Here is a 144,179-nt window from a genome sequence, read left to right on the forward strand (position 1 = left end):
CAGAGAGAGAATGAGACACAGAATCCGAAGCAGGACCTAGGCTCTGATCTGTCAGCACAGAACCTGACCTGGGGCTCAAACCCACAAACTGTGAGATCATGACCTGAGCCGAATTCTGATGCTTACTTTACCGTCTGAGCCATGCAGGCACCCTAAGAAATGACTAGTGCTTTTTAACTGAGGAGTTCTGTTTAGAATATAAAAGAATTACCATGTTCCATAGAAGTCAAATACTACTTTAAATAAATGCTCATATTGTTTTGATGTGAATTCTAACTTTCTTGAATTCCATGACCTCTCCACCATAGGGTCGATTTTATACCTTTGTCCAAATGACATAGAACCCTCTGTTGTCACAAGAGGGCAAATGGCAGCATTCATCAGGGAAGTTGCCCAGAGGCACCCAGCTCTTTTCTTATATGGTAGAATTATGGGAAAAAGATCTCTGAACTAGGCAATGTTACATCTGTGTAACATTGGATAAAGCACTTAGGTCCTAATTTTTTTAAAGAAATGTATAAAAAGGGGTGTGTGTGTGTGCGCGCACACATGACAGAGAGAGAGAGAGAAAGAGAGAGAACTGATTACAGATGAAAAGACTTAGGATATGCTAGAAGCCTATATAAAACTCAAGCTAATTATATAAATATAATTAGGACAAACAGGTTTACGGATCAAACTGAGTAATAATTCTATAAGCATAAATTTAGCATAAATAAAAACAAAGACTACTTCACACAGTAGATGGTCTCAAAAACCTTAAGTGGTAAAGCACAAAATGTAAGTTCAATTGCAATTGAAAGAATACAAGGGCTCTGTAAAGGTTTTTATGGCAGAGGTGGGGAGACTTTTTATTGATCTCTAACCCACAGAAAGAAAAGTGCATAAATTTTAAGTGTGCAGCAAGAGTTGTTAAGTGTGTAGCTCAAGTACAACTGTGACCCTTGTACAACAAAGGGGTTAGGATGCCAATCCCTTGCGCAGTCAAAAAGCTGCATATGACTTTTTGACTCCCCCAAATATATATTTTTTAATTTTTAAATGTTAGTTTTGAGAGAGAGAGAGAGAGAGAGAGAGAGAGAGAGAGAGAGAATGTGAGCAGGGGAGGGGCAGGGGGGCGGGCAGGGCAGACAATCTGAAGCGGGTTGTTTGCTGACAGCAGAGAGCCTGAGTGGGGCTTAAACCCACAAACCATGAGAACATGTCCTGAGCTGAAGTTGGACACTCAACCAGTTGAGTCACCCAGGGCCCCCATGATTCCCCAAAATCTTAACTACTAATAGCCTCCTGTTGATGGGAAGCCTTACTGATAACATAAATAGTTAACACATATTTTGTATGTTATATATGTTATCTACAGTATTCTTACAATAAAGTAAGCTAGAGGAAAGAAAATGTTATTAAGAAATAATAAGAGAAGGGGCTCCTGGGTGGCTCAGTCAGCTAAGTGTCTGACTTTGGCTCAGGTCATAATCTGAGTTCAAGGGCTCCTGAGTTCAAGCCCTGCAGTGGGCTCTGCACTGACAGTGTGGAGCTTGTTTGGGATTCTCTCTCTCTCTGCCTCTCTCTTTGCTCCTCCCCTGCATGCACTCTCTTTTTCTCTCAAAAATATATAACCTTTAGAAAAAAAAAGAGAAATACGTTTAAAGTACTGTACTTAAAAAAAATCCATGTATAAGTGGACATGTGTCTTTAAAATTTAATGTGTTAAATACATTTTAAAAATTTAAATATAAAATTATTAATTATAAAATTTGTTCTTATTTCAACCAAGCCATAAAATTTGCAATGAATTTAGACAATATGAACTTTGACTTCTTGTTTTCCCAAGATCAAGCTTTGGAAAGTCAAGAGAAAAAATAATTTGGAGAAACCACTGATTAAAATAAGTGAATAGATTATTGTACACCTCTGCTCATATCTAGGAGACAATGAGCTCACTTTATACCTGAGAAATGATAGAATGTACTTTGTCCAGTAGTTGCTAGCCTTGGTTCCTGATGACCATGGAACCAGTGTATCAGCTTTGGATTGCACACCTCTGCACCTCAATCTCATGTAGGGCACTGTCATTTGGGTTCTGTCACATGCCATCAATCTTTTTTTTTTTTTTTTGAGAGAGAGCATGAGCATGAATGGGAGAGGGGTAGAGGGAGAGGGAGACAGAGAATCTTATGCAGGTTCCATGCCCAGCATGGAGGCTGACTCGGGGCTCAATCCCATGACCCTGCGATCATGACCTGAGCTGAAATCAAGAGTCAGATGTTTAACCCACTGAGCCACCCCAATGCCCCACATGCTGTCATACTTAATCCTGATATACCATGGGTTGCCTTCATGAATCTTTACTTCTCTATAGGGTAGGTATTACTGTTATTCTTTTTTTAAAGGATAAAAGAATTTAAAAAATATATATAATATGTATATTATATATATATTTATTTTATTTATGTATTTAATTTTATATTTATTTTTTATTTTATTTATGTATTTATTTTATTTTATATTTATTTATTTTTGAGAGAGGGTTCGCTGGGAGGTGCACAGAGAAAGGGAGAGAGAGAATCCCAAGCAGGCTCCACAACGTCAGCACAGAGCCCAATGTGGGGCTCAAACTCACAAACCGTGAAATCATGACGTGAGCAGAAACCAAGAGTCGGATGCTTAACTGACTAAGCCACCCAAGCACCAAGTATTACCATCATTCTTTGTTTACAGTTGAAGAAACAAAGGCTCAGAGAGGCAAGTAATCAGCTTTGGAAAGAGCAAAGTGTCATTGCACCAAGACTGGAAAGAGATTGGGCCAGATTGTAGAGGATCCCAAATGTCCTCTGAGCAGTGATGGGTTATAATCAGTGTTCAAGAGAGATTTTCCTCATAGTTCTATGAGAGTCAAAGTAAGTTGTGACCAACAAAGAAATTATTATATTAGTCTGAGCATAAGACAAGAGTGCAAACAGAAAGAGGGGAATTGATGAGAATCTAGTCAGGTAAACGTGAGACTTCTGTGAACTATCGAAGGTGATGTGGAATTAAGATGAGTCATTTTTGGAGCACTTTTATGTTACAATAAAAGGTGTCTAATAAGACTTGTGCTTAGTTTTGCACTTTCAAAAATCATTAATTACCATAAATGTTAACACTGAACATCTGCAGAGTTAAGTGCCATATTTGTTGGTAAACTTCCATAGATATAGCCTGCTTCCTTTAGTATTCTTCATGCCTGAGAGTGAATTCTAACTTCTTACCAAAATTTTCATGTAGCAACTTTGACAGTTGGCCATCTCTTAACCATTCTTATCCTTATTGTCTGACTTTTTTCTGCCTCACCTTGATAGGACACTTATATTTGCAAATGTATCCAAGTTGTGTAATGTAACCAATGCTTGGCACTTGGGGTCTGAATATTTAGCCAGAAATAGATCAGTTACCTTATTAAGGCAGATGACTGCAGATACAGCATTTTGATCGGGTGATAAGGGATTATGTCCAGACCTAAATAGAGCAAGATCTAATGCTTTCTATAATCAGGTGGCAACTGATAATAGCCATGCTTGACCTATGGATGGATGATGGCAAGAACTGTGAAACCTTCAATTTTGAGGATCTTTGGGAGTTGTAGTAGGAAGACTAAGGGTGGAGTCTTGGTTCAGTAATTTATGTGTTGTGTGATTTAGGGCATGACTCTTTTTTTTTTTTTAATGTTTATTTATTTGAGAGAGAGTGAGCAAGTGGCAGAAGGGCACAGGGAAAGTGACAGAGAGAATCTCAAGCAGGCTCTGCGCTGTGGGGTCAATCTCACGAACAGTGAGATCACGAACTGAGCCAAAACCAAAAGTCAGATGCTTAACCAACTGAATCACCCAGGCGCCCCAAGTCTGAATTTGTTATTCCAACTAATTGGCTGTTAAGTTGAACCAAAATGGATTATGTACATAATAGCAACAAAAAACATAAAAATCAGTAAGAATTTCAGCAAGCTAAAAATTTTTTTTGGATGTTGTTAGATGAGATTAAATACTGTAAATGCCAGTTCTAATCACATTAACTTACAGTGTGAGTATACGTTTAGTAAAAATAGTAAGAGAATACTTTTCACATATGTAGAAATACTTAAAAAGAACAAAAGAGGGTACATAAAACAGGATTCTAAGAAAGGAGAGTAGGGGATTGGCAAGAAATAACTCTAAAAATATTAAAACAAAATATTATAATAGTTAAATGAGTGAACGGCACAAATAATTTCAATAGTAAATCCCAGAAATTAAATAATTGAAAAAAGGAATCACTACCAGTCATATTCAATTCATGAGTTTGGAATATAACAATTTGGAAAAAACCCAAGTAATGTCTCACCTCATTACTGGACACTGCTATAAAACACTAAATATTAAATCAGAAGAAAAAGCTTATTAAATTATTAAATGAAATTGATTAAATTTTGAAGACATTGAAGAGTTCACAAAGATAAACATGAAAAGACTTGATTAAAGAAAAATCAAATGCTTTTTGTAAGTTAAACAAAATACTTCTAACCAAAAAAAAAAAAAAAAAAAACCCAAGGAAAATATTAAGAAAAAACTGTAGCCAAAATGATAAAGTATCAGTATTCCTTAATAGTTCAAGGCTAATACAAATGGAAAAAAACCCAAACTAAACAATGTGCTTCAGTTTATTATTTTGGCACATTGATCAGTTTGACAAATTCATTCATAAAAACTGTTTGATAGAAGTTTGGATTTCTATATTATTTTTTATCTGAAGATAAAGAGATATATCTGCAGGAAAAATGAAGTAATTAAGGCAAAGACTAAATGGATCAACTTTGGTCACTAGATGTTATTCTTTTTTAAAAAATTTTTAATGTTTATTTATTTTTGAGAGACAGAGACAGAGCATGAGCAGGGCTGAAACAGAGAGAGGGAGACACAGAATCCGAAGCAGGCTCCAGGCTCTGAGCTGTCAGCACAGAGCCTGATGTGGGCTCAAACTCTTATGACCTGAGCCAAAGTCAAGACGCTTAACTGACTGAGCCACCCCAGGCACCCCACTAGGTGTTATTCTTATATTATAATTAAAAGTGAAACAATCTTTCTGGCCACTGCAGGAAGCACACATCTACATTATATCAATCCTAGCCTATGGTATTTGCCTTTTAGCAAATTGATGAAAGGTAAATAAAAAGTTCATGGTAGAGTAAAAGGTTTCAAGAAGTACCAGGAAAGTGTATAGTTGCTAACCAATCTAATTATATATCAAGAATATGTTTTGGGGTGCCTGGGTGTCTCAGTTGGTTAAGTGCCTGACTTCAGCTCAGGTCATGATCTCACAGTTTGTGAGTTCGAGCCCCACATCACACTCTGTGCTGACAGCTCAGAGCCTGGAGCCTGCTTCAGATTCTGTGTCTCCCTCTCCCTGCGTATGCTCTGTCTCTTAGAAGTAAGTAAAACAAAATTTTAAAATAAGTATGCTTTGCTCCTAATTTCAACTTGGCTAATTAAATACATTGCCAAACAGCCTAAAATTCTTCTTTTTTTTTCTGCCCTCATACATCCTGCAAAAAATAAACACCCAAAAATAAATACCCAAAATAAGCAAGCCCTGAATAAATGGTAGTGGCATCAAAAGATCAGTTAACTGGTAAATAATGGAATGAAAGTAAAATATAGTCCTTTAGAAAATATTTTTATTTTCTTGGCACACAGACATAAAAATGACATTTCTTACTAGATGTAGCAGTTGAAGACATATCAGAAATGGATTACAATTCACATAGGTTTTATTGTCCACAGATACGATGACAGGTCTAATGTTTCCTCAACTATCCTTGAAACATTAAATTATCACAGCATACTGGTTCTACTGGCAAACTTACTTCTCATGTTAAAGAGTAAGATTGATCTGGATTAGTGAGGAACCAAGGCATAGAACCATTGCCGAAACATAATATAATGGTACATCATCCAACATCATTCAGGAATGAAGCATTCTATTTAGATGTTCTTTAGTGAAATGACATTTATGCCTCTAAAGTCTAAAACCATTATTTTAACTACCTTTGATAAAATAATGTCTAACATGCCTTCTTAAACTTTAAAAAAGATCATGCAGATTATCACAATGTTCTTTCCCTAATATTCCTTATTGGAATATCAACGACTTAATTTTCTAGTACAACATGATATCCTTAAAAATTACTGAGGTGGGGAATTGCCTTACAACCCAGTATGGTTATGTTTTAGAAGTTCTCAACTTGTTTATCTATCTATCTATCTATCTATCTATCTATCTATCTACCTACCTACCTATCTATCCATCCATCCATCCATCCATCCATCCATTCATCCTATTTAATTGTCAACTGTTACTTCTTGCTTTTATTAAATACATTGGTTTTCAGTTATTTTTCTTACTATCTTTAATATAGAAGTTAAAGTAGAGCAACATAACTGCATCAACCTTTGATAACTAATGGTTTTCTCTCTCAAGGAATGTCATTCCTTTTAACTGCAAAGCTTAGAGAAAGTTATATATTGAGCAATGAAGAAGGAAGGGAAACTTGGAAATGAATGTATTTATAGACAGTGATCAGATTAATATCACAACTCTCCTTAAATTTCTAGGATTTAATCTGCTTTAGGTTGGGAAACCAAAAAAGCAAGCTAGTTAAAACTATTTCTTTTTATTTTAATTTCTAATGTTTCTTTATTTTTGAGAGAGATAGAGAGACAGAGTGTGAGCAGGGGAGGGGCAGAGAGAGTGGGAGACACAGAATCCCAAGCAGGCTCCAGGCTCTGAGCTGTCAGCATGGAGTCGGACATGGAGCTTGAACTCCACAAACCGCGAGATCATGACCTGAGCTGAAGTCGGATGTTCAACCAACTGAGCCACCCAGGCGCCCCTAGTTAAAACTATTTCTAAAGTACAGTCCATTTTGAAGAAGACTGTGCAGTATACATTAAGTTACATGAGCTTTTAAGCATGGGTATTTGATATCTTCTGTATTCATAGATTTTTACTACCTAAAAGTTTTAGTTTACTTTCTTTTCTTATTTTTATTTCTTAATCATACTTAAGATGGTTGGGTATGTTATCTTTAACTGAGAAAAGTATTACTGTACCATTATTTTATTAGCTATAAATATACCAGTGAATATTAAATAGTGATGAAAGGATTTTTGCAACTATTTTCTTTCAACTAAAAGTGTAACGATCTGATTTAAGTGTTTTCTTGAGACAAAAATAGTAAACAATAAAAAAAATCCATCTAGAGAATAAGTATTATTCAAAAATATTAACTCATATAAATGTTAAAAACCTTTTTTCCTTTTATGACTTTTTGGATTTAAGGTCATGAAAAACTTTTCAAATGATTCTATTGAATTCAAGAGAACTACTAAATTCATATCTATATTTTTATTATACCAAGATTTTTCTCAGTGCTAAACTTGTCAATGTAGGTTTTAGTTAATAGGAAACTAGTATCTGCTATGATCTATCAATACATTTTTGCACACAAACTAAAAATAATTGTTAAGTTTTAGAAAATTAATATAGCATGTTTTTCTTTAAAGTTCTCATAAATATGCCCAACAATGTGCATTTTGAGAATGTGAACCATCTCATAGTAGGAAACTCGTACTCAAGATTAATTTTACAAAACTATTTTTAGGAAATAAATTCTTAAATGCTTGTGTTTTTTCATATATCCTATGCATCATTAACATAAGCAAATTATGGCATTCATTATATTAAAAACATATTAGTATTCTAGTGAAAAAAAACCACACAGTGAACATCTGTGTTCTGAACATCCTTTCTGAACATAACAGTGTAGGTAGACAATTCCATGAGTCAATATGCAGTTAATATTTATCGAATGCAGTGTAGAAGGTGCTAGGAATAATATAGTAAAAGGTGAGAACATTAGTTAACCACAGCATAATCAATATGTATTATTACTGAAGAAAATATATACCACAATTTGAAGATACTTTTCCATTTCTTTCATTATTACATTCTAATACTTCATTTTCACTTATGTACAAGTGGAAGATTACATGACTTTTCTGTTTCAAACTCTGGATTTCAAACTCTTATTTCTAGGCAATTAAGGAATACTTCATGAATTCAAAAGAACATCCCATTGGTAATGATAGTTTTTCTTCCTGATTCAAATCAAAAGCTACCTCTCTGTACATTAAAAACAAAACAAAAGAAAGGAAAAAGACAAATCACTGTTTTTAAAGTCTTACCTAATTGGGCATCATTATTATATAAATTAGATTTTTAAAATAATTTCAGCCTGTGCATATAAACCCTTTATATTATATTTGATCTTGCATTCCATAATACAAGTAATTGCATACTTCATACATATCCATGAATCAGCTATAAGTCATAAAGCGTTTCGAGAATAGTAGCAATTGACCAGGCTTGAGTTTCACAGCTGAAAGGACAGTATTGGCCATTCTCATTGGTCAGTTCAGGAAGTCCTTTCCAAGGGGATCTTAAAGAAAGAAAAGACATTTTATGAGATACAATCTAACACATCTTGTCTGGATTAACAAAATAGGCAATAACTTGGTGGTTTTCCTTGCTAGTACAGAAAAACAACCATATATAGTCATTTGCTACAAAATAAAACAGGATATTCTAAAGATCTATGTATAAAGAATTTAGATTAAAATTATTCTTTGATATTCAGTGTTTGGGATTTAAGACCTTCAAACACAAAGGATTCCTTTTATGTATTAAAAACAGGGGGTGCCTGGGTGGCTCAGTTGGTTGAGTGCCTGACTTCGGCTCAGGTCATGATCTCATGGTTGGTGAGTTTGAGCCCCATATGGGGCTCATTGCTGTCAGGGCAGAGCCTGCTTCAGATCCTCTGTACCCCCCCTCTCAGCCCCTTTCCCACTCTCTCTCTCAAAAATAAACATTAAAAAAAGAAAACAGAAGAAACTATCATTCTAAGCATATACAGAGTGACAAATATCCTCTCAGGTCTAATTTTAGTACTTTCAAATTAAGTTTATGAAATTCAAATTGTAATTATGTAGATTTTGACAAAATTATAAAACTAATATAGAATAATGAAGAAACGCTGAGAGCTATGACTAGGAAAATAGTGCCAATTAAAAACAAATCTGGTGGCACCTGGGTGGCTCAGTCGGTTGAGCATCCAATTCTTGAGTTTGGCTCAGGTCACGATGCCAGAGTTGTGGGATCGAGCCCTGCATCTGGCTTGCACTGAAAAAGGAGCCTGCTTAAGACTGATTCTCTCTCTCCCTCTGCGCCTCTCCCCTGCTAGCATTCTCTCTCTCTCAAAAAAAAAAAAAAAAAAACAAAAAAAAACCAATATGAATTTCTATACTAATCTCTCATTCTACTGAATAATACAGTTAGTATTTATTATGTTCTAATACTAAGTGACTTATGTACATTATCTCATTTAATGCTCACAGCAACCCTGAAAGGCAAGAACCATAATCATCCGTATTCACAGAGCAGGTAAGAGGTTTAGAGAGGTTAACTAATTATCAGGCCTTATTATCAAAACACAGTATTGTTTCCATATCAAGTTTCTTCTTCTTTTTTCTTTTTTTAACTTTATTTATTTATTTAAGTAATCTCTACACCCAACATGGGGCTTGAACTTACAACCTTGAGATCAAGAGCTGCATGGTCTTGGAACTGAGCCAGCCAGGTGCCCCTCAAATTTATTCTCTTTTAAAAAAATGTTTATTTATTTATTGATCGAGAGAGAGAGTGAGAGAAGCAGAGAGGAAAGAGAAAATCCCAAGCAGGCTGCAGCTGTCAGCTCAGAGCCCAACAATGGGGCTTGATCTCATGAACTGTGAGATCATGAACTGAGCAGAAATCAAGACTCAGATGCTCAACTAACTAAGCCACCCAGGTGTCCCTCAGTTTTATTCTTAATTTTAGTGTAATCTCTTAAACATGAAACATAAAGTTAAAAAATCCAGAATTCTGTATTGTTTCATTTTTAAAGTTGGGTTATGGGAATGTGTTTGTTTCACCATTATAACATTGTAACTCATGGCTGTGTGAAGAGTGTATGTTACATTATACTCTTCTGTAGGCATTAAATTTTTCATAAGTATGGAAACATAATTCCCTTAAGTAAATATGGAGACAGTTTCGATAATAACTAATAATAATAACACCAGCTATGTACCATATTTAAAAAGCCATCACAGAGAAGTACAAAATATAGAAACTTGCTTCCAAGTGTTCAAGTTTCTTCCGAGTAAAATGCCAAATTACTGAAGTTAGGTACCAGGGTATCTGTAATAGGCTGAACTGTGTCCTCCTCAAAATTCATATGTTGAAGTCCCAACCCTCAGTACCTCAGAATGTAAACTTATTTGGACATGGGGTTGTTACAGATGTAATTAGTTAAGATGAGGTCACACTGGAATAGGACGGGCCCCTAATCCAATTTGACTGGTGTCCTAGAGAAATTTGGACCAAGAGATGCACACAGAGAGAAAGTCATGTGAAGATTGGAGTTATGCTACCACAAGCCAAGGAATTATCAGAAGCTGGGAAAGAGGGCTGGGAGAGATCCTTCCCTAGCATCTTCAGAGGGAGCATGGCCCTAGTAACACCTTGATTTCAAATTTCTGGCCTCTAGAACCGTGAGGCAATAAAGTTCCTTATTTAAGCTTTTCACTTTGTAGTGCTTTGTCATAGCAGAGTCAGCAAACTAATACAGTATTGAAATTAAACAAAACAAGCTAATAGAACCAATAATATACTGCTCACAATTGTTATGTGGAACCAGAACATGGAACATATACATACTGGTATAAAGAAGTCTTCTTTTCCTTCCTTTCTGAAAGAAATTCATTCCTCAAGTCATTAGGTGGGACAAAGGAGGTCAGTGACCACAACTGGGGAGGAGAGGACATAAGGGTAGTGGGAACAGCACAGGGTGGGATGCCAGAACCTGAAGGGTATGAAGAAGTTCATACCAAGGGTGGGAATGGCCCAGAGCCCAGATGGTGCAAGGGGGGCATCCGCACATAAGTGTGGTTTAGTGTGGGATCGTAAGGCCCGAGAAGGACAAAAGGTCACCTATGTCTTGGGGCAAGCAGGGTGAGCCGAGACCCCATGGTAGTGGATAGCACAGTGTGGAGAGTAGGTTACTCATGGCCCCAAGATCAAGAGTCGCATGCTCTTCTGACTGAGCCGGCTGGGTGCCCCTGGATAGCATAGGGTTTTTTATGAAAAGAAGAAAGCAACAATTTCAAATATTATAGGAATGTCAAAGAAGGGAACTGAAAGGAAGTCATGGGATCTGGGAACCTGAAAGAATCTTGTCGAGTGGCTTCACCAGAGTGGTGAGGGCAAAACAAAAGCCAGACTGAAGGTGGAAAGGGGTCAGAAAGCAAAAGGATTGAGGCTGCTCCTATAGGAAGTGAGCTGAGAAGAAAACAGAATGATAGGACAGGGCTAGAGGCAGGAACAGTATGAAAGCACTTTACTTTAGGATGGGCTGATCTTTCTAGATTAAGAAGGAAGGATCAAGTGGAATACCAAGAAAGGATAATTACTGGAGCAAAGTCAGGACACAGGTGGGAGGGATGGGATCACAGGTAAAGTAGAAGAGTGATCCCTGCAGTGTAAGATACTCTTACTTTTCATGGACAAAAGGGGAAAAAAAAGAGAAAATAGATGCAAACAATGAGAAATACTGTGGCAACAATGAGAAATACTGTGGCAATAACTGGGGCAACAAAGGATAGAATATAAGAATGTTCACATCACACAGATTCAGTCTCAGTTTCTAGATGAGGTACAAGAATTCTGGCAGGATTGGGTTTTCTGTGACTACATCCAAGCTAACAAAAACAAACTGAAAAAAAAGAAAGCTTGACACGACATTCATGGTGATGATGGAAGTCCCTCATGCTCTTGTAATAAAGGAGAGAACATTAATGTTGTTTATGCATAATAATTCTGAGCAATAAGCTGTATATATACAGCCATACCTTGTTTTACTGAGCTTTGCTTTACCGCACTTTGTAGACACTGTTTTTTACAAATTGAAGGTTTGTGGCAACCCAGCATCAAGCAAGTCTACTGGCACCATTTTTTCCAACAGCATTTGCTCACTTGGTATCTGTGTAACATTTCGGTATGTCACACAATATTTCAAACTTATTCATTATTCCTGTATTTGTTATGGTGATCTGTGGTCAGTGACTATGACTTGCTGAAAGCTCAGATGATAATCAGCATATTTTAGCAATAAAATATTAAATTTTTTTAACGTTTATTTTTCAGAGTGAGAGAGAGTGGGGGAGGGGCAGAGAGGGAAAGACAGAATCTGAAGCAGGCTCTCTAGGCTTTGAGTTGTCAGCACAGAGCCTGACACGGGGCTCAAACTCATGAACCGAACTGCGAGATCAGGACTTGAGCCGAAGTCAGATGCTTAACTGACTGAGCCACCCAGGCACCCCAGCAATAAATTTTTAAAAAAAATTTTTTAAGGTTTATTCATTTCTCAGAGACAGAGAGACAGAGCGTGAGTGAGGGAGGGGCAGAGACAGAGGGAGACACAGAATCTGAAACACACTTCAGGCTCTGAGCTGTCAGCACAGATTCCAATGCGGGGCTTGAACTCATGGACTGCAAGATCATGACCTGAGCTGAAGTTGGACACTTAACCGACTGAGCCACCCAGGTGCCCCAATAAAATATTTTTTTTATAATTTTTTTTTTCAACGTTTATTTATTTTTGGGACAGAGAGAGACAGATCATGAACGGGGGAGGGGCAGAGAGAGAGGGAGACACAGAATCGGAAACAGGCTCCAGGCTCTGAGCCATCAGCCCAGAGCCTGACGCAGGGCTCGAACTCACGGACCGCGAGATCGTGACCTGGCTGAAGTCGGACGCTTAACCGACTGCGCCACCCAGGCGCCCCTAAAATATTTTTAACTTAAGGTATGTACATTGTTTTTTTTAGACATTATGTTATTGCATATTTAATGACTGCTGTACAGTATAAATGTAACTTTGACATTCACTGGGAAACCAAAAAATTCATTTGACTTCCTTTATTGTGATTTTTGCTTTATTGAGGTGGTCTGGAACTGAACCCACACCATCTCTGAGGCATGCCTGTATTTAGGTTTAATCTAGAATTTGGGAAATTAAGCTAGCTTTCAACTATCTTTGTATCATCTTATAAAGACACATAACTCTGACACTATTTATCTCCAATAATTCGGACAAAGGAGGTGACAAATGGGTTTGAGATAACAGTCAAAAGACCAACCTTGATACTTTAATTATAATAAGTATAATAAGTATAATAAATATAAAAACATGTTTACTTATTTATCAAGAGAGACAGAAGGAGGGGCAGAGAGAGAAGGAGAGGCAGAGAAAGAGGGAAGAGAGAATCTGTCAGTGCAGAGCCTGACACGGGGCTCGATCCCATGAACCATGAGAGCATGACCTGAGCCAAAATCAAGAGTCAAATGCTTAACCAACTGAGCCACCCAGGTGCCCCTATAATAAAGCATTTCTGAAAATTATTTATTGATATATCTTTATTTTTTTAAGTTATTCTGATTTTGTTTATTTTTTCAAATTATTCTACATTTAAAAAGTTTTAACATACAGTGTTACATTAGTTTCAGGTGTACAACATAATGACCCATTCTATACATTTCTTGGGTGCTCATGAGGATAAGTGTACTCTAATTCTCTTTATCTATTTCACCCATCCCTCCACCTACCTCCCCTCTGGCAACCACATAAATCTTTAAATCAGCTAACTCAAAATGCCCAGGCTGAGAACTTTTAGTTTTTTTTATTTATTCTGTTCTAACCATACCCAAAAATATCCATGAAATTTAAAAAATCAGACTATTTGACATGTATAAATCACACAATATCAAGTCTTCAAATCAAAATAAATAACAACCTAAAATAATTAAAAGAAGGTGAAATTACATCATTGAATTTGTCATGTTAAATAAGAGTAAAGCTTTCAGATTTCATTGGGGTACCTAGAGTATACAGAAACTAATTCTAGGAGCTGTTATTTACCTAATATCTAATAAATTGACTAAATACTGTTATGGGAATTACATGCTGCCCAACAACTTACCTCTCAAGGTGAACATAATGCCGGGAAAGAACATTTTTAACCAAAAACACAGTCTTTGCATTAGCCTCTGGACCCATCAATTTGGAAAAATATAATTTTGCACGAAGAAAATAGCCAACTGGCCATAGCCACTCCTAAAAAAGATGATTTAAAAGTAAAGGAAAAAAAAAAGAGCTGTGAATATTTATAAAGTTATTTGAAAAATAACTTAAGCTGAAAATTCTGGAAAGAGAAATGAAATTCTTACAGGTCCTTGGTGATAATTGAAACCTTTAGCAAGATTGTAGTTGTCATTGTCTAAGGCGTTGTCATAAATACCACAGTAAACCATATCACTGCAAAATTATTGAAATTTAGGTTAGAAAAAGATCACACATTACATAAGAAAGATTTTTCAATAGCAGAGGTAAAATAAATAATCAAGTTATTTTGTCTTCCAAATCTATTAACCTTAGATTAGTGTATACTGGGCTCAGAATGTCTTTTTTTTACAACTCATTTTAAAAGATTTATTTGTTTGTTTGTTTATTTATTTATTTTTAAGTAAACTCTCTGCTCACCATGGGGCTTGAACTCACAACCCCAAGATCAAGAGTCACATTCTCTACTGATTAAGCCCAGCCAGGCACCCCCAGAATACTTTAATACTGTGTGAGGGAATGATTAACAAATACTTACTGGCTAATACAAAAAAATATAAAGTATTCAGGTATCTTGCCTTCAAGGAGTTAGTCTAACACTAAATATTGGTTAAATTCAATTATTTCACTAAGCTTCTAATACACTTATTATAATTAAAATATATACAAAATAAATTAACAAACATTAAAGAGATTTTATTAAATATAATATAAATATTATATATTGGAAAGATTGTTTAAAAAAATTTTTTTTAACAATTATTTATTTTTGAGAGAGAGAGGGGGGGGATAGAGCATGAGTAGGGTAGGGGCAGAAAGGGAGGGAGACACAAAATCCGAACCAGGTTCCAAGCTCTGAGCTGTCAGCACGGAGCCCAATGTGGGGCTCGAACTCGCAAAGTGAGAGATCATGACCTGAGATGAAGTCTGACACTTAACCGATGAGCCACCCAGGTACCTTGGAAAGATTGTTTTTTAAACTTCTCCAGTAAGTTAAAGTAATTAAAATTAGTACATTATCATTACAAATAGTAATTAAAATTAGTACATTAAAAGTACTAATTAAAAAGTAATTAAATTTAGTACATTATCATTACAAATAGTAACCAAATGGACACAGAAAATTTATACACAGTTATAAACTAAACAAAGTATTACAAGCTTATTGTGACAAATACAAGATAGTTATCTATACTCAGTTTAATTATTACTTTTCTTTTTTTTTTCTTTTAGTGAGAGACAGAACTTGCCACCTGAGTAAGCTTATTTATTTATTTACTTATTTCAAATGAGTAGGCTTTAACTGTGGGTTTTAGTCTTGATCATTGGTTTGTAACACGTCTGAAAATGTGGAGAACACTTCAGAATATGGATAAGCACACATACAAAAAGTCTGCATCTCAAGATTGAAATGAGTACATAGTAAATTAGGAAAATTCTACAAAGGTGAGGGTATTATATAGAAATGGAACTCTGTCACCTATTGATATAGAAAGCAAATTAATTTTGGGCATCAAACTTTAAAGGAAAATCGCAGAAGACAAACAGGGAGGCCATTAGAAACTCAAGAAGAAACAAAAGTTGGAAAAGAAAAGAAACGTAAAATGACATAAACACATAATCATAAAGTAAAAACAAAATCGGTTATTGGTTAAAATAAAAATAGTGGGGTAATTACACAGAAAGGATGGAAATGGTTGGTGGTGAGGATAGAGTTAAATCCTCATCTGTTAACACAAGAAATAACCAAATAGTGTCTAATATTTAAAAAAAAAAATCAAGAAACAGGGGCACCTGGGTGGCTCAGTTGGTTAAGCATCCGACTTTGGCTCAGGTCATGATCTTGCAGTTTGTGAGTTCGAGCCCCGTGTTGGGCTCTGTGCTGACAGCTCAGAGCCTGGAGCCTGTTTCAGATGCTGTGTATTTCCATCTCTTGGCCTCTCCCCTGCTCATGTTCTGTGTCTCTCAATAATAAATAAATGTTAAAAAAAATTTTTTTTAATAAAAAAATCAAGAAACAACTGCATACACACATTATTTAGTAATATGGGAGCAGGGATGCCTGGGTGGCTCAGTCGGTTGAATGTCTGACTCCTGATTTCGGCTCAGGTCATGATTTTGCAGTTTGTGAGACCGAGCCTCGAGTTGGGCTCTGTGCTGACAATGCAGAGCCTGCTTGGGATTCCCTCTCTCTGCCCCTCCACCACTCACACTTGCTCTCTCTCTCTCAAAATAAATAAACTAATCAAAAATTAAAAAAAAAAAAAAAGAAATATGGAGGGAACTGCTAGGGGTAATAACTTGGAAAATTTTAAAGACTGTCTTTGAGGAGACAATATGTCTATACTTCCAATGTTCACAATAATCATGTATTACTTCTACAATTAGAAAAAGTAAACATTAGGAAATATTCATGACATATTAGTTTTATAAACATAAAACTTATTGATTATTAAATATAGGACAAGCATTGTGAACACTGATGTTTAATGAAGATACAGATGGTGTTCTTAAAAACTCAGTTTGAATACAATTTTAGAGTTTACTGACAAGCAAAAAAATTATGGTTGATGCAATATAAACATCAACAACAACATTTTTTTTTTTTTTAACATTTTTTTATTTTTGAGAGAGACAGAGACAGAATGCGAGTGGGTTGGGACAGAGAGAGGGCGGCACAGAATCCAAAGCGGGCTCCAGGCTCCGGGCTGTCAGCACAGAGCCTGATGCAGGGCTCGAATTCACAAGCTGTGAGATCATGACCTGAGCCGAAGTCGGATGCTCAACTGACTGAGCCACCCAGGCGCCCCAACAACAACATTCTTTTTTTTTTTTTTTTCAACGTTTTTTATTTATTTTTGGGACAGAGAGAGACAGAGCATGAACGGGGGAGGGGCCGAGAGAGAGAGAGACACAGAATCGGAAACAGGCTCCAGGCTCTGAGCCATCAGCCCAGAGCCTGACGCGGGGCTCGAACCCACGGACCGCGAGATCGTGACCTGGCTGAAGTCAGACGCTTAACCGACTGCGCCACCCAGGTGCCCCAACAACAACATTCTTAATACTTACACTCCAACGTACTTGGGGTTCCAAAGTTTTCATGCCAAGATTAAATATAAATATAATTATATATTAAATATAATATGAATAATATTCTTAATATTTATACTCCAACTTACTCTGGATCCAAAGTTTTCATGCCAAGGGGACCAAGCAATTTTTTTTCTGCAATCTCCAAAGCTTTCCATGCCTTTTCTGCAGTAAAGAGCTCAGGGGCCTAATGAATATCAAAAGTGAATATTCAAACTTTTTAAGATCACAAAAGAATTAGTTTCCACCCACAGTGGAACATAAACTATTCATAAACTCAGAAATGAAAACGGTTTAAAAACACAGTGTGCGTCAGAACTCATTTCAAGTGCAGAAGCTTAACCGGATCTAATGCTATGGGGCTGATGTGGGTGTGCTGCTCTTGGCCTTAGAAATGAGCAAAGCTGTTAGATGTGATTATTTCCTTGTGTCATTTTAAGAAAGTTATGAGCTCCAAAAGGAAGCTGCCTCAGCTACAATGAAGGCAGAACACACTTAAACCCATCTAATTCATTTTTCAGGATGTTTGCAATAGCTTCCTTTAAGTATATCTGGTAGTCATTTTTTGCTTTTGGGGTCATAGTAAAATACAGAATGACTTACACTCTAACAGCACAAGTAAATGTACTTGTGATATGGAGGAGAGAAAACACTGGTGGCTAAGAATCTGCATTTATTGTAATGGTTAAATGAAATCAAATGCACATTGAGTAGAAGCTATCTTTATGTACCTTTGCATTTTTTATTCTTTTTTTGCAGCTTTTATTCTACTATAATTTATAGTTCCATGTTTAGTGCTTTTTTTGACAAGGTGGAGACAGCTATGTAGTCATGGAAGAACACATACCCTCTCTATTTTACTGTTCTTAGTTTATTTTTAGACTAAGAGGTAAAATAGAGTCTAGAATTCTAGAGTGAATTGCAGCAATACAACAAGGAAACAGAATATGAGTCGAAGCAACTTTCATTAGTTCACCAGTCTAGATCTTTTCAGTTTGTATGCTGAGGCACGCACTGGTCACAGCACAGGTGTGCCCAAATACGGATGCCATCAGCTTTCAAGTTGGGCGGGGCCTGGGGCTAACTGAAGCAGTTGGATCTGGCATGATCAACCTAATCAATTTAGACCAATGTACTGTATAAATATCGTTATTTTCTATGTGTGCTATGATAAGAAAAACATTGGCAAGCACTCCATTAGTCATCATCTATTATTTTCTGTTTTTTGATACCGAATGTCATAGGTTAAGGGTGGTATAAAACTAGCTAGTAAACAATATACTTTTTGGCAACTACATGAATTTGAAAACAAATGGGAATAAAGAACTAAATACACTCTACCACAACGTTTTTGAAATTTGAAAGTAGCAATTCACTTACTACAACCATTGCTATGGTGAAATTAGGCCTGAGCTGATAGTCACACCACGGGCTTGAAGCTCCATAGCTATCTTTGTATATGCCACGTTTGTGAACCAGATTAGGATGCTTTTCGTTAGAATCTGAAGGGTCTTCTGACACATAAAATAGCTTTTCGAAGTTGTCTTGTATTTTTCTGTTCCACTCATCGTATGAGATTGTCACAACCTTTCCTGAAACATGATAAAAGATTTGGCAGTTTTTTAAGCATTCAAAGAAATCCATACATTTAGTTACAGCCAAAGAGTAATATTTAGGCAATAAATGACCCACTTCTTACAACTGTCAGGGTCTTTTGAAGGACTCTAGCTTGAAATTAAAATTATCTTTTGTTATATTACCAAAAAGAATTAGACTCCAGTAAATGATCCCTGATTTGTCTTTGTATCACTCTTAACGTGTTTGATAAAGTTACATTTACTGTGCACTTGGAATGAGGCTACTCTGAATTGAGAAGTGCCAGAAGTGTAAATATACACTGGATTTCACAGAAAATACTCTCCCCACAAAAGAATGTAAAATGGCTCATGAATAATTTCATACTTATTACATGTTGAAATAATATTTAGCACATATTGAGTTAATAATGTATATTATCATAATTAGTTTCACCTGTTTCTTTTTATTTTACTTTAATGTGAGTACTAGAAAATTTAAAATTATATTTCTTTTGGACAGATAGCTCTAGAAAAAGAGATGTAAAGATTTCATAGTGTTCACAAAAATGCAACTTGCTCACAGTCACATTAAGGAAAAGAAAGCATAATAAGGCAATTAACTATGATGTTTTTCATATCTCAGTTCAAAGTTGCTATAAAAATATGGTTAGTAACGAGGTTTGTTACAATTTCATAGTAGGAAATTAATGTTCTTTCTTTCCTCTTAATCTTAAGAGTTTTCTAATATTAGTTCATTGAGTCAAATGATGATTATGTAGATTAAGAGTATAGACTGTACATTTGAAGTTTCTTTTTTTTAATTTTTTTTTTTTCAACGTTTATTTATTTTTGGGACAGAGAGAGACAGAGCATGAACGGGGGAGGGGCAGAGAGAGAGAGGGAGACACAGAATCAGAAACAGGCTCCAGGCTCCGAGCCATCAGCCCAGAGCCCGACGCGGGGCTCGAACTCACGGACCGTGAGATCGTGACCTGGCTGAAGTCGGACGCTTAACCGATTGCGCCACCCAGGCACCCCTTGAAGTTTCTTTTTAAATAAAATGCACAGCTTACCATGTCTTCTTATGGTGACTTCATGATAAGGGAAAATTCTTTTTTTGGATAATTCCAGCAACCAACGGACGGTAGATTTACTCAGGCCCACAATTTCCACAGCAGACCCATCTCTAAAATTAAAATAAATTTTACTCTGTGGGTTGGAGTCATTTAAGCACTACTTAAATGGCATTCAATAAATAATTCTGATGAATTGTATAATTAATGTTATAAAAACAACTATGAAAAGCCCCTCACTTTATTGAAATGTATACTGCATACATAAGAAATCTCTCCTCTAATTATTTTGCCATTGCTTACCTACTTAACAATTAAAAAAAGTTCCGTGAAGTGGAATGGTGATTATGGAGTTAAAGAAGATGGCAGCTGGAAAAGGTAGGGAATGCATCAGAGAATATTGAAACAGAGTACCAAAGACAGAAAACATGGGATAGAAGGACTGGAGAAAGCCAGGGAAAGTATACTTAGTAATTTGAAAGTGTGTTTTTTTTTTTTTTTGTTTTTTGTTTTTTTTTACAGAGTTAGAGAGAGAGAGAGAGAGAGAGAGAGAGAGAGAGAAAGCAAGCACAAGTTGGGGAACAGGGCAGAGGGAGGAGGGAGAGAGAGAATCTTAAGCAGGCTCCATGCCCAGCACAGAGCCTGAAGCGGGGCTTGTGACTTTGGGATCATGACCTAAGCTGAAATCAAGAGTTGAATGTTCAACCGACTGAGCCACGCAAGTGCCCCTGAAAGCTCATTTTTAAGGAAAATGAAAGGGAAGTATGAGACCTAATAACGTACCGAAATAAACATGCTTTAAAAAGAATTCGCAAAGCATATAACAACAGCTATAATTAAATGATTTTTTTCACAGTTCTGACTGAAGATAAAATTTAGAATAAGAAAAGAGTTTCTCAGACTTGATACTATATTAAGCATTTAAAACCATAAAAAGAAATAATGGGAGAAAAGACGAAAAAATTTAGAAGGATAAAAGGTTCAGAAATTAAAAGTATTTCAAAAAGGACTGGGTAATGGGGTGTTTTCTATATGCATGAAAGATGGGCATCATGAAATGTTTACAATGAAAGCATTTTAGGTTAAGATCTTAACCACAGGGATAACGAATCATAATAATAATGAATCACTCCTTTGAGGTGCTTGTCGGGAATCACCCCACGAGAACTCCCTGAAAAGAACAGACAGCTTTCCTTGATGACTTGTAATAAGAGAGTTGCGTGTGTGTGCTGTGGGAGAGGAGGGAGTGGATGAAGGGAGAGAGATTTTGACCAATTTAATATGAAGACTTCGTGGTTAATAGAATAAAAGATTCCATAAGTATGTGGTTTTAAAAAGGGTATAATTATATATGCACAATACAAATAAATACTACCTTGGAGTGGCTGGGATTCCTCTGTTTCTGGCTCTGTCACTTTCTCCCATTTTATCCATCCATGTGCCGCAATTTAAGCGATTTCCTCCATAAACAAATCCTGTTTCTTCGTCAACACCTGCGGTTATATTGAAGCCTAGAAAAGCAAAACAAAACATTTATAAAATCTGAAAGGAATACAACAAACTAGGATAACTACTCTGGAGAGCACTGTGCTAATGCCTTAAAAGCTGAAGACATGTATGTTCTACCATAGAGTAGTTTCACTTCTAGACACATACTTTAGAGAAATCCTTACCCATGTGCATATGAAGGTACGCACAAGGATATTCAATGCAACACTGTATTAGCAAGAAAATAAATAACTGCTAAGCAGAGAAGTGAATAAACACTGTGGTTTATTCATACAGTGTAAAACTCTCTATACCATTTCAAATTAATGAACTAGATTTACATGAATCATAATGTGCAAAACCCCAAAACAAAATGATTGAGCAAACAAGTTGCAAAAGGATATGCATAAGATACCTTTTCTTAAAAGTTTAAAATATAGACAGTACTAATATATATAATCATATAGGTCTATATGACTATGTCTAATATGATAATATTTAAAACATATAGTTATGTGTATATATTATAGTTTGAATACATATATAATGTAATATAATATACTGAATACATACTATATAATATACTGAATATATACTACATAATACATATGTAATTTACACATACTCAAACACAAACTCATAAAATTCAAGACATAAATGGAAATAATAAACCCTGATTCTAGCATAGTCATTAATTATAGAGAGGGAGGGAAGAGAGAGAGAGATGAAGCTCTACATACAATTCTGATGGTTTACTTTCAACACAAAACAGAAAGATCTGAAGAAAATATGATCAAATGTTAATATCTGCCTAATTTTATTTCTAGGTTTCAAGGTATAATTTATATTTTTCTCTAACTGGAATGTTTTACAATTAAATCTAAAAATTAAAATAATTCAGAGATATCACAAAAAATGTTCTTTTAAGTATAAAATCTATATCTATTTAGTGTCCTAACTGAAAGATAAAAAAGTATCAGTGATTTTTACCAGTTCAATCATGTATACAATTTGTATGTTACCACCACAAACAATAAATTAACTAAATGAGGTTTTAACTACTTTTTTTTTTTTTTTTTTGAGAGAGCTTGAGTGAGTGAGGGGCAGAGAGGGGGAGAGAGAGAGAATCCCACAAGGGGCAGAGAGAGAGGGAGAGAGAGAGAATCCCGAAGCAGGGCTCCAGCTCACCTGATATGGGGCTTAAACTCACCCGATATGGGCCAGGACCTGAGCCAAAGTTGGATGCTTAACTGACTGAGCCACCCAGGCGTCCCTAACTACTGTTTAAAATGTAATTTAGAACATGCAAGAAGGAATATAAGTTTTTGAGTTTACGTCAAAATTTGCCAATGACTTAGTGAGTTATCTGAAATAGCTGAAATAGATCACTTAAAAAGATGGTCATTTTACAGTAAAAACAATAGTGTTTAAAAAAAGAGCAACAAGAGTCCATAATCCTATTACCCTAAGAAAAACTATTACATTTATGTATTCCTTTCTAATCTTTTCACAGAATAGTAATATTTTCATAAATAAATCCAACTATTTTTCATGTATTAGATTCAACACCCATATAGTTCTTAATATTCAAATAATATTACACAAATTATAAAAATTATAATCATTAGAAATTATTGAATTTTTCATTCAAGTAAATGTAAACAGGGGCGCCTGGGTAGCTCAGTGATCCACAGTTCATGGGATCTCAACAGTTCATGTGATCTCACAGTTCATGGGATCAAGTCCCATGTGGAGATTCTCTCCTCCTCTGTCTGCCCCTCCCCCTCTCATACACACATTCTCTCTCTCAAATAAACATCAAAACAAAACAAATGAAGTCAATTTAAACATTTCCTCTTAGACATAATTATTTTATTCTTTTCTGTGATTATAAGCAAAGTTATGATCAGTATCATGTAATATGGACTTTTTGTGTTTTAGGTTATTTCATAGACTAGATTCCCAGAAATGGAATACATTTATGAACAAAAACGTGAATATTTTGTATCTCATAAAATATATGTGGATCTCTCTCTCTCTCTCTCTCTTTCCAAGTTGCTTTTGAAGAAGAATGAGTCAATTTGCAATACCATCAGTAGTATCTGAATATCTCTCAAAACTAAAATCTATTATTTGTTACTGTTTGCTATGGATTGAATTGTGTAAATGCCCAAATTCATATGTTGAAATCTTAACCCCAGTACATCAGAATGTGACTTTATTTGCACACAGGAATTTAAAAAGTTAATCACATTTGGGGCACCTGGGTGGCTTAGTCGATTAAGCGTCCGTCTTTGGCTCAGGTCATGATTTCAGTTTGTGAGTTCGAGCCCTGCATTAGGCTCTGTGCTGACACCTCAGAGCCTGGAACCTGCTTTGGATTCTGTGTCTCCTTCTCTCTCTGCCCCTCCCCCACTTGTGCTCTGTCTTTGTCTCTCAAAAATAAATAAATGTAAAAACAAATTTTTTTAAAAAAAGTTAATCACGTTAAAATAAGGGCATTAGTCTGGGCTTTAATCCAATTTGACCAGTATCCTTATAAGATGAGGAATTTTGTGCACAGACAATGCACAGAAGGAAGCTGATGTGAAGATACAGGGAGAACACCATGTAACCATGAATATGGCCATCTACAAGCCATGGAGAAAGACCTGGAACAGATCCTTCTTTCATAGACCGAAGGTTGAGTCAACCCTGCCAACACCTAAATTTTGGACTTCTAGCCTCTAGGACTGATAGACAATATATTTCTGTCATTTAAGCCACCCAGTGTGTGGTACTTTGTTATCCTAGTCCCAGCAAATGAATACATTGGTTTTTTTGCTAATAATAAACAGTAGACTTATAGAACTCACTATGTGCCATGTACTGCTCTAAGTGCTTTAACATACATATTTCATTGAATCCTTGTATCAACCTTAGGGGGTAGGTGCTGCTATTATCTCCCTTTTACAAATGTAGAAGAGAGAGGCAAAGAGAAGTTAAAACTTATCCAAGGGAACACAGCTAGAAAATGAGCAGAGATGGGATTTTTAAGATAGCAAGTCTGTGTCTAGCATTGGCGCTTTCATTCACGCTCTGTTGTCTCATGATAATTTAGTAGAGGAAAAATGGTGAACGACTTTAATATGAATTTGTTTGAGTGCCGGTAAGACTGACTGAATGCTTCTCTCATGTTTATTAATGGACTATCCATGTCCTTGGGCAAACTACTTGTCTGCCTCCCCTTCTTATTTCCTGAACTGTAAGCTAGGGATAGAGGTACTAGCCTCTGGAAAATGTTTGCAAAGTAATACACAAAGGCAAGGAGGCTTTTAATTTATCTGATATTAAATATATGACAATAATTGGATATTAAATACATGGCAATAATTGGATAATCAGTGGTTAGTGATTTTCCTCTCAGAGATTTAGTGGAGCAAGAGAAACATACACAAAAAGGTACATGGGTTAAAATAACTGTAAAAGGACAGGTTGCTTCAAATGTACAAAAAAAGTAACAAAGAAATCATATTTTTGTAGTTTCTGATGAAATGGCAAAATATCCCAGGCTATGGGATCTCTCCCCAAAATCACCCCTAGAGAAACTACAGAACTGAATGTGAGGTACTGATTTGAAGAATTCACATAATTTTTGGGAGAAACTGACAAAAACAAGTGAAACCTGACCAGCCACTCTTGGGCTTTACTCTATCTAGGCTTTTAATGTTGTTGTGTTATAAGCTAATGAGATTGCCTCTTTTCAGAGCTGTATGGAGTTACTACTAATCAAGGGAACATGAGCTTATTGAGAAGAAGAAAACATTAGATACCAGATGAATCTAACCACTATAAAAGGAAAAGAAGCAGGGTGCCTGTCTGGCTCAATTGGTAGAGTGTGGGACTTTTGATCTTGGGGTTGTGAGTTCAAGCCTCATGTTGGGTAAGAGATTACTTAAAAATAAAACCTTTAAGGGGTGCCTGGGTGCCTAGGTCGGTTAAGCGTCCGACTCTTGATTTCAGCTCAGGTCACGATCTCATGGTTCGTGAGTTTGAGCCCAGTGTCTGGATTTGTGCTAACAGCATGGAGCCTACTTGAGATTCTCTCTTTCCCCCTCTCTCTGTGCTCCTACCCCACTCTATCTCTCTCTCTTTCAAAAATAAAATAAACATTCAAAAAAATTAAAAAGAAAAAAGAAAAACACTTGAAGATAGTGTTCACATCACAATAAAAACAACTATAGCAACTTATAGATCACTTTTTACTAGGCAGTGTTCTGAGAGGTTTCATAAGTAACAAATAAATGAGATTAGCTCATTGAACTAACTCAAATAAATTTGAAGGATGTTGTAGGAGATATGGAAAGAAAAGATGATCAGATTGCACATAAAAGTTTATTGCTGTAGAATATATGAGGACCCCTTGAAATCAACAAGAAAAATACAGGAATGCTAAAAGAAAGATAAAGGCAAAGAACATGAAAGGACAATTTATAGAAAAGGAAACTTTCTAAAAAGGTATTAACATATGAATAATACTCAAATTCACCAGTGATAGGAGAATCACAAGTAACAACAATTACATATTGCTTTACACCCATGAGATTAGTGGACAATGCGGGTGGGCACAGAAGAAGCCACTTTGATTGTCAGTGGGAATACAGACTGGCATAATAATTATGGAAAGAAATTTGGTAGTACTTAATCAAAGAGCATAAGAGTATAGTATATATAGCTCTGATACAGCAATGCTAAGTGAAATAAGCCAGACACAAAAGGACAAATACTGCATGATTCCATGTACATGAGGCATGTAGAATAGTCAAATTTACAGAGGCACAAAGTAGAATAGTGGTTATTAGGGATGAGGGAGGAGGGAATGAGGAGTTATTGTTTACTGGGTACAGAGTTTCAGTTTAAGATGATGAAAAGTTCTGGAGATGGATAGTGATGATGGTTTCATAATAACGTGAATGTACTTAAAGCCATTGTACACTTAAAATGATACATTTTATGGTAAAATGCTAAACATGTTATGTGGATTTTGCTACATACACAAGAAACCTCAATAGTGGAAAAAACCAACACTCCAATTAAAAAATGGGCAAAAGACACAGACATTTCATCCAAAAGAGATACAAATGGCAAATAAGCACATGAATGGATGTTCAATACCATTGGTCATTAGGGAAATGCAAATTAAAACCACAATGGGTAGTGGTGTACCCAACTATCAGAACAGCTTAAAAAAAGTGATTAACGTCAAATGCTGCTGAGGATGTGGAGAAGCTGGATCTCTCAAGTTTGCGGAAGGGAATGTAAAATGGTACACCACTTTGGAAAATAATTTGGCAGTTTCTTATAAAACAAAATCCATACTTACCATATGACCCAATCACATTCTCAGGCATTTGTCCCAGAGAAATAAAAATTTATGTTCATACAAACACCTGTATATAAATGTTCATATTAGCTTTATTTATATTAACCAAAAAATGGAAATAACCAAAATGTCCTTCAACAGATGAATGTTACATCCAGGAAAGAGAATACTACTGAGCAATAAAAAGGAATAAACTACTGATACATGCAACAGCTTGGATGGACCTCAAAGGGAATATGCTTAGTGAAAGAACTTATCTCAAAAATTTACATGCTATATGATTCCATTTATATACATTCTTAAAATGACAAACTACAGACTCTTAATTACAGAGAACAAACTGAGGGTAGATGGGGGGGTAGGGGAGAGGGGAAAATGGGTGAAGGGCATTGAGGAGGGCACTTGTTGGGATGAGCACTGGGTACTGTATATAAGCCAATGTGACAATAAATTATATTAAAAAAATAAAAATTAAAAAATTAAAAAATGACAAGACTATAGAGATGCAGAACAGATTAGTAGTTGCCAGAGACCAGGGATTGTTGGTGTGACTCTTAAGGGGTAGCACAAAGAAGACATTTCTATAGATTGATTGTGGTAGCGATTACATGAAGTTACACATGGGGCAAAATTACACAGAGCCATGCACACACATGTACACACACAAATGAGTTAATGTAAGAATGGTGAAAATTGAATATGGTCTAGTTAACAGTATTGAACTAATGTCAGCTTCCCGATTTTGATATTGTATTACAGTAAGATATAGATAAAATAGATAAGATATCCTCATTGGGGTAGCTGGATGAAGGCCTCAGTATACTCTTATGTGTCATTTTTACAGCTTTCTATCACTCTCTAATTCTTTCAAAATTAAAAAGTTAAAATCTACATGCACATAAAGCAGTATATGTTTCACAGAACAATATATAGATATACAGCAAATGTATATGTATTGTATGCCCTGCATGTGTCTTTATATTACTTCCTGTACGGAATGTCTCCAGAGGGAATGCATAATAAAATAAATTGTCATTAGCCTTGCATTGACTGATGATGATAGTGTGCCATAAAAATAGGAACATGATAAACTTAAAAGAGGTTAAAAAAGTAGGTCTATTTTAACTCTGTAGACAAAGCTTTTTACAAAAAGAATCTTATACGAGCCTAAGTTACAGAGAAAGATTGTGGACAAAATCCTAGCTCTGCCACTTAGTAGCTGTGTGACTCTGGGCAAGCTACTCTGCTTCGGTCATCTTATCAATACACCTGGGAACAGTATAATGCATCCCCAATGTTCTTGGGAGTGTTAAATGGGAATAACATAGGTAAAGTAGTTAGCACAATGCCCAGCACATAGTAAGCCCTCATTTATTATGCTTATAAATGCAACCACCAAAATTACCTTTTAAATTGGCTGGCAAAAAGATACAAAATTAAAAAGATATAAAATTTTATCTTTCCTCTAGAAACTAAAACTAAATCGGTGAGATCAGGAACTGTGTTAATCTTTCTCATTGTTGTATTTTGAAGTTTCACACACAAATAAAATATTTGTCAAATACATGAACAATTAGGGGTTCCTGGGTGGCTCAGTCAGTTAAGCGTATGACTCTTGGTTTCAGCTCATGTTACGATCTCACAGTTTGTGGGATAGAGCCCCACAATGGGCTTTGTGCTGACAATGTGGAATCTGCTTGGGATTCTCTCTCTCTCTCTCTCTCTCTCTCTCTCTCTCTCTCTTTCTCTCTCTCTCTCTCTCTCCTTCTCTCTCTGCCCCTCCCCTGCTCTCTCTCTCTCTCTCTTAAAACAAACAAACTTAAAAAAATACATGAACAATTACAAGGTTTAATTCCACCTCATCAGTAAATCTTTACTATGTAAAGTTATGTACCTTCATCCTTCATGTTTCGATCTATCTGTGGCCCAGCATTCCTTTCTCGGAACTGTATGCCCTGCATATGTCTTTGCATTACTTCCTGTATTACTTCAAACAATGGCTGATCCTGTTTGAGATACAATGGATGTTATTTTTGTTAGAAACTGCATTTTTCTTACCTTTTCCCAAATCCCACAACTGTAGTTTTGTGAAAACATATTTTCCTCTGGAAGAGAAATGGGGTGGGACTGGGGAAGGAAGCTCCTATATCCCACATTAAACAGTCAGCCTCTGGCATATGAATATTTAACATACTGTAATTTCAACTATTCATGTCTGTGATATGAAATAGTTTGTAATTTTGCTGACACATGAAAATGAATCTTGTGAGTTTGTATAGTTTCTGTTCAAGTGAACTGTGCAGATAATAAATGTATCTAGCTTCTACAGAAGCTACAGAAATCTAAATTGGCATTGCTGTTTTTACGCATCCACATATATAGTAACAGGGATAAATTACATGGTAAAGTGACACTTTAGGTAAAAACTTTTTTTGACAAATGTTCTTTGAATATTTCATGACAAAAATATCATGGGGGCACAGATCTCTGCTAACTTTAAGATGGTTTAGAAGTTCTCCACAATCACATACCAAACAAACTATAATATAAAGGTGGATCAGAAATGGCAAAAGTACATATCTTTGTACATTACTGACTGGGAAGAAAACCACTCAAAACGTTTATTTTTTCTGCACTGTTCACAAGGTAAGTGCATTGTGGTTTGGTGATCAGGCTCTCCGCAACCTTGTTTACCCTTTCCACCATCTCTTATTACCCTGCAGGTGCCCTACACAAAAAGTCAAACTAGACTGAGCAGCATGTCCTAAATGTGCTTCAATCCACCCTGCACTTTATTTTTCCTTTCATCTTTGATGTTTTCTCACAACTTCCCTCATCTCTGCTGAAATCCTACTCCCCTTTTAAGGTTCAGTTGAGGTGAAATTTTAGCTACTTTATGAAGTCCTCACTAAGAACCAACTACCTATTAGATTCTCTCTCTCTCTTTTATGCATGGCATTTCCTATACACCTTTTTGTAATGACCATAATATGTATATGTTATCTTTTCTACCATGTTGCAAGTTCCTTCCTTGAACTTGAAGTTTGAACTTGCACTTGAAGATAAGAAGCAGTCTTATCACTGCAATCTTTCAAAGTCCTAGCAGGTGCTAAACAAATACCAATACTTGAATTCTTCAGATCTGGATTCTTAATTACATGCACTTTTATATTTTATACACTTTTACAGCTAGAAGTCATTTTTCGGGAAAAAGAAATTATTTTAAGATGATTTTTACCAGTGTGCCGGCAGACAAAGGAGCAGAATCATCAGTAGGATACATTCTGGAAACTGGGCACTTGAGAATGTCTAGGCCATTGGGAACGAATTTACAATAATCCTGAACACACTGTAGCCACCACCACACAGCATCCCGGCAATTGTATCTGGCATAAGTTCCTTCGCCCAGGAGATTAGGAATGAGACCATGTCTCAGGGTACCAGCAAATGCTAAAATAATATTCCTAAAACAACAGAATTAGGTGGATCATTTGATATGAAAACAATCAGTTAAAAAATTTTAAGTCCCTTTTTGTGACTACTATTCCTGCCCTTCTTTGAAATTTCATGGAGAAGTGGCCATAATATGATACATCAAGCACTGAATTAAAGGCCAGAAACCTTGATCCTAGCCCTGGCTTTTTCTCTGACAATCTTACCTTCTCTGGGATAGTTTTTTTTATCTGTGGATTTAGGGATTGGACTGGGTGGTTTTTAGGGCCCCTCATATCTCTAGATTCTACTTTTGAAATCTGTGGTATTTCAAAATCTAAGTAACTATGAAATGAACTTTATTATTTTAAATAGCAGATATGAAGAGCAAAGCAAATATGTAAGAAAATAAATGAGTAAAAGTTGACCTTGAAAATCACAATTTATTTTCAAAAACTGGTAGAGAATACATCTTTTAAAGTATTATTGTACTGTCATATACCAAATGACAACTTCGTAAGATGGCATATTGCATTCTAAAATCTAAGACATAAGAAATAAGAAGACTGAGGTTTAAAACCTAGCATTGCCATCTGTATGACCTAGGAAAAGTCATTTAAAATGTCTGGCCTCAGTGCTTTTTGCCTAAACCATTTGGAAATTTAATTAGTTTTGTGTCTCAGTTTAATGCCTGTCTCTTAAATAATAGTGCAATAAAAATCCTTCTTATATCCTGCAGCACAAAAGTGTTAGTATGGATAGTGACAGTTCCAATTAATAAAAGGTCAGAATGCAGCAATCTTAGCCATCCAGAACAATGTCACACACTTGAAAGTTGAATACAAAGACTTCTGTCCATGAATATCTCTGCAGAAGGAGGAAGTAGAACTCTCTGTGGTAGAGATAGCCATGTGTCCACCAAAATGGCTTTCCCCCATGTCCCAACCTACTTTAGAGCTGGCTGTGACCAGATTACTGGATTCTAAGGCAAACATGTGAATGGAACTGATGTATGTTAAGTGCACAGAACAGGTGCATTTTCCTTAGGCTCTTTCCCTCTCTGCCAGCTGATTGGAGAGTAGTACTCAGAGGCCCTGGGAGATGGTCGATCCTCAAGATGAAGGAGCCTGTATCCTTGAATCACTATGTGGAAAGCTGCCTCCTGAACACCCATTTGGGGCGAGAAGCAAGAAATAAATTTCGTCTGTGAAAAACCACTTAAGTTTATAAAGAAAAAACATTTTTTTTAATATTTATTTTTGAGATAGAGAAAGAGACAGAGTGTGAGCGGGGGAGGTGGAGAGAGAGAGAGGGAGACACAGAATCCAAAGCAGGCTCCAGGCTCCAAGCCATCAGCACAGAGCCTGATGTGGGGCTCGAACTCACGAACCGTGAGATCATGACCTGAGCCAAAGTCAGATGATTAACCGACTGAGCCACCCATGTGCCCTAAGAGTTTATAATTTATATAGCAGCTAGTACTACCCTAACACATACATTATCCTCTTGGAATCATCTAGATCAGGGTAGGCAACCTTTTTTCTGTAAAGGACCAGAGAGTAAATATTTTAGGCTTTGTTGGCCATATATATGGTCTCAATCATGTATTCTTCTTTTTTAAATGACTCTTTAAAAAGGTAAAAATTATTCTTTGCCCCAGGTCATACAAAATAGGCGGTAGGCCATATTTCATTCACCCCTGATCTAGACAGTCATATGTAAAATTGAGAAGGAGAAATTGTTGGTAGTATATAGAAGTGATAATTGAGAGCCCAGATAACAATGAAAATGATAATAATGATTAAAAAATTAACATTTGTGTAATGTATGTGACAGATACTGTTCTAGACGCTATAACTGTATAGCTCATTTAATCTTCACAAAACCCCTATAGGTTAAGTACTATCACCATTTTACGGAGAGTACAAGGATAAATAATGTGTCAGCTGGTAGTTTGGAACCAGGATTAGAACCTGGCAGTCTGGCTAAAACCCAATTTCTTAGCCATTACATTGTGCTGAATTCTGATGTTCCATTTCCTACTTTTTAATCATGGTAATTTAGAGCATTTGGGGAAGAAGCAAACAGCGTCCCAAATCTCTACAGCCCCACAATGGTCTCTTTAGTCAATAAGAAATGATCTTATTATATTAGGTTAGCAGGGAAGAATATGATACATTTCATATGTCTACTTAGAAATTTTCAATTTTAAAAGGATTGAAAACAAAACTTTTGTCATTTGAAGAGGCAAATTTCAGTTATTTTCTGAATGACATCAAAACAAGGTATCATATAAATGCTTTTTTTGCTGAAAGTTTTAACTTGTAGAGCAGTGCTGTCAAACTTTAGCCTTGGGCTGCTGAAAATCACCTGGAAAACACAGATTTCTACCTGGTACTCTGCCCTCTCTATCCCCACATTCGGAGGTCCAGCATAAGGATCAAGAATTTACATTTCTAACAAGTCCTCAGATGATGGTGACACTGCTGGTTGGTGGCACTGAGTTGTGCTCATTTGAGCAGCACTGCTATAATAGCCTCTCTTTTCTGCCTTTGGTAGTTCCATTCATACGATTGTGACATTAAGAAACACTATTTTAAATCTAAAAAAAAACAAAACTGGAGGTTCCAAGGCCTGACAACAGATAGAGGAAAAGCTGATACTATAATTCTTTCTACAGGACTCAGTGTTCATTATAGAAGGAAAAAAATGATAAAATTCAAATTTTACCTAAAGGTGAATCTGAGTTCTTATAGTTAATTCAGGCATAGAAGTTTTATTCTTTAGTGAGTGATGTTAGTAACATGGTTAAATATTTTTTAGTTTTACTGAAATCAATTAGCAAATGCTGAAGATAACCTGACCTATAACATGAAGGACTAGAACTTAGTAACTTCAAAAATTTTCACTACTTTGAAATTCTGTGATCTTACTAAATGAACATGTATAAAATAAAATAGGGGCACCTGGGTGACTCAGTCGGTTCAGTGTCTGACTTAGCTCAGGTCATGATCTCACAGCTCGTGAGTTCGAGTCCAGTGTCAGGCTCTGTGCTGACAGCTCAGAACCTGGAGCCTGCTTCGGATTCATTCTCTCTCTCTCTCTCTCTCTCTCTCTCTCTCTCTCTGCCCCTCCCCCCTCATACTCTGTTTCTTTCTCTTTCTCAAAAGTTAATACACATTAAAAAATATTAAAAAAAAAACACCTAAGGAAAACCTACCTCCCAACTGTTACAAATAGATGGAAAGGAGGAAGGTTTGAAGAGCATGTGAAAAACATTTAGACACAAACTTGCGCTCCAACTCTTTAGAGATCTCCTACCTGGCCTCCAAATAGCGTCCAGTAATCAGCAGTAGACCTCTCAGTGCAATAAAAGTATCCCTTCCCCAGCAGCGGAAAATACCAGAAGAAAAATGAGGTAAACCTAATAGAAAACACAAAAAAGTAATATATTAATAATACACCCAAGCCCCTATGAACTCCATTACTATAGGCCAGTTGCTGTAAGTGTGGGGGACAAGAATAAGCTATAGGGAGTCTGCAAGCCCTCTAAAATTATATGCAAAATGTGTGATGTATTTATACCTACATCAACTTTTGTGTGATGAGGTTCCACATTCTTATTACTTTCTTAAGGGAATCCATGATTTTGAAGATATTAAGAATCAAGGACTGGAGAGGGATACTTACCTGAATTGATTAGAATGTGAGTCTTTAAACACAGATAAACTTTCTTTTAATAAGTTAAAGCTAAATTGAAATCAGAGATCTAGTATTTAACATATAAACAAACAATACAATATTAATTATATATATATATATTTTGAGTAACACAAGTGGGAAAGTTTAATAAAGTGAAAAGTACACTCTCCAGATATGAGAACAGAAAAGCTCAAGAAAAAGACAGCTGCGCCATATAATGTTAATGATATATTTGAAAAGATTCCACTTGCAATTTAAAGGCATCAAATTACTCTAAATACAAAATGATTACCTTACTGATATATAATTGAATATGTTTATTAATCTATCAGTCTAGAGACAAACTTTAATACCAAATTTCCCATTAATTCAAAACAACTTAAAAGTGTTAGACTTTGTTAGCCAGTTTTTATAAATGAAAATAAGGATTTCAGGTGCTAAATAACTTGAACATTCTAGGTAACTACAGCCTTTATGCATGAGATAAGATAGGGTGATTGATGGATAAAATCTACAACTTTTAGATTGAGTTTGGTTTCTTATAAAACAAGTAAAGAATATATTGTTATCTTTATTGGTACCAAAAACAATGATCAGTAGGAAAGTAAAGGAAATTAGCATTCCACTCAAAAAAAGAACTATGCTAAAGCATAAATGCAACACATTTTTCAGGAAGGGAAAACTAAGGACATAAAATGTACACAGTGTTCATTCATAACTATCTTCTAAACACTTAACACTATATGACATTATCTTGTTTGCTTGTTTTCTGGTTTGTTGAATGAATAAATGTCTCTCCATAGTGGAAAATAAGATTCACGACAACAGAAACCTTATCTGGCTTGTTTACCAAACTGTATCTATTGCTAAAAGTTGTAACTGGTAAGAAAAAATTATAAAAATTTATTGAATGAATGAAATAAAAGACTAATTATAAAAGGCAAATTGTGGGGTGCCTGGGTGGCTCAGTCAATTAAGCATGTGACTCTTGATTTCTGCTCAGGTCATGATCTCACGATTCGTGAGATCACTCCACGTTGGGCTCTGTGCTGACAGCTCAGAGCCTGCTTGGGGTTCTCTCTCTGATCTCTCTCTCCATGCTGGCGCAATCTCTCTCTCTCAAAATAAATAAATAAACATTTTTAAAAAAAGGTAAGTTGAGAAGTGAAAGAATTTGACTGAGATAAAAGAAAATTTTGGCCATTCCTAAGTATACTTCACAATTTAAGTTTCTGCTTATTGGGTCTTTGCCTTCTTGGAGAGTCGACATTACTTTCTATTAAGAAGGATCAGAACTAAAGGCAATATTAGACGTTTCTTTTCTACATTGTCTCTAAAATAATGGTACAAAATTTCTCTAAACACTTTGTGTATTATTTGCACATGGTTGATTATTAATATATGGTTTATATATGGTTGATGATTGTAACTTTGATGACGATGAGGACAGTGGACATCTATAATACCACTCTCTGCCACACAGACTTCCTGGTACTTTAACCCATTTAACACTTTGAATAAATTATGAGTATAGATAGATTTAAGGGTGAATTTGAGTTGTTATGCCCTAAAGTACAGGCAATTTGTCTTTGGGAAGAAGTCAAAACTATAAAATCTCTAGCCCTGATATATGGAAATGTTAGCGTTAACCTTTTGACCTCTAAGAGTATAGGACTTACCACATATCTTCTGAGTGATTTCTACCTTGTCAATTATTATACAAGTTTACAATTATAATTTTTTTTGATACTATTGTCACCAAAGACCTTGGTATTCATTTTAAAATGAACCCCCAAAAACCTATCTGCAAAAATGAGCACAGTTCTGTTTTTTGTTAGTATGTAGCATACAGAACAGTCTCTTGGGATACTAGAAGGAAATATCAAAACTTCTATTTATATTTATCAACTTACCTTTCTGGTTTCTTAAAAATTTTTTTTGACATTTATTTATTTTTTGAGAGGCAGACAGAGAATGTGAGTGGGGGAGAGGCAGGGAGACAGAGGGAGACACAGAATCTGAAGCAGGCTCCAGGCTCTGAGCTGTCAACACAGAGCCTGATGGGGGGCTTGAACTTATGAACTATGAGATCATGACCTGAGCCAAAGTCAAATGCTTAACTGATTGAGCCACCCAGGTGCCCCATTACCTTTTTAGTTTCTATTTTTATTTTACACTGTACAAGATTATATCAGATATCATAACATATCAATATACCAGTTATGATACCAGTATATCAGTATATTTATTTTGGGAGTGCTTAACAATAGCAGTGTATAGTCAAGAATGTTGAGATCACTATACTGTGTAATAGGCTTCTAAGCAGTGGGCTTTAAAACCAAATTCTGCATATCAATTTTTTTTCCCACAATGACCCAGTTCAGTTTCATGAGCATCTGCATGAATTCACAGGGGAAATTAAGTACCAGGAGGAGATGATATTGAGTGAAAATCTAAAACATGATTATATAATTAAAACATTCAGAGGATTCATATGATCATTCTAAATGAAAAGTTAATTTCTTTTTTAGTTGTCAGGTCTTAAGAAGTCTTTTTTCTTGGTCTGAGTAGATGCAAATTTAAGGTAAACAGAGGAAATCACATAACTACTATTATTTTCATCCTGCAATTTGGTATTTCTCAGTTTAGTTTGGAAAGTTTTGAATTTAGTGGTGTTAAGTATTAAGCACTTTCTAGAAATAGCTTGAAAAAATTAAAAAGAAAATAAAAGTCTGTTCTTTAGCCTATTTTGCTTACAGAGATTTGTTTCTTGATTCAGGTTTTAACACTACTTGCAGGAAAGGATGCCAACAAATAGAGTTGAAACAATTTTATTGCAATTAGACGCATAATAAAAATTATTTAACATTTGTTTTGTGTTTTGTAAAATGTAGAGGATCTTCCTATTATCTCTTGGTAATTTGCAAGGTTAATTTTTTTAACTGTTTATTTTTTAGAGAGAGAGAGAGGGAGACAGAAAGCAAGCAGGGGAGGGGTAGAGAGAGAGGGAGACACAGAATCAGAAGCAGGCTCCAGGCTCTGAGTTGCCAGCACAGAGCCCGATGTGGGGCTTGAATGCATGCACCGTGAGATCATGACCTGAGCTGAAGTTGGATGCTCAACCAACTGAGTCACCCAGGTGCCCCTTGAGTTAATTTTTTAAATTGGGAAAGAAGTATAATATAATGTGAAAGAGTAGTAAAACAAATCTGATAAAAAAAAATACAAAATACTCAGAGTTGGAAAAAATAGAAACATGTAGAAGAAAAGGATTAATGAGCCACAATGAAAACACACAAATGAATGTCTGTTGCACAGTATTAATTAAATAGTAAGCACAATTGTTAGTTTTACAAGTGAATAGCTATGGAATTTTACTAAGCAGTCACATAAAATCTTGGGTAACATCATGAGTTTTTTTAAAAAATTAGTCATTTCCCCATAGCTTTTCCTCTTTGAAAAAATATTGACTGACACATTTTAACCTGTATGTAATTTCTTACCTGCAGCTAGAGATACACAATATTGCTCCTTTTCTTTTGTGATCTCATTTAGCCTATATGGCACATCCATGAGTGAAGGTGAAAGACGTGGCAGAGAAGGGCACTTTCCTACTCCACACATTTGCACTGATCCCAGTGAAAGGTGTTTCACAAAGGTAGAACCATTCTGAACAAAGCTGTAACAAAGTGACCGAGTTTAAAATATTTGTAGAGGGGCACCTAGGTGGCTTAGTCAGCTGAGTGTCTTACTCTTGATTTTGGCTCAAGTCATGATCTCATGGTTCGTGAGATTGAGCCCTGAGTCAGGCTCTGTGCTGAGCCTGCTTGGGATTCTTTCCCTTTCTCTGCCCCTCCCCTTCTTGTGCACATTCTCTCTCTTTCTCTCTTTCCTCTCGAATAATAAATACACTTAAAAATATTATTTGTAGAAATGCAAAATTGTGGTGTTCATACCACATACTTGAAATCTACTCTCAACAGATCTTAAGTGTACAATGCAATACTGCTATTTACAGGCACAATGGTACACAGCACACTTCTAGAACTTACTCATCTTGCATACCTACTATTTCAAAATTATTTAGCAGTGTCATTTTATTTGGTTTCTTTCAAAGTCTCTCTACGCAGATGTGTAAAAATGGTAATACTAGTTGAAAACATTTTCAATTTGGTTAGATTTCAGAACTGCTTTCATTTCACCCAATATTACAACTGGCTTTAAGTCCATGACCTTGTTGTGCCAAATGGAAGGAAGGGCTGAAGTTCTGTTCTTTCTGAAATTATGCCCAAATCAATTTGGTGGCACTTCAGTGGCACATTAGATCTGTAATTTCATTTTAGGGAAATTCATCACTAAAGGCAGATTTCATTCATAATAACAGAATAATTTTTTTCTTAGTTAATGAAAAATTAGAAAAAGAACTATATATGCATATTCTTTTAAAAAATTTTTTAAAAACATTTTTATTTATTTTTGAGAGACAGAGCACGAGCAGGGGAGGGGCAGACAGAGAGGGAGACACAGAATCCAAAGCAGGCTCCAGGCTCTGAGCTATCAGCACAGGCCCTGATGTGGGGCTTGAACTCACACACTGTGAGATCATGACCTGAGCTGAAGTCTGACGCTTAACTGACTGAGCTACCCAGGCATATTTTGTATGCATATTCTAAACTTATATCCATTAACGTAACAAGTCAATGAGTAAACAGAAACAAATAATATAAAACAATTAAATTTTCTCATGAACATGTTTTTTTAGCTTTACTGAACAGATTTTAATGGGGATGTTTGTTTTTATATGCTCCAGATTAAAGGATGCAAATATATTTATTATCCACTTACAGACTCTCAGCTCTGAGTCTATGACAATTCCTTACGTTTTGGTCTTTCAAATGTGTGTATAAACTGACTGCATACAGTTTCTACACAAGCATGCCTATTTACTCAAGCTTTGTTGGATATACCTTGACATCTGCTTCCATGCTGTATCCAGAAGAGTGGTGTATGCACCGATTAGTATAGCATCAAAGTAGCATGGGATAAGATAACGTGGGATCTGCTTCAGGTAGAAGAACATAGCCTGCAACCATTTACCAACCTGTCATAAAAATAATTTTAGAAGTTAATTTGGTGTGTTTACAGGCTGGATGCATTTTAAGAGGTAAATCCAAACATGCATCTAATAATTATCTAATAATCCACTAGATTTCCATTTATTAGAATCAGAAGATGATGAAGAAGGGAGGGAAATATTTCAGGTCAGAAAACAATGTTAATTTTATAGATACCATAGTAATATAATTTTTATTTGTGTCCTTGTTTTTTTCAGCTACAACATAGCTTTACTTACTTCAGCAATAGTTCCTGACCGCGAAATAAGCCGGTTACTGACATAGTCAATCATCCAATCTCCAGATCTCAAATTATCACAGAAGGGATGCCCCAAGTCATTCTTTGGTCTTATTTCTGCCAAGACGGACATTAATCCTGAAAATTCATAGAAATATCATGCTGTTATTAGCAGAGGCAACTTGTTCCCATAGCCTGGGCTACTGCTGTCTCTAATGATTTAGGGTGAACACATATAGACGTAGACACAAGGGCTGCAAAGACCACAGTGGCACTTCCCGTGGTTGGAGATAAGTGTGGCAACAGTGGCTGGGCCCAAGATACAAAGACATACTGAAGGGGACTACTGTCATAGGAGCTATGCCGAGCTTTCCAAGATGCTTAACTTCTGGGACTTGTTTTGTTCTTTTGAATTTGAGTATTATAATATTCAAAGGCAACTAAATGTCATAGTTTCCCTACCCTAAGGCACTGGGGAAAAATTGGTAAGTCTGTGTCTTCTCATAGTGGAAAGTGGTAGATTCATTACTATTCAGGCAATCACAGGACTGGTTTCAGAGAGAACAAGAGCATCTCTGGTAACAATAATAACAAAGCCTGCTTTAGAAAGAATCTTTGAAATATAACAAGAGGTAGCTGGGACTAAACAAACCATCAAGGTGAATATATGGGCATATCCTTAAGTAATACTCAACAGAAACTCATAGAATTCCTATGCATACATAGCAGAGCCTGTTATTTCAATGATAGAACAATAGCACTTCTTTGGTTGCCCAATAATGCAATAATTTCCACCTTAAAAATATTATATTAATAGCCTCACCACGTTCACTTTGACTAAATTTATTTATATATTTAGAATTTAATTATAATGTGTATGTAGCATGTCTCGAGAAATTGAAAAAATAATTATATAAATTTAAGATGTAGTTCTTTCTCTCAAGGGCCTTTACAACCTTCTTTGGGAAACAAAGCTTAAAACATAAAAAAAAAAACAACTAGAAAACAAGACAGTATAAAATAACATTTCACTTTTGCCCTAGTATTTTAAGGGAAGGCAAACATTGCTCAGCAAATGTGAGCTCCACTTGTTTAATAATGGTGACATGATGGAGCAGCGTTTTAGAAAAAGAGATCTGATATATCAATGGGATGGGATGATTTGTGGAAGAGGTAACAAGAGGTTGGAAAACAGGTTACTTGGTTTTGCAGACGGGACTTAGTCTTTGAATAGGGTGCTAACTATGAAAATAAAAGGATATGGCATATCACAGAGAACACAGAAAAAAATCCATAGTCATAATCACTGATTAAATAGTGAAGATAAGAGGGATGGATCCAAAAATAGATTCCTGGATTCCAACATGACTGAGTATGTATTATTGTAAGAAGTAGAGAAGAAGAGAAAGGGAATGTGGCTTAGGGGAGAGAAAGTCAGTGAAGTTGGTTGGTTTGATGTAACTGGATATTGCTATTTAAAAAAAATTTTTTTAATGTTTATTTATTTTTGAGAGAGAGAGAGAGAGAGAGAGAGAGCGTGTGCGTAAGCACGGGGGAGGGGCAGAGACAGAGACCCAGAATCTGAAGCAGGCTCCAGGCTCTGAGCTGTCAACACAGAACCTGACATTGGGCTTGAACACACAAGCAGTGAGATTATGACCTGAGCTGAAGTCTGATACTCAACCGACCGAGCCACCCAGGCACCCTGAATGTTGCTATCAAGAGCCTGCTAGAAATATTCAGTGGAATGTTGGAAACACTAAACTGTCAGAGAAAAAAGGGATTGATATAAAGAAAAAAATAAATCAGGACAGAGTTAGTAACGAACTAGACTTAACTCTAAGGAAAGAAAAGAAGTTCATGGAGGGGCGCCTGGGTGACTCAGTCGGTTAAGCGTCCAATTTCGGCTCAGGTTGTGATCTCGCAGTTCATGAGTTCAAGCCCCACATCTGGCTCTGTGCTGACAGCTCAGAGGCTGACGCCTGCTTCAGATTCTGTCTCCCTCACTCTCTGCCCCTCCCCTGCTCGGGCTCTCTCTAAAATAAAAAATTAACATTAAAAAAAAAAAAAGTTCATGGAAGTCTTTTCTGTCAAGTAGCAGGTGTTCAACAGCTCAGAGTGAAAATGGAATGAATAGCTGTTTATGACTGGTAACATATGCATTTCTTTATTTCTCACAGCACAAAACATTACGTGTTGAAAGTGAGACTGTTTTAGAAAAAAGTGTCATAAGTACAAAAATCTGAAATTTACTGACAGCTTCTTATGTGCTTAGTTTTGTAGAAAGTATAAAAGCTAAAAAACAAGAATGCAAAAAAGGCAAACATTCTTTTTTCTCAAGGTACAATCCACTTAGTGGAATTAAAAAAAATTTTTTTTAATGTTTATTTATTTTTGAGACAGAGAGAGAGACAGAGCATGAACGGGGGAGGGGCAGAGAGAGAGAGACAGAGTCGGAAGCAGGCTCCAGGCTCTGAGCCATCAGCCCAGAGCCCAACGCGGGGCTCGAACTCACGGACCGCGAGATCGTGACCTGGCTGAAGTCGGACGCTTAACCAACTGAGCCACCCAGGCGCCCCTTAGTGGAATTTTAAAGCTAATAACCACCAAGTACTAACTATGAACCAAGCATTGTCTAAGTGCTTTACATGTATTATCTCATTTAATCCTTGTGGTAGGCACTAGTACTGTTTCCATTTTATAGATGAGAAAATTGAACCATGGAGAGCTTACTGTAAGGTTATACAGCTAGTTAGTATAGAACCAGCAAGTCTGGTTCTAAATCCTTTTTTCCCCCAAATTTATTTATTTATTTTCAGAGAGAGCAAGTGGGAGGGGCAGAGAAAGAGGGAGTGAGAGAGAATCCCACGCAGGCTCCATGCTGCCAGCACAGAGCCCAACACAGGCTCCAACTCTGGAAACTGAGATCATGACCTGAGCAGAAACCAAGAGTTGGATGTTTAACTAACTGAGCCACTCAGGCATCCCTAGAGCCCATTCTTAACCACAACAATAAAGATTCACAAAACTGGGGCGCCTGGGTGGCGCAGTCGGTTAAGCGTCCGACTTCAGCCAGGTCACGATCTCGCGGTCCGTGAGTTTGAGCCCCGCGTCGGGCTCTGGGTTGATGGCTCAGAGCCTGGAGCCTGTTTCCGAATCTGTGTCTCCCTCTCTCTCTGCCCCTCCCCCGTTCATGCTCTGTCTCTCTCTGTCCCAAAAATAAACGTTGAAAAAAAAATTTAAAAAAAAAAAAAAAAAAAAAGATTCACAAAACATGTTGTGCTAATTACTAAAATATGCAATATATTCCAAGGGCCAAGTAAGAGGAATAATAAATTAATACAATGGGTATCTAGGGGACAAAGAAATAACTGTGAAAATTAATAGTTAAGGAATGCTTTGTGGAAAATGTAAGAATTGAATTCATCTTTATTATTTAAAAAAAAATTTTTTTTTTAACGTTTATTTATTTTTGAGACAGAGAGAGACAGAGCATAAACGGGGGAGGGGCAGAGAGAGAGGGAGACACAGAATCTGAAACAGGCTCCAGGCTCTGAGCTGTCAGCACAGAGCCCGATGTGGGGCTCGAACTCACGGACCTTGAGATCATGACCTGAGCCGAAGTCGGCCGCTTAACCAACTGAGCCACCCAGGCGCCCCTGAATTCATCTTTAAAGATGGGTTAGATGGACAAAGAAAATAAGGAGTTGCAAAGGAGGCATGATACATGGGATCCTATATGAACCAGGAACACATGTGTGATAAACCAAATTTTGCGGACAAACATCCAAGAAAATATTTCCAACCAGATGGGTTAAACTGATAATTAAATATTTAGCTCCTATGTTCTGTCTTACAACTACTTAATATTTTATTATAAGTTCTCTTTGTAGGATAAGACAAATATGCAATGAAACAAAACTTCCAATTAGATGAAAAAGAAAGATGAATGTATAATAGTTACAACTTAGTCCCATTTGGGGCCCAAATAAATCTTCTCATTTAGTCTTCAAGAAAGCCCTATGAATTAGACAGTATTTTTCACATTTTATAGAGGCAGAAATTGGAGCAGAGAAAAGGGAAGTTACTTGCTGGAGATCCAGCTGGCGGAGCCACAATTTGAACCTAAGCAGTCAAATTCTGAGCCTGGACTCCTATTTCCATAAAGAAGACACCATATGACCCTAAAAAAACCCTCCAAAGATTTAACTATCCTTGCATTTGCTTACCTTGAAGACCTGCATATTTAAGAGATGACCAGTTTGGGATGTCGTAACAGCCTCCACCATCTTCTTGTTCTTCTGCTTCACATCGGTAAAGTACCTGATTCAGCTCAGCCAAAGTTAATTTAGAAGCAATACTAAGAAGTGGAAAATAAAGAGAACTGGTTAAATACAGTAAAATTTCACTTGCTGTCAATAAAACTAAAGAGGAAAATCTGAATCATAACCATAAAGTGTCTTAGCAATATATGTTTTAGGAATTTGGCATTATGATATACATTATAAACAATATTCATTATGAATAGTAGTTTAAAGATAAAACATGCTAAAAATTCAGTTAGAAGCAACACTTCTTCCAAGCAAAAAAAAAAAAAAAAAAAAAAAGAATTGTCAAATTTTACTACTTAGCGTACGCTAGAAAATTTTTTGGTTGGTACCACCTTTTTCTCACAAATTTACTTTTTTAATCTTTCTAGTTGGGCTTAGTTGTTTCTTTATATTCTATGTGGGACATCAATAGCTTTTTATGCTAATTATCTTGAAATCAAAATACTTCTCAAAGACTAGTAAAGGGATAATCAAAAGTCACAGTTAACCACCTTAGAAATCAGGTAGCATTTCTCTCCTTTTCCTTTTCTCCTTTCCACAGGTTGCATTACCCTTTAGTTGGGCTATTCAGGAAACCAGGATTTTCTTAGATAAAGATGCTTCTTGATAGTAGTTGGAAGTGTCTATCATGGCCTTGGTTTCCCTTTGTCCAGGTAGCAGTGAGACTGTATTACTGACTACACCTGAATACAACCAAAAACTCTACTTTCTTGCAATTCTAGCTGTTTAGTCATTTCATTTTACCTAACTGAACACAAATCCTCCTGAGTTGTATGTGAACACATAATCCTCTTGAATGTACTTCCTTCCTTCTCTTTTAGTTCCGCCTCAGCTTAGAAAATTATTGTTGGCTGTGCTTTATTTCCTGTCTCTGCCTAGACTCTGTCCCCGCAGCTGGGACTGACTTCTCCTTCATCCGCAGTCTGTGAATCAAAGTTTGATCAAATCAGTCAGCAGTCTCAGTATCAACTCCATTCTAGGGCAATATTTTTCAACACATAGCCAGTGAACTTGCATATGAATTCCCTGGAGCTTATTAAAATGCATATTTCTTGGCCTTGTCCCAAAATAACCTGAGTAGATCTGAGGATGAATATTCATTTTATAAGTACTGTGCAGAAACACCAAATTGCTTCATCACAGATTTTTTTTAGAATGCAACTACTTTTCTAACAATAGTTTGAATGGAGCTAATATCCTTAATGATAAAAGCTCTTATAAAAACAAAAAGTTGAACACAACAGAAAAATGGACTGGTACATAAAATGATATTTCATGGACAGCCAGTGAACAACAACAAAAATTTAGCTTGGGGGTGCCTGGCTGGTTCAGTTGGAGGAGCATGCAACTCTTGATCTCAGGGTCATGAGTTCGGGACCCACACTGGGTGTAGAGATTGCTCAAAAGACAAACTTAAAAAAAATTTAGCTAAACTAATATTTAAAACAAATTAAGATGTGACTTTAAAGTAGTTTATGTTTACAAATTTGATTAGTAATAGCTAACACACATCGATCACTTACCATCGTCTTATAATCACTGTTCTAAGTGTCTTACATAAATAATCATAGCTGTTTAAAAGAGGCACTATATTGATATCTATTAGGTTGCTTGCCCAAGGTCTTACTTCTTACAGCTATGAGAGTCTGAAATCAATTCAGGTTGGTTCCATATTCTATGCTCTTAACATTACATTGTAACAATATATACTCAGAATTGGTAACAATGTCAAGTAATGGACACCCTTACATAGAGCTGAAAGAATAAAATCTTTCTGGAGGAGATTTGGCAGTTTTAAAAGCCTCAGATATGTGGAGATAGCCTTATGAAGAAATTCCGTTTCTGGAAATTTATCCTAGTATTTATGACAACAAACATATATGGAGCATTTATTATGTGCCATCAAGTGTTAAGTGCTTTCTATGCAGTATCCTATTTAACCCTTAGTAAATTTAAGAGGTAGGTGCTATTATCAGCCCAGTTCTTCAGGTGGAAAAACTGAGATGAAGAAAATCTTAATATGTTGTCTAAGATTATTTTAGGAATAGTGAAGCTGGAGTGAAAGCCAACTCTAAATTTCAAAACCCAAATTTTTTGGTATTATGTGGTACCACCTAGTAAGGGAATAGATAGTAAGGGAATGACTAAGAATTCAGGCAAAGATGAATGTAAAAAAACCATACATAACAGGGAATTATTGGATGTAGTTTAGATGTCCAAAAACTGGAGGCTGAATAAATAAATTTGGGGATAGCCAAATAATAGAATAATATGCTCCCCCTTTTTGTGTGTTTCAAATTTTTGTTTAAATTCTAGCCAGTAAGCGGCGCCTGGGTTGCTCAGTCTGTTGAGCATCTGACTTTGGCTCAGGTCACACTCCGTGAGTTTGAGCTCTGCATCGGGCTCTGTGCTGACAGCTGGGAGCCTGGAGCCTGCCTCAGATTCTGTGTCTCCCTCTCTCTGAACCTCCTCTGTTTGAGCTCTTGTCTTTCTCTGTCTCAAAAATAAATAAACACTAAAGAAAAATTAAAAAAAAAATTCTAGCCAGTTAGCAATATAGTGTATGTTAACTCTAGCAGGAGTAGAATTTAGTGATTCATCACTTACATATAATACCCAGTGCTCATCACAACAAATGCCCTCCTTAATACCCATCACCCATTTAGCCCACCCCTCACCCGCCCACCTCCCCAATACAGTCTCATTTAAAAAATGATGTGGTAAGGAATATGATGAATGTAACTTAGCCTCAAATAGTTCAGAAAAATTGTGTACATGTGCATGTGTGTGTGTGTATAGAGATGTATGTATCTGTTTGCATGTATCTACCTATTGCTACACATAGAGAGTGCGTGAGTATGAGAGAGTGCACAAGCAAGCACACACACAAATGATAAAGCAATAGGACAAAATGTTAATAACAGATGATGCTGATACTACTGGCCTTTGGACCACCGTGTGAGTAGCAAGGATATAGAGGACTCTTATAAAAAACTGCTTCAATCAGACTTGTGGTAACTGATCAGTTATTAAAATGGCAAATCTCCATAAACTACTTACAAAGCGAAAGGAATTTTTAATATAGGATCTGAGTTGTCAACAGCAAGGCTTCCAGATTTAAAGTGAGGACTGAACTGTGTCAGATGATTTCGAAGAATTCCAACAGCGACTTGTGCATGTGGATCAAGACTAACTCTGAAAATGTTAATTAAAAAATAGTTACTTTTTAGGAATGATTTATTCCAAATTAACTCAATATATAATCTATTTTACAAACAAAGGAGCGCCTGGGTGGCTCAGTTGGTTAAGGTCTGACTTTGGCTCAGGTCATGATCTCTTGGTTGACGAGTTTGAGCCCCACGTTGGGCTCTGTGCTGACAGCTCTGAGCCTGGAGCCTACTTTGGATTTTGTGTCTCCCTTTCTCTCTGCCCCTCCCCTGCTTGCACTCTGTCTCTCTCTCTAAAAAATAAATAGACATTAAAAAAAAACAAACCCAAAAACAAACAAAGTCAACAATTTGAATTCCAACATACCTGAATATAATAACACTTCCTGGAGACAAGTTTTCAAATTCTATTTCTTGAATATATTCGTTGGGTCCTTTTGTGGCAACTCCAGCTTGTTTAACAATTTTACTTTCACTAAGCTTGAAAAAAATTGTATAAGACCATTTAACAAATAATTCTAATGTCCTTAAAATGTTAAATACAGCAGTAAGATTAGAGTCCCAAATACCTGAATATGTTCTCTAATTTCTACTGTGATATTTGGCATTCCATTGATGAAATTCTCATCCTTCCGATAAGGTTTTGCATTTCTCTCAATAGTTCTGGCTTCAAGAACTACTTCTTCAATTTTGCCTAGGAATACATGAAATGTTAATAAAATTTCATATTAAACCACCTGAAATTAGGAATTGCTAAAGGGTTTTAAAATAACTTAAAGTTGAATATGAAATATCAGTCTGAGGGTAGATGATTGTACCCAAGATGCATTTTTCACACAATGTTTTTGCTTTTAAAACATAAATTAACAAAGATTTATTTGAAAAGAGATCTTATTCAAGTAATAATGGCTTAGCTCTCAGGAACAATATATAACCTTCCTAATTTTAAGCAGAGAGAAAATAAATCACTTAGAAGACTTGTATTAAGAATTGGAAAATTTCAGAAATACAAAAAGTAGGGAAAAATTAAAAAAACCCAGGTCCTACTTCCTAGCTTAAGAAAACATTACAAATGTGTACCTTTCCTTCTCCTTCAGAGGTAACTACTATCTACAGTTTGGCGTTCACTGATCCTGTGCACTTTTACTACATATGTCTGTTTCCTGACACAACAGGTTATTTTCCTATTTCCAAGCTTTATTAAAATGGATTCAGATTATATACATAGTTCTGCAACTTGCTTTCTATTAAACAACACTGTATATTTTAGATTTGTTCGCATTGCTACATTAGCTGCAGCTCATTTATTTCAAATGCCAAATAGCATTCCACTGTATGAATATACCAAATATATTCTCATCCCTGTCTTCTAACGGAATATCTGAGAGTTGCTCAGAGATATACCTAGGACAGAAGTGCTGAGTCAAAGGATACATAAAACTTGAATTTTATTATTTAAATAATTTAAGCTTTAAGCCATTAATCTGACAATAGGTAACAGCACCCTTTGGATCCAGAAATTCTACTTCTCGAAATATATACTAAGAGCTTGTTTAAATTTTTTTTTTAATGTTTTATTTATTTTTGAGACAGAGAGAGACAGAGCATGAACGGGGGAGGGTCAGAGAGAGAGGGAGACACAGAATCTGAAGCAGGCTCCAGGCTCTGAGCTGTCAGCACAGAGCCTGACGCGGGGCTCGAACCCATGGACCATGAGATCATGACCTGAGCCGAAGTCGGATGCTTAACCAAGTGAGCCACCCAGGCGCCCCACTAAGAGCTTGTTTAAAAGAAAAAATTATTCTGAAAAAAATTATTCCTAATGTATATTCAAAACTTAAGACACCGTTAAACATATAAAGAATATTAAAAATAGAATACTAACATAATAAAATATGAAATATTGAACATTATGAAAATCACAATTTCGTGGACCAAATGGGGATGTTTTAGTAATGATTGGAGACCAAAACAAAATCTGAGGTAATACTGTCCACACTGATTCCAGCCATGTAAAACTATATATGTACATTAGCAACAATTAGACAAGATTACTGAATATACACTTGTAAACAGTTAAAAATAACTAATGAATATTTAATCCTAAAACTGTTCAAGTTGATAATTTTTAAAAATTGGAGTTATGCATATTTAACAACTAGCAACCGACATAGAATATGATTATTTTTATAGGAATCTTCATCTATTCTTATAATTGACAGACTGGGATAGCTGTTAATGCTCACAGGAGAATGTTTTGCTAGAATATATGATATATAACAGTAAGTGAGGAGATAAAATACACACATCTAGAAAAAAATCTAGCAATAATAAGGATATATCTCAGGGATGCATTTTATAATTGTCAAAGTAGAGATATGGGAAGACTATAATTGCTGTATGTTCACAAAAGAGAGAAATTACTGAGTACTTAGAAAAGGTTTTTCAAGGGAGGTGGAACTTTAGTTCTTGAAAGATGTGAAAAATACACATATATAGATGTTAGTAAGACTACTTAAGGACCAATGAAAATATCTATCTGGTTAAAATAGTGGAGTAACAGAGGGCTAGGAAGGCAGTTGAGGATGGGTTATGAAGAGCCTTAAATATTAAACTATTTTTTACTTTGGTTTATATAAGTGTGTAGGTATGTACATGCACATACACAAATACACACACACAAATATACATACAGACACATGAATGTACACATATATTTCTTGGGTATAAAAGAAATACATGTAGGTTTTATAAAAATTAGGAAATATGGGAATGTATTAAGATAAAAATAAAGCTATTTCACAACTCAAAAAATGTTAATATTTGAGAATATTTCTGACCAGGTTTTGTTCCATGTAGTAAAAATGTAAGTTCCCCCAAATTAATTCCTTTCTTCCATTCTTTTTTTAAAGTAAGCTCTATACCCAACATGGGGCTTGAACTCACGACCCTGAGCCAGCCAGGTGCCCCAACTTACCCAAAATTTCAAATTCTTTTTCTCAACTACAGCTATACTTGCAATGTGTTATAATATATGCTATATAATTACAATTTAATACAACAAAGTAATATAATCACAATATACCAAGGATATATTGCATTACCAGGGATGCACATTTGAGGTACTTCCTTGCTGTAAAATGAGGTCTTAGGATTCCTGAAAGCAGTTCTAGATACAGACACAACAGACTGATGAATACTGGGCGAATGTCTTGTTACTGCCACTATGTCTTCATCAACCTGATCCACATACACCTGAGAAACAGAAAGAGAAAACACATTAGCACTCAAACTGGAAAGACTTACTCTGAAATTAAACCTTAAGAAACTTAACAAAAATTTAGTTTCTTGCCTGAATGAAACCTTTGGCCCCAAGCTCTTGATGAAGTTTATTGATAGCACATCTGGCTGCAATAATTCCACTTTGGAAATTAACTTCACCTGTATTTGATGGCGATGCTCCAGGATTCCACTTAGTATAAAACCGTTCTTCAGAAACCACTGAAATCTGAACAAAGTTAAAACTTAGCCATGTATACATTTTAATTATAATGAGAACTTTTGGTAAAAGTGCTCAAGGTTGTTGGCCATTGTGGATTTAAAAAAAAAAACAACACACAAACACACCTGATGAGGCACTAATTCATCATAGCCTTTAGTACTTCCACTAGCACAACATGCCATAGAAACAATCGTGGTACTCGGGAGAGCATCATATTCTGACCTATGCTAGAGAACAATAAACAAACAAAAAAACAACCAAGTTTATTTTCTTTTAAATGCAAAGTAAAGTAAAGGATACATAGTTACACACTATAAGACATTCATATGCTTTAAAACAAATAAAACATTAAAAAACTATGTACCACAATCACTTATAAATCTAAGACACGATTCTGAAGTATGTAGATATTATTGCCACTAAGTATCAGAGAACTAAGTATCAAAACACTTATTTATTGATTTTTCCTTTTTCAAGTTTTTATTTAAATTCCAGTTAGTTAACATCCAGTGTGTAACATTAGTTTCAGGTGTAGAACTGAGTGATTCATCACTTACATACAACACCCAGTGCTCATCACAAGTGCCCTCCATAATACCCATCACCCATTTCATTTAGCCCATGCCCCCACCTACCTCCTCTCCAGCAACCCTCAGTTTGTTCTCTATACTTGAGTCTCTTTTATGGTTAGTGTCTCTCTCTCTTTTTTTTCTCCTATGTTGATCCATTACATTTCTTAAATTCTACATGAATTTAGCAAAATAAGTAAACACAAGAAAGAGATTAGATGCTTACCACAATAGGACACTCATTATCATGGGTAATATCCATAAACAGGGCGTGTGCAATAGCTGGCATTAAAGGCCTCAGACAAGGCTGAACAAAGGATCCAACAGGTTCTCCTCCATATCTATAAACTAACCTCCCTTCTTCATGGCTATTATATGCACTCATTGCCTCTGCAAAGCATTACAAAATATTTTAACAATCTTCATTATTATTGTCCAGAAGAGGTTAGGTTTCTTATCATAACTAACTTTCCAAACAAAGGCCACATAAATATTATAAAAAATAAAACTACTTTAAACATTTAAACAAATGTCTATTACTTTAAGTGACAAAAAAGTCTTCTCTATAACTTAGCCTAAGAAAAGGCTTATGTAGGTAAAAGGGAACACATGTTGTTTATTAGGATGTTGGTTATATAAAATCTATGGGAAAAAACCTAAGATTATATCATCTATCCAAGTAGGAGATGAAAAACAGATTTGTAGATTTTCAAAAACAAAAAAATACTTTTGTTCATGAGTCATCAATTCATCCTACTGGTCTTTCAATCTAAAAATGAGATATTTTGGGGGTGCCTGGGTGGCTCAGTTGGTTAAGCCTCCGACTTGGGTTCAACTCATGATCTCATGGGTCACCAGTTTGAGCTCCACGTTAGGCTCTGTGCTGACAGCTCTGAGCCTGGAGCCTGCTTCAGATTCTGTGTCTCCCTCTCTCTCTGCCCCTCCCCTGCTTGCACTCTGTCTCCCTCTCTCAAAATAAATAAATAAACATTGAAAAATACTTTTAATGAGATATTTTTCCCCAAAGTGGAAATTTTTCCTAATAAAAACAGACTGAGTTACAGAAAATTTTGTATAGAGTATTTAAAAGAACATTAACTATGTTGGAAGTTACTAAACATTGTATGTAAAGCTATTAAATGCCTTTAATCTACTTGAACAAAAACTAAAGTTTCAGATGGGAAATACATGTCAACAAGCCTACCTCTTATTAGGGAGCTAATGCCCAGTCTAGTAACAAAGACATTGTCCAGGTCTTCGCTTCCCGTGAACAGTTCAGCTACTACATACAAATTGGGTTGCAATTTCCTAGCAGCATCCAACATGTACTGCAAAAAGCACAGTCACACATGTAACACAAAGAGAAAAGCGAGTAGTGGGGAAGGAAAGGAGGCAGAACTAGGCATGGATTTGACATAGGAAAATATCATGGAGCAAGACAAAATGGAAATCCAAGAGGAATTTCCAAATAAATTTAATTGTACACATGTAAGAAAACATAAAACGGACCAATACACAGAGGAAACAAGAGAATTTATAAATAGCAAACAGTTAAAAAGGAAGATTAGATTTTGCAAAGATATAGAAACACAAGGGGGGCAAAAAAAGGAAGAAGAAAAATGTTATTGTCACATTAAAAAACGTAAACCATACTGCTGTGATTCTGCTAGGCTTTCCCCCTGTTTTATGTGCATTTGTTTTTAATACTCTAACCAGACTATTAATTTTCAGGCAGCTGACTAAGCCATTATTAGGAAATTCCCTGATGGTGAATCATTTAGCTATTGCAAAGATTAGGTCTGACGAACCATACTAAAGCTAGCTTTTCCTACAGATGGTAGTAAAATCTTAATCAGAAATTAAATCAATTCCAATTTTTTTCATGTAACATTTGTAAAAAGGTTAACAAAATAATTGAAATTCTATCAGCTAACAAGTAAAATCCTAGAGGATTTTGTAACTCAAAATTAAGGAGACTGAGTTTTAATTTTCTGTTTTGTCGTAATAACAACCTTAGAAATATGTATATATGGCTGTTGCTAAAAGTACAATAAGAAAAAGACCTCTGCTAGTTTTTGGAGCTAAAAAATGTGCTACCATCTTAACTAATGTTCACTAAAGTCTTCCAAATCAAGTCAATTTTTCATCATAGGACTTGAAACATATTCATTATAATACGGCTTTAGAATAATAGGTATTTTCCAGATATGCACACATTCCGAAAGAATAGTAAGTTGTCACTGGGAAGCTATCAAAGGTCTTATAAACGGGATGAAAATTTTAAGTGTTTTCAAAGCTGTATTAGGTAGAAGATAATGCTATAAATTTTGGCACTGTTTCAGTTTCTGTAAAAAAGCCCGAAGAGGGATAAACAACCTTTATGTTTACACTTACACTTTTATAAATAATTAATTACAAATTGATTGAAAGAGGCTAAAACTAGCTTCAATATGCTGTAATGTTAGTGCTTAAATAATAACATAATATGTAACAGGTGACTTCACAGTGTCTATTAATATATTAAAAGCAAATTAAGAATAACAAGAATAAGACAAATTGAAATTTATATACCACTAAAATATTATTTAAAGTTAATAATAAAATAGTAATAATATGTTAACAATATGCATGACAGTATGGTTATGTATATATTATCAGAGACAATATGATCTACTTCCCTAAATTAAAATAAAAATATTAACCTATCAAACATTTTATAGCCCAGTATTCCATAGCAACTGCATCAAAAGATTCTGTTACAACTGTGAAATTATGCCAAAGTGCTAAATACTCCCACCAACTCAATGCCAGTGTCTAACTAGCAAAAGGAAACACGTATTTGCATGTTTTATTTAAGGAAAGCGAGGAAAGAACACTACATTTCTTTTTTTTAATGCAGATGAATTGTTTTTCTGTACCTCAGCTACGTGAAGGGGTGTTGAGTGGCAGTTATCAAGACGCACTCCCTGGAAATAAGTCGCAGTTATTTCAGTGTATTTTTTCATGTGTGCCCAGAGAAAAGGACAGTCGTCTGGTTTATTCCCATAGCGTAATTTGACGCTGTCTCCCCAGCAAATAAGTTCTCTCCTTAGATAAACATCTGAACCTGTTAAGAAAGGAGCTTGCTTTCAGTGGGTCAGGAAATAGAATAAAAACAATTACTTCAAGGAAATACTGCTGTTTTTAAATCACACCGACTATTTCTACCACAAACCATATATTGGTTAAAATTATGTCTAAAATGGTATCGGCATCTAAATTTATAAAGTTTTACAAAGTTAATATTATTTTATATCTTACATCTATTTCACCAAAATTCTGTGACAGTCTCTTCTAAAAATGTATGCTTAATGTCAAAAATTCAAGTTGCTTCTGAAAGTTAAACTGTAGCAGTAGTATCACAGGCCCTTTGAAGATAGAGTTTTACCAAAAACATTTAAACCTGCCTTTCCACCTTGTTACTCATTGTTGGCGATAAGTTACATTACATCCACAGCCTAGGGCAGAAGGCCTTTTCTCACTTAGAATAACTAGAAAGGGGAATGCAGAGATACTTAAACCCAAAGTACATTCTTTTTTAAAAAATGATATTTTTGAATTAAATTTAATGTCATTAAAACAGACTTCTGAAATGTTAAAAAAAACAAATATATTGAGGGGTCCCCAGCAAAATTCTTCCTGGCAAAGAAACAGCTGTAGAAAAATAAAATGCTAGGAGAGAGAGGGAACCTGAAAGCTGAATTTAGTGTAACTGCTATTCAAATACCTTAATACCTCTCTGGCTACTGAATGAAATATCTCTTAAGGTAATATAATTGTAATAGCAATAGTGTCAAATGTATTTTAAAAATGCAATAGGTTAAATTTTTGACCAAATAAAACCTTGTGCAGAACCATCATATAAAATAGGTAAAAGCCATTCTAGTTGACCATATGAGAAGGAGGGAAAGAAGGGGGAAAGGAAAAGATGAATCCCATCTTTTTCGTCAATCCCTTCTCTTCTCTCTCAAACTGCGTGCACTTCTGGCACCTCTGTGATGAAATACTTTAAGAACCATTAGCCTAGTGGGGAAAAAAAGTCAATGAAATAGTTTATATTTTGAGCTTGCCATAAAGTTTTCTTTCCCTATCCACAGAGAAGTTAACAAAAATGATATACCTGGTTCAGCAAAGTTTCGAAGGGGATCATCTCCCATTACCCACCCATTATGTGCCATCAGAAAACAAGCTTTATTTGGGTGATGAATCATAGATTCTTCTGTGGAGAGGGTCATTTCTTCGAATGGGAAAGTAAAATATCTATGGAGATACAATTAAGTATTAAATCCACAGGGAGAAACTCTTTGGAAACAATTTAAATTAGTACTATCAAAATATAGTACTTCCTCCTTAGCAAATAAAGTAAGATTAGTTCGACACTACAGAAAATAAACTTCATTACAGGTCAAAACCTTCAGAAGATTTCCTTTTTTTTTATTAAAAAATTTTCAAAAATGTTTACTTATTTTTGAGAGAGAGATAGAAAGTGAGTGGGGGAGGGGCACAGAGAGAGAGAGAGAGGAGACACAGAATCTGAAACAGGCTCTGGGCTCTGAGCTGTCAGCACAGAGCCTGACACAGGGCTTGAATTTGGGAACAGTGAGATCATGACCTAGGCTAAATTAGAATACTTAACCAACAGAGCCACCCAGGTGCCCCCAGAAGATTTTCTGAGTAAATCTACTAGCTTTGAGAAATGCACAGTTAGCATTATAGCATTCTCTGGTTAACATCTTAAATAATAACTTAAAAAATCTCATAAAATAACTAAGAAAATCACTGAGGTATTGATGTTACTTTGTAAAAGCTGTTACTACACTTCAGTTGCCTAATCTGTGCTGCACATGACCTACAAGATAAGGAGCTAAATGCTGGTTCAATTTGATTGACATTGAGTTTATTATAGTGAGTACACAGTCCTCCAGAAACATTATTGTAAATGATTATAAATTGGTTCATAGTGATGATAGTTTCTCTAAACACTGGACTAACAAAATTAATTAATATTAAGCCTAGCTACCAAATCAAAACTTCCATTTCAATTAAAAAATGTACTGGAGTTACACATTAAAGGAAGCATTCAGATTAAACTGAGAAGTAAAATACAATTTTCTATTTTTAACCTTTAATGAGAAGAAAACAAAAATGGAATACCTGGTAACTAAAGGATGTTTTCTAGTGACAGGTCCTAGTTTAGGACCATGGCCAGCCAGTCGTTCATAAAACACATTTCCCAAGAGGCAATTAACTGCCTAGAACACATTAAATGAGGTTATGTCAGTAAAACCAACAACAACACACATTATTAAGACTCAAAGAAAATCAGTAGTTCAAAAGTAGGTGAAACCTGTTCCTGATGATAGTTCACAAGTTGGTGCTTCTCTGAATTTAATTCCTCAATTCTCTTGCGGAACCAGTTACAGCATTCATTAATTGCGGCTGGCCCATTGCTAGAGCAGAGACAGCAATACACACTTAATATTGAATGGTTTTTAAAAATTTTTTTTTTTTACGTTTATTTATTTTTGAGACAGAGAGAGACAGAGCATGAACGGGGGAGGGGCAGAGAGAGGGGGAGACACAGAATCGGAAGCAGGCTCCAAGCTCCGAGCCATCAGCCCAGAACCCGACGCGGGGCTCGAACTCACGGACCACGAGATCGTGACCTGGCTGAAGTCGGACGCTCAACCGACTGAGCCACCCAGGCGCCCCTTGAATGGTTTTAAAATTCTACATTTAAACATTTTCTCACAAGGGTGGATGAATATATTTAAATATATTCATCAGGATCTTAATTATAGCTGAAGAAGTTTTCCAATTGTAAAAAATTTTATGTACACATATAGGAACACGGACCAGCATACAGAAAATAGAGGAAAGCATCATGCATTTGAAGGAGTAGAATTATGGCAAATTCATTTATTTAATTTTCTATTCAGGATTCTAAGAAATAGCATAATAGTAATACTAGCCGTGAAGGTTTGTAACTAATATCATCCTTTATTTTGTAGGAAAAATACATAACATACTCATGTGGTATGAAAGTTGCTAGTGCAATGTTCATATCTACAGTACAGCCAAGCCTTCTGTATTCAGGATCTTGAATAATCTTAAGGTGTTTCTTTGGATCAGGTTTGGTTGTTATTTTCCTATTTTCTGAAAGCAAGAGCAAGAAAAGATGATATCTTAAATGCAAATATCCACAAGGAGATTGTAATCATTACTGATTCCAAATTTTTAATTTACAATTTTTTCATAGAAAATAAAATGTTTATTTCACAAGCAGCCTTCCTACCCCCATCTTCCTGAACACCACCTAACACACACACATTCACACACACACTCACACACACACTCACACATATATATATATACACAGAGAGGGCGGGGTGGGGGGTGAAGGGAGGGAGGGAGAGACAAGAACATTATAGAAGAAAAACACAGGGATTCCTATCAGTTCAAACACTTCCCCACTTTTCTGCTTCAGTCAGCATTCACTTATTCTACTATACATTTTTTAGGGCATTAAGGATGCTGGTGGCACAAGTTTTCTTTTTAGGTGTTAGCAAATACACTAATATCAGGAGGTCTTTTTCTTCAAAGACTGCTTTCTATTCAAAAGTGTTTCTTTACATTCTCTGAAAGAAGCACACAGGGTTGTTTCTATACTTTTTTCCTTTTCACCAACAAGCATATTCCTTACATAAAAATAAAAAAGTAAAAAGTAAATAAATGCTCTGTGGGAGGAATTTTCATGTCTTTTCTGGAACTTGTTCTTAGTAAATTAGGTGTTGTGCAGGATTGCCCCCACTGGGCTTGATTTTATAATTACTAATTAATATCTGGCTTATTCTAAAGAGATCTTGAAGTGGCTTATAAAAGCACAAAATAAGATAAAATATATATAAACTCTTAAAATCTAGTGTCTGAGGTTCATCTGCAAGAGTAACCATATGAGCAATACCTATCAAAATAATACCAGCATTCTTCACAAAGCTAGAACAAACAATCGTAAAATTTGTATGGAATCAGAAAAGACCCCAAATAGCCAAAGCAATCTTGAAAAAGGAAACCAACACAGGAGGCATTATAATTCTGGACTTAAAGCTGTATTACAAAACTGTATCATCAAGTATGGTACTGGCACAAAAACAGACACTCAGATCAATGGAACAGAATAAAGAACCCAGAAATGGACCCACAAACATATGGCCAACTAATCTTTGACAAAGCAGGAAAGAATATCCATCCAATGGAATAAAGACAGTCTCTTCAGCAAGTGGTGCTGGGAAAACTGGACAGCAACATGCAGATAAATGAACCTGGACCACTTTTTTACACCATACACAAAAATAAACTCAAAATGAATGAAAGACCTAAATGTAAGACAGGAAGCCATCAAAATCCTCGAGGAAAAAGCAGGCAAAAACCTCTTTGACCTTGGCCACTGCAATTTCTTACTCAACATGTCTCCAGAGGCAAGGGAAACAAAAGCAAAAATTAACTACCAGGATCTCCTTAAAATAAAAAGTTTCTGCACAGGGAAGGAAATAATCAGCAAAACTAAAAGGCAACTGATGGAATGGGAGAAGATATTTGCAAATTACATATCAGATAGTGTTAGTGTCCAAAATGATAAAGAACTTATCAAACTCAACACCCAAAAAACAAATAATCCAGTGAATAAATGGGCAAAAGACATGAATAGACACTTCTCCAAAGAAGACATTCAGATGGCCAACCAACACATGAAAAAATGCTCAACATCACTCATCATCAGGGAAATACAGATCAAAACCACCATGAGATACCACCTCGCACCTGGCAGAATGGCTAATATTAACAACTCAGGCAACACCAGATGTTGGCGAGGATGCGGAGAAAGAGGATCTCTTTTGCGCTGCTGGTGGAAATGCAAACTGGTGCAGCCACTCTGGAAAACAGTATGGAGGTTCCTCAAAAAACTAAAAATAGAACTACCCTATGACCCAGCAATTGCACTACTAGGTATTTATCCAAGGGATACAGGTATGCTGTTTTGAAGGGGCACATGCACCCCAATGTTTATAGCAGCACTATCAACAATAGCCAAAGTATGGAAAGAACCCAAATGTCCATCGATGGAAGAATGGATAAAGAAGATGTGGTATACATATACAATGGAGTATTACTTGGCAATCAAAAAGAATGAAATCTTGCCATTTGCAACTACGTGGATGGAACTAGAGGATATTATGCTAAGCAAAATTAGTCAGTCAGAGAAAGACAAATACCATATGACTTCACTCATATGAGGACTTTAAGACACAGAACAGATGAACACAAGGGAAGGGAAGCAAAAATAATATAAAAACAGGGAGGGGTACAAAACATAAGAGACTCTTAAATATGGAGAACAAACAGAGGGTTATTGGAGGGGTTTGGGGAGGGGATGGGCTAAATGGGTAAGGGGCATTAAGGAATCTACTCCCAAAATCATTGTTGCACTATATACAAATTAAAATTAAATTAAATTAAATTAAATTAAATTAAATTAAATTAAATTAGAGTAACCATATGAAAACTGCCAAGAAGTGTTTGAAAAAAAAGAAAAAGCTACACAATCAGTGTAAATGATAAAACAGTCTTCAATATTGGTAGAGTGAATAAAAGATCACTGTAATAGTATAGATAACAAACCCATATATATTTCGCATATGACTACACTATGAAGGATTTATGGCGGTACTACAAATCAGTAAAAAAGGATGGATTATAAATTCAATATCATTTTCTGAATAAAAATAAATACCTTATATAATATACAAAAATAAATTACAGGTGTATTGAACATTTAAATGTAAAATATAAATAAGATTATTAGAAGAAAACAATGTTGATGGAAGGATTTTTCTCAGCATGATGTGAAATCAGAAGCCATAAAAGACAAGACTGACAAATTTGACTATACTGAAAAAAATACCTCCATAAATCAAGAGTTAAAGGATCAACAGCATACTAGGAGGGCATATGTGAGGCCAGTATAATAAGGAATCACCAATAATAATAAGTCAATGTGAAAATGTCAAATAACCCCAACCTAACAGAAAAATAGGGAAAGAACATTCATATAAAATTAATGGAAAAATGGTAAAGTAACAAGTGAAAAGATACTTCACTAATGAGCAAAAAGCTGCAAATTAAAATAAGGAATGTTTTGTCCAATTGACAAAGATTATAAAGATTAATGGTATCTTGTTGGTGAGGGTATATTTAGTGATGATGTAATAGTGATGATGTAGTAGTGATTTCTTTGACCCAGAAATTCTGTGTCTAACAATGTATTCTGCAGATTTATTCACATAAGTAAAAACACATACAAGGATATATTTTCTACAATACTGCTTATAAGGATATAAGTTCTACTAAAGTAAGGGCTTGCTGTGTTCACCACTGAATCCTCATGCCGGGAAGAGTACCTAGTATGTAGTAGGTGGTTTAAAAGATAAGTGTTAAATGAATGAAAGAATGATGAAAAAACTGGAAATAATTTATAGAAAAGGCTAAAGAAGTTCACTGTTTAAACAGTCTGTAAGCTGTAGTCTTCTGTGTGTGTATAAGAGATATAAAACATATATTTAATTTATACATACACAATTATAAAAAATGTATATAAAATTTTAATTCCTTTCAAAAAGAGTCTGAAAAGAAACACAAAAACTATTAATTGGTACATAGTTCCCTCTAAGAATTGAGTTCTGAGGGAGAAGAAGGCACACATTTTTTTAATTGTATTTTTGTACTGTTTGTTTTTTCTTTACTATGAGTACACACTATTGCATTTAAATAATACAGCTTATAAATATCAGAGGGAAGAGAAGATAGAGGCCTTTTAGTAAAATGAAACATGAAGAAAAGTTAATATAAAAATTTCATGTATCAAGATGTTACACAATTGGGAAAGCTGAAGTGTGAATCTGACCTTAAGCTTCTAGACCTCAAGTAATATGGACTTTTCCTTTTTTGGTGTTAAGAGGAAATGGATTTTATTTTTATTTTATTTTATTTTATTTTATTTTATTTTATTTTATTTTATTTTATTTTATTTATTCTATTATTTTATTTTATTCTATTTTATTTTATTTTATTTTATTTTATTTTATTCTATTCTATTCTATTTTATTTTATTTTATTTTATTTTATTTTATTTTATTTGAGAGAGAAAGAGAGCGTGAGCTGGAAAGAGAGGCAGAGGTACAGAGAGAGAATCCCACTCAGGCTCCACTCTCAGCACAGAGTCTGACACAGGGCTCGATTCCATGACCCTGGGATCATGACCTGAGCTAAAATCAAGAGTCAGTCGCTCAACCAACTGAGCCCCCCAGGTGCCCCCTGACTTCTCCTTTGAAAGTAGTATTTCTGGGTATTATTCTAGCTCTAGATTCTAGATGAGGAAGAGAATTTCTTATTTTAAGAGCCAGCAATATCCTTGCTGTTAGGCTGTCCTACACTAATTGTAGATACATCTTTATGATATTTCTCTCTAATTTGCCTCCTCAAAACCCTTTGAGCCTGACTTTTACTCTCCTCCTTTGTCAGGGACACAATGATTCACTTCTTTAGTTTAGTTATGTCCGGAACTGAAGATCTGCTCCTTGCTATTATCTGGGTCAGTCTTACTAGTGGGTAGGTAGCCTTAATGGTGGGCCCCATCAGCTGGAAGCCCTTCTACCTCAGTTTTCTACTTTAGCCAACAGAACACTACATTTCTCTGTTTCAAAGCCTGTTTTGAGCTTTCGGCAGCTGAAATAATCTGCTCTACTCCCCTCCCATTCATGTATTTAACAAACATATACTGAGCTCTATTATATTCTGAGCACTGTGCTAAGGAACCAATAGTAAGAAACAGTCCCCAAGAGAAATTATTGTGTTATGTATTATTATGACATACTCTTTAGATGTCTCTGCTAACTCTCAGCTTCCACAATCAGTTTATAGTAACACAAATATCATATAATGATAACAGATTTAATAATGTCTTAACCTTAGAAAAGAAGAGCTATCCCTTTAAGAGTAATTTTTTTTTTTAATTGCTAGGAACATTCTAATGTGTATCACTTACCTTGTGTAAGAAGTCCTCTAAATTGCTCAACTGCTTTGTGAACGTCCACTTGGAAAAATTCCCAGAGTTGAATCCTTGGAAAAATATCCTCCCAAATTATTTTTCGAATGCACTGAAAAATTTCAATAGTTGAAAAAAATATATTCAAAATCTTTTCTCAAAACATATTTACCATAATAAAGATAGACTCTAAGTAATTTTCAACCATATATTTAATTTGTACTTTAGAAATTCTGTTATTCTGAGAGAGGAAGGGAGGCAAACCACATGAGACTCTTAAATACAGAGAACAAACTGAGGGTGGACGGGGGGGCGGGGAGTGGTGGAGAAGAGGGAAAATGGGTGATGGGCATTGAGGAGGGCCCTTGTTGGGATGAGCACTGGGTGTTGTATGTAAGCCAATTTGACAAATTATATTTAAAAAAAGAAATTCTGTTATTCTGTTTCAGTGTGGTACTCCTCTATACATACTGACATTCATTTGATGATCATTTTCAATCAAAGCAGGTACTCCTTTTTCTTTGTATTTCCCTTCTGCAACGTCACAGGATAAATGCCACAGTGCTCTGTCTAAGACCCAGGCAGGTTTTAAGTGTGGAGAATTTACAAGGTTATATGCACTTTCTGGATGTTCGTGGATCCATTTACTATTAGCAGCTTAAAGAAAAAGGAAACATAAAAGAATATCTTGTAATTAAACTCAAGTTGGTATCTATGTTAAGTTTTAAGATGAAATAAAATATCAACATCCACCACTCGTTTCCTTCCTTCCTTCCTTTCCTTCCTCCCTCCCTCCTTTCTTTCTTCCTTCCTCCCTCCCCTTTCTCTTCCTTCCTCTCTCCCTCTCCCTTTCTTTTCTTTGCTTGCCCTTTCTTTTTCTCTTTCTTTCTTTCTTTCTTTCTTTCTTTCTTTCTTTCTTTCTTTCTTTCTTCCTCTCTCTCTCTCTCTCTCTCTCTTTCTCTCTCTCTTTCCAAGTAGGCTTCACGCCTAGCGTGGAGCTCAATGCGGGGCTTGAACTCACAACCCTGAGATCAAGACCTGAGCTGTGATCAAGATTGGACGTTTAACTGATTGGGTCACCCAAGTGCCCCCACCACTGATTTTCTTATATATTAGAAACAATATTTAAATATATTATAGAAATTGTAGGGGCGCCTGGGTGGCGCAGTCGGTTGAGCGTCCGACTTCAGCCAGGTCACGATCTCGCGGTCCGGGAGTTCGAGCCCCGCGTCAGGCTCTGGGCTGATGGCTCGGAGCCTGGAGCCTGTTTCCGATTCTGTGTCTCCCGCTCTCTCTGCTCCTCCCCCGTTCATGCTCTGTCTCTCTCTGTCCCAAAAATAAATAAACGTTGAAAAAAAAAAATTAAAAAAAAAAAAAGAAATTGTATATTACATATTAATGTTATGTTTTATATTAAATATTTGATATTAACTTAAAATATTTATAGTAATTTATGATACTGCAATTTGAAAAACATTTTTTTTGGTTGTGGTATCCTGTCATCCACTTCACCATACCTTTTTTTTTTTCTGTTGTAAGAATTTTTAATTGTAAGATGCAACATTAACTTATTAACACCCTTCTAATAACATGTTTACTATTGTGGGAGTTAAGAAGGGTCTTGTCCTCAGCCCATTTTGATGGTCCTTGAGCCAACTATTTTTTGGAATGTTCCTTATAAGCCTGAAAACAATATTTCCCTGCAAGACAGACAGGGCTTCCACCCAATTTCAAGTTCACTGTCCTTGTTAAAGCAGAAAGTTACCTGAATCTTCACTCTGGTTTAGGCTGCTCCGTGACAGGTTCTAGAATATCCATCTCCCTTTTCCCCAGATGCCTCTCTTCTTTAGTCTCCTGAATGAGAGGGCCCTTCTTTGGCCTCACCTAAGCTCTAGTTCTATATACTACCAATCTTTAGAATTCAAAATGTCATTTACACCTTTTTTTCCTATACAATCATTTCTTCTTGTATTTTTGGGGAGGAGGGAGGTGTGGTTTCTTCCTCTGGGTCTTTAAATATGATTGTATCTCCCTAAGGCTAAAAATACAAATACACATTCTATCCAAACTCAGTTATTTCTCTGACTTCTGCAGTCTGTTAATATCAAGATCAAATGTCTAGGAAATCCAATCTGTATCTGCTTCCACTGTCTCCCCACAGTCTTGTTCCTTTTCCCACTTTAATCTGCTTCTGCATCCATCACTCCACTGAGATTACTCTAAGCTTCCTAATCATGAAATTCAGTGCTACTTTCTCAACTTCATCAGTTTAACCTCTATAACATCTGCCATTATTGATTAGTCCTTCACTGATTTACAAAACACCTCTTCCCTGATTTACAAAAGGTATCATTATCTTGGTGTTTTTTTATTTTTCCTCCTCTCTTTTGGCCCTTCTCTTCATTTTTTTTTCTTAAATTTTTATTTTTCAGAGAGAGAAAGAGAGAGAGTGAGCGAGAGAGAGCACAATTGGTGGAGGGGCAGAGAGACAAGGAGACACAGAATCTGAACCAGGCTCTGAGCTGTCAGCACAGAGCCCGACGTGGGGCTTGAACCCACGAACCATGAGATCATGACCTGAGCTAGAGTCAGATGCTTAACTGACTGAGTCACCCAGGTGCCCCTCTTCTCATGTTTATTAAACTTTGTGGGAGGTTTATTACATCTTAGTCCTTCTCTTTCTCTAAATATGCCCTTCCTCATCACAGCCACTCTTCTTAATACCCACATCTCAAACCTGTCCAGCTCCGGCCAAGGCCCAGGCACATCTACCCAGGCACTTGATGGGTAGCACTGCCAGAGGACAGCATAGTAACTCAAAATCCATTCATATCTCTGCATATATCTACACTTAAAATGTGATATATCTTAGGCACTTTTTTGGGAGATGGATATTATGCGGCAAAAGTGAGCAAGGCTCCTGTCCTCATGGAGCTTTTTCATTCTAGACAGGTGGGTTTTTTTGTTTGTTTGATTGATTTTATTGTGCTGAGACAATTCTGACAGAATAAAATTCAGTTCTCTCACAGGCAACCTCTTTGGATAGCTAATCTTGAATGGTTGATAAGATTTGTCGTTTTGGTAAGACTGATAAAAGCCAGGCTCAGAAATTGCTAAAAAGAAACACACTGAGAGTACAAGGATGGAGCTTACATCTTATCATTCATTTGTATCAGTAAGTTTAGGATCAGAACCAGAGGAGTTTGCAAGGTATTCCAAGTATTTGCAACATTAAAGAATATGTGTTTTAATTTTTAAATAAACAAATAAAAGTTATACATATTTTGTTTCATCTTTGAAATAGAGTAATGACCCCGAATTCACAGAGAAGCATGAGTGGTTAATGTACATGAAACAAACAGTAGTAACAACTACTGAATACCTACCATATGCCAGGAACTGTTCTAAGCAGCTATATGCACTAATTTATTAATCCTCATGTCCTATAGCATAATGTAGGGCATACAGTTATGTTCCTTTACCAGGGGAAGAACTGAGGCATAGAGAGATAAGTAACTCAGTCAAAGTCATACAGCCAGGAAAGTACTTGGGCAAGATTCTTCAGACCCTGCAGTCTTAACCACTCTGTTCTTCTGCTGAGATGAATGTGTTCATACCTCATTCACTCAGCTGAGCACTATTACAATCCTTGCAGAGTTTAAAAATCATTATTTTTAGTTTCAGTCATTTATTTAGTAAATAATGTGGTACATAATTTACTTACTTATTATTTATCCATATCCATAATAAACACTTGGATGGAGACAGGATATATAAGAAACAGAGATGTCGCAGTAAGTTAAATTAATAGTTATTTAATTATGAATCAAGCTGCATTTCCCTAGATTCATCATCATATTATTAGAATTCAAGATGTAGGAGAAAAATGTAATGATGATTATATCTAGTTAGGATTTTCATTTATTAAGAATACTAAGGCTACCCTAATTTTTTAAATGGCAAAATCCTGAAACTTTGTTACTTATCTCAATTTTTTGAAACAAAATCAACTGTAAAATGAAGGAATTCTAAACATTAATTCCACCTGAAAGAGAGGTCAAACCAAACTACATCTTAATATATATCAAAATCAAAAATGAAACATGGATTTCTAAAGTGGTGCAGTGAGGAACTTAGCAGACATTCTCTGGAGCAAAACCACAATTTAAATAGCAAAAATTATAAAATATAATCATTTACAGTCTCTGGAAATTGTCCTAAGGGTTTTCAGCATATGGAGAAACATTTATTTAAGAAAATCTACCAAATCTTGGCAAGAATAGCAACAGTCTGTGGCATGTGAACTACAACCTTCTCCCTTAACTCTCCCAACCAGCCACGTGTTATGGAAGCTGTATGCCAGGTGCTCTACTCCGGGAAGGCATGGCCAACATGGAGACTCCCCCTTTCCACAACTCCCAGTCTGGGGTTACAGTTTCACGCTGGGGGAGGCAGGCTTCCTGTGTTTCTCACTCCCTCCAACCCTATTTTGTAGAAGCTCCATTCCAAGTAGGCAGGCAGAGAAAATCTTGGCTCCCTTCCTCCACCTAGTCCCCACCTGTAGGGTGGATGTTATACCCAGCTGCGGGAGGCCAAGAATATTGGGACTCCAACTGCCTCCTGGGAGCTGGAGCTCACTTGGAGGGTGAAGATTCCATATGGGGAGGGCAACTGAGAAGACCAGGGACTGCTATCTCCTGCCTCAAGTGTCCCCAGAATGAGATGGCACTTGGGGAAAAGTGGTCTCATCCCCAGCTCTGGAGCAGTAGCACAAGTGTTTTGCTTGGGGAGAAAGACAGTTCATGAGGATGAAACGCTCTGCCTGAAAGGACTGACTTTATTTGGAACAGTGAGTGAAGAACTTCATGCCTAAGGTGTTGTTGAAAATAACGAAGACCTTGGTAGAGAGTAGTTAAGAGAATACTGGTAGCTCCATGATATAAAAAAAAAAAAAAATCATAGCAAACAAAACAGAAGTTTAATAGAGAGAACCAAGGAAAGAGAAAGCAGAGGACAGCCCTCCTGGGATCACAGGAAACACTGTTGAGAAGGCTGGGTGTGTGCACTAGGCTGCACCCACTCAGAAGCAATTCTAACAGGACATGGGAAAGACCTGAAAACATTCCATAATCCCATACAGACCCGTCAACACAGGACAACTCACTGGCAAAGGGGACTTAAACACAACCTCTAACCAAAAATGGAGTGAACACTAAACTACTGTGACCCAGGGTAAATACTGGGAAGCCAGGCTTAAAAATAAAATCACATTCACCTCTGGCAATCTGGAAGACCATATGTATGTCCAAGGCTGTGCTGTCTCTGGAACAAGCAGAAAGAGAACCTCCAAGCTCCCAGCCCTTGGTAAGTCTTTATTTATCTTTTTACTGTCAACCTATTTGTATCTTTGCATCTAAAGTGTGAAAAAATGTAATGTTTGCATTTTGTATAAAGAATGAAATATTTATTGACACATAAACCATGTGTCAATTTTATCATCGGATCTGCTAACAATGGAGATATAACAATAATAAATAAATAATTCAAAAGATAAAAAAGAAAGTGTGTTGCCTGTAGGCAGCATATGGTTGGGTCTTGTTTTTTCAAATAACTTTGACAACCTCTGTCTTTCAAGATACAGGCACACCTCAGAGATACTGTGGATTTGGATCCAGAGCATTGCAATATAGTGAAAATCACAATAAAGCAAGTCAAACAACTTTTTTGTTGTTTCCTAATGCACATAAAAGTTATTTATTTTTTTTTAAAGAGGGAGGGAGGGGGAGAGGAAGAGAGAGAGAGAGAAAGAGAGAGAGAGAAAGCAGGGGAGAAGGGTAGAGGGACATCCATGCTCAGCCTTGAGCCTGACATGGGGCTTGATCCCATGACCCTGGGATCATGACCTGAGCCAAAATTAAGAGTCAGACGATCAATTGACTGAGCCACCCAGGTGCCCCCAAATGTTATGTTTATACCATACTGTAGTCTATTAAGTGTGCAATAGCAGTATATCTTTAAAAAACAATGTGCATCCCTTAAATAAAAATACCTTGAGACTAAAAAGTGCTAACTATTATCTGAGCTTTCAGTAAGTCATAATCACGAATCACAGATCATCATAACAAATATAATAAGGAAAAGTTTGAAATATTGTGAAAATTACCAAAATGTGACACAGAGACATGAGAAGTGAGCAAATGTTGTTGGAAAAATGGCATCAATAGACTTGCAGCAAAGTAAAGCACAATAAAACAAGGTATGCATTACTTTCAAAATTCCCTGGATCTTTGGCTTGAGTGTGGCTACTTTTGTATCTATGTTACTTAAAGTTCACTGAGCTTTGGGATGTGTAGATTCATGTTTGTTTGCTTGTTTTTAATCAAATTTTAAAGGTGGGGAAGTTTTCAGCCATTACTTGAGGTGTTTTTTCTATTCCTTTCTTTCTTTTCCTTCTGGCATTTCATTTCTATGATGTGGTGTGCTTCAACATGGCCCACATTTTACTGAAACTCTGTTCAGTTTTATTTTTCTTCAGTTCTTCAAAATGTATAAACTCTGTTCACTGATCCTTTACTCTGTCACCTCAAATATACTGCTGAACACCTCTAGTGAATTTTTAATTTACTTTTCAACTCCAGAATTCCCATTTGTTATTTAAAAAAATTTTCCATTTACTTATATTTTCCATTTGATACTATCATATACTCTCCTTTACAGCTATAAGCTGGTTTCCTTTAATTCTTTAAATACATTTATAATAATTGCTTTGAACTCTATGCTGACTAAGCATGACATCTAGGACTTCGCAAAGGCGATTTCTGTCGCTTGCTTTTTTCTTGCGTATGGGTCACATTTGCTGTTTCTTTGCATGTCTCAATTTTTTGTTGCAAATTGGGCAATTCAGATAATGTATTGCAGCAACTCTGGATATTGAGCCCATTCCTTCCAGGTCTCGTTGGTTGCTTGTTTGTAACTTGGCCATACTATTTCAGTGAAGTCTATTTCCTGCACGGTGAGCAGCCATGGATGTTGCCGCTTAGAGGGCGCAGCCTTGGCCATCTGCATTCAGTCTGGGATGTTGGTGGTTTTTAGCAGGGCTCTCTCAACTGTCTCCTTCCCTGAACTCTGTTAAGCTGCTTGCATCCACTGGAATCACACTTAGCTGTTACTCTTTTGTGCTATTATTTTTGATAATATGCTGAAGCATAAATTGCTCCACAATATGATCCAATTAAATTTGGGCCCCTCGGCAGGGGTAGTCTCTGAGGCCAGTCTTTGAGACTTGTAGGACTCTTGGAGGGCTGCTCTTAGCTGCCTCTTTCTCTGGTTCTTTCGGTTAGACCACTTAGCTGGCCTATGGTTTAGTATGTTGCTCTCAAGTTGATACCAGCCTTCTCTTGTTTACCACCAAAATCTCCATTGTTTTCAACAGTGTCCCATGCTATGTACCAATAAAGTCAATTTCGTTCTTACTCTGTTCTTACTGCACATTTCTTCCCCTGGGCAGAATACCTGTGTCACTGCTCCACAGCTGGTTTTTTTGGCTTACCTCTCTAGGTGTGGAAGCTCCACTGCACAAGCAAACTGGGACAAGGGCAACTAGGGCCCAGTATTCTTGCTCTGCCATGCACGGGGTAGAGCTTTCCCTCCATGAGTAGGGGCTGGATGAAGGAAGGGAGCCCCAGACATCTCAGGTGCTCTTGCTCACAACGGAATTTCTACAACAGAGTGCTACAGTTGGGAGGGACATAAGAAATGTTGGAAGTCTGCACATTTAACTGGGAGCTGGAGAGAAAAGGAACCTTGTGTTCCCACCTGTACATGCCAGGAGTAGATCTATCATCATTCTGAACTGGGGCAGGGAGAAGCAGGTCCTGGTTCAAATGTCACAGATTATCACTGCTTTTATTGAGATTTAGGAGATTTTCTTGCATAAATGCTTTTCCATATGCTGAATTCCCTTAGAACAATTTTCAAAGACTTTAAACAGTTCTTTTAAAAAATAATTTTTACCAGTTGTTTTGCTGGGTACAGAACTCTAAAGCCCTCACACTGCCAATCTCTGGAAGTCGACTCCCCTGGACAGTAATTTTTTAATGAAAACCTATTTCACAAAAAGCACATTATAATTTGCAACACTTTCCAATTTAAGGCTGAAGCAAAGTTTACTTCTTTTATGTTGCAAAGAATCTCTCAAATGCTTCAGAAATAGTCTCTAATAGAGACTGTTACTATACTCCAATTTTTTTCTCCCTTTGTTCCTTTATTTTTTTTATTTATTTTTTTTTTCAACGTTTATTTATTTTTGGGACAGAGAGAGACAGAGCATGAACGGGGGAGGGGCAGAGAGAGAGGGAGACACAGAATCGGAAACAGGCTCCAGGCTCTGAGCCATCAGCCCAGAGCCCGACGCGGGGCTCGAACTCACGGACCGCGAGATCGTGACCTGGCTGAAGTCAGACGCTTAACCGACTGCGCCACCCAGGCGCCCCTCCCTTTGTTCCTTTAGTAACAGAATTCCCAAGGTTCAGCTGAACACATGGCTAACAGACTACATTGCAAGGTGTGACAAGAGACAGAATCCTGTCTGATAAAATATGAGAAAAAAATATATATATATACACATATATATCACATATATTTATTGTGGAATTATAGATATATATCTTATATCACATACACACACACACACCAGACCATGCCCTTAAAAGTCATGACTTCCCTTCCTCATTTCCACTAGGTAGAGGTGATACTGGGAACTGGAGCAGTCATATTTGATTAAGAGTTGGAAGCAAACTATTGGAGAGAGAGCAGCATGAGAGAAAGAACCTAGTTCCCCATCTCCACTGAGCTACCACAGCAGTCTTGGGATGTCTATCTAATCTTTTATAGGAAATAAATACAGTTTCAGAGTTAAGTCACTATATTTTTGTCTCTGTTACAGCTGCATATGCCATATCCTAAACTCATATAATGTCATTATGTACTTTGATAAACTGGATGTGAATAATATTATAGATGTTAAAGCAATTATCAATAATGTCAAATTTTCAAGTGAAGAATACTGATTTCTAAGATATTAGGAAGTTTTCACTGTGGCACACAGAGAAGATAATGTTTGCAAGGTACAGTGCGTTAAATTGAAAGCTGATCATGGTCAGTGGCTTCTCCAGGCCCAGCTGTCTGACAGATGACAGGAGGAATCATCTCCCTGAGGATCGCCAGTTGGGAAGTTCTGATACATTTTATGGAATTGTATACTGGTAAAGAATCTTGGGGTGCCTGGGTGGCGTAGTCGGTTAAGCGTCCGACTTCAGCCAGGTCACGATCTCGCGTTCCATGGGTTCGAGCCCCGCGTCAGGCTCTGGGCTGATGGCTCAGAGCCTGGAGCCTGTTTCCGATTCTGTGTCTCCCTCTCTCTCTGCCCCTCCCCCGTTCATGCTCTGTCTCTCTCTGTCCCAAAAATAAATAAACGTTGAAAAAAAAAATTAAAAAAAAAAATAAAAAAAAGAATCTTGAGATCCAAACAGATTTTTAATAAGCCCTTTTAACATGTAAAAGTTATAATTTTTAGATTTAACTTCTAAGAGTTTACCAATAATTTTCTCCTTAAATAGTCATTCAGCTTTTTCAAATATATACGATAGTACCAGAGTTGCTGCTGTATGGGATTCACAAGTTGGTCTGCAAAGTATTAATAATGAAAGTTGAAATATGTGATCAAATGTCCCTTCTATGATCACTCTCCTGTTTTTATAATCATCACATGCAAAATAACTATGTATTGATATACTTTCAACTAACACTTATTTTCTCTGAAAGAAAAAAAGTGGTACTATATAAAGTGATTTTTAAATTGAAGGACACCTATATATCATTGTTTTCAAATTTTATGTTACATAAAACAGCAAGAAGTAAAATAATCAGAATATAATATTCTCATCAAAATTAATGGAGGTAGTTAATTAAGCTCATACCAGTATGGTTGTAGACAACGTCAGTAATACAAAGAATATTCCATTCCTTTTTCAATTTTTCCACTAGCTGTCCAACATCATTCCAGGTATACTTTTTATTAGGTCTTGAAAAGTCAGGACTGAATTCTAACTGGTTAGCTAGGGAGTAGCATGACCTAGATAGTCCAAGAGTCTGTAAAGGGGTAAAATGAATCATGTTGTAACCTGCAATGCAAGAAAATAAACAAAGACCACTGTAAGAAAACAAGCAAACAAACTAAAACTAAGCAAAATATAAGTTTAGACTTCCCTTAAGTAGTTTCAAATAGCAAGGCAACCATGTAACTAGAAAAGGAATCAAAGACTAGGGTTCAAATCGTAGCTATACCATAAGTGACGTCAAGCAAGTCTACTTAAATCTTTCAGGATATCAGGGTCCTCATATATAAGACAGAGATAGTGAAATAATGCACTTGAAAAAATCGTACACAGTGCCTAGTTACTATTAAGGGTTCAATTTATATTTGTTGGATGGATATATTTACATGTAGAGAAATACAAGTATATCAGCATGTCTTGCTCCTACTTTTAATGTTCCACTGTCTTGTGTTCTGTTTCAGTTATGTCAATAAGTTTCTCATCTCTTTCTTCATATTATATTCAGTTTGAAAGTAAAAAATATTACCCTTCAGTATATATGGCAGCACACACCTTCCACATGGAAGACAGTTAATCAATGTTGAATTAAAATTATATACAATGATAATACATGTTCCAAAACATTTTAATAGTTTACTACTAATTGTTCTATGTCAAAGTAAAGTCTTAGATACAATAATGATCTCATTTTATTATTAGAGTTCCTTAATTTTCTAAGTTGAACCATATAATTTGCTATTTCTGCAGGTTAAAAATGGTTAAATCTTAACAACTTTATACGATTCTATCTATTTCTATTACTAAATATACTAAGAAACAAAATTAAAAGGAGAATCAAAGCTCTTGAAATCTATATCACAGAGGATAATTACATTTATTTTAAGAAAGAAAGGAAAGATAGCTGACATTACCTGATTCTTTTGCAACCCTAAGTCTGCTTTCCCATTCATCAAAGGGTCCCATACACTTAGCTAAAAATGTCTGAAGAGTAACACAGTCCAAGGGTAACACGTGATTGTCAGCACCAACATGTAAAATAGGATCCACAACTATGTAACCCCCACCACTTTTTTCATTTCTAAGGAAAAAACAAAACAAGAACTTCTCAATTAATGATAGGAAAAAAAATCCTCATCTAATATAGTCTGACTCTCTAATGAGAAGGTGAATTATCCCATTGTAATATGTGTTTCTAGAGGCACCTGGGTGGCTCAGTTGGTTAAGCGGCCAACTTCGGCTCAGGTCATGATCTCACAGTTCGTGAGTTTGAGCCCCGTGTTGGGCTCTGTGCTGACAGCTCAGAGCCTGGAGCCTGCTTCAGATTCTGTGTCTCCCTCTTTGCCCCATCCCCACTCATATTCTGTCTCTCTCTGTCTTAAAAATAAATAAAACATTAAAAAAATTTTTTTAAATATATTTCTAAGCACATAAAATCATTTAAAAATTTGCAATGAAACTCAATGGAAAAGCCTTATTTTATCTTTTTTCCAATCTCTACATAATGACATAGTATGTATAATATCTAGTAATGTTGCATTAAGGAAAAATAAGCATACCTATCAGTAATAACAAGGGCACTCAAGCAAATAGCATCTTATAATGAAGTTATATGAAAAGACTATTCAAGTGGTTACTAAAAAAAAAAAAAAATGAATCTGCAATGAGTCTTACAATTGCTTCCTAGGAACTGAAGAACCATATTCTATTTGCATCTCAAAAAATCCTGTAAAAAATTGCAGTCCATGGTTTATATAGTAACTTTTTTTTACAAGCTAGATAATTTAACTAGATAGAATGAATTAACTTTTTCTCCCCCCAACATATAGGACACCTGACTTACCCTTGAAGGAAGTAATACTGAAATGATCCAGCTTGCTGAAGATTAAGTTTACAGTATTTATCAGAATCATCTTCTCTTTCTGTTGGATTTTCCCATTCCAGGGAACGGAATTTTTCTCGATTAAACGGTTCTCCAGGAAATGGGTAATTTGTAAATACAGTAACTGCTTTTCCCTGTAAAGTGGGGCCTAGTCGGAACTGTAGTTCAAACCCTAAACAAAAAGCACATTTCAATAAACTCATTGTAAGAACTTAAATTACCACATTAATAAATAAATGATTTATTTAAGGTTTTACAAAAACTATGGTTTCTCAACTATGTTTTAAATATATATATTATATATATTATATATATATAATATATATATGCTAATATACAACACTGCTGGTTTTGGAACTATTCTGCAATCTAATTTAGCTGAATTGTATATTTTAACATACAGTATACAACACAGAACTGTCCTGCTCTGTATTGTCCCTCTCCTCTCCTCCTGGAAATTGATTCCTATTTGCATGGCTACTTTGGGATATGCAAGTTCTTTTTTTTTTTTCCTTTTTAATAACATGTCTTCAAGTTTATTGAGAGTACTTTTAGAAAATTAGGATAGCTTTAAAGTGAAAAACAAAATGAAATTTTACTGAACTTGAAATCTTTCTAATTCCAGAATAGTTAACATACAGTGTTACATTATTTTCACATGTACAATATAGTGATTCAACAATTCTATATATTACTCATTGCTCATCATGATAAGTGCATTTTTTTAAACTATATATATATTTTTAAATTTTTTTTTTTAATTTTTTTTTTCCACATTTATTTATTTTTGGGACAGAGAGAGACAGAGCATGAACGGGGGAGGGGCAGAGAGAGAGGGAGACACAGAATCGGAAACCGGCTCCAGGCTCCGAGCCATCAGCCCAGAGCCCGACGCGGGGCTTGAACTCACGGACCGCGAGATCGTGACCTGGCTGAAGTCGGACGCTTAACCGACTGCGCCACCCAGGCGCCCCTTAAATTTTTTTTTAACGTTTATTTATTTTTGAGAGAGAGAGAGACAGAGCATGAACGGGGGAGGGGCAGAGAGAGGGAGACACAGAATCTGAAACAGGCTCCAGGCTCTGAGCCATCAGCCCAGAGCCTGACGCGGGGCTCAAGCTCACGGATCAGGAGATCATGACCTGAGCTGAAGTCGGACGCTTAACTGACTGAGCCACCCAGGTGCCCCTAAAATATATTTTTTAAAGTTTATTTATTTTGAGAGAGAGGCAGAGAGTGAGAGAGCAAGTGGGGGAAGGGCAGAGAGAGAGAGGGAGAGAGAGAGTCAAGCAAGCTCCATGCTCAACATGGAGCCTGATGCAGAGCTCGATCCCATGACTGCGAGATTATGACCTGAGCCAGAACCAAGAGTCGGATGCTCAACCAACTGAACCATCCAGGTGCCCCATGTATTCTTAATCCCCTTCACCTATTTCACCCCTCCCCTTACCCACCTTCACTCTAATAACCATCAATTTGTTCTCTGTACTTAAGAATCTGTTTTTAATTTGTCTCTTTTTTTCTTTGTGCTTCTTAAATACCACATAGAGTGAAATCACATGGTATTTGTCTTTCTCTGACTGACTTATTTCACTTAGGATTATATTCTCTAGATCCATCCATGTTGTTGCAAATGGCAAAATTTTGTTACTTTTAATGGTTGAGTAATATTTCATTATATACCGTATCTTCCTTATCAATCTATTGATGGACACTTGGGCTGCTTCCATAATTTGGCTACTGTAAATAGTGCTACAATAAATATATGGGTGCATGAATCTTTTCAAATTAGTGTTTTTATATTCTTTGGGTAAATATTCAGTAGAGGAATTCTGGATCATATGGTAGTTCTATTTTTCATTTTTTGAGGAACCTCTATACTGTTTTCCACCATGTCTACACTAGTTTGCATCCTCATGTTTTAGTATTTAAGTCTTTTTTGGAATACTGAGGGCCAAAACATTCCCAGTTTTGCCTAAGTTAGGGTATTTCTATTAAAATGTATCTGAGGGGCGCCTGGGTGGCGCAGTCGGTTAAGCGTCCGACTTCAGCCAGGTCACGATCTCGCGGTCCGTGAGTTCGAGCCCCGCGTCGGGCTCTGGGCTGATGGCTCAGAGCCTGGAGCCTGTTTCCGATTCTGTGTCTCCCTCCCTCTCTGCCCCTCGCCCGCTCATGCTCTCTCTCTGTCCCAAAAATAAATAAACGTTGAAAAAAAAAATAAAAAAAAAAATAAAATGTATCTGAGACATCTATAATGTATTGCAAGTATTTTGCCATGGGAGGCAAAAAAAAAAAATTAACACATTATAGTCATAATTTTACTATAAAATAAAATTACGGTTGATTCTGGGAAGATTTTATATCTTGATACCAGAATGTGAAAATTCTGACTACAGTAAAGTCTGTTAGAAATATAAAGCAAATAACAGTATACTTATGATGAGCACTGAGTAATGTACAGAATTGTTGAATCACTATTGTACACCTGAAACTAATATAACATTGTATATTAACTATATGGAATTAAAATTAAAAAACCTAATAAAAAAAGAAATATAAGGCTTAGAAATTTTAATCATGAAGATAACAATTCAATTAATGATGGGCAATAATAACTAATGAAGGCAGGAAAGTTTAGTTCTGCTGATTATAATCTTTAAGCTTAAGGAAATTAAAAAAATATTTTATTTTACTTTTTATTTATTTTTGAAGCACACTTGACATACAATGTTATGTTACTTTCAGTTGTACAACATAGTGATTCAACAATTCTACACATTACCCAATGCTTACCACAGTAAGTGTGGTCACCATACAATGTTATTACAGTATTATTGACTATATTCCCCACACTGTACTCTTCATCTCTGTGGTTTATTAATTTTAAAACTGGAATTTTTTACCTCTTAAGAAACTTTTTGAGAAGCATACTAATATCTATATTTTTAATGCTCAATTTATGAAACATCTAACAAAGTATAAAAAATTATGTCATGAGTGCATACTATGTATAGGAAACAAAATAGACAATGATCTCTGCCCTTATGGAGCTTGAGTTCTAAAGGGAGAAGGCAGCCATTAAACAATGAACATGATAAATAAGTAAGAAACAACTGTATATCAGGGAAGGATAAATGCTAAGAGAAGAAAGAAAAATCAGAGCAGTGTAAGGAAAATGGGGATAAAGGAGAGATGGTGGGGAGGCGGTAGCAATTTTTAATATTAAAAAGTTGACGAGCTAGAGAAAAGTCAGGGAGTTATCAGCCACATGGCTATTCATGGTCGTCCATGGAAAGAATTGACCAAGCAGAGGAAACCAAGAGGACTTGGGGTGGAAGCAAGCTTGGTGATTCCAGAAATAACAAGAAACTCAGTATGTGTGGACTGGAATAAGCTCGGGGAGAAGTAGTAGAATACGAGGAAAGAAAGGTAACAGGGGGGCCGGATCATGGTCTTGTAGGCCACAGTAAGAATTTAGTTTCTTCTCTGAATGAAATGAGGAGCCAATGAACAGTTTTGATCAGAGAAGTCACATGACCTAACTTGTGTATTAAATCAGTTTGTATATTATATCACTCTGATTATATCATTCTGATTATGTCTGCTTCTGGCCATAATGGAGTAAGTGGTATTAGATTTGTCCTCCGCTGAGAAACTAGAAGAAATAAATGAGACAACTGTTTTCAGAAATAAGGAGTGAAGGACTGTGATGCCCAAGAGAATGGTGATTCCTATGAATTCTCTAGCTTTAAAGTAGGAGAACTTTCTGTGCTGTGACACAGGAAGCAGGAATAGTAGTCTGAATTGAGGAGACAGAGATTAGAATTTGAGGAGGGTGAAGAAACTATAATTTTCAGGGCAGAGTATGGTGCAGAAGAAACCATGCAAAGAAAAAGCTCTAGAAAATTACCAAGGGTCATCGTGAGTCTGCCTGAATACCAGGCTCACACGAATAGTGTTTGAATCCATGAGGCTGGGCAAAGAACAACTACTAGGAGCTATCAATTGACCAATTCCCAGAACTCACTCAGGCCTGGGAGACATTATAATTTTCAGAGTGAAGAGACTTCGTTGAACACCTGTTGTATTCAAAAGAGTCATGTGTTATGTAGCAAGGCTAATATAGTCCTAGAGTAAAAACTACTATTCCTATCCTGTCAAAGCTTAAAACAGCCGCAAAAGGGGGGTGCTTGGGTGGCTCAGTTGGTTGGGCATCAGACTCTTGATTTTGGCTCAGGTCATGATCTCACAATTCATGGGATTGAGCCCCATGTTAAGAGGCTCTCTTAATCCTCAAAAGGATTAAGCTGATCCACAGATAATGTAAATGCCAAAATAAAAGACATCACTTCTATTTTTTGGGGGGGGGGTACAAAAAAGGTGGTTTTATTAAAACACAGGGATAGGACCTATGGGCAGAAAGAGCTGTCAGGGCATCACTCCTTTGAAGGAAGACAAAAAAATCCAGAGATATGGCAACAGAACATTTATAATGTCCAGCATCCAATACAAAACTGCTAAACAGAAAGAGGAAGTGACAGCATTGATGACACAGATATCTACGGTAGGGCATTCCACATAGAGGAAACAGAAGATGTAAAGGACCTGAGACTTCTGCTTCTGGCAAAGATGGAATGAATAACAGGGATTGGATTTATGCTGTTCCTTGAAACTTGAAAGAAGAAACCAAGAAAAACCAGAAAACATATATGAGTTTTCAAGCCTACACATCAGGCCACAAAGTATAGTGATGCCTAAGAGACAGAAAATAAACAAAGTGAAGCCTATAACTGCCCCTTCTTACTACCTTGAAAGAATGTCCAGGTTGAGGCACAAGGAGGAGAAACCCAGGCAGAGCTCAGCTAACTTCCTAAGCTGAGAAGATAGAGTTAAGAATCTGTTGAGACCAAAGCAGCTAGTTTATAGATAAGAGTAGTTAGTGAGGAGGAGAAAAGTGCCCAAAGACAGAACTCCAGAGATTTGCAGCAGGTCTCCCTTCTGCACTTTGCAGAGTACTCATCAGTGCATGTCTGTGACCAGGAATAGTGCTTGGTTAGAAAAATCAAGTGCCAGATTGGAAAAACTCATAATTCATGAGGCATTGGGTAGAAAATTCAGGGGATATTGCTTTAGGAGTAGAGAACAAAGAGCCCTAGACAGGGCATAAACTAGCTTAACAAATCATAAAAGTATAACTCAAAAGTATTAAGATATTTCCAAGTAACTTAACTTCATTCCAAAACAAAAAAAAAAAATTTATAAGAATCCAAAAACACCCAGCATTTTTGGTAAACCTCAATAAGGTAAAACTCATAATGACTGGCATCCAAACAAAGATTATAAGACACACAAAGAAGCAAGAAAACTGAACCCATAACAAAGAAAATAATCAATTAATGAAAACTGACCAAGGAATGACATAGATGTTGAACTAGCAGATAAGGAACGACATCAGTTATCATAACTGTATGCCATATGCTCAAAAAGTTATGTAAATACATGGAAAATATTAAAAAAAAAAAAAACAAAAGATCCAAGTCAAATTTAAAAATGAAAACTACGAGGTCTGAGATGAAAAATGGAATAGATGGTGAGATATGGCAGAAAAAAAGATTAGTAAATTTCAAGACACAGGAATAGAAATATGGAAAATGAGGGGCACCTGGGTGGCTCAGTTGGGTAAGCCTTCAACTTTGGCTCAGGTCATGATCTCGTGGTTTATGAGTTTGAGCCCTGCATCGGGCTCTGTGCTGGAAGCTCCAGAGCTGGTAGTCTACTTCAGATTCTGTCTCTCCCTCTCTCTGCAACCTCCCCTGCTCATGGTCTGTCTCTCTCTCAAAAATAAACAAACATTAAAAAACCCCCACAAATATGCAAAATGAAACCAACAGAGAAAAAAGAATCTAAAAAATTGAAAAAGCATCACTGATCTTTCAAGTGGCCTAATATATAGGTAATTTGAGTCCTCAAAGGAGAAGAAAGGGGAGATATCAAGTATTTAAAGAAATAATGGGTAAAAAAAAAAAAACGCAAATGTGATAAAAACAACAGATTTATAGATACAAAGAAGTTCAATAAGTCCCCAATCAAGAAACATCACACTATGAAACATCAAAGTCAAATTGCTCAAAACCAGTGACAAAGAGACTATCTTAAAAGTAGCCAGAGGGGAGGAAAATGTCACAGTAAGTTCAGAGGAACAATGATAAAGATAGCAGATTTCTCATGGGAAACAACAAAAGCAAGAAAACAGTGGAACAGTATCTTTAAAGGTATAGTTGATCCTTAGACAATATGGGATTGAACTGCACAGGTCTAATTACACTTTTTTTTTTTTTTTTACAGTACAGTCCTATAAATGTAAAATTTCTCTTATCATTTTTAAAAAAGTTTATTTTTTTGAGAGAGAGAGAGCATGAGTAGGGGAGAGGCAGAGAGAGGGGGACAGAGGATCCAAGTGGGCTCTGTGCTGACAGCAGCGAGCCAATGCAGGGCTTAAACTCACAAACCATGAGATCATGGCCTGAGCTGAAGTCAGATGCTTAACTAGTTGAGCCACCCAGGTGCCCCTCCTTATGATTTTCTTAATAACATTCTCTTTTCACTAGCTTACTTACTATAAGATTACAACATATAATACATATACATACTATGTTTCATCTGTAAGGTTTCTGGTCAACAGTAGGCTATTAATAAAGTTTTAGGGGAGTCTAAAGTTATACTTGGATTTTTGGCTGCATGAGGGGTCAGTGCCTCTACTCTCTGCATTATAAGGTCAACGATAACTTAAAGAAGAAAGCTATCAGCCTAGAATTCTATACCTGGTGAAAATATCTTTCAAAAATAAAAGTGATGAAAGCCAGGTTTTTCTTTTCTTTTCTTATTTTTTTTTAAGTTTTATTTATTTAAGTAATCTCTACACTCACTGTGGGGCTTGAAGTCACACTCCTGGGACCAAGAGTCATGCATGTGCTCCTGCAACTGAGCCAGTCAGGTGCCCCAGACTTCACAGTGTTAGAGAAAGACGTTACAAATAAGCAAGGGGAAAGCTACAACAAACCCTGTTGTGGTGGATATGAAGCATAGACATCATCATGAACTGCTATTTATATATACATAATGAATGCCAGTTTGATTCCAAGCAAATCCTGAAATGCAGAACATGCAGATATGTCATGTCACATCATTTCTAAAATTGCTCTTGTAGAAGTAAATCCTCACAATGATGTTCAACAGATGGTAAATTCTACACCACAATATTAAATACTGGATAAGCTAGTCTTTATGAGCAAAATATCTCAACAAAAGACATTGGGAGAATGATGGACTCTTTCAACTTACTGTAATCCAATCAAACACCTCTACCTTTGCCTAGATAAATATGAATACTCTGGCATACTGCAGTATGGATAATGTGAGAGATGGAAGTTCTAGGAATTCCTGCAAAAAATTATAATTTAGTGATAAGTCCTGCTAACCATATTTTTGGATTGTACTAAATAATGAATATAAATTTTTCATAGCAAATGGTTTTAGCAAGTAAGAAACAAATTACCCAAATGGTATTATTAAGTAACTGCAAAAATCCAGGGACTCACTTCTATTTCTCACATTGTACAGTGAAACTTATACTTTCTTTTCCAAGTAGCTATATATACAAAATTTTCTATAATTGGCATAAATATTCTATGAATATAATAAGGCTTATGTTTGACTTAGTAATTTCATATAGACATGTATTTTCTTAAGAATTAATCAGTGATGTAAACATAGGCTATATTCATAACAGCTTCATTTATTATAATTAAATAAACTGACAACAAATTAAATATCTAATGATTGGAAATGATTAGATAAGTTGTGGTACAAAAATGGTATTATGTAAGCTAGAATATTACAAAGTCATTATAAGTCATGTTATCAAAATATATTTAATAACATAGCTACTTTTATTCTGTTTTGTCAATTTTATGCATCTATATAGATCTATTGAAATCTTTTCTAGATGGCTTCCCAGGGGACATTTAAAGAAGATTTAATATCTATTCTTTTCAAACTGTTCCAAAAATAGAAATAGAAGGAAAACTTCCAAACTCATTCTACAAAGCCAGCATTACCTTGCTTCCAAAACCAGAAAAAGACCTCACTAAAAAGGAGAATTACAGGCCAATATCCCTGATAAACATGGATGCAAAAATTGTCAACAAGATATTAGCAAATCATTCCTAAGTATTTTATTGTTTTTGGTGTAATTGCAAATGGGACAGATTCCTTGATTTCTTTTTCTGCTTCATTATTGGTGTATAGAAATGCAAAGGATTTCTGCATGTTGACTTTATATCCTGTACTTTTCTGAATTCATGTATTAGTTCACAGTACATTAAAAGAATTATTTACCAGGGCTGGTTCAATATTTGCAACTCAATCACCATGATACACCACATTAATAAAAGAAAGGATAAGAACTGTACAATCCTGTCAATAGATGCAGAAAAAGCATTTGACAAAATACAGCATCCATTCTCAATAAAAACCCTCAACAAAGTAGGGATAGAGCAAACATACCTCAACATTATGAAGGTCATATAAGAAAGACCCACAGCTAATATCATCCTCAATGGGGAAAAACTGAGAGCCTTTCCTCTGTGGTCAGGAACAAGACCAGGATGTCCACTCTCACCATTACTACTTAACATAGTATTGGAAGTCCTAGCCTCAGCAATCAGACAACAAAAAGAAATAAAACACATTCATCTTAGCAAGGAAGAAGTCAAACTCACTATTTGCAGATGACATGATACCCTGTAGAAAACCCAAAAAACTCCACCAAATAATTGCTAGAACTAATACATGAATTCAGAAAAGTATAGGATATAAAGCCAACATGCAGAAATCCTTTGCATTTCTATACACCAATAATGAAGCAGCAGAAAAAGAAATCAAGGAATCTATCCCATTTGCAACTGCACCAAAACCAATAAGATACCTAGGAATAAACCTAACTAAAGAGGTAAAAGATCTGTACTTAGAAAACTATAGAATACTTATGAAAGAAATTGAAGAGGACACAAAGAAATGGAAAAGCATTCCATGCTCATGGACTAGAACACTGTTAACATGTCTATACTATCCAAAGTAATCTACACATTTAATGCAATACCTACCAAAATACCACCAGCATTTTTCACAAAGCTAGAACAAACAATCCTAAAATTTGTACAGAACCACAAAAGACCCCTAATAGCCAAAGCAATTCTGAAAAAGCAAAACAAAACTGGATGCATCAGGATTCTGGATTTCAAGCTATATTACCAAGCTGTAGTCATCAAGACAGTATAGTATTGGCACAAAATCAGACATATAGATTAATGGAACAGAATAGAAAATCCAGAAATGGAACCACAAGAATATGGTAAACTTATCTTTGACAAAGCAGGAAAGACTATCCAATGGAATACAGTCTCTTCAACAAATAGTGCTGGGAAAACTGGATGGTGATATGCACAAGAATGAAACATGTACCTCAGTGTTTATAGCAGCATTATCAACAATAGCCAAACTATGGAGAGAGCCCAAATGTCCATCGACTGATGAACGGATAAAGAAGATGTGGTATAAAAAACACACTGCTCTACTGACTGAGTCAGCCAGGTGCCCCTACACACTTGTGTAATTTTATAATTGGGTGAACATCATTTTATTTTATTTTATTTTAATTAATTAATTTATTTATTTATTAAAATTTACATCCAAATTAGTTAGCATATAGTGCAACAATGATTTCAGGAGTGGATTCCTTAGTTCCCCTTACCCATTTAGCCCATCTCCCCTGCCATAACCCCTCCAGCAACCCTCAGTTTGTTCTCCATATTTATGAGTGTCTTCTGTTTTGTCCCCCTCCCTGTTTTTATATTATTTTTGTTTCCCTTCCCTTATGTTCATCTGTTTTGTCTCTTAAAGTCCTCATATGAGTGAAGTCATATGATTTTTGTCTTTCTCTGACTGACTAATTTCACTTAGCATAATAACCTCCAGTTCCATCCACATAGTTGCAAATGGCAAGATTTCATTCTTTTTGATTGCTGAGTAATACTCCATTGTATATATATACCACATCTTCTTTATGCATTCATCCATCGATGGACATTTGGGCTCTTTCCATACTTTGGCTATCGTTGATACTGTTGCTATAAACATTGGGGTGCATGTGTCCCTTTGAAACAGCACACCTGTATCCCGTGGATGAATGCCTAATAGTGCAATTGCTGTGTCATAAGGCAGTTCTAATTTTTAGTTTTTTGAGGAACCTCCATACTGTTTTCCAGAGTGGCTGCACCAGCTTGCATTCCCAGAGTAAACATCATTTTAAAGTTAGAGGTACAATTATGAAGAAATAGATGGAGAAATAATTGCTCAAGGAATTGAAACATGAAATTTTAATACTCAGTGATTGTGAGAATCATAAATATCTACATCTCTAAAATAATGATTAAACTTACTATAGAAGATGTAGTATCATTTTGAACAGGTAAAAACATCATCAGAGAATAGCTGTCTGAGCATATTTAGACAACCTGCCCCCTGTTCAGTTTATGCAAATATTTTTTTTATCATTACACAAGGATTCAGAGAACATGTAGTACAAAGGTTAAAACTCATCCAAAATCCCAAAACAGTATTTGGATCAGAGGTATACCCTCAGAAAAAAAATTGACAAGCATTCTCTAAACATAAATATTTATTTATTTACAGAATATACACGTATGATGATTTAATAGATTATATAAATCACAAAACACAAAAATGGGATAAGATGTAAATAAATAATATTTTAAATAACTAATTTTACCTATTAGTGGATGGAAAATATCTTTTAGTTCTCACTAAAAATTAATATTGATAATATCTGTCAGTGAAAGCAATGTGATTAAAGAAATTTCATTAATTTTAAGTTTTGGTTTAATATTTTATGATAAAGTAATTCAAATATTCCAAGTTCTGTTTATTGATATTTGGTTTAATTGCATCAGACTTGAAAAAATAAAACACAAAGATATCCAATTCAAATGGAAAAAGTTCTTAGTGACTATGTTTACTAATCCATGACATTAACTTTTCAACCCCACTCACAAATTATGTAAAGATTTTTGTTGAAATGTGCTAGTAAATATATATTTTCCTTGTTATAAACAATGGTTTTTATAAGCTAATAAGATATTCTATATTTATATATTAAATAGATGATTTGAAAAACAACCCAAATCCTTTATTGGAAAGATTTTAAACAGATTGGAAAATTTTGTTATCAATTTTTTAAAAAGGGTAAGTATTTATTTTTATGGCTAAAATCATATGATGGAAGTGTTACTAAAATAACATACTCAAAATGCTCTTGCTATACAGTAAGGGTCAGCAAACCATATCCAGCCTGTTTCTATAAATAAAGTTTTACTGGAACACATTCATTTATGTGTTGTTTATGTTTGCTTTCATGATATAATGGCAGAGCTGAGTAACTGCAAAAGAAATGGCCCGCAAAGCTGAAATATTTGCTATCTGAACTTTTAGAGGAAAAAATGTGCTCAACTCTGCTCTATGGTATCAATTTTCACCAAAAAGTAGTTAACTTTCTCACTCATGTTTACCTCACAGTTAAACTGTGTTTCCTTTTTCAGAAAATATTTTCTAAGTATCATCATGGGTTGTAACCCATGGCAACATACCACAAACAAACCAGTGATGGTGTGACTATGAACCCCTTCAAGACCTACAACCTCTACTATTTTCTCAAAATATGTCTTTTTTGTTTATAACTTATTTGATACATAAACTGAAAGCATCAATATCAATTTATACGTTAGCAAAATTTAATTGCTTTAAAAAAATCTTTTTTTATTACAGTTATTTATTTTTTAGTAATCTCTACACTCAATGTGGGGCTCGAACTCACAACCCTGAGACCAAGAGTTGCATGCTTTTCTGAATGAGCCAGCCAGGTGCCCCCAAATGTAATTAATTTTTTTTTTTTTTTTTTTTAACGTTTATTTATTTTTGGGACAGAGAGAGACAGAGCATGAACGGGGGAGGGGCAGAGAGAGAGGGAGACACAGAATCGGAAACAGGCTCCAGGCTCTGAGCCATCAGTCCAGAGCCCGACGCGGGGCTCGAACTCACGGACCGCGAGATCGTGACCTGGCTGAAGTCGGACGCTTAACCGACTGCGCCACCCAGGCGCCCCATGTAATTAATTTTTGAAAACAAAAACAGATGAAAGAAAAAAAAGAGAAAAGAAAAATCCTGTTCTTTCTATGTTCTACTAGATAGATCAGGGCATAGTCCCAAGAGTATACAGCTACTCTGTAGATGTCCAGTACAAGTCTCTGAAACTAAAATTTTTATATACAGTAAATGAAACATTAGAATACCTAGACTATGTCAGATTCCATAATGACTCACTCAGTTTGCTAAAATTAGCTTAGGTCACAGCAGTACATAGTGTGGCTATCTTATTCCTCATAGAACAGTAGGAATACCTTACTCAGATTAGCCATTTCCCTCTTGCAGGCAACTAGTAAAGTGAGTGATTAAACTATTACTATGAAGTAAATTTTTCCATCTTGTTCCGTCTACTAAGTTTATATAAGCTCAAGCTCCTAATCAAGAAACTTTTATAAGTATTTTCTTAAAAAAAGGGTAAAAGTTGAAATTTAACCAACCTATATAAAAATGGAACTCCAGGTTCAGCAAAAACTGACTTTGTTCATTATTCTGCCACTGAATGAAACAGGAAATACAGGGAAAGGCTATGATTTGGCTAGAAAAAAATTTTTTTGGTCTTGCTGAGTTAGAAGAGTCTATAGAGATATTAGCCTCGAAAATGAGGAGGAATCCTTTCTTAGGGAAAAGTGAAAAGAAAAATGAAGAGAGACTTGGTGATCACTTAAATATGAAAGAACCAAAAACTGCCAGAGTTTTTCTTCACATCTAATTGTTCACTAAGTCCTATGAATTTTAAAATGTCTCATACTCTGGGGCGCCTGGGTGGCTCAGTTGGTTAAGCGTCCATCCCACTCTTGCCTTCTGTTCAGGTCATGATTTTGGGGTTTGCAAGACTGAGCTATGTGCTGGCAGCACAGAGCCTGCTTGGGATTCTCTCTCTCTCTCTCTCTCTCTCTCTCTCTCTCTTTGCCCCTACTCCCCCCCCCCATAAATAAATAAACATTTAAAAAAATATATTGTAAAAGGGGTGCCTGGGTGGCTCAGTTGAGTGTCTGACTTCAGCTCAGGTCATGATCTCGCAGTCCATGAGTTTGAGCCCCACATCAGGCTCTTGTGCTGACAGCTCAGAGCTTGGAGCCTGCTTTGGATTTTGTGCCTCCTCCTCTCTCTGCTCCTCCCCCATTCATGCTGTTTCTCTCTTTCTCTCTCTCTCTCTCTTTCTCTTTCTCTCTCTTTCTCTCTCTCTCTCTCTCTCTCTCTCCCCTCTCTCAAAAATAAACATTAAAATAATAATAATAATAATAATAATAATAAATAAAATAAAAGTAAAATAAAATGTCTTGAACTCTGCTACCTTTTTTGACTCTAATGTAGTTCGACCCTTATTTTTAACCAGATGTGTTTTCAAAATAGCCTTCTTAATGATTTATCTCCAATGTCCCTTCATCTTTCACATTTTAATTACCTTCTATAGTAATATGATCACCTCATTACTGCACACAAAAAAATTGACGTGTTCCCATTTATATCATTTGGTTGAATTTACTGGTTTTAACTAGATTTACAGACTCAGTCACATCATTCTTATTTTATAAACCCTTCATAGCTCCTTCTTCAAATAGTTTGGCTGAATTTAACACTTTTTGCTAGCTTTAACTAGTGTTTTAGTAATGAATCAGCAAGGATTTAATGGCTGTTATACATTGTACTAGGTTTATAATACTTTCCCTATTCTCACAGATCTTAAACTGATGCTATAAGATCAATAAACTGAGACACTGCTCCATCATTCAGTACTTAATTGTTCTGTGCCTATTGTGTGATTGGAAATCAAAGAAAGAAAATAACAAAAAAATTAAGAAAAGACCTCATGGAGGAGGTAGAATTTTAGCTGAAGGTAGGCAATACACAGAATGATAGTAAAGGGAGTTAATGGATATAGAGGAATCTGATGGGGGTAAAGGTGTCAGGAGAGCTATGAGAAAATCCAGGGGAGAGGGAATTGACAGGGGAATTGTAAAGATGTAGGACACTAATAATGGGGAACAATGAGATGCAACCTTGGCTAGTGAAGGTGGATTCTATTAGAGAATGTCTCAGAAGCCCTGCAGAGGCATTTAAATTTGACTTTATATATAGACACCAATTAATAAAAAGAAAGAGATGGCATAAAAGATTATTCTAGCATCCATGTTTAGGCATATGGAAGAGATAGGCAAACAGAGACATTTGGAAAGAAATTACAGGGCTTAAAGAGAGATTGCAGATAAAGAGAAGAAACTGTCAAAGGTGAGTACAAAGTTTCTGGCCTTGGAAACTATAAAAATGGAGACATCACTAAAATAAACAGGATGTTTGTTTTAAAAAAACCGGATGTTTGTTCTCAAACAAAGAAGGTTTGAGAATGGGGAGTAGGAGACGGTTTGGGACATGTTAGATAGATGTAAGCATATCAGGTGGAGCTATCCCAAGGCTATTCTATAGTGTAATACTGGATGAAGCCAAGAATCCAGTGCAAAAATAGATAGGTATAGTGATCTATCAATGCCTTGCACCTGTTTAGGATTTCAAAGCCATATAGTATTAATTTTGAGCTTCAACATCCAGGAAGGTAGAAGAATAGAAATTAACACCTTCATTTCACAAATAAATTAATGTTTAGAATTCATGTGACTTGCCCAAAGTCAAAGAAGTTGTTAGCAGGAGAGCCAAGAAAATTCTAGTTCCTTACTCATGCCATTATACTCCTGGCTTTTAAGAAGCAAGCAAAATTCAAGGCTCTTCTTCCAAAAAGAGCCATCAGCATGGAGGCAACAAGTGAGGCCATGAGAATGTATAATTCTTTGAGGGCAGAAGAAGGGAAGAAGAAAAGATCTCTTGCAGATAGATACAATTAATTAAAATAAGGAAGGAAGACAGCTCAGCAACAGACACCACCAAGTAGACAGGAGCACTCAAGAGGGTAGGAAAAAAATCAAAACCAGGAAAGTGCCGAGTCAGGAAAGCCAAAAATGGAGTAAGTACTCAGTGATCCTAAATGCCAAAGTTGGAAGAAGGTGATTTGGCATGGAGGTAACACATTTGACGGTCGATTTGTTTTTCTTCAAAAATGTAACTCTTGTGATATTGAGGGGGAAAATCCCTCAATGTTTACTATCAACATCTATCTGTTGCACTATTAAAGGGGGCTGCATTTTATTTTTCATACATTAAAACTTCCACTTCACAAGTTACAGTAACACAAAAGTGTGAAAGTTTTCAATGTTGAAAAATTATAAAGTCTAAAGAATAAGCTCAAATATATTTCAACATAAACTGATCAGTTTTTTAAATTTTTATTTGAGAGGCTTTTGATATATATAAATAACAGTTTGCTTTTTTCTGTGATCTATTTTACTAAATCAAAGTTTCAATAAAGGAAAAAAATGAGGGCTATGAAAAAGCAAAACTATAGACATCCTCCAAATAAAATTACATATGAAATAATTTACCAAGTTTTATAATAATTAATAGAATATGGTAAATTTCTTGATCATATATGCAACTTCTGTCTTAAGCGGAAGCATGGAAAGAAAAGTGAACTATTTTATCCTCCTAACATGACAAATATAACATTTTCAACTTTATAACTAAAATCAACTTTCGCTAGTGATATTTTTAAAATATGGCACTGTCCTTGTGCTAATTTAGTTTAGAAAGGTCTCTGGAAATTTTACCTGTCTTAAAGTTTTAAAAAATTAGCATGACAATAGATTAAAAATTTAAAAGACACAGCTAATCAAACAACTTGCTACTGACCTTGTTCAAGTCTGAAGAGGGTCTTTTCCAGCTTTTCCATTTCGTTCAGAAGTAAAATTCTAATTTGTTTACTGTGTCCCATTTTGGCTTTTAGAAGATTTGAAATCTTTCAGAAGAATTAAAAGAACTCCAAAATCGAATGAGTTACCCCTATGAAACAAAAAGGAATTAAGATCAAGAAAATAACTATTACCTTTAATTCCTCAAGGCTGACAGCCGCACTTACATGTTCTAAATGTGTTTTAACCTTAGCAAAGCAAAAAGAAAGAATGAATCCTATAAAGAAGACCTGAGAAGGTAAATAGTTGTTTCCTCCCTTAGAGCACAATAGGACCAAAGCAAAACTATTGTATTATAGATTCTTACAATTAAAAAAAAAAACAAAAAACTGAATTATTCTCAGAGAAAAGCAATATGTTTTGGAAAGCCTGGATTTGGGTGGGGGGGAAAATTCCCGGTCCCAAGCCAAAGGGCTTTGAAGACTACAAACGGCACTTCTGCTTACAAGAGATTAGTCTGCTCAAAGATAACAGGTGGGAGAGCTCCCCATTCCCAAATTCGGGTTGGAAGCCACCAATGGGGAGATGAGAACAGAGGGAAGCAGTTGTTGCCCCTGGAATAGCTGCTGCAGACATAGGATGTACAGACGGAGCTATAGATAGAAAGAACCCATTTCCCTGAGAGACCAGCGGCATTCCTAGCACTTACACGGAGCAAGTTATACGTGCAGCTTCTGGGACACTGCAGGACCCGCGACTCTGGTGTTGGAGTCGGGGGAGGAGACGGGAAGGAAAGCAAACGGGGAAAGGCAGGCTGCCCAGGCGCAAAAAGCAGCCCCAGACAAGGAGGGCCGGGCGCCGTGAAGGGCAAAGGGCGGGGCGGCGGCAGCCGGGCCAGGGATAAGGCCGCTGTGTGAATGGCAGAGAGCTTCTCCGTGACTCCGCCTCGCGCTGGTCCCGGAGAAGACCCTCAACCCACCGGGCCTCAAGTTCCCCACACGCCCGGGTGGGAGCTGACAGGTCCCCTCGCCCACTTCCGGGAGGTTCCGCACCCTGCTCGCCGCGACCGCTAGTCTCGCGAGACTGCGGTCAGCGGGGCCGGGGTCCGGGAGGCGGCTGGGGCCCAGGAAGCGAGCCGCTTTTGGTTTTCGGCGCTAGGGAGGTGCGAGGTCCGGAGTGCACACTTCCTTTACCAGCCTGCGACCTCGTGGTTGAACATTAAAATGCTACGGTAGAAGGCTGCCAGCTAGATTGAGCTGCGTATGTCACAGGGTCGTTTTGTGGACCGGCTGAATGGTGGGAGGCGAGAGACCTGGCTTCCTGTGCTTTTTCTACCACGATGTGTTTTGTGTCTTTGTTTTGATTTTTTTTTTTTTTTAATTTTGACGTGGCCTAAGTTTACTTGGCCTAAACTCTCTGAATCTTTTTTTTTTAATTTTTTTTTCAACGTTTATTTATTTTTTGGGACAGAGAGAGACAGAGCATGAACGGGGGAGGGGCAGAGAGAGAGGGAGACACAGAATCGGAAACAGGCTCCAGGCTCTGAGCCGTCAGCCCAGAGCCTGACGCGGGGCTCGAACTCACGGACCGCGAGATCGTGACCTGGCTGAAGTCGGACGCTTAACCGACTGCGCCACCCAGGCGCCCCAAAACTCTCTGAATCTTGATTTCCCCGTATCTAAAGTAAGGGGCTGTCTACAATCTCAGACATTCCATCCTTCGTGTGTCTACCATCTCTAGTGCTAACACAGGGCACATCTTGAATGCAGACACGGAACTACTAGGTAGGTGAAATATGGCCAGTTTGCAAACAATTGAGGGTGCAAATACCGCTTGTACAACGTCTGGTTGTATCTGATGTACACTGCATAGACCTGAAGAGCATATGCGATTAAGGATCTATATTGGCTGCACATATTTCAGGCCAGAAATTTAGGATCTGTTACAGATGTCCAAGGAGATTTTATGCCTGAGGAAAAGAAACCCCTTCTAGAGTTTTTTGAGGACACCTAGGGATCATGAGAAAAAAGACATGAGTGCAGAGAAAGATCTTGCTTTCTTTATTGTGGAAATAATGTAGATCCAAAAACAATGGTTAAAAACTAAGGATACTGAAATGTTTGTTTCAGTAGATTTCTGAGAATGGCTAGTTGCAAGTGGTCCAAAACTGAGTTTGGGTATCTGTAGTTCATTTATTCATTCAACTAGTATTTATTGAGCACCTAGGATTTGCCAGGCATGGAAGTGAATCAAAGTCACTGCCCTCATGGAACTCTTACATTTTGTTGGTGGGAGGCAGGTAAATAAATAAGATAAATAAATTATATAAGATAACAAAAGGTTGTAGGAAGTGGGAAGCATAGAAGAGTCAGGAAAAGGAAGTTTGCAATTGTAAATACAATAGTCAGTAAAGGACTTGCTGGTGAGTTGACATCTGATCCCAATCAGAGAAAGAGCAAAGAGGATATCCAGGGTAGAGGGTTACATACGGAGGTACAGAAAGTTCAAAGGCCATGAGGTAGGAGCACCCTTGTGGATTTAAGGAGGCCACCATGGCTGAATGAAGAGAGTGGTAAGAGATTAGGACAGATAAAGGCGGGGGGGGGGGGGGCTGACAGCCAGATCTTGTAAGGCTTTGTAGGCCATTGCAAGGATTTGGGCTTTTAATATGGGCAAAAGAGACGGAGCATTTTGAAAAGAGGAGTGACCTCATCTGATAGACCTTTTAAAGGATTACCCTGCAACTTTATGGAAAATAGCTAAATAAACTGGAGGGTGTGGTGAGGAAGGAAGCGAGACCAGTTAAGCAGTTATTTCAATTAACCAAGATACAACGATGTTGGGTGTGTGTGTGTGTGTGTGTGTGTGTGTGTGTGTGTGTGTAAAGAAGGTATAGCAATGAAGGTGGTGAGAAGTTGTTGAATTATGGATCTATTTTGAAAGTAGAGCTTATACTGATGATGAGAAAGTAGTGTTCTTCAATTTGTAAGTCACATTGAGGATTGTAAATCATACCCATTGAGGGTTATAAAAGTAATTTAGTTGCAACCAACAATTTTTTTAATGTTTATTTTTTTTGAGGTGGGGAGAGAGAGAAAGAGAGAATGCGAGCAGGGGAGGGGCAGCAAGAAAGGGAGACACAGAATCCAAAGAAGGCTGGGCTGTCAGCACAGAGCCCGACACTTGGCTCTAATCCAGGAACTGTGAGATCACGACCTGAGCTCAAGTCGGATGCTAAACCAACTGAGCCACCCAGGCGCCCTGCAACCAACAATTTTTAAAGTAAAATAGGAATGATCTGAGTGCATTGCATCTGGTAAGACTATTATTTCAAGAAACTTCTGTTTCTGTTACTTATGTTTTGTTGTAGTGAGTCCTGTATTCCTACTGGGAGTCATGGTCAAAAACATGTCTGAGAGCCACCAATCTCAAAAATTATGCTGTGTAAAAGCATAACCATTCATGATTATGAAATGTGCCTGTGTTTTAATCCCAGCTCTGCCACTAACTGGCTGTTCAGCTTTCTAAGGTACTTAACCTTGGCCGCCTGGATGGTTAAAGTCAGTTAAGCACCTGACTTTGGCTCAGGTCATGATCTTGAAGTTCGTGAGTTTGAGCCCCACATCCGACTCTTTGCTGTCAGTGCAGAGCCCACTTCAGATTCTCTGTCCCTCTCTCTGCCCCCTGCTTGTGTGCTTTCTCTCCCCACCCCCCCTCAAAAAATAAATAAACATTAAAAACAAATGGAATGAATGAAATATGGCCTTTTGTAGCAACATGGATGGAACTGGAGAGTGTTATGCTAAGTGAAATAAGCCATACAGAGAAGGACAGATACCATATGTTTTCACTCTTATGTGGATCCTGAGAAACTTAACAGAAACCCATGGGGGAGGGGAAGGAAAAAAAAAAAAGGAGGTTAGAGTGGGAGAGAGCCAAAGCATAGGAGACTCTTAAAAACTGAGAACAAACTGAGGGTTGATGGGGGGTGGGAGGGAGGGGAGGGAGGGTGATGGGTATTGAGGAGGGCACCTTTTGGGATGAGCACTGGGTGTTGTATGGAAACCAATTTGACAATAAACTTCATATATTGAAAAAAAAAACAAATGGAATATACTCAACCTTTTTGTGCTTTGGTTTTTACAACTGTAAAACAGGGATAAAAATAGTGCCTACTATTAATTAAATGAGGACTTAGAACTGTGCCTGAGACATGTGTAAGTACAAATACTAGGATGGGACCCTGACCGACGTGGAATACAGTTCATATTTATGTTTGTCTTCAGGGTCTCCTTTCCGTACCCCCTTTGAGTCTCTCCTATGACCATCTCATCACACTGCTCTCCTGTTGATCACTCTTCTCCAGGGCTCCAAAATTAGCTTTCCCTGTTCTCCCTCCACCAGCAAAACTGTCACTTTAGGGCCCAATATTCCAGCTAAAATAAGGAGTAAAATAGACTGACAAAATGAATTCCTTTAGTGGTGAGTTATTCTTACACAAATGCTTGCATTTTAAAAGATTTGTCAATCCAAATGATCTTAATTTTGGAGATTTCATACTGTGAAAGAAAGTGAAGAAGGTCAAGTAATGGAAAAATTATGATTCAATGTGATGTGTCTCAGAGATTACATTTACAAGCCACACAACGTCCTTTTTAAAAAAGAAGAGTCACGCTAAGTGTGCTATTTGTGAAGTTTTTGGAATGCCAGTGAATCTGCAGTCTAGAGCTACAGTGGTACCATGTGCTGCCTTCATTTTGGCAAACATTTGTCATGTGCCTGTCGTGTGCATAACAGAGATCTATATATACACAATAATCTCATGCTAGAGTTGTTAGGAGAAGAATCTCCTTGAGGAACATCTGATGGATAATCTCAGCTATTTGGCAGTGACTCTACTGTTTTCTAAAACATTGATATGAATGTATCTGGGGAGTGGGAGAAGGGCTGTGGTCAGAAGGGTCAGAAAACACTAGAGTGTTTCTTAAGGTCTGTGTATGGGAGTGTCCGTTTTGGGAAAGGAAAGGAGTTATTTAGGGTATTATGTATAGTCTGGTCCCAGTCCTGTAAGATTCTGGGTCTGAAGTGGAGGGATCTGCCTTATTTGGCTTTTATATTCATCACCATTTTTTGTGTATCTTATTTTGTAGTGATTATATACTGACATTATGAATTATTTTATTTTGTAAAATTTGGAATTGTGTTTTCAAAATCTCTTCTAAGTAGAACAGTTTATTCTGCATTTTTGGGAAATATCCAGACTTAGCCAGGGAAGAGAAGGGAAGATAGGAAGGAAATAGAGCTGAAGTCAGACAAGAAGAAGCACCTAATATAATGGTGATAGAGATACAGAAACCAGAGAGAGATTTTTCAAAAAGGGATAGTACAACACAAAGAAAACGCATTTTGGAAACAAACTCGGGATTAGTTTTAATCTCTCTGAATTACAGTTGATTCATCTGTAAATTGGAGAGAATAACGCTTCATTTGGAGGGTGGTTTTGAAGATTAGATGAAATAATGAAAGCATTCAAGGCATCTATTATATAGCCCTTGGTAAAAATCAGGCTTTTAATAAATGATAGCCTAAAAAGAGAAGGGCTGATGGCCAGTTGTCTTTGCTGGGTTCTGATGGCAGTTAGACAAAGCAGATGAAGAGGAAGTCTCCCAGAGCCTGGCCAACAAAAAGAATCTAAAGGTCTGTTATCTTAATCTGTGAAGAGGGAGTATAAAGGTGAACTCAGAAAAGGAAGTCAGAGCCCAAGGTTTTAGCCTAAATCATAGAGAACAGAGGAAGGACATAAGAAAGAAGTAAGGTTTTGTTGCTGTACAATTAATATTTATTAGCACAATTATTGACATGTACATGTAATGGAGGTAAAGATAGTTGTATTTTATTTAAAAAAACAAAAAACAAAAACAAAAACCAAAACTTGAGTGGGAAAAGTCATTAAAAAAGTCCTAAGCATTGATATAACAAATTGACCAAAAAGAGCATATGGAATGCTTTGAAACCATGATAAGAGGAAACTCGAGAGGGTGTTTTAGTGGTGATGGTTTCTTTTTTCTAAAGATAGGTATTTTAAAATGTTCTTTGGCCCTAAATTTAGAGCTAAATCATTTTTACCCTTGCAAATAAATTTAACTTCCTGTTGAAATCCTGCCTCCAGAATTTCCCTGTGGAAGGATGGAGTTGGCAGCCTGGTTGGGGAACAAGGATGAGGGAAGGAAGACTTGAACTGATTTTCTATATTTGTCAGGACCACTTCAGCTGCATATGACAGAAAACAACAACAACAACAACAACAACAACAACAAGGCAACAGTGGCTTAAACAAGAGATAAATTTGTTTCTTTCTTGCATAAAAGTTTAGAGGTGAGCAATTCAAAGCTGGTGTGGCAGGTCTGTAAAGGCAGTCGGAAGCCGGGATCTCTCTAGCTCACAGCTTCCTCCCTCTTATTATGTGGATCTTATCATAGTACCACAAGGCTGCCAGAACTCCAGCTATCATATCCAAGTTCAGGCAATATAATGGAAGAAGAGGAAAAGAAGGGTGTACCTCTTCCCTTTAAGCTTTCCTGGAAATACCAGACAGCATTTCTGCTTCTATCTCATTAGCCAAAACTTGGTCACAAGGTACACACAAATGTAACTTGTGTCTGGGCAGCAATGAGACTAGCCAAAACACAGGTTTTGTTATTAAGGAAAGAGAATGAATAACTAGTAGTGTCTGCCACAGTTTGCATGGCAGTTTATTTTCCATTTTAATTGTTATCAAAGCAATGAGGTTTGGAGCAGGGGAATGGAAGGCCCAGGAGGAGTGTCTCCAAGGCAAAAAATGGAACTGATTGTTTAATGTGCTTGACCACATGGAGAGATGTTTCACAAACACCTTAGTTTTCTGTCAGAAAGCTTGGGGGTGATTAAGCAAACTTCCCCCAAACTTTAAAAAGTCCAGTTGGAGATTGCAGCTATAGACCTATTAGCCAAATGAGCTTGCTACAACTAAACTCCAGAACCAGCCAGTTTACCTAACATTATGGACAGACTGGAGAAATCATGCTCACTGCATGTTTATTCTCAGAAAAGGACAGAGGTGGGGCGCCTGGGGGGCTCAGTCGGTTGAGCGTTTGACTTCAGCTCAGGTCATGATGTAACGGTTCTGAGTTTGAGCCCCATGTGGGACCCTCTGCTATCAACAGAGAGCCTGCTTCGGATCCTCTGTCCTTCTCTCTCTCTGCCCCTCCCCCGCTCACTCTCCCGCCCCAAAATAAATAAGCTTAAAAACAAAAAAAGGACAGAGGTAAGCCAAGCTCACCAGTTATTTTTCCACAAATTTACCAACCAGGTAAATCACTCTCCACTCTCCAGGAATGTAGTAAATTAACTAGTGCAAAGAGAAGCCAGAGGTTTATTTAGGGAAGCTCTTTCTTTAAAAAAAAAAAAAAAAAAAAAAAAAAGAATTAGGGGAAAGCATTCTTCTTCAGGCATTACATAAGCCCCTTAACTTCTTTTGTGGTCTAATTCCTAAGCTGTAATTTATCTTTCAAGGATATATAAAAATAAAATGTCTGAAATGTTTCAAAAATTAATATATACCCTATAAATAGTTAATAACAATGAATGTTTAATGAGCATCTAGGAGGTGCCAGGCACTGTTCTAAGCCCATTACATGAAATAACTCAATTCCCAGGACACTATTGTTACCCCCAATTTAAAGGTATGTAAACTGAGTGCCCAAAGTTAAGTAGTTTGTTTAAGGTCGTGTAGGAATCAAGTGGAAGAGTGGGATTTCAATTGCATTCTCAGCGACTCTGTTCAGTCAACTCTAAATCTGAGGGCATTGATGTTATCCCCATGGCCTGGAAATCAATAAAGGTTTTCTAAATTGAATTTGGATATTGCTGACTTTATATATGGCTATGACAACAGTGAGTTTGTTTTCTTCTAGGAATATTCTGGCTAATCTAATACTCAGTCATCTCAGGACAGCTGCTTCAGGAAATCTTTCCCTGCCTTGCCCTCTTTCCCGTGGGTCTGGGTTAGGTGTTCCTCTTTCATGTCCTCTGCTGTATGATGTATGATATCATGTTGTATAATAACCGCCTTTTCTCTTTCTCACTAGAGTTTTTGAGGCAGGGATTGTGTTTCCTGTGTCTGGATGGCACAGCTGTAAATTGTTTACATTTCTTAGATGTATTAAGAAAACTATACTTTCTTCTTTTTAAAAAAATTTAAATAAGACTTTTATTTTAGAATAGTTTGAGTTAAGAAAATAGTTGCAAAGAGAATACAGAGAGATCCCAGTTTCCCCTGTTGTTAAGATCTTACAATAGTATTATTCATGTGTTACAATTAGTGAACCAATATTGATACATTATTACAGTCCATAGTTTATTAGATTTCCTCACTTTTTACCTCCTATCCTTTTTCTGTTCTGGGAGCCCTTCAGGATACCACATAACGTTTAGTTGTCATGTCTCGTTAAACTCCTTTTGGCTGTGACAGTTTCTCAGACTTTCCTTAAAAAAAGAAAAAAAGTTTTTATTGATATATAATGGACATATACCATTGTGTAAATTCAAGGTGTGCAATGTGTTGATTTGATATATATTGCAAATATGATTACCACTATAGAGTTAACTAACATTCCACCACATCACATAATCATTTCTTTTTGGGGATGCAAACCTGTGAGACCTAGTCTTCTAGTAAGACCTGGCCTCTTTGAAGTTCATAATACTGTATTATTGTCTATAACCACTATGCTATACATTAGATATCCAGGACTTATTTATCTACTGGTTGCAAGTTTGTAACCTTACAATATCTCCCCATTTCTCCCACCCTCAGCCCCCATACATACTATAACTTCTTTAGCCATCCGTCCATTGATAGATACTTAGGCTGTTTCCTCTCCTCTCCTCTCCTCTCCTCTCCTCTCCTCTCCTCTCCTCTCCTCTCCTCTCCTCTCCCCTCCTCTCCTGTCCTCTCCCCTCCTCTCCCCTCCTCCCCTCCCCTCCCCTCCCCTCCATTCTCCTCTCCTCTCCTCTCCTCTCCTCTCCTCTCCTTTCCTTTCCTTTCCCTTCCTTCCTTTCCTTCCTTTCCTTCCTCTCTGTCTCTCCCTCTCCTTCTTTCTTGCTTTCTTTCATGATTTCAGGAGTAGAATTTAGTGATTCATCACTTATATATAACACCCAGTGCTCATTCCAACAACTGCCCTCCTTAATGCCCATCATCCTAGGTTGTTTCCATCTATATTTTTAAAAACTGCTCTGATCCCCTTTACTGTTCTCCAACTGCTGGACATGGGAAAGCAAAAATAATTTTTGTCTGTTTTGAAACTAATCCTGATCCAATTATTTAAATAATTTCTTTGGGGCACGTGGGTGGCTCAGTAGGTTCAGTGTCTCACTCTTGATTTCAGCTCAGATCATGATTTCGTGGTTCATGGGATCAAGCCCCACATTGGGCTCTGCACTTTCAGCACAGATTCTCTCTCTCCCTCTCTCTCTGCCCCTCCCCTGCTTGTATTCTCTCTCTTTTTCAAATATATAAACATTAAAAAAAAATAATAATCTCTTTAAACTTGCCTCTATGAAATAATTGTTTTATTGTTTCCATCCCCCTTCTCCGTACTTCTAAGCTGATGTCTGCCATACAGAGCAGGGTCTCACATGGAATCATTGCTATGGAGGAGTTGAACTCTGTGGCCTTGAACTGGGCATTGTGTAGGGGCTGGTGGTACCTAAAGTACATCTGTATAGTCCTGTTCCTGGTTATCCTGTTGACATAAGCTACTAATGTGTATAGCTGATAAATTCCTGGTCATTCTTTCTTGGCTTGGTCAGAGCCTAGAAGCCTTCTCTGCTGTTTAGGCTTCCTTGAGGTCCTCCTTCCGCTGCAGAACCCCTCCAAGAGTCTGAAGGGTTCTTAACCTGGCCCAAGGGCCAAGGCATCCCTTTCATAAGCCTTTGCTGGAATCACCTCACTCTGCCATGGTGGATCCATGTAGTATGGGCTGGGGATGGAAACTAGGTCCTGCCTGTAACTGATGTCCTTGCTTTACCCTCCTAACCATGCTGGGGCTCCCCTTTTTGGACCTTCCCCACCTTTTTTTTTTTTTTTTTTTACCTAGCATAACACTCTTCAACCAGAGTTCAAAACAGGGAGCAGAACAAAAAGTCCTCTATGCATTTGACAAATACTGTGCCTGCTGTGTGGTAAGCACCATTCAGGAACTGTAGGAACAGTAATGAACAAAGCAGACATAAATCCTTGCCTATCTGGAGTTTCTATTCTTTAAAAAAATTTTTTTTTAATGTTTATTTATTTTTGAGACAGAGAGAGAGAGAGAGAGAGAGCACATGAGCAGGGGAGGGGCAGAGAGAGAGGGAGACACAGAATCTGAAGCAGGCTCCAGGCTCTGAGCTGTCAGCACAGAGCCAGATGCAGGGCTCCAATTCATGAACTGCGAGATCAGGACCTGAGCTGAAGTCAGATGCTTAACCAACTGAGCTACCCAGGTGCCCCTGGAGTTTATATTCTAATAATGCCCTGAACCTGTCTGACTTGTTCCCACCAGGACACATCACACTATTTCTCTCACGTCCCTCTCTCTTTAGATGGTCACATTTTCACAATTACTCAAGCCGAGAAGGAATGGATTTCCCTTCCTTCTTACCAGGAACTAGTTCATTAGTCCCTGTCTCTAATGTTAAATGAGAGATAAAAGAACTTGCAAAGTTCTGTATCAAACATGCCTATAGTCTTGCTGCAAAATCATATTTTGAGTGAAAAGTGTTTAATATTAACACTTTCTCTTTACATTAATTCTTTAGCAACCCAGGACTCTTACTGAGGCAGTTGGGTATCCTAGGCCAAATGGGAGAAAGTCTGGTATGTTGCAAAGGCAAATGGTAAAGGTACATTTATATCTTTAAAATAGTATCCTGTATTACATCAGGATCTCCATTGCCTGGTGTAGTACCTGACACTGAAAGCCATTCAATAATGGCTATAAGAATGAGTGAAAGATGGAAGGAATGGGTAACTTAATGGATTATATTATATTTATACTTTTGTTTCTGGATCAACGAATAATTTACTTTAGGCTAACATTTTTGACATTTACTTTAGGCTAACATTTCTGGCTTATTTCACTTACCATCACCTCCTTAGGGTTCACTCATGTTGTCATGTGTCAGAATTTCCTTCCTTTTTAAGGCTGGATAATATTCCATTGTATGCATTTACCCCATTTTGTTTATCTATGCATGTGTCATTGGACATTTGGGTTGTTTATGTCTTACCTACTGTGAATAATGCTGCTGTGAACATAGGTGTACAAATATCTCTTTGAGACTCTGCTTTAAGTTCTTTTGGAAATACACTCAGAAGTGGAATTGCTAGATCATATGGTAATTCAGTTTTTAATCTTTTGAGGGTCTGTCATACTGTTTTTCATAGCAGCTGTACCATTTTACATTCCCATCAACAGTGCACAGGGTTTCAATTTCTCCACATCATTGCCAGCACTTGCTCTTTTCTTTTTTTAAAAGTATTCTATTTTTTTAATGTTTGTTTATTTTTGAGAGAGAGAGAGCCAGCAGAGGAGGTGCAGAGAGAGAGGGAGACACAGAACCTGAAGTAGGGTCCAGGCTCTGAGTTGTCAGCACAGAGCCCGATGAGGGGCTCAAACTTGTGAACCACGAGATCATGACCTGAGTCAAAGTCAGACGCTTAGCTAATTGAGCCACCCAGGTGCCCCTCTTTTCTTTTCTTTTTTCTTTTCTTTTCTTTTCTTCTTTCTTTCTTTCTTTCTTTCTTTCTTTCTTTCTTTCTTTCTTTCTCTTTCTTCTTTCTCTCCCTTCCCTCCTTCTTTTCTCCTTTTCTGTCCTTATACAGAGCATCACATAGTACATTGTATAAAAATAAAATTACATGAAATATAATCTATGAGTGATATGTGCTATATAGATTCTCAGTTTGATGACCAACACAGCCTAATTTACCAAGACACTTGGCTGAAGTATTTCACTGCCAATCCAGTAAACTCAGAGGAAAGGTCAACAGTATAAGACAGAGGCTAATCTGTTTTAACTGCCTAAGGTTTAAAAAAAGCCCTCTTCTCAATTTACAGTGACCGTGGGAGTCGTTTTCCTGCTTACACAGTGATTAAAGGGATTGTATATCATGAATGTAGCATAGTGGATAATCAGCAAAACGTTAAGGTTAAATTAAATTAATTAGCACTTTGGAAAGTTTATTGCATGAACATAGGTTACATGTCCTGTCAAGGCAAGTAATTGCTTCTTTATTTACATAGAAAAATAGTAATAAGCTTTCATTTTCTTTCTTTTTTAAAGTATTTTATTGGAAATAATTTATTTAGAGGTTCAAACATAGTAAAGTTACATTTGAAAAATATATGTGGCTTATGGGGCACCTGGGTGGCTCACTCAGTTAAGCATATGACTTCGGCTCAGATCATGATCTCACATTCATGGGTTCGAGCCCCGCGTTTGGCTCTGTGCTGACAGCTCAGAGCCTGGAGCCTGCTTCGGATTCTGTGTCTCCTTCTCTCTCTGCCCCTCCCCTGCTCACGCTGTTTCTCTCAAAAGTAAACATTAAAAGATTAAATATATATGTAATAGTGTTATTGAAATACAAATATATGTAATGTACACTAAATTTAGAACAGATTCAGTATTTTAGTCTGAACCGATTTTGTGAATCATACTATATTCATTTAATATATCTCTAGGATCCATCTTGACTTTTCTTTCTCTCCTTCCTAGGGCTTATTGATTCTTTGATATTTTCATATAAGTTTTTAAAAAGTTATGAAAATTTGAGGTGATTTCTAATTCCTTTGTGTTATATCTTAATAGTAACATTAAAATGTCAGACAACATTCTTATGTTTATAGTTCTGGAAGGCTTAGGAGGCATGGTGACACAAAAGGTGATTAGTAAGCATATTCAGGTTTGAGAAGCACCATTATGCCTTTGTGCTTCAAGTTTAGGCCTTCCTAACCTCCATTTTTAGGGACCCTCTACCCTGTAGCTTTCTGAAATCTGCAGGCCATCATCCAATTCAGCTAGATGAGCTTGAACAAAAATGGAATTTCTCAGCAATACTGAGAAATATTTAATGAAATAGTATGATGTTTTTATATGAATACTGTGGAATCAATGTATCCTTCTTTTTGTATATTAAAAATTGCCTATATTGGAAAATGAATATAGACTATATGAATAGTTTACAGTCAGTTTTACCACAGGTCACATCATCTCTGGGCTGAAAAAGTTCTTTGGCACCTTATTTAGTATATGTGTTGTGTACCTACACAGCATTGTCTTGCAATATAATGATCAAATTGGTTTATAATATCAAATATAGAAAAAAAATCAAACTTACACAAGTAATGAGTTTTCCTCCAAAGAATAAACGGACCACACAACGTTGTGACAAGCTCAGTAGCCGTGTTTTGTCGGCTCATACCTAGAGGAGTACTTAAACCCATGTTAGTTGTATTTTACCTGGTAGCATAATCACAGATAAGGTTGTCTGCTTAATCCCTGGGATTAGTTGAAGAGGCAGAATGTGGTGTTATCTGTCATAATCAGGACCAGGGTAGCTGCTCAGTCTGAAAGATTGGAGAAACACAGTAAGAATCGGGCAAGGAGTTTGGGGAGAAAGCTGCTGCTATTTAACAGGCTGGGAATGTCACCCCAGAAGTGACACAGGGAAAGCAGGCTAATTCTAGACCCTTTGACATATTCCATGCGTGGTTCTCACTGGCAATGCTCCATCTGCTGATCAGATGTCCTGAGTCTTCCCTACTGGGCAGAGTGCAAGTGGGCAGGGGCAAGAAGCTCTGCTCTTTTGGCGCTTGAGCTCACGGTTCACCTTCTAGGGCAAATGCTCTTCCTGAGACTTCCATGAGGTGCTCTGCTCGTTGAAGTCCACAGATTTACAACTTTGAAGATTCTATATATCTCTTATGGAAAATGGGTGCCACTGCAATTTTGTAGTATCCCCCGTGTGTATTTTCATGAACTGTTGCCAGGTGAGCGTATACTGCTTTATCAATGTTTCTAGGACTATCTGAAAAGTAGCAAAGGTATTTTTATGATAGGGTTATGTTCATAACCTATGTTTTATTAGCATAAAGCAAAAATTAATTCAGTGACTCATAGGCAAAGGTAATAAACTCTATTTCCCCACGCCACCAATTTCCTAATTTTGTGAAGGTGTGAACATTTCTATCTATGGCTGAGTGAATATGTGGAGAATTTCTGTTTTGGTTTCTTGGATGCTGTGCTCAAGTTGGGAGTCACTAGTGCTTTTGCTGTTCAGAGTGTGAGCCAAGGGCCAGCAGTATCCCACATCACCTGGGAGCTTGTTAGAAACACGGAATCCCAGGCTGAACACCACATCAACTAAATCAGAGTGCATTTTAACAATATATCTAGGTGATTTGTAAGTACATTCAGGTTTGAGAAGCACCAGTCATGCCTTTGTGCCTCAAGTTCATACCTTCCAAAACCCCCATTTTTATGGACTCCTTAACTTTTCTGAAATGTGCAAGCCATTACGTAGCCAATTCAGTTGGATGCTTTTTAAATCCTAAAATCTACAACGTTGTGTGCCCTAAGTTGTCCTTCCTTATTTGTCAGAAAAGGGGGACTTTTTTCTTTTGTGTTCTTTATATATTTTACTTCTTTCCTCTTGATGATTTTTGCTTTTGAAGGCAAAGCATCACCTTTGGCTTTCAGACAACATATTTTCTCTCTGATCAACTTGAGGACTTTTTTCTATGACATCTCCCTCAACAACATTGAGATACTGGGTTTCTGTTTACTGTTGAATTATCAGAAAGGTGGGCTGCCATTAATTTCAATATTGTGTGTGTGTGTGTGTATATATATATATCTATATATATACACATACACATATATATATATACATATATATGTATATGTATTTTTTTTGAGAGAGAGAGAGAGAGGGAGGGTGCAAGTGAACAAGGGGCAGAGAGAGAGAGAGAGAGAGAGAATGCCAGGAGGGACAGAAGAGAGAGAGAGAGGGAAGGAGAGAAAGAGAGAGAGAGAAGTGGAGCTCACCCAAAGCGAGGCTCATACTCGTCCAATGTGGGACTTGAACTCACAAACTGAGATCATTACCTGAGCTGAAGTCAGATGCTTAATGACTGAGCTACCCAGGCGCCCTCAATATTGTATGTTTTCAAGTAGTTTTACAGTACCTTTAAAAATAAAACCACCAGGGGTGCCTGGGTGGTTGTTGGTTAAGGGTCTGACTTTGGCTCATGATCATGATCTCATGGTTCATGGGTTTGAGCACTGTGTTGGGCTTTGTGCTGACAGCTCGGAGCCTGGAGTCTGCTTCAGATTCTGTCTCCATCTCTCTCTGTCTTTCCCCCACTTGCACTCTTTCTCTCTCAAAAAAATAAACAGTAAAAAAAAATAATAAAACCACCAAAAAGACTGCTTGGTAGCTTTTTATGCCACGTCGAACTTTTTTGTCTTGTTTGACTTTTCTCCACATTGTAGAAATCTTTCATGATCCAGTAATTGCACCGTTGGGTATTTACCCAGGAGAAGTGAAGACTCTAACTCAAAAAGATATATATACCCCTATGTTTATTGCAACATTATTTGCAATAGCCAAGACATGGAAGCAACCTAAGTGTCCATCAATAGACAGATGGATAAGGAAAGTGGTGTGTGTGTGTGTGTGTGTGTGTGTGTGTGTGTGTGTGTGTGTGATGGAATATTACACAGCCATAAAAAGAATGAGATCTTGCCATTTGAAACAACATGGATAGACCTAGAGGGTATTCTGCTAAGTGAAATAAGTCAGACTGAGAAAGACAAATGCCATATAATTCCACTCATAAATGGAATATAAAAAATGAATAAGCAAGCAAAAAGCAGAATCAGAACCATAAATACAGAGAACAAATTGATGGTTGCCAGTGAGGAGTTGGGCAAAATTGGTGAAAGAGAGAGGGAGATCCAGGCCTTCAGTTATGGAATGAATAAGTCATGGGAGTAAAAATCAGAGCACAAGGAATACAGTCAATGGTATTGTAATAGTGATGCAATGGGACAGATGGTAGCTATACTTGCGAACATAGCATAGTGCATAAACTTGTCAAATCACTAAGTTGTACATCTGAAACTAATGTAACTTTGTGTGTTAACTATACTCAAATAATAGTTAAAAAAAGAATCTTAGCCATAAGTCTCCTGTTATTTTATTCTAGAACTTTGAACCAATTAAGGGAAAAATACTTATTGCACATTTTCTCATCTCTGTTCCTTTAGTTTTGTTTTCTTTATTCCCCCCCACCCCCTTCTTTTTTATAAAAGGAAAAAAATCTTCATGGGACATGTCTCCATTTTGAAATTTAGGTATGTGTGTATATACTATTTTTGCATGTGTATCAGAAGTCACATTTTGAAATATTCTCTGTAAGTCACACTTAAACCTTTTTAGTTGGTAAAGGCCAACAACATTATGGTTTGTTTCATAAGACCTCTCTTTACTTTGAAACCATATCCTCTGTTTCGTTGTTTTCTCTAAAAACCACACAGGATGATGAAGAAATAAAGTGAGAGAAGTCTGCTGAATTAGACATACACATGCTATGCTAAGTATCATTTATTAAATTATATCTAGAATTTCATGGCACAAGGAGTAGGATCATCTGAAAGTGACCCCGAGAGCTCACTCTTAGTTACCTGAACCACTGGGCCATTTGGAACTTGGAATACCCTTCCATCACTGGGAGAAACCACACTTGAACCCAGTGTCCTATAAGACTTATGGCATTATTTTACCCTCTCGTGGGAACCACAACTTTGTGTGGTCTCTGCTGTCCTTGGGTGCTGGGAAGCTGACTTTCACAGTTACTTCCTCTAAATAGGTAATATGCAATCCAGACCACCTAACATTTAAGTTATCTGCTTATGTCTTCTGAGAAGGTTGCTTTCATGCTTGCCCTCTAGTGTGGAGGGGTCTTTTTCCTGAAATACTGGGCTGACTGTCCTTCAGCTGGCCTGGGTCCCTGCATACTTCTTCATGGGGAAAATGGTAGAATCAAAGGACCTGTGACTTTTCTTGCTGCTGACTTTTTGAGTATTCTCAATAAAACTTATCTTTTTAACCCTTACAATATGATATTATAAAATTTACCCTGAGCTCTGGTGGCCACCACAAAAGGACCCATCTTGCACAACACATTTATTGGTGATCATCAAAGCTTTGTTCTGCATGCCTCACTTTGGGCAGTTCGTATCTCAGTTCGAATAATTGTAACATGGATTGGAGTCACTGGCCGTGTTCATATTTTGCTTTGGAGAAAATGTCTTCCTGTTTAAGTCTATTAACTCATGCATCTTCTTCTCAGCCATCTACCTCCCTTATTCACATCTCTCCTTGCCCAGCTAAGATTCCGTGATGTATTGTTCAATAATACTGTTGCTAGTTCCCTAAACTCCCTTCCCCTCTGTCTTCTTTGTGGCATCTGCCAAAGCTGCAACCGTGGAAAAACCAACCCCTTTGTCTCCATCTGCACCTGACCAACCACTACTGGAGAGAGTTACACAATAGGGCATGTTGATTTCACAGAAGATTAGTTAAAATAACTTCAAACTGTATAGTCACCCTGAAATGATTCTCAGTCTCTCTCCCATTTTCCATAATGATTGTTGCAAACCTCTTCTTCCTCTCATCTGCTAGGATTCTCAGAAGGGGGTCTTGACTTTCATTTTCTAGAGAAAATAGAAGCCATTAAATGGAACTCCATTGCCTGTCCTATTCCCAGCACACGCAACCCTAACTGCATCTCTATCCATAATATTCTATTTCCCTTCACAATATGGGTATAATTATTTTCCTAAGGCTAAATCATCCTCTAGTGCTTTTATTTTACCCCCTCCACCTTTTAACGTACCTGAAGTTGTGGATTATCTTTTCTCTGAGTATTCAAACTTTCTCTCATCTCAGTTGAAGTTTTTAAAAAGGCTCAAGTTTTTCCCCGTTAAGAGAAAGAGAGAGGGGCGCCTGGGTTGCTCAGTCGGTTAAGTGTCCCACGTGGGCTCAGGTCATGATCTCACGGTTTGTGAGTTCGAGCCCAGCATTGGGCTCTGTGCTGACAGCTCAGAGCCTGGAGCCTGCTTTGGATTCTATATCTCCCTCTCTCTGCCCCTCCCCTGCTCGTGCTCTGTCTCTTTCTCTCTCAAAAATGAATAAATAATGAAAGACATTTTTAAAAAAAGGAGAAAGAGAGAAAGACAGAGAGAAAGAAGAAAAAAATCTTCACTTGATTCCTTTATTCCCTTCTAGCTACTGCCCTAGTTTCTCTTTACAGACATATTTTTGAAAAATTGTTTCTATGTGGTACTTCAGTTTCTCTCCTGCTAGCAATTTCTAAATGCTCTCCAAGCTAATTTCGGCTTGTATTACTCTATCTCAGGATTTCTTAACCTTGGTGCTATTGGCATTTTAGGCTGAATCATTCTTTTATGTGTGTGGTGCCGTCCTCTACGGTTTTGGATGTTTAACAGCATCTGTGGTCTTTATTCACTAGATGCAGGCAGCAGCCCTCTCCCTCCACCTGGGACAACCAAAAATGTCTTTAGACATTGGCAAATGACCCTCATGGGGCAAAATTGTCTCTGGTTAAGAATCATTCCTCTATGACTTTGATGATGCTAAATTTCATTTTTTTATGTGACTTGAGATCACAGTGGCATCTCACTTCCAATGACCTAATATTCTCTTGATTTTCCTTTTTCCTCTCAAACTGTTTCCTTTCTTTCCTTCCTTCCCTCTTTCCTTTCCTTTCCTTTCCTTTCCTTTCCTTTCCTTTCCTTTCCTTTCCTTTCCTTTCCTTTCCCCCCTCTCCCCCTCCTCCTTTCTCTGTCTCTTTCTTTAAATCTCCTTTGCAGGTTCATCCTTTGCCAATGGATAATTAAGTGTTGGCATTCTCTTCTTACTCAACTCTCTTTCTGGGGAATCTTATCCCAGTTCAAAGCTTTAATTTCCATATTTATGCTTCTGCTTCCACCTACAAGGAACTAGCTTCAGTATGGTGAACAGGCCAACCTTCCTACCATCAGCAACAAAAAAAAGCTGGACACAATAGTTTACCCATACTTTGTGAGTCTTATCTCTATGTGATAGCCTTATCCTTTAGAGAGAAAAAAAACACCTCTCCTAGTTCTATCTTTTGAAAGGTAAGAAAATTAGTTCTTAATCAGAATAATACAGATAAAGATGGAAATGATGGGGCACCTGGGTGGCTCAGTCTGTTGAGTGTCCAACACTTGATTTCAGCTCAGGTCATGACCCCAGGCTCTGTGCTGAGTGTGGAGCTTGCTTAAGATTTTCTCTCCCTCCCTCTGCCACTTTCCGCTGCTTGCCCTCTCACTCCCTCTGTCTTAAAAAAAAAAAAAAGGAAATGATATTCCTTACATTGGCCTGGAAGGGCCTACATAATCAGCCTTTAACCCTGCCTCTCACCTCTGTACCCTTCCTAACCTCATTCTCCATCACCATCCCTCTTCCTACTTGGCCATGGTTCAGTCCTTTGCTCATGCTCCATCACAGGGCACTTTTTTCCTAGAATGCTTCTCTCACCCACATCTGCCTATTTAACGCATCCTTCAGGTCTTACTTCAAGCAGACTTCCTCAAGCAGCCCCCCCTGACCTTCCTGACCAGTGTCAGTCTCCCATTATGGAGCCCTTTAGTGGTCCCCGAACATCTCCTTATGGCAGCTTTACACTTTACAGTAGCAGCTTTATACTTACTTGTGCGGTTAATGAGGTAGCAGAATACAGTTGAGTGGTGAAGAGCAGGGATTTTGGAACCAAGAGTTTCCTCATCTTTAAAATGGGTACAGTAATAGAACCTAACTTTAAGGTTTGTTGTGAGTCTTGAATGACTTAGTGTTATGTACAATGCTTAGAATGGTGCCTGGAGCATAGTAAGCATATGTAAATGTCTGCTATAATTAAAAAAAATTAATTATCACCTGTCCTTCCCACTATTTTTGCTCATCACTTTTTTCTCAGTGCCAACACAGTTTATGACACATAACAGGCTTATGGTAACTGCCAGGGTAACGCATAAATTAAAATATTTGGAAAAAGAAATGCTATATAAATGCGAAACACAGTTGTATAGATGAAAAAATAGAGATTTTGCATTGTATTTTTAAAATGATTCTACTACTGGAATGCCTGGGTGGCTCAGTTGGTTGAGCATCCGACTCTTGATCTCAGCTCAGATCTTGATCTCAGGGTCATGAGTTCAAGCCCCACATTGGGCTCTGTATTGGGTGTGGAGCCTACTGAAAAACATACACACACACAAAAGAACATAAAATAAAAATGAAATGGTTTTACTATACTCATTCACTATTTTCATTTGCACAGTCTAAGCTGAGAGAAAAATAGGTGATTTCTTAATTTTAGGAAAATTTAAATAATATTTTATGCCAGTTGAGTTCATTATAACAAAATCAGTGTAGTCAGAATCTTCGAGTTAAAATAGTGTAAATTTGAAATTTATATCCAAATTCAAATTTCTGTATTAAATACATTAGAAGTAGATATAACTTTCCTTAACAGACAATGAAAACAAACATCTTAGACTTAGAGGTTAAGGCTTACAAAACAATGAGCCATTTTAGCTTTTAAATGATCATGCAAGATTTTTTAAACAAACTTTCAAAGACTCAATTTTTTGATGACAAGGTATTAAATAAATATGAATTGGACAAGAAAACTGGGCTCTGTAAGCATGCATCTGAGATTATGTATCTGGCCCAGAGATCACTGGATTCTTTGAGTCATTATGAATTATTAGATATTAATACTTTGAGAAATAATCATGCCGCATGAGCAACAATAATTCAATGCAAAAAATCTAAAGGCACGAAGAGATATTGATAAAGTAGTATCTTGTCATTTGTATTAGTCAGCTCAGGCTGCCATAACAAAATACTACAGATTGGGTGGCATAAACAACAGAAATATACTTCTCACAGTTCTGGAGGCTGAGAAGTCCAAGATAAAGGTGCTGACTGATTTTATTCCTGGTGAGAGCTTTTTTCCTGGTTTGTTGATAGCCACCTTCTCACTGTCATCACATGATAGTGAGAGCAAGCTCAGGGCTCTCTTCTTCTTAAAAGGGTATCAGTCCCATCAGATTAAGACCCTATCCTTATGACCTCATTTAACTTTTATCACCTCCTCACAGGTCTTATCCCTAAATACAGTCACACTGGGGGTTAGGGTTCAGCATATGGATTTCTAGGAGACACAAACATTTAGTCCATAACACCATTCAAAAGAAGGAGAGAATAGGGGTGCCTGGGTGGCTCAGTCGGTTAAGCGTCCGACTTCAGCTCAGGTCATGATCTTGGGTTCATGAGTTCAAGCCCCATGTCAGGCTCTGTGCTGATATCTCAGAGCCTGGAGCCTGCTTCAGATTCTGTGTCTCCCTCTCTCTCTGCCCTTCCCCTGCTTGCACTCTGTCACCGTATCAAAAATAAATAAATGTTAAAAAAAAAAAAAGGAGAGAATATTATTCAGGTGAATATGCCAAAAACTTTTAGAGGAAGAGAATTTTGGGATTGACTTCAAAGGATTTGGACTTACAGAGTTGGAAATTATAACATGATCTGATTATTATATGTGGAAAGAAGAAGGCATATAGGATCTGTGTGCAGCCAGTGAGAATTTCGGGTTGATTGGTCTCCTAGTATATGAGAGGGAAATGAGTGGAAAGTATGTGAATTCCAAGGCATGAGAAATTTGAATGATGAGCTGTGGAATTTGTATTTTATTTCATGAGCAATAGGGAGCCACATTTTTAAAAAGGAATGCTATCAGGGGTACCTGGGTGGCTCAGCTGGTTAAGCTTCCAGTTCTTGGTTTCAGCTCAGGTCATGATTTCGCAGTTCATGGCATTGAGCCCTGTATTGGGCTCTCCCTCTGCCCCTCCTCTGCTCTCTCTCTCTCTCAAAATAAATAAGTAAACTTAAAAAAAAAGGAAAATTTTAAAAAATTAAAAAGAAATATCAGAGCTGTTCTCACAGAATATTAATCTGAGAGAGATTTTAAGGGGCTGAAACTGGTAGCTTACTACTGGTCTGGTTAGGAGGTTGTATTACTAGTCAGGAAAGAGGTAATGACAGCCTGATCTGTAATAGTGGTATCAGGTACTCACCCATGAGTCCAACATTGATCCTTCCTTAATAAGCCAGCTTTCTAGTGGTGAATCATACAAATAAACTAATAATTACAATATAATGGGATAAGTGCTAGGATAAGATTCAATTCACTAGTACTATCTAATAATTTTAAACTTGAATATACCTAATCAAAATGCTCAATATTTACAAGGCAAAAATGGATAGAACTACAGGGAGAAATTGACAAATCTGCAATCACAGTGGAATATTTTGATTCATATCTCAAAATTAATGATAGAGTAGACAAAATATTAATAATGATATAGAAGCTTTGAATAATGCCAGTAACTGTATTGATGTTGGCTTTAATCAGAGAACAGCACGGGCCCAGAGAATAATGTATCCAACAACTAGAGAATATACCTTGATACTGTTTTTCCTTTCCCCAAATTCTCTTTCACAGTCTCCATTTTCCCACTTTTCAAAAAAAAAGGAATACCTCTTATCCATCCCAAATTTTCCATGATGCATCATCTTGGGGAATACAAACTTTAGATGTATAATATTGGCATTGGAGAATTCTCCCTCTCTCTCTTTTTATTTTAGAGAGAGAGAGAGCATGTGTAGAAGAGGGGCAGAGGGAGAGAGGGAACATTTATGTATGTATGTATGTATGTATGTATGTATGTATGTATGTATTATTTGCAGAGAGAGAGAATCCTAAGCAGGCCCCACACTGCCGGCACGGAGCCCGACAGGGAGCTCTATTTCACGACCCTGGGATCATGACCTGAGTGGAAATCAAGAGTCAGATGCTCAACCAACTGAGCCACTCAGGTGTTCTGGAGAATTCCCTTTTAATCTTAAACCTTCCATAGGCCATTGTCTTTTCCTGTCTTATATGAATATCCGTTTAGGGTGAGTCATGACATGAGAGAAGTAGTAATTTGACCTGTGTTGGGATATTCCAAAGTCAGTAGTAAGGTGCAGTTGGAGGACAGTTTTTGTTTGACAGTTTATTTGACCTCTTTCATATTCATATTTTGTCAAACAGTGAATTACCCCTGAGGGAGTCACGTCAGAGCAGCACACTCAGGTGGGTCAGAAAGGCAGGCAGCAAGGATGCGGCCCCCATGCTGTAGCTGTAGCCTTTCCAGTCAAAGCGCTGGAGTCTTCAAGGGCTTACCCTGGCGAGAAGCACTTCCTGAATAAGAAACTGGGAGAAAATGATAGATGTGGCTTAACCAATAATTACCGATAATTATGAAACATAAAGAAGTTTTTCTTAACTATTAATAATAAAAAGAAAATGTATTAATTATGTTGAAGAAGTCTTGATTATCTTTCTCTTTTTCCCACAGAAAATGATATAAAAAGCCATCATCATTTGAAGGGGTGATTGAAAGTGTCAGCTCAGAGTCACCTGGATTACTCAGTTGGTTAAGGGCTGGCCCTTGATTTCAGTTCAGGTCATGATCTCACGGTTGTGGGACTGAGCCCCATGTTGGGCTCTGTGCTGACAGCTTAGAGCCTGCTTGGGACTCTCTCTCTCTCTCTCTCTCTCTCTTTCATTTCTGCCCTTCCCCCACTCTCTCTTTCAAAATAAATAAACTTAAAAAAAAATATCAGCCCAAAAATGTAGAACAAGTGAGATATGTTCATGATATTTTCTGTTTTTCTAGGTTATATGATGTTTGTGGAGTTTATCATCCTTTAAATTTATAATTTGTTGTGATTTTATTCCTGTATTACATAAATACTTACTTTTATACCATTTTTTTGTTAATAATGTATTCTTTTTTATTTTTTAAATTTTTAATATTTTTTTGGTATTCTTTTTTTTAAAGAGGTCTGCAACTCAAGTTATATTTGAACAAAACCTGAATCCATCCTTAGACCTGATCTTTTTCTATTTCTCTCATCACTGCTTTTCATGTTCTTAAAAGCAGGACCGGGGCGCCTGGGTGGCTCGGTAGGTTAAGCGGCGGACTTCAGCTCAGGTCATGATTTCGCGGTCCGTGAGTTTGAGCCCCGCGTCGGGCCTGTGCTGACAGCTCAGAGCCTGGAGCCTGTTTCAGATTCTGTGTCTCCCTCTCTCTGACCCTCCCCCGTTCATGCTCTGTCTCTCTCTGTCTCGAAAGTAAATAAACGTTAAAAAAAAAAAAAAAAGCAGGACCTACACTAACACTAATATATATGGGATGCAGAACAAATATTCCAAAAATACCACCTATGACTTAGTGCCCTAAATTTTAGAAAAACAGCTTTATTAAATTAATTCCTCCCTCTCCAATATTAATATGTTGTTCCAGTTATTAGATGCAAAATAAAAACTTAATATATTTTAAGTTTCACTAACAGAACTTCTATTCTCACTACTTATGTATAAAAATGAGATTTTTTAAAGTACTGTAGGTGTAAATAAAAAATAAGAATAGCTAAATCCTGACTTATTCTCGCAATAAAGTATTATTAACCCATGGATAAATAAACTTTTTAAACACATTTAAAAATATTAGTCAACTTAAAAATTTGTGAAGGATACACAGCTTTTCACATTTCTTTAAGGGCATGCAAGCAGAAACATTTGGAGACAACTGATCTAGGCAAATAACTATGAAAGGCTATATAAATCAATCATGCAACTCCTTTAAGGGAGCCACCATCTATTTTTAACTGTCCTGTTGGCAGATTTCAGCAGACAGCTGTATCAGATGGGTGGAGGCTGCCTGATGGTGTGGAAGAACACAGTGTTGGCCCACTTATTTTCAGTTGTGAAACCTTCCCTTCAAATCCTAAAACTTAAATAATGCAATTGAGGCGAACATTTTTAAAGTTTGGGGTGGAAATAACTCCCATTCGTGCTGTATAACAGAGAGCATGGGGGTCCACAGGCCTTGAGGGGCAACAGCTCTGATCCATTTTCCTCACAGCCTTCCAGTCTTTTATGTGTCCAGGAATCCTAGGTACTTATTATTATCAGTAATTAGGTGCTCCAGATCTCCCTGATGTGGTGTTGTTGACAAGTCCACACTGGAGGTTGGTTTTCAGTTCAGAATTGTCCCTAGATAGTTGGGGCTAAATCTCCAGCTTCCTGGAGCCCTAGGGGTGGAGCACCAGCGGTAGCTGACTTTTTAGGGTAGGCCATCTCGCTTCCCTCATGTTATTCTTAGAGGAGAAGGGCCTATGCAAACTGACCATAACTCCAGAACCATTGCTTTTTTCATTTCTCCCCCAACCACTTTCCCAGGGTTTGAATCTATCAGATCTCTCCAGGCGAGCAGGTTCAGTTTGGATTCTAGAAGCTGCTACTTCATGGACTTCCTACTGCAGTAAGCCTACTAGACCTCAGTAATGAAATCCTTGAAATATGCACAGTGACTTCTCCAGAGTGCATATTTGCCCCCAGGCCGGCTGGATTAGGGCAGAGACTGCCTCATTTGCCCTCTCGGCTCAGTTCTGTGGCTCAGTGCTGGGCACTGGTCCTTCCTTTATGCTTTTGCCATAACTTTATTTCATAAATCCCATGAGTTTCTCTGTCACTGGCTTGGATCAATACAGTCCAGGCTTCCTATCTCAGGGAAAAGTCAGTAGGTATAGGGATCTCTTGTTTTCAAAAGGTCATGTTAGGCCACTTCATTTTTTCAACTTTTTTTTTTTTTATTTTTTTTTCTATTTTTGGGACAGAGAGAGACAGAGCATGAACGGGGGAGGGGCAGAGAGAGAGGGAGACACAGAATCGGAAACAGCCTCCAGGCTCCGAGCCATCAGCCCAGAGCCTGACGCGGGGCTCGAACTCACGGACCGCGAGATCGTGACCTGGCTGAAGTCGGACGCTTAACCGACTGCGCCACCCAGGCGCCCCAGGCCACTTCATTTTTACAGAAAACCTATAACTGGAAAAAAATTCAAAGAGAATTTTTGCTTTTATGAAAGAAAGTGAAAAATAATAATAGCATTTGGTGTTTGTTTTGCAGTGAACCGTTATATAGAGGCAGCGTGCACCCCCAGCAATGAGAGTGGCCACTCCAAGCTCCTCCCTGGGAACTAAACTCAGCATCTCAAATCAAGCCGCCAGAGCTTTGAACTGTGTGAGCATCTGTGCTTTATCTTGACTTATTTTATGCATCTGTTACCAAGATGTGTCCTGAGGTATCAGAAAAGCCTAAGAGAAATTATTTTTGCATCTGGGAATACTCAAAACATTTTCCACATAAATGAATGGTAATTGCTTCTTTGCTTTATGCCATTCTGGCTCACAGAAGTTTTCATAGGAACACTCTACTTTTGATTAGCAGGGGAATCCAGTAGAAGGTCTCAAGTTACCTTAAGCAAAATTTCCCTCCCTATGGCTTTGCTAAGAGGGTAATGAATTCTCACACACTTGTCCAAAGCTGACGGTGTATTGACCTTATAGGTACATAAGTAAAAGAGGATATTCAATTGACTTTGCAGAACAAAACCAAACCCCCCTGCCAATTCCAAAGTTATCTTCTATTTCGTTTTTTAAAATATTTTATTTTATTTTAATTTTTAAAAACATTTTATTTATTTATTTATTTATTTATTTATTTATTTATTTATTTTTATGAGAGAGAGAGAGAGAGAGAGAGAGAGTGAGGGGCAGAGAGAAAGGGAGAGTGAGGGGCAGAGAGAGAGAGAGGGAGAGAGAGAGAATCCCATGCAGGCTTTGCACTGTCAGTGCAGAGCCTGAAGCGGGGCTCAAGCTCACCTGAAGTGGGGCTTGAACTCAAACAGATCATGACCTGAGCTGAAATTGGATGTTTAACTGACTGAGCCACCCAGGTGCCCCAGTTATCTTCTATTTCCTCATATTCTGGGACCATAGGGCAGATAAAATAATAATGCTAGTAGTAATAAAACTAAGCTGTGGTGGACTACTCTCGTATTCAGATAAAACTGGAAACACTCTTAAATGGGAATGAAAGGCTTGAGTTCCACCTGTGTATTTGGCCTCTCTTTTTTATAGCAATGCTGACCCCCCTACCCCCGCTGCCATATCCAACTGATGGCAAATTTTTTTTTCAAAGTTTGTAGAGTCAGTTTGAAACATATTTCCCCATATTTCCCCCCAACCATACCACATCATATTCAACAAACTTATCCTTATATAATTCCAGTGCCTCTCTTGTCACCATTTTGTTCCCAAAGACCTCCCTCCTAGAACCTTATTTCCTCTGCTCCTCTGAAGACTAATCACTCTCTAGGCTGCTCATGGAAGTCATGATAATGGCAGGTCCTGGGGGTCTTCAACTACGTAGTCTCCTGTAGGGTTAAATTCAGTGTGACACAATTTCAGTTGTAATAAGATGTTAAGTGAGATTTTCCCCCGCTCTTGGCCCAGAATTATAAAGTACAGATGTGAGGACCAGAGACAGTTAATTCCCCATATTCTAAAGAGAGCCACCAACTAAGCCTCATACCTGCCTTTCAGGGCTTGAAGGAAGACTGGAGAGGTGAAATTTTGTCAGAGACAAATATCCAGCTGACATAATGGTGCATTTGCCTGAGATAGTGATGGTGGAGGTGGTGAGAAGCGGTCAAATTCTAGTTGTATTTTGAAGGGAGAGTCAATTGGATTGGATATGAGGAAAAGAGGAGTCAAGCATGACTTCACATTTTTAAACTACTGAAAACTGAAATTGAAAGTATGAAGTTGCCAGGGATGCCTCAGTGACCCAGTCAATAGAACATCTGACTCTTGATCTCAGGGTTGTGAGTTCAAGCTCCACATTGGATGTGGAGCCTACTTACAAAAAAAAAAAAAAAGTATGAAGTTGTCATTAAATGATGTGAGGAAAATTATGGATGAAGCAGATTTGGAGAAGAAGATCAGGAGTTTAGTTTTGGACTTGCAGAGTTTGAAATCTATATTAGAAATTCAAGTGGGGATGTCAAAAGGCAGTTGGATATAGGAATCTGGTGTTCAGTGTGGGGATCTGAGGCACTGATATAAACTTGGGAGTCCTGATTTTATAAATGGTGAGAACTCCACTGAAATGCATGTAGCAAAGAGAAAAGTTTCAAAATGTCAGCTCTGGGGATACTCAAGAATAAGAAGTGAAGATAAAATAAAACAAAAAACAAAACAGGAAAAGGGAACTGAGATGGAACAACCAGTGTAGAGTTTAGAGGACAGGAGAGCTTGGCATGCTGGATGAGAAGTCGAGGAAGGGTTTCCAGGAGGGGTATGAGGGAAGGGCTATTGATGGATCCAGAAAGAACAAAGATTCAGTTGGTAATCCGATGAGAGCAGTTAGTGGGGCTGAGTGGGAGAGGAACTGAGGATGCCAGTAAGACAGTCCTTTCAAAGAGGTTTGCCCTAAGAAGGAGCAGAGAAAAGATGTGGTAGCTGGAGGAGGAGCAGGCCGTTAGGACTCTCTCTCTCTCTTTTTAAAATTTATTTATTCTTGAGAGAGAGAGCCCAAGTGAGTGGAAGAGGGGCAGAGAGAGGACAGAGAATCCCAAGCAGACTCTGTGCTATCAGTGCAGACCCCAACTCTGGGCTGGATCCTACAAATGGAGAGATCATGACCTGAGCAGCAATCAAGAGTTGGATGCTTAACAGACTGAGCCATCCAGGCACCCCTTTTGTTTTTAATATCAGGGAAAAAACAGTATGTTTATTTACTATCAGTACGACTCAGTTGAGATGTAAAAACTGATGATATAAGAGAGAAAAGGGATATGTATCAGTCTAGGTCCTGGCAAGAAGCAGATGGTGTGCACAAGTTGGATAATTTGAACTTTCTTTCTTTCTTTCTTTCTTTCTTTCTTTCTTTCTTTCTTTCTTTCTTTCTTTCTTTTTCTTTTTAAAAAAAAAGCATTTATTTATTTTTGAGAGAGAGTGCACATACCAGCAGGGGAAGTGTAGAGAGAGCGGAGGTGAGGGGGTGGACAGAGGATCCGAAATGGGCTCCGCACTGACAGCAGAGAACCCAGTGCGGGACTTGAACTCATGAACCAAGGATATCATGACCTGAGTGAAGTTGGATGCTCAACCAACTGAGCCACCCAGGCACCCCTAATTTGAAGTTTTAACAGGGATGATTTATTATACAAAATTATGATCAGAGTATAAAGAAAACAAAGGGATAGAGTAGTACCCTGGGGGTAAGTTACAGATTGGTATTAATACCAATTAGGGGAGGGGAAAAGTTACCAGAACCCGGAAAAGGGGAGCTCTCTTAAGACCTACCTGTGCCATTTGGTGGATGGACTAAGCCAGCCCACAGGGAAGGAGCTGGAAAAATAAATTCCCACCTCCACTTTCCTCCCTCCTACACATCCCAAGCCCTTTCCTGGGCACCCCTGTCCTTCCCACTGGACAGAACAATATGGAAGCTGGAGGGCAGGGGAACCCATTGATTCAGGGCAGACTCTCTGGCAAAGAGTAGGGCAGGGGCAGTAGGAAAATGGATCTCAAGGGGCAGACAAAAAATTCTGCACAGGGAGAATCGCTGGAGTGATGACCTTGAGTAAGTGAGAGAGGAAGAACCTGGTGTACAAGTGGAGGGATTAGCTATAGAGTGGGAACACCTCCAGGTCCTGCTCAGGACAGAGAGAAGGCAGACTGCCAGGGTGCACATGCTGGTAGGTTGGATGATGTGATGGTAGGAGTTTAGAAATGGTTTTCTTCTTTGATTCCATCATCTTTCTCAGGGAGAGAAGAAGCAAGGTCATCAGCTTGAGCATAAGGTATTTGAATGTGTGCATGGTATTAGAGAAGCTGGGTAATACTTCTAGTTCTGAGTTGTTTGCTACTTGGGGACTGCCTATACTTTTGTATTTCTGCCATTCATTTTTACTGTGCCTTGTTCTCATAAACATACTCTCTTTTCTAGTCAGATCCATCTCCCAACTAGTGCCCTCCAAGCTTATGTATTTACATCCTTTTATCTGAAACAAAAACAAAAACAGCAAAAAAACCGACACATCCCTTTGCTCATCTATTTTCCCTAATTCAAGGTACGTGTCCTTCATGAAGCCCTCTTTAACTACTCATCCCACACTGTCATTTCTCTTCAGTGTGCTCTACTTTGACCTGTTAACGCCACATATGCCTGGCTTTGTTTTCTAATTGTTTCCTGTTATCCTTGGTCTCTGCACTTGATTGTAAAATCATCTATGGCAGAAATAATTTCCTTTTTGTCATCTGGCCATGACGATGAGTTTAGACTTATAATAATTGCTCATTGAATTGTTATTATACCCAATACCCACTCAGAACCTGCAGCAAATGTGTGGTTACCTCGCTGGCAATGAGTTTAATACAATATTTGTTTTTTAGCTATATAATCCAGATGAAATTGTGACTACCACTTGAAGGAGAAAAAAATGTCTTTCCAATGGTGATTTTTAAATTTAGTTAAATAAGAAATAATAGCTGAATATGAACCAGATGCATTTGCTCAACATATTATAATTATTGCAGGAAAATATTCTGAGTTTGTTATAATCTTATAAACCAGAGATTCTCAGTCCTGGTTGTATTGGTTGTGTATCTGAAGGCATTAGAAATTGAGCATCTGGGGGGCTCCTGGATGGCTCAGTTAGTTAAGTGGCAGACTCATGTGGTTCGTGAGTTTGGGTCCTGTGCAGGGCTCCATGCTGACAGTGGGGAGCCTGCTTGAGATTCTCTCTCTCTTCCTCTCTCTGCCCCTCCTCTGTGCATGCTCTCTCTCTCAAAATAAATAAATAAATAAGATTACAAAAAAAAAAAAAGAAAAGAAATTGAGCATCTGGGAGCCAAACACAAAAATAAGAAACTGAGCATCTGGGAGCAAGCTTAAGAGATGTTTGACTGAGTATGATCCTTTCTGCTCCCTTCTCTTTGCTAACTCCTGTGAAACTAGTCACCAAGTTCTGATTGTAGGTTTGAAATGACTCTTAATTCTCTGGGCATCTGACACGTAACCTGTTCCAAACCAAACCTTCATATTCTCCCTAACGCGCTGCACTCTCCTCTGATCTTCCTGCACCTTCTGGATTCTGTCTCCTATCTACACACTCAATCCACCCAATTCTGTCAGCTCTACCTTCAAAATACAGTGTCCTTCAGACCTCATCATTTGTCCTGCTATCATGCTTTTCCAGCTCTCTAGATAAATATGAATCATGGATTTCATATATATTATATATAACTGTTAGAATATGTTTTCTAATCATTTAAATCATTTAAAACCGTGAACTGGGGCTCCTGGGTGGCTCAGTCGGTTAAGTGCCCGACTTCAGCTCAGGTCATGATCTCATGGTTCATGAGTTCAAGCCCTACATTGGGCTCTGTGCTGACATCTGAGATCCTGGAGTCTGCTTTGGATTCTGTATCCCCCCCCCTCTCTCTCCCCTTCCCTAACATGTGTGCGGGTGCATGAACGCATGCTCTCTCTCTCTCAAAAATAAATAAATATAAAATAAAATAAAACCATGAATTGTGTTGTTTCCCCACTCAGAAGTCCCCGCTGGCTTTCCATCACGCCTAGAGTAAAATCCATAGCCCTCATGGTGGCTTACAAGGCCTGTTCTCCCTCTGACCTTACCACCCACCACCCTTTCTCTTTCTCATTGTACTGCAACCACACTGCCCATCTCTCTGATCCTTGAAAACAGCAAGCGTTCTCTCACTGCTTTCTCGTCCTGAAGTAAGCTTTTCTCCAGATTTCTGTGGGGCTCATCTTTTCAGTTAACTCAGCTCTCTCCTCACAGTATTAACTCCTCAAACGATTGCATGTTATTGTGATTTGTGTGGGAATAGAGTTGGCAGAGGATAATGCTAGCATTTATCATTCCTCCAAGATTAGCTGTTTGTCATCTCTGTAAACATGCCTGTTCAGGTTTCATAAGGCACTTCAACTTTCTACCTCTTTGGCTGTTGTTTGGACGCAATGGAATGTTATTCCTAGAAAAAGACCCTTTAGGACATGAGGCATTTTCACTTTTGCAAAACCAAACTGCCTTTTAGGATGTCCCAAGATCAAACAAATCCCAAAATTGCCAGATATCAACCTCTCTGAGTGTGAGTTATTAAGAAGATGTAGGCTAATCACAGTCTTATTTAGATTTCTGAGTTTATATTTCAGGTAATAAAATTTCTCTGATAATAACACCTTTTTTTGGAACACCTATAGAATTACCTCCTGTTTTATTAATGCCAGATCTACTTACTCTTACTGGGTAATGCTATGAATTTCTGTCAAGTATATGTGTAAATACATGAATATATTTGTGGGCATGTATATATAGCACTAATTCTTTCTCCTTAATGTTTCTCATTTGTAGAAATAATATTCCCTGTTTTATTTGATACTTTTCTTCTAGGATTTCTCAATAGTGTCAATTCTGAGGTAGACTGGCTTTATAGCAGACTAAGTATGATATTTTTAATTAACGTTGTGCTGACTCATTTGACTGTTAGTGCTTGATAAGTCTTTGTAGGTATGTATTTCAGGAGACCTTATTCCTTCTCCCTGAGACCCTCCTACTCATCTAGAAGAATTGTGCAAAGAATACAGTGAACTGTCTCGGTCCTCACTCTTCAGGGGTAGATGCTTTGTGGGTAGTGCTTTGAGGATAGGTGGGTAGAAAGAGAGTAGTTACCTCCCTCTCCTTCCAGTGATCAGACAGAAAGGAAAACATGGGTAGCCATCAAGGGAGATAAATTTGCTTTTCTGTACTTAGTTGCTCAGAATACTGTCATCTACTGCCACCATGTGGGTATTTATAATTACTGATTTCAAACTTGAGTGTTTTCCTGTTGAACCTGGTCCTTAGCTGAAATACAAAGAATTCTAAGTTTGTTTTAGTGTTCTTCAGCCTCAGATTGGCTCCGAAGTCGCCTCCAGCTTCCTTGTACTCTCTGACCCACAATGAGTTTCCATTATTACTTTTTCTCTCCTTATGTTGCACTCTGTTAAAGCAGTACTAAAGTCATGCTGCTGATACTCTAAAGACTTAATTTTTAAGATTTTAATTAATTAATGACTTTTTTAATTTTAGAGAGAGAGGGCTTGTGAGAAAGGGGGGGGTGGGGGGGGGGTCCCAAGCAGACTCCATGGTCAGCTTGGAGCCCAATGTGGGGCTTAATCCCATGACCCTGGGACCATGACTTGAGCCAAAATCAAGAGTTGGCCACTTAACCACCCAGGTGCCCCAATGACTTTTAATTTTTAACACACCAGTTTGAGACAGAGAGACCCTAGAATGTTCCCCAATTATCTTTGTTTCCTGATATTCATGCCTGTGTACCCCCTTCACCTTGAGTGTGGGTGGGACCTGTGACTAGCTTCTAACCAATAGAATATGGCAGAAGCGATGGGCTGGCACTTCCATAATTACATTACATGGTATCATAACTTTCATATTGCTAGCTGACTCTCTAGATTGCCTTTTAGGCTTGCATGCATGAAGCAAGAAGCCGTGTTGGGGAGGCCCAGTGCAAAGGAACCAAGGGCCACTACTGGCTGCCAGTAGGCAAGAGACAGGGGCTCCAATCCAACAGAACATAGACAGTTGAATCCTGCTCACAACCACGCGAACCTGGGAGCAGATGATTCTCCCATGGAGCTTTTGGAAGAGATGCTAGCCCTGTCTGGTACTTTGATTGCAGCTTCGTGAGAAGCCAAGGTCTGGGTTAAGCTATGCCCAGATTCTCTGAGATACTAAATGTGTGTTGTTTTTAGCAACTAAATGTGTGGCAATTTGTTATGCAGCAATAGCTAAATAATACACAGTTCTTTGGTTTTATTTATGCGACTCCTTTCTTTTTTTAAAAAAAATTTTTTTTAACGTTTTATTTATTTTTGAGACAGAGAGAGACAAAGCATGAATGGGGGAGGGGCAGAGAGAGAGGGAGACACAGAATCGGAAGCAGGCTCCAGGCTCTGAGCCATCAGCCCAGAGCCCGACGCAGGGCTCGAACTCACGGACCGCGAGATCGTGACCTGGGCTGAAGTCGGATGCTTAACCGACTGAGCCACCCAGGCGCCCCTGTGACTCCTTTCTTTATAGGATTGCAATATAGGTCCTTAGAGACTGTTCTTGGAAATAAATGTAATTGACAAGCACCACTCTGTGCTAGAATTGTCCATCCCTTCCTACAAAGGCTCTGTTACTGAATCAGCTTGTTGTGCCAGATTTCTCTAGGATAAGTTTTCTCTCAGGAGATACTTCAGCTATTCATACAGAGAGAGTTCTGTAGGGACTGCATATATAATTCCCCAAATAAGCTTGGACAGACTTAAATCAAGCAATGGGCACAACCTAACCTAAAGCTGAGATCACATACCTTATCGGATAATTTATCAACTTCCAGATACATTATACTGTTGCAGCCATAGTGATCATGACTGATATTAAACTTTACTCTTAACTTTAAAAAATGCTTCATGCCAGGGATCAGTCATGAAATACTTGACTAAGAGTATGAACAGGATGCTAAAAGGCAAGGGTGAGGATAGGGCGTATCTCCCTTTATCACAGACCATCAACTTGATCCTAGAATACAGCCGGCATTTTTTTTGTAAGTACACTAAATTTCATACACTGTATATCATGGGAGAGCCTGTTGTGTTATGTCAATGGCATGCTTCTGATAAGCCCGTCTGATAAATGTAAAGGAAGTTAACTTATAGTCGCTGGTAGTTTATTAACCTAAACTGCTCCTAGTGATCAGCTTTAGCTTTTCTCATAAAACATGGAGTTTTGTACGGCATTGCCATCAAGATCTGCAGTTTCTAGGATTTAATTTTCTCTTTTTTTTTGAAAACCAGAGCAGCATTTATTCAGCTCTGATACAGAGGCTTACATACATTTAAACTCAAAATGTGCTCATAAATTATCTTTTTGGAACAACTGAAGTAAGCTTGGCTGTGAAACCATGCTCAGTTTCAACCAAAGGGCAGGGGATGTCAGGGAGCCCTCTTGCTCAACAGTAAACCCCAACAGTTAAAACCAGAAATAGACAAGACCGCTGAGCTCATGCTCTAACTGAAATCCATTGTTCTTGTTTCTTGTGGCACTTTCTTGAGGCATTGATGAAGATGTTTGGCAATGACTGGAACATTCCAGTCACCAGGACAAAAAAGACCTGATAGCAACAGAATGCCTAAGAGACCACATCCCTTTCCCTGCCTGTGATCACATGCCTAACACATATTGACCCCCACATATGATTACATCCCTCTGCCTGCTCTCTTGCATGTACATGATCCCAGCCTCTCCCTATAAACTCTAGGTGTCCGTCTTGCAAGTGGAGAGGTCAGTTGTTGAGGCTTGAGCCTGCTGCCTCCCCTGGCTCCCAGCAATGGAAATGAATCCCTCCCTTTCTCTTTTCCATATCCCGTTTCTTAAGTTATTGGTTTCTCTTGCAACAAATTTATCTGAGTTTTTTTCCAGCAACATCGTTGGCAAACCCAGCCAGGACCTATGCTTTCGATTTGTCCAGCCCCTTCCGATTCCTTGGGCTGGGGCAACTGGCCAGGGTAGCATGCTGTGACTTACCTGTTAGTTTCCTGAGTCAGTGACTGTGATAGATGGATCAGTAACAGAAAAGGGGAGGATGGCAGTTGTGTACAGTTCAGTGCAGACTTGATCAGTCTATAGAACTCCTGACAAGTGACTTCCTATTCAGAGCATAGTATACTCCAATATCCAACCCTACACTAGACTCTTCCTGAACATGAGCTTGCCCATGCTGCATCTTTTGATATGTCAGTCTTTATTTGCCACCTCTCACCACTATCCCTGGTTTTGGCATCTCAAAACAAAAACAATCTCCACTGTCCAAAAAGGTGTAGAAAACTTAAACCAGAGGCAATATTTAAATTTAGACAAGGTGCCATGATGGTTCCCCCAAAATTATTTTGGTTAAGAACCCCAATGCAATGACTGCAGGTGTGAGAAATAAGATCTAGTATCCCATGGAAGGAGCTTAGGACAAAATACAAAGCATACTGTGGTAGGTCCTCAATGTTTCTATAGAATAAGAGAGAGACAAAAAGACAACAGCCGACATGCAAACTGGGCCAACACAACAGAGGCAGAGGTGGGCACAGGTATGTTATTAATGGACACACACATACCTACTGTGGGAGTGCTAATAATGCTGACTCCATCCTTGGCCCTCCATCTTGTTTATATTTGCATCATGACCTCTCTTGGGGCAACATGTTCCAGGCCTCTTGGAAATTAATATACATACTTTAGAAATGCCCGCCAAAGCCAGGATTGGGGGAAGCTTGTTGTGGCCTCCCATGAATTTGTTAGAGATACCATAGTCTCTCTCCTTCCTGATGCACAAGTATGCCACAAGATCTAATTAAGGGTTAGCTGTCAGTTGGGTGCATACAAGCCCTTTGAAGTGCGTGTGAATCCTTTTGTTTCACTACAGTGCCCCTCCCCAAGTGTCTTTCACTCTATACAATCTGTAGACTAAGGTCTGGACTTTGTGGAGAGTAACTATGCAGTTGCCATGGATCATTCTCCACCCGATCCACCCCCTGTTAATAAGTTACCCTGAATAAAAGTCTGTGTAAACTGTTTGGAGTTGCCTGCTTTGTTTTCTAGCCTCAAAGAGCCTTCTTAGTTTAGGGTATACCTTACTGTCTTTCCCCCACCTGGAACACCCAATGCTGGGTTCACCTCTTGATGAGTGTTGAGCCAAAAGACACAAATGGAATCAGAAAAGGAAGGGTCTTCAGCAATAGCACTGCTAGGAATTTATCCAAGGGATACAGGAGTACTGATGCATAGGGGCACTTGTACCCCAATGTTCATAGCAGCACTCTCAACAATAGCCAAATTATGGAAAGAGCCTAAATGTCCATCAACTGATGAATGGATAAAGAAATTGTGGTTTATATACACAATGGAATACTACGTGGCAATGAGAAAAAATGAAATATGGCCTTTTGTAGCAACGTGGATGGAACTGGAGAGTGTGATGCTAAGTGAAATAAGCCATACAGAGAAAGACAGATACCATATGGTTTCACTCTTATGTGGATCCTGAGAAACTTAACAGGAACCCATGGGGGAGGGGAAGGAAAAAAAAAAAAGAGGTTAGAGTGGGAGAGAGCCAAAGCATAAGAGACTGTTAAAAACTGAGAACAAACTGAGTGTTGATGGGGGGTGGGAGGGAGGAGAGGGTGGGTGATGGGTATTGAGGAGGGCACCTTTTGGGATGAGCACTGGGTGTTGTATGGAAATCAATTTGACAATAAATTTCATATATAAAAAAATAAAAATAAAAAAAAGAAAAGGAAGGGTCTTAATTGTTTTTTTTAAGTTTATTTATGTATTTATATTGAAAGAGAGAAGGAGTGTGTATGCATTGAGCAGGGGAGGTGTAGGGAGAGAGAGAGAGGGAGAGAGAGGGAATCCCAAGTAGGCTCTGCACTGCCAATGCAGAGCCTGATATGGGTTCAAACCCATGAACCGTGAGATCGTGACCTGAGCCAAACTCAAGAGTCAGACACTCAACTGAATAAGCCATCCAGGTGCCCCAGGAAGGGCCTTCCTTGTAATAAGTAAAGAACATCTGGATCCCTGCAAACATATTCAATGCTAGGATCCAGAGAGGCAATCAGAAATCATATTCTAAAGGGCTTTAACTGATATGTGTAGAGGTGGAAAAATAATTTTCCCTCTACCCTGTAGGGGTCAAGGGCAGGCTGTGCCAAGATGGACCTACTTTGGCATTATTTTGAGTTAAAAAGCAACCAAACAGTAGATCATGAAAAGCTCTCTACCTCCCCCCAAACTGTCTAAAAATAATTTAGATAGAGAATCTGCTCTAGGGAGAACTATCAACATAGACAACTGCATTATACTATGAATTAGGTATGGTGGCCAGGGAGGAACCTAGCTAGACCTCTTTGATTAAAGTCATCTATGTCCCTTTTTTTTCTGAGTGGTACAGCAAACATTTGTTTGCCAAACATTTATTCTTTTTATTTTTTTAAAAATTTTAATGTTTTATTTTATTTTTGAGAGAGAGAGAGAGAGAGAGCAGGGGAGGGGCAGAGAGAGAGGGAGACACAGAATCTGAAGCAGGCTCCAGGCTCTGAGCTGTCAGCACGAAGCCTGATGTGGGGCTTGAACTCACGAACCGTGAGATCATGACCTGACCTGAAGTCTGACACTTAACCGACAGAGTCACCCAAGTGCCCCTAAATACTTATTTTTTTTTTCATCTTCTTATGACTTACATTCCTTCTTTTTAAAGTCCCAGACCCCTATGCCCTTCTCCTTAGTTCAGGATGACATATATATCTTATTCTGCCTGACTGTCTTTGGAATTTACTTGTCTGTGTGGATTCCTTGTATGTAAGAAATTAAGTTTGGTTTGACCCGGTTAATCTGTCTCATGTCAACTTGATTCTTATTCCAGCTAGAAGGATCTTGAAATGGACAGGAAATTCTTGCTGCCCAACAGTTGGTATAGCTGGTGGCAAAATACTTTCTTTAACTTGTTGGATACCACTCACCCTAGACACAGCTGTAGATGAGAGATATCTGACAAACAGCTGGCAGAAGATAAGATTTCTTACCATGTCGGTCTCCTGGAATCTCTATCTATGGAATCTGATAGACAGTGGTAGAGTCCTTTTTCTCTCTTTCTAAATTTATGTTAGCAGGAGAAAATATTTTTGGAACCAGTTCCTTGCACTTAGTGATTCATTGATAGAATTTGGTAGAGCACCCTTTGGCTATTGATCCATTTCCTCCCAGAGATGGTCTTTGTTTTTCTTTGTGTCTTTTGTGTCTTATGTCATATGAAGGACAGAACGCAGGCATAAGTCTATAATCCTGCTGTTCGAGCTGGTCCCATAGACTGGTGAATTCACAATTCTTATCAGACCAGATTCTGTTTCAAGAAACTTTGCTATGGCTTGCAGGTTGTTGCTAAGGGACATCTTGGAAACCAAAGCTGCAAGATTGGTGGGCATAGGTTGAACACTTAAATTTCTCTTAGGCCCTCCTAGAAATGATCTTCAAAAGACATATATTCAGGGGCTAATAGAAGCCAAGGAATTGTGCACCCAGAAAAAAGGCTTTTGTTAAAATGTTTCACATAGACTTTACAAAGATAAATCTTTTGAATCCCACTTTAGTTAAAAACTCTCTTAGATTAAAAAAAGAGCAAATATAGTTTAAAAAGGAGGAAGGCCAATTCCTTGCTATTCAGGCTATAATTCTAGTTATTTGGGGAATTAGAAATGTTCTTGCCTTATGAATTTCTACAAAACCAAAAATGCAGTGCTAGAAACAAGTCAAAGCTCACCTATTTTTACCAATCCCCAAACATTGCCTATTCCTCTCAAAATGTTTGTGGATATTATAAAAGATCAAGATAATGGGATAAAATTGTCCTATACTTGCCAAAAAAAAAAAAAAAGATTTTAAATTATTCCTCTATCCCTTGAAATTATAACTCTTATCTTGTCTTTAAAATGTAAATACAGTCCATAATTTCCTGAAACTGAAGGAAAAAAAAAAAGGAGGAGGGAAGAGGCCTTTTAAAAATACAAACTGATAAAATGTCTCTTGTGCCCAGACTTTAGCATCTCCATCAGACAGATATGCTTCAAGCATCCACCTTGGAGAAAACTTAGATACTCCATCTATGTCTTTATGTTGTAAATTTTCTACGGTGTATTAGCTAGGACCTGAGAGTGCTCACTTCTGCAGCATGTATGTAGAACGTGAGAGCCATTCTTTGAAATGCAAATTTTAGGGAGAAGTGTTTTCATTAGGGGAGAAAAAAAGTGAGTATTTGGAAATTGGATCTTTACTCTCCTCTCCACAAACATTAGTAAAACCAGTATGATTTTGTTTGCATCTTGTTTGCATTATATAGTATAAGATTTTGTTTGCACTTTATTTGTGTATTTGCATGGATATCCAAATATGTTGTATATGTGAAATATTTTCTCTACATCTGGCATTACTAACATTAATTTGTAAAAGAGCTCTATTTAATTGGTTTGAAGGTAAGTACTTGTAAGAATTGGATATTCTAAAACTCAGAAAGAAACTAACCCAAATGTTTTTCAAGTTCCCATAATCAAGGGAAAATATTCAATATTAAAGCTAGTTTAAGATTGTTGGCTTAATTAAAATAGACATGTCTTTAGAGTTATCAGCATTAAATATAAAACTTTTATTCTGCTTTTATTTACTAAAAGTCAAATAAGTTCGTGTTATTTTTGTTGTAAAATTTGTCAGAAAAAAAAGAATAATGATTAATTTTGTCTAATGCCTCATGAGGTTTTACAGGTAGTGTAAGCATAATAGTTGAGAACAAGTAAATTAAATGGATATGAATAAGATAAAAGGGTTTGTAGGCAAACTTTTAAATAGTTTCCAAAATCTTTGGTAACCTGACACTTTAAAGTTTTGTTAACTTAAATAATGAATAAAGTTATATTCATTAAATATCTAGATCATTTTCAAATAAGAAAAAATAATGAAACGTGAAGTACTGAACATAGGTTTATCTACTTTTATTACAAAGAAACTAAAGATAAATTTGTGTCTGTTAGTAAACATGTCTTACGCTTTATGAAAACATCATACTATGAAAAAGCACGTTTCTAGAAATTATGGAATATATTCATAAACTTTCCATTCTAAAGAATTCTGGTGTCTCAGTTCACAATTAGTTATGTAGAAACCACCCCAAGGGTAAGTCACCCCAAGATGGGTCACTTCAGCATGAACATTATTTTGAGTTAAAAGCAAGCAAAACCCAGAAGATTCGGGAAAAGCTCTTTACCTCCCCTTCAACTGTCTGCTTGTACCAGGAAGAGAGCTATTAACAGAGATCCCTCTTTACCTAAGAAACTTATCTGCATAATAGGGCAAACTTTGTTTTCCAAACATCTCCTCTCACCTTCCAGGCAATTGTCCTTCTCCCTTCTGTATCTTTAGATCCCTACCCTTCTCCTTAGCTCATATAAGCTTCATATTGCTTCACTGTCTTTGGACTTCCATGTTTGTGTGGATTCCCTGTATATACAAAATTAAATTTGATTTTCTGCTGTTAATCTGTGCCATCTCAATTTGATGCTTAGTCCAGCTAGAAGGACCTTGAAGGGGATAGGAAATTCTTCTGCTCTTCCTTTCCTCATAAAACCCCCTTGCTTTCACCCTACAAGTGGGCTACAACTTGGGTCACTCCGAATTTATCTGTGCTCCCTAAGTTGCAATTCTTTGGAAATAATCACTTGTTTGCTTTATTGTGGCTCTTTATTTTCAGGTTAAGTAGTCCACACAGGAAACTGAGTATACCATATCAGAACCATTGGAGGAAAACTAGGAGAAGGTAGAGTCACAGAAGCTAAGAAAAAAATATCAAGAAACTTGGAGTGACCAATGGTATCCAGTGCCACAAGACAATCAAGTAAAATGAGAGAAAATTTCCTTTTAGGTGGAGAAGGCTTACATTTTAATTGATGCATGGTTTGTTACTGTATTTAAACTTGTTTGTACATCTGATGTGCAGTAAGCCAGTGTCTGAGACACTGGTTTTTGAAACAAAGAAAGCTTTATTATTGGAAAGGCAGCCTAGCAAAAAGGCAGGGTATTATTCCCAAAGCTGCCTTGCCATGTTGAATGTAGGGACAGCTTATATATGTTTGGGGAAGGAGATGAATACATGAGAGGAGGGTGAAGTGTTTCTTGAAATCTTTGTGGGAGAGGACCTTGAAAAAGTCTGGAGGTATGCATTCTTCCAGACAATGAGGTGCCATTTGGGACCTGGTATGATCAGGTATTTCAGATAATTTCAAGACAAATGTTACTGTTTGGTCCCCATTATATTTCTGTAATCAGTGGGCAAACAGGGAGTTGGAGTGGAAAAGTCAAAGTTAATGATTAATGAGATGTGCATAAAACAGAATTTAAGTAGGGAACAAAACAGAATGTGGAGCTAAGTTAATGCAACTAAAGCGGCTATAGTTCTACTTATGCTTTGAAAACAGGTCTGGGAACCAAGTGTCTGGCCTCACCTCATGCTTACATTCTGCAATCTGGTCTACTGGCTCTACTTGAAATTTCTGCATGTTTACGTTGTGCCTTCTGACACTCAAAGTTCACCTGCAGTTACATGTTTAGATCTGTTGATTAACTTTGTGGTATTTGGTAGCCAGCAGGATGGGTGGGCTGATTCTCCAACAGGTCACCCACTCTAAAGCAAAGCTGGTCAGAAAGCTCAGTCCTCTCACTCAGAGGTGTGAGATCATAGAAAATATGTACAGATTTTCCTCGACTTACTGCTACTGATCTATCATAACCGGTACTTCAGGAAACAAATAGGGAAGCCGCTGTTGTGGCCAGCTGCTCACTCCTGGGGATTCTCCAGGGGGCTGGATAAATCTAAAGCATAGCTCCTGACTGGGTTTGCCAACACTGTTGCTGAAAAAACTTGGATAAACTAACTGGTTGCAGGAGAAGCCAATCGCTCAGGAGACTAGGGTTTGGAAAAGAGAAAGGGAGACATTTATTTTGGGTGCTGGCAGCTGGTGAAGTGGCAAGCTCAAACCTTAACAATCAACTTTTTTACCTGAAAGATGAATACCTAGAGTTTTATAGGGAGAGGTTCAGTGGGGTACATACAAGAAAGCAGGCAGGGAGCCTGTGACCATGGGTTGGAGTTGATATATGTTCTGCATGTGATCATGGGCAGGAAAGGGTGTGGTCTTCTAGGCATTCTGTTGTTATCAGGGCTTTTCTGGCCTGGTGATTGGAATGTTCCCATCATTGCCAAACATCTTCATCAATGCCTCAAGAAAGTGCCATGAAAATAAGAACAATGGGTTTCAGTTAGAGCATGAGTTAAGTGGTCTTGTCTATTTATGGTTTTAACTATTGGGGTCTACAGTTGAGCAAGAGGGCTCGCTGGCTTATGATGGGGTTATGTTCTGATAAGCCCATTGTAAATTGAAAATATTGTAAGTTGAAAGTACATTTAATACCCTGAACCTACTGGACATCGTAGCTTAGCCTACCCTACTTTAAATGTGCTCAGAACGCTTACATTAATCTACAGCTGAGCAAAGTCATCTCACACAAAGCCTATTATACAATAAAGTGGTGAATATCTCATGTAATTTATTGAATACTGTGCTGAAAGTGAAAAACAGAATGGCTGTATGGATACAGGATGGTCTGAGTAAACTGGTTGTTCACCCTCATTACTGGATGGCGGACCAGGAGCTGTGGCTGCGTGCTGCTGTTCAGCATCACAAGAGTATCATACTGCATATTGCTAGTCCAGGAAAAGATAAAAACTTAAACTTTCTTTTTTAATTTTTAAAAAATGTTTGTTTATTTTTGAGAAGGGGAGAGAGCATGCACAAGTGGGGAAGGGACAGAGAGAGAGGGAGATGGCTAGCCCAGGAAAAGATCAAAATTTAGAATTTGTTTTTTATTACTTTTCTTAAATGTTCATTTTTGAGAGAGAGAGAGCACATGCAGGTAGGGAAGGGACAGAGAGAGAAGGTCACAGAGGATCCAAAGTGGGCTCTGCGCTGACAGCAGAGAGCCTGATGCAGGACTCAAACTCATGAACAGTGAGATCATTACTTGAGCTGAGACCAAGAGTCAGATGCTTAACAAACTGAACCATGCAGGCACCCCCAAAATTTAGAATTTGAAATACAGTTTCTACTGAATGTGTACTGCTTTTCACCAATGTAAAGTTGAAAAGTCATGAAAAAGCAAATAATTGTTAACTCAGGGACTGCCCGTATATTTATTGGTCTCTGCCCCTAGTTCCTGGCACAGAGCTCCTAAAACCCTTGTAATTTCCTAAGTGATAAGAGCACTAGAAACACCTTTGTTCTACTGAGCTCCTAAATCCCTTGAGATTTCCTGGGTGTCTTTTGATAGGAATATCTTTTGTTCTTCATGGGCTTTTGGCCCATGATTAGAAGCTTGGAACTTTTAACCCCACAACCAATTCCAGAAAGGGGCTGGAAATTGAGTTAATGATTGAGCATCCCTATGTGACGAAGCCTCCATAAACATCCCCCAAGTATGGGGTTCAGGAAGCATCTGGGTTGAGGAACATGGGGTGTTTCAGGGAGAGTGGTGCGCTGAGAGAGAGCTTGTAAGCTCTATGCTCTTTCCCACATATCTTGTCCTGCACATCTCTTTCATCTGGCTGTTCCTGAGTTCTATCCTCTTACAATAAACCAGTAATCTAGTTAGTACACTGTTTTCCTAAGTTCTTTGAGCCACTCTAGCAAATTGACTGAGCCCAATTACATTCCCATCAGAAGTGGGAACCTCTGATATATAGCAAGTTGGGTCAGAAGAACAGATTACAAACTGGATTAGTGATTGGCAACTGAATGGGGGCAGTTCTGTAGGACAAAACCCTTAACCTGTAGGATCTGACGCTATCTCCAGGTGGATAGTGTCAGAATTAAGTTGTTGGACACCCAGCTGGTGTCACAGAGAATGGCTTCGTGGGGGACAAACCCCCACATATCTGGTGTCAGAGTGTTTTGAGTGTGGTAGTAGTGCGAGAATAAAGGAGATCCACAGGAGGAAGAGTAAGGTTTTCCTTACAGAGGCTTTGTCAAACTTTTAATTGCTGCGCCCTTAAGCTGAAACAGCTACTTTGCCTGACATTTGCAGTAAGCCTGCAGTATAAACAAGAAGAACAAAAAAAAAACCCTGAAAAAACTGACTCCTGAGGAAGTAGGTAATTCAGAGAACAGAAACTATGTAAACACAAAATTCAGAAAAGTTAAAGAACCTACTGAATCCAAAAACAGAAATAGTACAAACTTTAGGATATGGCAAAGAGCACACAGTGCATTTTTTATGAGACTGACGTGCTGCCTATTTTACTAAGAATGCACTCTAATGCAATTTTTTTAGAGAAAGGAAAGGTAATTTAAAGTACTCAGAAAAAAATTGCACAAGAAACCCATGCTCTAAATGAATTCAACCTAAAATAGGAAATACATTGATGTAAAGTAAAATGGAATGGATTCTAAGCAGTAGATGGGATGAGTAAGAAGCTGGATGATATTAAGGATATTGCATGGAATGCATGTAATTCTTCGTCTCATAAGAAAATAAAGATTATAAAAAACCCCAAGGCAAAACAAACAAACATTCAACAGTATAGGAAAGACATATTCTAAGCATGAAGCAACCCAAAATATGGCCTGATTTCTAATAATTGCTGGGAATGTAAGAGAACCCATTTTGTACGTTGTCCTACCGAGTGGTACTTGGGTTGAGACTTTGGAGACATAAATTAGGAATTTATCTTGACTCTTTAGTATTAAATTAAACAATATTAAAATAATCAATAATTATAAGGGCACCTGGGTGGCTCAGCCAGTTAAGGGTCTGACTCGATTTCTGCTCGGGTCATGACCTAGTGGTTCATGAGTTCAACCCCTGTGTTGGGTGCTGCATTGACAGTGCAGAGCCGGCTTGGGATTTTCTCTCTCTCCCTCTCTTTGCCCCTCCTCCACTTGTGTGCATGCATGCTCTCTCTCAAAATAAAGAAATTAAAAAAAAATCAATGATTGTAATAGAAATGCTCTTTTAGTTTTCAACTCTGAAATCAATTTACAAGCAGGGAAGACCTATTTACGGTTACAGAATAGATTATAAATGTTATCCACCTTTACCATGTAGAAGTTAATGACAGAAGATGGCAAGGGATAGGAAGGGAATATAAATAGAATGGTAGAAGTCCTATTATTCCCATGCAGGAGAAATTCAAAGGATAATATCTATATTTGAAATAGACCTCTTGAGTATTCTATCACAAAAGTAGCTAGTAGAGGAACTACACATAGTGATATGATGATATAGAAGGTGAAGGTGAGCAGGGAAGAGTAGCAGGAAACTAATAAAAAATATATCAAGGGGAATGCCTGGGTGGCTCAGTCAGGTAAACATCTGACTCTTGATTTTAGCTCAGGTCATGATCTCACAGTTTGTGAATTCAAGCCCCGTGTCGTGCTTGTGTTGCTGACAGTGCTGAGCCTGCTTGGAATTCTTTTTCTCTCTCCCTCTCTCTCTGCCCCTCCCTCCACTCAAAATAAATAAATAAACTTAAAAAAAATCAAGGTATTCAAGGTATTATATCAAGAAATAGTAGGAAGAGTATATTAAGAGAAATGGAAGTAACCACCAGAAGAACCAAAGCAGATATATGTGAAAGAATTTGCCTCTGGGTTAGGGAATCGGTGGACAATCAAACACAGAATGATTGCTTTTCACTATATGGTTTCTGTACTATTTGCTTTTTAAAAACTTATGTGCATGTTCTGTTTTGATAAAATTTTTAAAAACTAAATGTTTAAAATTAAAAAAAAATGTTTATTTAGAGGCGCTTGGATGGCTCAGTTGGTTAAGCATCCGACTTCAGCTCAGTCGTGATCTCACAGTCCGTGAATTCAAGCCCCGTGTCAGGCTCTGTGCTGACAGCTCAGAGCCTGGAGCCTGCTTCAGATTCTGTGTCTCCCTCCCTCTCTGCCCCTCCCCTGCTCATGCTCTGTCTCTCTCTCTCTCCCTCAAAAATAAATAAAAACATTAAAAAATTTTTTAAATGTTTATTTATTTTTGAGGGAGAGAGAGAGAGAGAGCAAGAGAGCTCATGCTTTGTCTCTCTCTCTCTCTCTCAAAAATAAATAAAAACATTAAAAATTTTTTTAAATGTTTATTTTTGAGAGAGAGAGAGAGAGTGAGCAAGAGAGAGGGAGGGACAGAGAGAGAGGGAGACACAGAATCTGAAGCAGGCTCCAGGCTCTGAGCTGTCAGCACAGAACCCGATGTGGTGCTTGAACTCAGGAACCAAGAGATCATGACCTGAGCCAACGTTGGACACTCTGAGCCACCCAGGTACCCCCAAAACTAAATATGTGTTTTAACAAATGACTTGTTGACATTAGAAAAGCCTGTCTCAGAATCAGCTACTTATGAAGAGCTTTTCATGACGTATTTGATGCAGACAGATAAGCTCTGAGTTATAACGATGCTCCTTGCTTCCATCATTTCTACAATACTGAATTAATAAGTATTGCCAAATGATGTCACAAAGTCCACTTTTCAACTATTTATGTGCTCATGTATTGCTGGTTGGGATGAAAAAATGGTACAATCATTTTGGAAAACAATTTGGTAATTCCTTATAAGGTTAAACATATACTTACCATGTGATATAGCAATCCTGCTCCTAGATATTCACTCAAGAGAAATGAAAACATTTGTGTACACAAAAACCAGTATGTGAATTTCTTTAGTGACTCTGTTTATAATTGCTCCAAACTAGAAGCAGTCCAAATGTCCTTCAGTGGGTGAATGGATGTACAAACTATAGTACATATATACAATGGAGTATTACTCATCAATAAAAAGGAACAAACTTCTGGTACACTTGAGGTTCATGGATGAACCTCAAACGTGTTATGCTAAGTGAAAGAAGCCATATACAAAAGAAAATCACAAAAGCTAAGCTATAATTCCATCCATATGATGTTCTGGACAAGGCAAATCTCTAAGGAGAAAAAACATATCAGTGGTGTTAGAATTGTGTTGCCTCAAAATTCATATGTGGAAGTCCTAACTCCCAGCATCTCAGAATGTGGATAGAGTCTTTCTAGAAGTAATCAAGTTAAACTAAAGCCTTCAGGGTGGGCCCTACCTCAATATGACCAGTGTCTTCTTTATAAAAAGGGAAAATCTAGGCACAAAGACATACACAGAGGGAAGAGGATATAAATGAGACACAGGAAGAAGACAGCCATCTATGAGCCAAGAAGAGAGACATGGAACGATCCTTCCCTCACAATCCTCTGGAGGAACCGATGCTGCCAACACCTTGATTGGGAACTCTAGCCTCCAGACAATGAGTTTCTGTCATTTAAGCCACCCAGTTTGAGGTACTTTGTTTGGCAGTCCCAGGGAACTAATACAAGTGGTTCTAGGGAAGGGGGTGAGGCAAGGGTTGACTGCAATGTGTCACAAAGGAACCTTCTGAGGTGATGGAAATGCTCTATGTCTTGACTGTGGTGTTTACATGACTGACAGCATGTGTTTATCAGAAGTCACAGAATTCTATGCTAAAAAGGGAAAATATTACTCTTTGTGGAATTATACCTCCAGAAACCTGACTTGAAAATACTAACAGAAAAACTAGATTAAAAAAATCACTTTTAGGGGTGCCTGGGTGGCTCAGTCAGTTAAGTGTCTGACTCTGGCTCAGGTCATGATGTCACGGTTTGTGGTTTCAAGCCCCACATCAGACTTTGTGCTGACAGGGCAGAGCCTGCTTTGGATCCACTATCTCCCTCTCTACAGAGAGGGACCGTACAGAGGACTCTACAGAGTCCCTCCCCTGCTCGTGTACTCTCTCTTTCTCTCTTTCTCAAAAAAAATAAAAATAAAAATAAGTCACTTTTAAAATTTTATTTATTTATATTAAAATTTTTAAATGTTTTATTTATTTTAGAGAGAGAGTGTGCGAGTGGGGAGGGACAGAGAGAGAGGAGGACAGAAGAGCTGAAGCAGACTGTACACTGAGAGCTGCAAGCTCAGTGCAGGGCTTGAACTCACACAACCTGTAAGATGACCTGAGCCGAAGTCAGACACTCAACCGACTGAGCTACCCAGGCGCCCCAAAATATCACTTTTAAAAATTAAAAATTAGAAAAGAGACCCAAGATGTGTGTATATACAGAGATCTTTATACTAACACTGATCATAATAACAAAACAGAAGTAAACACGATGTCCAAAAATAGATTCTTTGAACCTAATAATTAAAAAAAACACTTCAGATGACAAAATTCTTTCCCTGATGGACTTCACATTTTAGCAGATGAGATAGCTATTACATAAATGAAGGGATGTATATATATATATATATATATATATATATACACACACACACACACATATATATATATATATAATGTCAGGTAGTGATAAGTTCTGTGAAGAAAAGGTAGAGTTAAAAGGAACTCTAGGGGCGCCTGGGTGGCGCAGTCGGTTAAGCGTCCGACTTCAGCCAGGTCACGATCTCGCGGTCCGTGAGTTCGAGCCCCGCGTCGGGCTCTGGGCTGATGGCTCAGAGCCTGGAGCCTGTTTCCGATTCTGTGTCTCCCTCTCTCTCTGCCCCTCGCCCGTTCATGCTCTGTCTCTCTCTGTCCCAAAAATAAATAAACGTTGAAAAAAAAATTAAAAAAAAAAAGGAACTCTAATTAATTAATTAATTTGAGGGGGGCACAAGTGAGTGAGGGGCAGACAGAGAGAGAATCCCATGTGGGGCAGGGAGAGAGAGAGAAGCAGGGCTTTCCCAGGGCTCCTGTTTTGCCTGAAGCTCACCCAATGTGGGACTTGAACTCATGAACTGTGAGATCATGACCTGAAGTCATATGCTTAATGACTGAGCTACTCAAGCACCTGAAAGCACTCTATTTTAGATATGGTAGTGTGATGGTTGGTTTTATGTATCAACTTTACTAAGTTGTAATCCCCAGGTATTCACCCAAATATTAGTCTAGGTGTTGCTGGGAAGATATTTTGTAGACATGATTCATGTCCATAATGAGTTGACTTTGAGCAAGGGAGGACATGCATGATTTAATCATCAGACAGACTTTAAAAGCAGAGACTTCTTAAAGAATGGGGAATTCCAGCTGTGTTGGGAAATAGAAAACTTGAGATAAAATTTGTTGTCTTACAGTTAACTGTGTTATTTTAGAGTTTTACTAACCAAGGAAAGGGCCACATCTTGTATCAGATGTGCTTTTACTCTACTTTTAAAGGGTCTGTTTCAGAGGCATCTGGGTGGCTCAGTCAGTTAAGCACCTGACTTCGGCTCAGGTCATGATCTCACGATTTGTGGATTCGAGCCGGGCATCAGGCTCTGTGTTGACAGCTCAGAGCCTGGAGCCTGCTTCAGATTCTATGTCTCTCTCTCTCTCTCTCTCTCTCTCTCTCTCTCTCTGCCCCTCCCCCACTCATGCTCTGTCTCAAAAATAAATTTAAAAAATAATTTAAAAAAATAAAGGGTCTGGTGCAGTGGTTCTCAAAGTATAGTTCATAGACCAACAATATCAGCAGTTTTCAGGCTTACCCCAGTCTTCCTGAATCAGAAACTCTGGAGGTGGAATTTAGTAATCTGTGTTTTAAGGAATTTGCCAGGTGATGGTGATGGACATTAAAATCTGAGAACCATTGGTCTTGAGCAAAGATGGGTATAATTCCACCAATAAAGACTCCAAGACAGCAACTCTTGGGTTCTTAGCAATCATCCTGGGCTTGTTTAAGAGCAGAATTCTGGGTTCCTGTCCATAGAATCTGATCTAGTAGGTCTGAGGTGGACCCAGGAATCCATTGTAATAAGTAATTCTGATGCAGGTGGTTCACAGATGATTCTGAAAAACAGTGCTCATTGGTCAATTCTTAGTTTCCAGTATATTCAAGCTCTCAGCAACATTCGTCATGATTGACCAAACCCACCTTCAGAACTGCTTTCTACACTTTGGGACTACACTTTCTATGCTCTTGGTTTTCTTCCTACCTTACCATCCATTCAATCACAACTTCCTTTACTGAATTTGCCTGCTCTTCTCAATTTCTAAACATTAGTGTGCCCCAAGGCTCACTCTTCAGATCTCTTCTCTTTTTTAATCCTTGCTCATGCCCTAAGTGTTAATTTTGTATCTCCAGACACACCTGTGTGATATTTCCACTTGGATATTTCAATGCCATCTAAAACTTAATATGTCCAACACTGAATTCTTGCTTTCCACCTTTCAGACTGGCTCCTTTCCTATATCTCACCCATCTTCCTGTCCAAGTAGACGCTACCACTTCTAATTTCTTTCTGTTTTTTGTCTCTGGATTCTGTCTCTGTCTTAAAGTTTCTTTGTCGATCAGGATTGAGTCAAGAGAAATGGTTCTGGTTGTTGCTCTCATTGTTCTTGAAGGGATGAAGTTATTAGTCATTGAGGTCAAGAATATATCCAGTGTTCTAAGAATCTTATTGCTAACTTCGTAAAAGAAAGTATCCCATTTTAGGCTTTTCGTAAAAGAAAGTATCCCATTTGGTCCACTGGGGGCAGCAGAGAGCAGTGTGTTAGATATTTAGATCCCGAGGTGGCCCCTGAGAGTGACTGGTTACTAGGCAACTCTCATAAGCACAACTCTCATAAGCATAACTGATATGATCAGGACTCAGTTCTGCTGTTTGGCTGATGGAAGGTTAGGGAGAGTATCGAATGAGTGCAGATGTGGCTTTCAGAGTTGGGGAGCCACTGGACAGACGTGGCAGCTATCACAGAGAGACAGTTGCTCCCCCATTCTCTGTAGGGATTAGTAAGGTTCTCTAGCGAATCTGTAAACCACTGAAAGTGTTATCTTTGTGGACTCCAGCCAGCTTGCTCAATGGGACACTTTCCAGACTGAAACCTTATCTAGCTGTCAGTGAATTAGCTCATGCTGGAAATGAACAGAAAGTTTCATTATTTCCAGACTACCCGCAGTGGTTTTTCTTCTCTTCTTTCTCTTACACATCGTATTTTTGCCTTTGTCCCTTGATACTCTGTCTCCCTCATGTAAAAAATAAACAGTGCATGAAATAAATATATAACGGTGTCTTAAATACCTGAGTTATTCTTTGACTATATGTTGTTAGGTGAAAAAATTTCAGAACAATATGAAGAAAATGATACTATTTCTATTACAAAACCAAAGCTATACATTTTTTGTTTTTTATTGTTTTTTTTGTTTAAAAAATTTTTTTAATGTTTATTTATTTTTGAGGGAGAGAGAGACAGAGTGTGAGTGGGGAGTGGGAGAGAGATGGAGACACAGAATCTGAAGCAGGCTCCAGGCTCTGAGCTGTCAGCATAGACCCCGATGTGGGGCTCAAACTCAGGAACTGAGAGATCATGACCTGAGCTGAAGTTGGATGCTTAACTGACTGAGCCACCCAGGTGTGCCTACCTACTTTTGTAAGTACAGAAAACTGCATGTAAAGTCTTAGATGGAAACATGCTGAACTGCATGTAAAGTCTTAGATGGAAACATGCTTTTGGGGAAAAAAATGGAATTGAATGGAATCTTTATTGTTTCAGTTTCAGCAATTAAAATCTGTAGAAATAGTATCTATGCAATTCATAGTAATTTAAAAAGTCAGGATACAAGAAAAAATACACTAAATGTTTTGGGCCATTTTAGGGGGGATATCTGGAAAACTCTAGGAATTAGATGGTGTTCGTTCAATTTTATCCCTTTAGAAGGCCCTATTTGCCTAAGCTGGCCTACTCTTGCATAAAAAGTCACTGAAAGTTTCTGTGCTCCATTCCAGAATTAATCCGGATCAATACTTTTCGCCATTCCATTATTCCTCACCCCTGCTTTTCTTGGTTCTCTAGTTTCCTTATTTTGGCCACATATTTCAGCTTGTGTTTTCCTACTGGTTGCTTTGATTAATGACCAGGTTTGGATTTGCTCTCCTTATTTTGATATTGTTTCATTGGCGGGATCTTATGTTTGGTATTTGCCTTCAGGTTTTATGCAACCAGAAGCTTTTGAGTGAAGGCTTTTCCTTCTGCACTCACCTTTGGGGCACTCGAGGGTAGACAAGATCCTGCTTCCTCTGGTGGAATTGAGGGCGACGATCATATTCACCTCAGTTCACTCATGGTCTGGGATTATTTTTCATTTTCAGAGCACACGATGCTGTTTCATACATTTGTTTCGTGGTTCCTGGTCCCTGAGTACTGCGACCTTATTTATTCTTACGCTTTATGTTTGTTGGATTTAAAATCCTACAATTTTGAAGGCTTACCTAATGGACAAAAAGTGTTCTTGCAACAATGGTTAGAGCTGCCAGCTTTCATTATAAATGTCATCCTGACCGTATAATGTTTTGTGTGTAAAAGAAACCAATGACTTTCTACGCAGTTGATAACTCTATTACTTTTCATTCTGGCTGTGGAGAGCATAGTTTCTTTTCAATATTAAGACTATGTTACATTTGTATATGTTAAAGGCATTCACTTAACACAATAGGACCCAAGCCATCTTGTAAACAAATACATTTTAAAAAGTCATGTAGCCCAAGAGCTGCTAAACAAAATTCTCCAGTAAATTATACTATTTCTTCCTTGTTAAAACTTGGGAAATTGGGGCGCCTGGGTGGCTCAGTCGGTTAGGTGTCGGACTTTGGCTCCGGTCATGATCTTGCAGTCCGTGAGTTTGAGCCCCATGTCAGGCTCTGTGTTGACAGCTCAGAGCCTGGAGCCTGTTTCAGATTCTGTATCTTCCTCTCTCTCTGACTCTCCCCTGTTTATGCTCTGTCTCTCTCTGTCTCAAAAATAAATAAACGTTAAAAAAAAAAAAAAAACCTTGGGAAATTAAAAAAAAAACTAATTTATTACTGAATAGGACTAGGTTATTACTTAATAGATGCTATATTCTTCCTTTCCTTGGTTCCTTCTTAGTTTCTTTTCTTATTTGCTTTAATTGATTTAATAACAGGTATGGTAGAAACTTGAATATAGTATAACCCTAATTGATAGAAAATAGTAGAAGCCACTGATTGTAATTACCAAGACTTTTATCTTTATATTGTGTCTCTAGATGATTAACAGAGATTCTATTAATGATTTGATAAAGCTGAATCAAACTTTTAATATTTTACTTTGATCAGTGGTACCATCTCTGGCACATAATTACAGAGCATTAATATTGTCTTAGAGTAAATTAAAATGCTATAAAAGAAAATAATGTAATTAAAGAGAATAAAGAATGTCTTCCATGCTTTCATTATAATCAATACTCTGCCCTTAAA

At 37.5% G+C, this 144,179-nt stretch overlaps 1 protein-coding gene across 2 annotated transcripts; it reads right to left on the bottom strand.

Annotated features, from left to right (window-relative positions):
* Positions 1 to 8,316: 8,316 nt before the first annotated feature.
* Positions 8,317 to 91,117, bottom strand: AGL (amylo-alpha-1, 6-glucosidase, 4-alpha-glucanotransferase). Of its 2 annotated transcripts, XM_047084063.1 has the most exons (34): positions 90,792 to 91,117; positions 90,084 to 90,233; positions 74,028 to 74,238; positions 73,099 to 73,265; positions 72,050 to 72,253; positions 62,548 to 62,729; positions 62,073 to 62,184; positions 57,001 to 57,127; positions 56,319 to 56,421; positions 56,126 to 56,223; positions 55,092 to 55,231; positions 53,851 to 54,038; positions 52,137 to 52,260; positions 51,159 to 51,322; positions 50,489 to 50,590; positions 50,214 to 50,369; positions 49,966 to 50,116; positions 47,431 to 47,555; positions 47,229 to 47,341; positions 46,755 to 46,889; positions 43,593 to 43,723; positions 39,365 to 39,501; positions 38,979 to 39,112; positions 37,515 to 37,690; positions 33,631 to 33,733; positions 30,116 to 30,341; positions 28,772 to 28,883; positions 21,403 to 21,538; positions 20,028 to 20,140; positions 18,758 to 18,969; positions 17,467 to 17,564; positions 14,395 to 14,482; positions 14,148 to 14,281; positions 8,317 to 8,509 (listed from the first exon to the last, which is right to left on the bottom strand). In XM_047084063.1, exons 2-34 carry the CDS (start codon positions 90,163 to 90,165, stop codon positions 8,392 to 8,394), a joined length of 4,602 nt encoding a protein of 1,533 aa, XP_046940019.1. In that variant the 5' UTR covers positions 90,166 to 90,233; positions 90,792 to 91,117; the 3' UTR covers positions 8,317 to 8,391. The 2 variants fall into 2 exon arrangements, with proteins under 2 accessions (XP_046940019.1, XP_046940020.1); XM_047084064.1 differs by lacking the exons at positions 8,317 to 8,509; positions 14,395 to 14,482 and having other exon boundaries at positions 14,154 to 14,281.
* Between the last annotated feature and the right edge of the window lie 53,062 nt (positions 91,118 to 144,179).

This window comes from Lynx rufus, unplaced genomic scaffold (assembly GCF_022079265.1).
Source record: "Lynx rufus isolate CCGP_SWC_20201006 ecotype Redwood Valley unplaced genomic scaffold, mLynRuf1.p SCAF_2, whole genome shotgun sequence".
NCBI lineage: Eukaryota > Metazoa > Chordata > Mammalia > Carnivora > Felidae > Lynx > Lynx rufus.

Bases quoted from the DNA above. Each gene is read 5' to 3' on its own strand.
- AGL (XM_047084063.1), bottom strand. From the start codon at position 90,165: ATGGGACACAGTAAACAAATTAGAATTTTACTTCTGAACGAAATGGAA. The intron at 39,113-39,364 runs GTAAGTAAAGCT...TTTTTATGACAG, and splicing joins GGTCAGGAACTATTGCTGAA to GTTGGTAAATGGTTGCAGGC. The intron at 30,342-33,630 runs GTAGGAGATCTC...CTGTTGTTTTAG, and splicing joins GGACGCTATTTGGAGGCCAG to GAATATTATTTTAGCATTTG.